Source organism: Hyla sarda, chromosome 1 (assembly GCF_029499605.1).
Source record: "Hyla sarda isolate aHylSar1 chromosome 1, aHylSar1.hap1, whole genome shotgun sequence".
NCBI lineage: Eukaryota > Metazoa > Chordata > Amphibia > Anura > Hylidae > Hyla > Hyla sarda.
In genome coordinates, this window is record NC_079189.1 from 608,794,179 (window position 1) to 608,907,684 (window position 113,506).

The window sequence follows — 113,506 nt, forward strand, 5'->3', positions numbered from 1 at the left end:
ATACTATAATACATGTATATACTATAATACTATAATACATGTATATACTATAATACTATAATACATGTATATACTATAATACATGTATATACTATAATACTATAATACATGTATTTACTATAATACTATAATACATGTATATACTATAATACTATAATACATGTATATACTATAATACTATAATACATGTATATACTATAATACTATAATACATGTATATACTATAATACATGTATATACTATAATGCTATAACACATGTATATACTATAATACATGTATATACTATAATACTATAATACATGTATATACTATAATACATGTATATACTATAATACATGTATATACTATAATGCTATAACACATGTATATACTATAATACATGTATATATTATAATACTATAATACATGTATATACTATAATACTATAATACATGTATATACTATAATACTATAATACATGTATATACTATAATACATGTATATACTATAATACTATAATACATGTATATACTATAATACTATAACACATGTATATACTATAATACTATAATACATGTATATACTATAATACAGACATTTAGTGTATTTTGTCCTGTTATTGTCGGTGTCCATACATCTTCTTATCCACATAGACACCTACAGTCACCGTCCTCTGACATATACACTATAATACATGTATATACTATAATACATGTATATACTATAATACATGTATATACTATAATACTATAATACATGTATATACTATAATACATGTATATACTATAATACTATAATACATGTATATACTATAATACTATAATACATGTATATACTATAATACATGTATATGCTATTTTACTATAATACATGTATATACTATAATACATGTATATACTATAATGCTATAACACATGTATATACTATAATACATGTATATATTATAATACTATAATACATGTATATACTATAATACTATAATACATGTATATACTATAAGACTATAATACATGTATATACTATAATACATGTATATACTATAATACTATAATACATGTATATACTATAATACTATAATACATGTATATACTATAATACTATAATACATGTATATACTATAATACTATAATACATGTATATACTATAATACTATAATACATGTATATCCTATAATCCTATAATACATGTATATCCTATAATACTATAATACATGTATATACTATAATACTATAATACATGTATATCCTATAATACTATAATACATGTATATCCTATAATACTATAATACATGTATATCCTATAATACTATAATACATGTATATCCTATAATACTATAATACATGTATGTACTATAATACTATAATACATGTATATACTATAATACTATAATACATGTATATACTATAATACTATAATACATGTATATACTATAATACTATAATACATCTATATACTATAATACTATAATACATGTATCTACTATAATACTATAATACATGTATATACTATAATACTATAATACATGTATATACTATAATACTATAATACATGTATATACTATAATACTATAATACATGTATACACTATAATACATGTATATACTATAATACATGTATATACTATAATACTATAATACATGTATATACTATAATACTATAATACATGTATATACTATAATACTATAATACATGTATATACTATAATACATGTATATACTATAATACTATAATACATGTATATACTATAATACTATAATACATGTATATACTATAATACTATAATACATGTATATACTATAATACTATAATACATGTATATACTATAATACATGTATATACTATAATACCATAATACATGTATATACTATAATACTATAATACATGTATATACTATAATACTATAATACATGTATATACTATAATACTATAATACAGGTATATACTATAATACTATAATACATGTATATACTATAATACTATAATACATGTATATACTATAATACAGACATTTAGTGTATTTTGTCCTGTTATTGTCGGTGTCCATACATCTTCTTATCCACATAGACACCTACAGTCACCGTCCTCTGACATATACACTATAATACATGTATATACTATAATACATGTATATACTATAATACATGTATATACTATAATACATGTATATGCTATAATACTATAATACATGTATATACTATAATACTATAATACATGTATATACTATAATACTATAATACATGTATATACTATAATACTATAATACATGTATACACTATAATACTATAATACATGTATATACTATAATACTATAATACATGTATATACTATAATACATGTATATGCTATAATACTATAATACATGTATATACTATAATACTATAATACATGTATATACTATAATACTATAATACATGTATATACTATAATACTATAATACATGTATATACTATAATACTATAATACATGTATATACTATAATACTATAATACATCTATATACTATAATACATGTATATGCTATAATACTATAATACATGTATATACTATAATACTATAATACATGTATATACTATAATACTATAATACATGTATATACTATAATACTATAATACATGTATACACTATAATACTATAATACATGTATATACTATAATACTATAATACATGTATATACTATAATACATGTATATGCTATAATACTATAATACATGTATATACTATAATACTATAATACATGTATATACTATAATACTATAATACATGTATATACTATAATACTATAATACATGTATATACTATAATACGATAATACATGTATATGCTATAATACTATAATACATGTATATACTATAATACTATAATACATCTATATACTATAATACAGACATTTAGTGTATTTTGTCCTGTTATTGTCGGTGTCCATACATCTTCTTATCCACATAGACACCTACAGTCACCGTCCTCTGACATATACACTATAATACATGTATATACTATAATACTATAATACATGTATATACTATAATACTATAATACATGTATATACTATAATACTATAATACATGTGTATACTATAATACATGTATATACTATAATACATGTATATACTATAATACTATAATACATGTATATACTATAATACAAGTATATACTATAATACTATAATATATGTATATACTATAATACTATAATACATGTATATACTATAATACTATAATACATGTATATGCTATAATACTATAATACACGTATATACTATAATACTATAATACATGTATATACTATAATACTATAATACATGTATATACTATAATACTATAATACATCTATATACTATAATGCTATAATACATGTATATACTATAATACAGACATTTAGTGTATTTTGTCCTGTTATTGTCGGTGTCCATACATCTTCTTATCCACATAGACACCTACAGTCACCGTCCTCTGACATATACACTATAATACATGTATATACTATAATACATGTATATACTATAATACAAGTATATACTATAATACTATAATATATGTATATACTATAATACTATAATACATGTATATACTATAATACTATAATACATGTATATACTATAATAAATGTATATACTATAATACTATAATACATGTATATGCTATAATACAGACATTTAGTGTATTTTGTCCTGTTATTGTCGGTGTCCATACATCTTCTTATCCACATAGACACCTACAGTCACCGTCCTCTGACATATACACTATAATACATGTATATACTATAATACTATAATACATGTATATACTATAATACTATATTACATGTGTATACTATAATACATGTATATACTATAATACTATAATACATGTATATACTATAATACATGTATATGCTATAATACTATAATACATGTATATACTATAATACTATAATACATGTATATACTATAATACTATAATACATGTATATACTATAATACCTGTATATACTATAATACATGTATATACTATAATACTATAATACATGTATATACTATAATACTATAATACATGTATATACTATAATACTATAATACATGTATATACTATAATACATGTATATACTATAATACCATAATACATGTATATACTATAATACTATAATACATGTATATACTATAATACTATAATACAGGTATATACTATAATACTATAATACAGGTATATACTATAATACTATAATACATGTATATACTATAATACTATAATACATGTATATACTATAATACTATAATACATGTATATACTATAATACTATAATACATGTATATACTATAATACTATAATACATGTATATACTATAATACTATAATACATGTATATACTATAATACTATAATACATGTATATACTATAATACTATAATACATGTATATACTATAATACTATAATACATGTATATACTATAATACTATAATACATGTATATACTATAATACAGACATTTAGTGTATTTTGTCCTGTTATTGTCGGTGTCCATACATCTTCTTATCCACATAGACACCTACAGTCACCGTCCTCTGACATATACACTATAATACATGTATATACTATAATACATGTATATACTATAATACTATAATACATGTATATACTATAATACATGTATATGCTATAATAATATAATACATGTATATACTATAATACTATAATACATGTATATACTATAATACTATAATACATGTATATACTATAATACATGTATATGCTATAATACTATAATACATGTATAAACTATAATACTATAATACATGTATATACTATAATACATGTATATACTATAATACTATAATACATGTATAAACTATAATACTATAATACATGTATATACTATAATACTATAATACATGTATAAACTATAATACTATAATACATGTATATACTATAATACATGTATATGCTATAATACTATAATACATGTATATACTATAATACATGTATATGCTATAATACTATAATACATGTATAAACTATAATACTATAATACATGTATATACTATAATACTATAATACATGTATATACTATAATACTATAATACATGTATATACTATAATACTATAATACATGTATAAACTATAATACTATAATACATGTATATACTATAATACTATAATACATGTATATACTATAATACTATAATACATGTATATACTATAATACTATAATACATGTATATACTATAATACTATAATACATGTATATACTATAATACAGACATTTAGTCTATTTGTCCTGTTATTGTCGGTGTCCATACATCTTCTTATCCACATAGACACCTACAGTCACCGTCCTCTGACATATACACTATAATACATGTATATACTATAATACATGTATATACTATAATACAAGTATATACTATAATACTATAATATATGTATATACTATAATACTATAATACATGTATATACTATAATACATGTATATGCTATAATACTATAATACACGTATATACTATAATACTATAATACATGTATATACTATAATACATGTATACACTATAATACTATAATACATGTATATACTATAATACATGTATATACTATAATACTATAACACATGTATATACTATAATACAGACATTTAGTGTATTTTGTCCTGTTATTGTCGGTGTCCATACATCTTCTTATCCACATAGACACCGACAGTCACCGTCCTCTGACATATACACTATAATATATGTATATACTATAATACATGTATATACTATAATACTATAATACATGTATATACTATAATACATGTATATACTATAATACTATAATACATGTATATACTATAATACTATAATACATGTATATACTATAATACTATAATACATGTATATACTATAATACTATAATACATGTATATGCTATAATACTATAATACATGTATATACTATAATACTATAATACATGTATATACTATAATACTATAATACATGTATATACTATAATACTATAATACATGTATATACTATAATACATGTATATACTATAATACTATAATACATGTATATACTATAATACAGACATTTAGTGTATTTTGTCCTGTTATTGTCGGTGTCCATACATCTTCTTATCCACATAGACACCTACAGTCACCGTCCTCTGATATATACACTATAATACATGTATATACTATAATACTGTAATACATGTATATACAATAATACTATAATACATGTATATACTATAATACTATAATACATGTATATACTATAATACTATAATACATGTATATACTATAATACTATAATACATGTATATACTATAATACTATAATACATGTATATACTATAATACATGTATATACTATAATACTATAATACATGTATATACTATAATACTATAATACATGTATATACTATAATACTATAATACATGTATATGCTATAATACAGACATTTAGTGTATTTTGTCCTGTTATTGTCGGTGTCCATACATCTTCTTATCCACATAGACACCTACAGTCACCGTCCTCTGACATATACACTATAATACATGTATATACTATAATACTATAATACATGTATATACTATAATACTATAATACATGTATATACTATAATACTATAATACATGTATATACTATAATACTATAATACATGTATATACTATAATACTATAATACATGTATATACTATAATACTATAATACATGTATATACTATAATACTATAATACATGTATATACTATAATACATGTATATGCTATAATACTATAATACATATTTATATACTATAATACTATAATACATGTATATACTATAATACTATAATACATGTATATACTATAATACTATAATACATGTATATACTATAATACTATAATACATGTATATACTATAATACTATAATACATGTATATACTATAATACTATAATACATGTATATACTATAACACTATAATACATGTATATACTATAATACTATAATACATGTATATGCTATAATACATGTATATACTATAATTCTATAATACATGTATATACTATAATACTATAATACTATAATACATGTATATACTATAATACTATAATACTATAATACATGTATATACTATAATACTATAATACATGTATATACTATAATACTATAATACATGTATATACTATAATACTATAATACATGTATATACTATAATACTATAATACATGTATATACTATAATACTATAATACATGTATATACTATAATACTATAATACATGTATATACTATAATACAGACATTTAGTGTATTTTGTCCTGTTATTGTCGGTGTCCATACATCTTCTTATCCACATAGACACCTACAGTCACCGTCCTCTGATATATACACTATAATACATGTATATACTATAATACATGTATACACTATAATACTATAATACATGTATATACTATAATACTATAATACATGTATATACTATAATACTATAATACATGTATATACTATAATACTATAATACATGTATATACTATAATACTATAATACATGTATATACTATAATACTATAATACATGTATATACTATAATACTATAATACATGTATATGCTATAATACAGACATTTAGTGTATTTTGTCCTGTTATTGTCGGTGTCCATACATCTTCTTATCCACATAGACACCTACAGTCACCGTCCTCTGACATATACTCTATAATACATGTATATACTATAATACTATAATACATGTATATACTATAATACTATAATACAGGTATATACTATAATACTATAATACATGTATATACTATAATACTATAATACATGTATATACTATAATACTATAATACATGTATATACTATAATACTATAATACATGTATATACTATAATACTATAATACATGTATATACTATAATACTATAATACATGTATATACTATAATACTATAATACATGTATATACTATAATACATGTATATACTATAATACTATAATACATATTAATATACTATAATACTATAATACATGTATATACTATAATACTATAATACATGTATATACTATAATACTATAATACATGTATATACTATAATACTATAATACATGTATATACTATAATACTATAATACATGTATATACTATAATACTATAATACATGTATATACTATAACACTATAATACATGTATATACTATAATACTATAATACATGTATATGCTATAATACATGTATATACTATAATACTATAATACATGTATATACTATAATACTATAATACATGTATATACTATAATACTATAATACTATAATACATGTATATACTATAATACTATAATACATGTATATACTATAATACTATAATACATGTATATACTATAATACTATAATACTATAATACATGTATATACTATAATACTATAATACATGTATATACTATAATACTATAATACATGTATATACTATAATACTATAATACATGTATATACTATAATACTATAATACATGTATATACTATAATACTATAATACATGTATATACTATAATACATGTATATGCTATAATACTATAATACATATTAATATACTATAATACTATAATACATGTATATACTATAATACTATAATACATGTATATACTATAATACTATAATACATGTATATACTATAATACTATAATACATGTATATACTATAATACTATAATACATGTATATACTATAATACTATAATACATGTATATACTATAACACTATAATACATGTATATACTATAATACTATAATACATGTATATACTATAATACATGTATACACTATAATACTATAATACATGTATATACTATAATGCTATAATAATTGTATATACTATAATACTATAATACATGTATATACTATAATACTATAATACATGTATATACTATAATACTATAATACATGTATATACTATAATACTATAATACATGTATATACTATAATACTATAATACATGTATATACTATAATACTATAATACAAGTATATACTATAATACAGACATTTAGTGTATTTTGTCCTGTTATTGTCGGTGTCCATACATCTTCTTATCCACATAGACACCTACAGTCACCGTCCTCTGACATATACTCTATAATACATGTATATACTATAATACTATAATACATGTATATACTATAATACTATAATACAGGTATATACTATAATACTATAATACATGTATATACTATAATACTATAATACATGTATATACTATAATACTATAATACATGTATATACTATAATACTATAATACATGTATATACTATAATACTATAATACATGTATATACTATAATACTATAATACATGTATATACTATAATACTATAATACATGTATATACTATAATACATGTATATACTATAATACTATAATACATATTAATATACTATAATACTATAATACATGTATATACTATAATACTATAATACATGTATATACTATAATACTATAATACATGTATATACTATAATACTATAATACATGTATATACTATAATACTATAATACATGTATATACTATAATACTATAATACATGTATATACTATAACACTATAATACATGTATATACTATAATACTATAATACATGTATATGCTATAATACATGTATATACTATAATACTATAATACATGTATATACTATAATACTATAATACATGTATATACTATAATACTATAATACATGTATATACTATAATACTATAATACATGTATATACTATAATACTATAATACATGTATATACTATAATACTATAATACTATAATACATGTATATACTATAATACTATAATACATGTATATACTATAATACTATAATACATGTATATACTATAATACTATAATACATGTATATACTATAATACTATAATACATGTATATACTATAATACTATAATACATGTATATACTATAATACATGTATATGCTATAATACTATAATACATATTAATATACTATAATACTATAATACATGTATATACTATAATACTATAATACATGTATATACTATAATACTATAATACATGTATATACTATAATACTATAATACATGTATATACTATAATACTATAATACATGTATATACTATAATACTATAATACATGTATATACTATAACACTATAATACATGTATATACTATAATACTATAATACATGTATATACTATAATACATGTATACACTATAATACTATAATACATGTATATACTATAATGCTATAATAATTGTATATACTATAATACTATAATACATGTATATACTATAATACTATAATACATGTATATACTATAATACTATAATACATGGATATACTATAATACTATAATACATGTATATACTATAATACTATAATACATGTATATACTATAATACTATAATACATGTATATACTATAATACTATAATACATGTATATACTATAATACTATAATACATGTATATACTATAATACTATAATACAAGTATATACTATAATACAGACATTTAGTGTATTTTGTCCTGTTATTGTCGGTGTCCATACATCTTCTTATCCACATAGACACCTACAGTCACCGTCCTCTGACATATACACTATAATACATGTATATACTATAATACTATAACACATGTATATACTATAATACTATAATACATGTATATACTATAATACTATAATACATGTATATACTATAATACTATAATACATGTATATACTATAATACTATAATACATGTATATACTATAATACTATAATACATGTATATACTATAATACTATAATACATGTATATACTATAATACTATAATACATGTATATACTATAATACTATAATACATGTATATACTATAATACTATAATACATGTATATGCTATAATACTATAATACATGTATATACTATAATACTATAATACATGTATATATTATAATACTATAATACATGTATATACTATAATACTATAATACATGTATATACTATAATACAGACATTTAGTGTATTTTGTCCTGTTATTGTCGGTGTCCATACATCTTCTTATCCACATAGACACCTACAGTCACCGTCCTCTGACATCATTTATCTCTACACTGAGCAGATGAGCCTAGAGCAGCAGCCCCTGATCATGTGACTCCTCCTCCTCCATGTGACTGATCACCTGACTGTGACATCATCGCAGGTCCTATACACTCATGGTTCCTGTAGTGCTGTGTGTGTGGAGGTATGTATGTGTATATAGTATATAATGTGTGTGTATATGTATGTATATATATATGTATGTATATGTGTGTATAGTATATATCGTGTGTGTATATATTTGTATATAGTATATAATGTGTACATATACATATCTTACGGCTGCACAATATATCACAGTCACATTGTGATTTTTGCGTTTTGTAATATGTCGATTATTCCCTTATAAAAAATGTGCAGACAAAAAAGTTAAACAAAAAAATAAAGTTAATAAAAGTGAATAAGCCCCTCCACTAATAAAAGTTGATATCCCCCCCTTTCCCCATTTTTCAAATAAAATAATATAAACACAAATAAAACGTGTAGTATCGCCGCGTGTGTAAGTGTCTGAACTAATAAAATATAATGTTAAAGAAACCGCACAGACAAGGGCAGAAATATAAAAATAATTTAAAATACCTGAATTGCGTATTTTTGGTCAGCAGGCTGGAGCATCGCAGAAGAGATTGGACGGCGAGGAGGCAGGTAAGGATCCTCCCATCGTCCTCTAAAGTGATCGGTGAAACCGCGGTCATCCCAATCAGCCCGAATGAGCTGCAGGAAATGTTTATTTTTTTTAGTTTAGACGTGGTGATAAGATCTTGGGACCCTCTCGATCTCTGGGTCGGCACCACTGTCATTCTGGGCACAGAGCAAATTCCGCTCTGTTCGCCACGCCCCCTCCCATAGACATGGATGGATGGGGCGTGGCGTGATGTCACAAACGCGGAAGCTGCAAGCTTTCGTGTTCCGGATGTCGCAGCTGCCGGCCCAGAGATTGTGGGAGTCCGATATCTGCTATGCTTTCGCTAGAAGATAAGATGTGTGCAGTGGAGTACCCTTTTAACCCCTTAAGGACCATGGTCGTACGCGTACGTCTAAGCATCCTGGTTGTTAAGGACCAAGGACGATCAGCAGTCACCCCGTGCAAATGACCCCCCCATGTCGGCGATCGGCGCAAATCGCAAGTGAATTCACACTTGCGATTTGCGTGCGATTCCGGGTTATTACGGGTCTATGGTGACGCGGTGACCCGGAATATAAGGGGGATCGCGGTTGTCCAAGACACCCACGATCCCGCTGAAGGGATAGGAGTGAGGTGGCAGGGGTGCCACCCCTCCTATCCCTGCTATTGGTGGTCTAGACGCGACCATCAATAGCAGATCGGGGGCGGGGGGGTTAACTTTCGTTTTCCCCATTCTGCCCCCCCACAATAGGCGGGGCAGGACGGGGAAACAAAGGGGACCGGCGCCGGAGTCCATTTACCCTGCGGGCGACGATCGGTGTCGGAGATCGGCGGACGGTGATGACTTGCAGCAGGCTCCCTGGATCCGACGGAAGCCGGTAAGTTGCCTAGCAACATCTGGAGGGCTACAGTCCGAGACCACTATACAGTGGTTTCTATACTGTAGCACTCCAGATGTTGCAAAACTACAACTCCCAGCATGCCCAGACAGCTGTTTGGGCATGCTGGGAGTTGTAGTTTTGCAACAGCTGGAGGGCTACAGTTTGAGACCACTATATGGTAGTCTCTGAACTATAGCCCTCCAGATCTTGCAAAACTACAACTCCTAGCATGCCCACACAACTGTTTGCTGTCTGGGCATGCTGGGATATGTAGTTTTGCAACATCTGGAGGGTCATAGTTTGCAGTGGTCTCTATACTGTAGCTCTCCAGATTGTGCAAAACTGCAAATCCCAGCATGCTGGGAGTTGTAGTTGTGATCCCTCCAGCTGTTGCATAACTACATCTCCCAGCATGCCCTTCGGTGATCAGTACATGCTGGGAGTTGTAGTTTTGCAACAGCTGGAGGCAGATTGGTTGGAAAATATTGAGTTAGATAACAGAACCTAACTGAAGGTTTTCCAACCAGTGTGCCTCCAGCTGTTGCAAAAGTACAACTCCCAGCATGCATGGTCTGTCAGTACATGCTGGGAGTTGTAGTTTTGAAACAGCTGGAGGTTTGCCCCCCCATGTGAATGTACAGGGTACATTCACACAGACAGGTTTACAGTAAGTTTCCTGCTTCAAGTATGAGCTGCGGCAAATTTTTCGCTGCAGCGCAAACTCCTAGCAGGGAACTCACTGTAACCCGCCAGTGCGAATGTACCCTAAAAACACTACACTAACACAAAATAAAGGGTAAAACACTACATATACACCCCCCTTTCACTGTCCCCCCCCCCCCCAATAAAAATGAAAAACTTATTGTACGGCAGTGTTTCCAAAACGGAGCCTCCAGCTGTTGCAAAACAACAACTCCCAGCATTTCTGGACAGCCACTGACTGTCCAGGCATGCTGGGAGTTTAGCAATAGCTGGAGGCACCATGTTTGGGAATCACTGGCGTAGAATACCCCTATGTCCACCCCTATGCAATCCCTAATTCAGTCCTCAAATACAAATGGCGCTCTCTTACTTCAGAGCCCTGTTGTATGTCAAGGAAACCTGTTTAGGGCCACATATGGGGTATCTCCGTACTCGGGAGAAATTGCACTACAAATTTTGGGGGGGCTTTTTTCCCCCTTATGAAAAGGAAAAGTTGGGGTCTACACCAGCCTGTTAGTGTAAAAACACTTTACACTAACATGCTGGTGTTGCCCTTTACTTTTTATTTTCACAAGCAGTAAAAGGAAAAAAAGACCCCCAAAATTTGTAACGCAATTTCTCGTGAGTACGGAAATACCTCATGTGGGTGTAAAATGCTCTGCGGGCGCACAACAAGGCTCAGTAGTGAGAGCGCACCATGTACATTTGAGGCCTAAATTGGTGATTTGCACAGGGATGGCTGATTTTACAGCAGGTTCTGACAAACGCAAAAAAATAAATACCCACACGTGACCCCATTTTGGAAACAACACCCCTCACGGAATGTAACAAGGGGTATAGTGAGCCTTAACACCCCACAGGTGGATGGGAAAATGAAAAAAATATTTTTTTTTCACTAAAATGCTGGTGGTACCCTAAATTTTTCATTTTCACAAGGGAAAATATGAAAAAAAGCTTTCCAAAATTTGTAACCCCATTTCTTCTGAGTAAGAACATACCCCATATGTGCATACGAAGTGCTCTCAGGGCGAACTACAAGGCTCAGAAGAGAAGGAGCGCCATTGGGATTTTGAAGAGAGCGGGGCCGCGCGCTCCGGGACGTGACAGCCGTGGAACTGGACAGGCGAGTGGATTGGGATGCGACCCGCGAGCGGGCGCGTCCCACTACGCGGATCGCATCCCCGCCGGCAGTGACAGTGCAGCGCTCCCGGAGCGCTGCAAAGAAGAGAACGCCGCAATCGCTCCGGGGAGGAGCAGGGACCCGGAGCACTCGGCGTAACGGTACCCCCCCCCCCCTTTGGTCTCCCTCTCTTTTTGGAGCCCTCTAGTGTAGGCCACCAATACAGACGGGAGACAAGCTGAATGGACTTTATAATGCCAGCATGACCAGCCAGGTGAGAAATGCCCCCATTTGAGGATCTTGAGGCGAAGGCGTGGGGGAACGAAAGTCTTTCCAGGGGGGGTTTACCCCAGTGAGGCTGGAGCCGAGGAGACCAGGCACTCAGGCGGAATGATATGCTGCAGAGGGGCTTCAGACTCGGAGGCATCAGAGGAACGAGAAAGGGCGTCAGCTCTGACATTCTTGTCAGCGGGACGGAAGTGTATCTTGAAGTTGAAGCGGGCAAAAAACAACGACCACCTAGCCTGGCAAGGATTCAGACGCTGAGCGGACTGGAGGTAAGACAGATTCTTGTGGTTAGTGTAAATGACAATGGGGTGTTTGGAACCCTCCAATAGATGTCTCCACTCCTCGAGTGCTAACTTGATGGCCAGAAGTTCACGATCTCCAATAGAGTAGTTATTTTCTGCCGGAGAGAAAGTATTTGAGAAAAAGCCACAAGTAATATTACGTCCGGTAGCGTTTTTTTTCAGAAGTATGGCTCCGGCTCCGACTGAGGAAGCGTCTACTTCCAGGAAGAATGGTTTAAACAGATCAGGTCTGGACAGAACTGGTGCAGAGGCGAAGGCTGCTTTGAGGCGATTGAAGGCCTCATCCGCTTGTGGAGGCCACGACTTAGGATTAGCATTCTTCCTGGTCAGAGCCACAATAGGGGCCACAATGGTGGAGCAGTGTCACGATTCGGCTTACAGGTAGTGGATCCTCTGTGTCAGCGAGGGATTGGCGTGGACCGTACTGGTGGACCGGTTCTAAGAGGCTACTGGTGTTCACCAGAGCCCGCCGCAAAGCGGGATGGTCTTGCTGCGGCAGTAGCAACCAGGTCGTATCCACTAGCAACGGCTCAACCTCACTGACTGCTGAGAAGGCGTGGGACAGAAGGACTAGGCAGAGGCAAGGTCAGACGTAGCAGAAGGTCGGGGCAGGCGGCAAGGTTCGTAGTCAAGATGGATAGCAGGAGTTCAGGTAACACAGGCTTTGGACAACACTAAACGCTTTCACTGGCACAAGGCAACAAGATCCGGCAAGGGAGTGCAGGGGCAGTGAGCAGATATAGCCAGGGAGCAGGTGGAAGCCAATTAAGCTAATTGGGCCAGGCACCAATCATTGGTGCACTGGCCCTTTAAGTCTCAGAGAGCTGGCGCGCGCGCGCCCTAGAGAGCGGAGCCGCGCGCGCCAGCACATGACAGCAGGGGACCGGGACGGGTAAGTGACTTGGGATGCGATTCGCGAGCGGGCGCGTCCCGCTGTGCGAATCGCATCCCCGACGGCCATGTCAGTGCAGCGCTCCCGGTCAGCGGGACTGACCGGGGCGCTGCAGGGAGAGAGACGCCGTGAGCGCTCCGGGGAGGAGCAGGGACCCGGAGCGCTCGGCGTAACAGTACCCCCCCCCCCCTTAGGTCTCCCCCTTTTTTTGTCCGACAACTGCTTTACCTGGGACGAGGACACCGGGAGTGAATGGAGGGTTTCCTCAAAGGCAAGCAGTACAGCAGGAGTGGGAATGGGGAGGGAGGGCAGAGGGCGAAGCCTGGCACGGGGCAGTGTGTCACCAGGACGGGGGCCATGAGGAGGCACTGAGGCTTGCCTGACGGGACTGGGAGGGGGGGGGAGGCACTTCCTATGGCAAGCAGAGTCCCAGTTCTTGATCTCCCCGGTGGTCCAGTCAAGGGTGGGAGAATGAAGCCGGAGCCATGGCAGACCGAGGAGGACCTCAGAGGTACAGTTGGGAAGGACGAAGAACTCAATCACTTCGTGATGGGGTCCAATGCACATTAAGAGGGGTTTTGTGCGGTAACGCACGGTGCAATCCAATCTAACTCCGTTGACCGCGGAAATGTAGAGCGGCTTGACGAGACGGGTCACCGGGATGCAGAATTTATTCACCAAAGAATCCAAAATGAAATTCCCAGAGGCACCAGAGTCCAAGCAGGCCACGGCTGAGAGGGAGGAGTTGGCTGAAGGAGAAATCCGCACGGGCACCGTGAGACGTGGAGAAGCAGACTTAGAACCAAGAGACGCCACACCCACGTGAGCTGGGTGCGTGCGTGCGTTTCCCAGACGTGGAGGACGAATAGGGCAATCCACCAAGAAATGCTCGGTACTGGCACAGTACAGACAAAGATTTTCTTCCCTACGGCGATTCCTCTCTTCCTGGGTCAGGCGAGACCGATCCACTTGCATGGCCTCCTCGGCGGGAGGCCCAGGCGTAGATTGCAACGGATACTGTGGGAGAGGGGCCCAGAGATCTATGTCTTTTTCCTGGCGGAGCTCCTGATGTCTCTCAGAAAAACGCATGTCAATGCGGGTGGCCAAATGGATAAGTTCTTGCAGGTTGGCAGGAATCTCTCGTGCGGCCAGCACATCCTTGATGCTACTGGATAGGCCTTTTTTAAAGGTCGCGCAGAGAGCCTCGTTATTCCATGATAATTCGGAAGCAAGAGTACGAAATTGGATGGCGTACTCGCCCACTGAAGAATTACCCTGGACCAGGTTCAGCAGGGCAGTCTCGGCAGAAGAAGCTCGGGCTGGTTCCTCGAAGACACTGCGGACTTCAGCGAAGAAGGACTGGACTGTGGCTGTGGCAGGATCATTGCGGTCCCAGAGCGGTGTGGCCCAAGACAAGGCCTTTCCTGAAAGAAGGCTCACTACGAACGCCACCTTAGACCATTCTGTAGGAAACAAGTCCGACAACATCTCCATATGCAGGGAACATTGAGACAAAAATCCACGGCAGAGTCTAGAGTCCCCATCAAATTTGTCCGGCAGGGACAAGCGGAGGCTAGGAGCGGCCACTCGCTGCGGAGGAGGTGCAGGAGCTGGCGGAGGAGATGGTTGCTGCTGTAGCAGAGGCAGAAGTTGCTGTAACATGGCGGTCAACTGCGACAGCTGCTGTCCTTGTTGGGCAATCTGCTGCGATTGCTGAGCGACCACCGTGGGAAGGTCAGCGAGACTTGGCAGCGGCACCTCAGCGGGATCCATGGCCGGATCTACTGTCACGATTCGGCTTACAGGTAGTGGATCCTCTGTGTCAGCGAGGGATTGGCGTGGACCGTACTGGTGGACCGGTTCTAAGAGGCTACTGGTGTTCACCAGAGCCCGCCGCAAAGCGGGATGGTCTTGCTGCGGCAGTAGCAACCAGGTCATATCCACTAGCAACGGCTCAACCTCGCTGACTGCTGAGAAGGCGTGGGACAGAAGGACTAGGCAGGGGCAAGGTCAGACGTAGCAGAAGGTCGGGGCAGGCGGCAAGGTTCGTAGTCAAGATGGATAGCAGGAGTTCAGGTAACACAGGCTTTGGACAACACTAAACGCTTTCACTGGCACAAGGCAACAAGATCCGGCAAGGGAGTGCAGGGGCAGTGAGCAGATATAGCCAGGGAGCAGGTGGAAGCCAATTAAGTTAATTGGGCCAGGCACCAATCATTGGTGCACTGGCCCTTTAAGTCTCAGAGAGCTGGCGCGCGCGCGCCCTAGAGAGCGGAGCCGCGCGCGCCAGCACATGACAGCAGGGGACCGGGACGGGTAAGTGACTTGGGATGCGATTCGCGAGCGGGCGCGTCCCGCTGTGCGAATCGCATCCCCGACGGCCATGTCAGTGCAGCGCTCCCGGTCAGCGGGACTGACCGGGGCGCTGCAGGGAGAGAGACGCCGTGAGCGCTCCGGGGAGGAGCAGGGACCCGGAGCGCTCGGCGTAACAAGCAGTGGGGAATAAACTGTCGGTAATAGTTGGAAGCGTTGGATAGCGCTGAGTTCAGAACGGCGTGGCCAATCCAAAACAGCCGACAGTTTATCTGGATCCATTTGAAGCCCTTGGCCAGAGACTAGGTAACCTAGGAAAGGAAGACTGTTGCATTAAAAGAAACATTTTTCGAATTTAGCATACAGGTGGTTTTCACAGAGTCTTTGGAGCACTTGATGGACATGACGACGGTGTTCCTCTAAGTTAGAGGAAAAAATCGATGTCATCCAAGTAAACCACAACACAGGTATACAATAAGTCCCGAAAGATCTCATTAACAAAGTCCTGGAAGACTGCAGGAGCGTTGCAGAGCCCAAAGGGCATAACTAGATATTCAAAATGTCCATCTCTGGTATTGAAAGCGGTCTTCCACTCATCACCTTTACGGATGCGAATAAGATTATACGCGCCCCTTAAGGCCAGTTTGGTGAAGATACTTGCTCCGCGTAGACAGTCAAAGGGTTCAGAGATCAAAGGTAGGGGATAGCGGTTTTTATGGTAATTTTATTTAAGCCGCGGTAGTCAATACATGGACGTAAGGATCTATCCTTTTTAGAAACAAAGAAGAACCCCGCTCCAGCAGGGGATGAGGATTTCCGAATAAAACCTCTCTTTAGGTTCTCCTGGGACAATCATAAGGTCTATGAGGAGGTAAGATCTCTGCTTGCTTTTTGCAGAAAACATCTGAAAAGTCCTGGTAAGCCTTGGGAAGGCCCGGTAAAGGTGAAGCCTCAGGGGTTTGAAAAGTGGGAGCAGGTGTGAGGCATCGCTTGTGACAAGAAGGACCCCAACTTTTGATCTCCCCGGTGGTCCAGTCGAGGGTAGGAGCATGACGTTGGAACCACAGCAGGCCGAGAAAAACTTCAGAGGTGCAGTTAGGCAGAACGAAAAATGCAATTTTTCATGGTGAAGTCCAATGCTCATGGGCAGGGGTTCAGTGCGGTAGCGCACAGTGCAGTCCAATTTCTCTCCGTTAACAGAAGAGATAAAGAGCGGATTGACGAGACTCGTTACTGGAATACTGAACCTATTAACGAAAGAGGCAAAGATAAAGTTTCCTGCAGAACCTGAGTCCAAGAAGGCCACTGCTGAGAAGGAGGAATTGGCGGAAGGAGAAATCTGCACAGGTACAGTCAGACGTGGAGAGGCAGAATTCACACAAAGAGTCGTTTCACCCTTGTGAAGTAGGTGCCTGCGTTTCTCCTGACGCGGAGGGCGGATAGGACAGTCATTTAGGAAGTGTTCGGTACTTGCACAGTACAGGCACAAATTCTCATTACGGCGGCGAGTCCTCTCTTGTAGGGTCAGGCGAGACCGATCCACTTGCATAGCCTCCTCAGCGGAAGGCACAGGAACAGATTGCAAAGGACGTTGGAAGAGAGGAGCCGGGGAGAAAAACTGCCTGGTGCGAACAAGATCCTTTTCCTGTCGAAGTTCCTGGCGTCTTTCTGAGAAACGCATGTCGATGCGGGTGGCCAAATGGATTAGTTCAGACAGATTTGCAGGAATTTCTCGTGCGGCCAGGACATCTTTGATGTTACTGGATAAGCCTTTCTTGAAGGTCGCGCAGAGGGCCTCATTATTCCAGGATAGCTCAGAGGCGAGGGTATGGAACTGGATGGCGTATTCACCCACAGAAGAACTCCCTTGGACGAGGTTCAGCAAAGCAGTCTCGGCTGAGGAGGCCCGGGCTGGCTCCTCAAAAACACTACGTACTTCTGAGAAGGACAGGAGCGTAGCGGTGGCGGGATCGTTGCGGTCCCAAAGCGGTGTGGCCCCATGACAAGGCCTTTCCAAACAGGAGACTGACCACGAAAGCCACCTTATTCCGTTCAGTAGGGAATTGGTCCGACATCATCTCCAGGTGTAGGGAACACTGGGACAGGAATCCACGGCACTGTTTAGAGTCCCCATCAAACTTGTCCGGTAGAGACAGGCGGAAGCTGGGAGCAGCCACTCGCTGCGGAGGAGATGCAGGAGCTGGCGGAGGAGATGATTGCTGTAGTTGCGGCAGAAGCTGTTGCAGCATAACGGTCAATTGAGTCAACTGCTGTACTTGTTGCGCGATCTGTTGTGATTGCTGGGCGACCACAGTGGTTAGGTCAGCGACACTAGGCAGCGGGACCTCAGCAGGATCCATGGCCGGATCTACTGTCAGGAGCAATATGCAGCGAGGACACTGGAGGTGGATCCTCTGTGTCAGTTAGGTGATGGCGTGGGCCGTACCAGGGGAACGGAATCTAAGGGGTTACTGGTTTTCACCAGAGCCCGCTGCAAAGCGGGATGGACTTGCAGCGGCAGGTAACCCCCAGGTCGTTCCACCCGATAGCGACTCAACCCCAACTAACAGCTGAGACAGGCACGGTACACAGGGACAAGGCAAGAGCAAGGTCAGACATAGCAGAAGGTCAGGGCAGGCAGCAAGAGTCGTAGTCAGGGGCAACAGCAGAAGGTCTGGGTACACAGGCTTGGAAATGCACTAAACGCTTTCTCAGGGCACTAAGGCAACAAGATCCGGCGAGGACAGGAAGGGGAAGTGGGTTTTTATAGGAATGGGAAGTGATTGACACTGATTGGGCCAGGCACCAATTAATGGTGCACTGGCCCTTTAAATCTCAGAGAGCTGGTGTGCGCGTGCCCTAGAGAGCGGGGCCGCGCGCGCAGGGACGTGACAGCCGGGGAACGGAACAAGTGAGTGGATTGGGATGCGACCCGCGAGCGGGCGCGTCCTGCTACGCGGATCGCATCCCCGCCGGCAGTGACAGTGCAGCGCTCCCGGTCAGCGGGTCTGACCGGGGCGCTGCAGAGAAGAGAATGCCGCGAGCGCTCCGGGGAGGAGCAGGGACCCGGAGCGCTCGGCGTAACAATAGTATTATAGTATATACATGTGTTATAGTATTATAGTATATACATGTATTATAGTATTATAGTATACAGCCATCACCTGCGATTGAGAAAGGGAGCTGTGACTCCCGAAACGCGTCTTGCAATAAGCTTACTATTTTTATTTTCTATGATTTCTTTATGCTGTAAAAAATAAATTATTTACTATATACCCTATACCCACGACTTCGGGTATTTCCTTGGGAGCGCCACCGCAGCTTTTTTCCTATTCTTCCACAATCGCATGTTGACGGCAGCATGAACATACGATGCTTTTGTATGTCAGGGCCATCGCATAAACGGCTTCAGCTGCCGCCGGATAGCCGTTTATTGTGCCCCATGAGCTCCGGTGATGTCTCTTACCTGTCCTCGGGGCTCCGGCGCGTCTTCTTCGGGATCTCCTGCATCGTCTGCTCTCTCCATCGTCGTCATCACGTCGCTGCGCACGCCGTCCCGTCATCCAATAGGAGCGGCGTGCGTAGCGACGTGATGGCGGAGACGGAGAGCAAGGATGCCATGGAAGGAGAGGCCTTGCTGGAGCGTCGGGGACACCCGGGGACGTGGCGACAGCGATGGAGGGCGACATCCAGGGCAGCGGTGACGAGTATAGCGTGAGTATAACCTCCAATACCAGTGGTCTTCAACCTGCGGACCTCCAGATGTTGCAAAACTACAACTCCCAGCATGCCCGGACAGCCAACGGCTGTCCGGGCATGCTAAGTGTTGTAGTTTTGCAACATCTGGAGGTCCACAGGTTGTAGACCACTGTCGTATACTTGCCATTGCACGGATCCCTCAACATACGATGGTTTCAACAAACGATGGTCCATTTGGAACAGATTACCATTGTATGTTGAGGGACCACTGTACTTTTATATGTTATTTTTACATTTATTATTTAGTATTATCATTTGCACAGCCGTAGGGCCCTGCGGCTGTTGCTATTATTATTGATCTATAGTGGTAATAATTGTTATATTTAAGTATTTGGTCTGGAAATCTAGATTTTTTTCCATTTGAACCAATAAGCCATCATACATCCTTTTTTGTGGTTCGTGTGCTGAGGACTGAGTAACCCATTTTTACCCATATATACCTTAATATACCTATGTGCAGGAATGTAAGGAGAAAGGGGGTGTGACTGTGACCTGGCCCGCAAGTCCCTGATCTCCAAATAAGCGTGGCTTTTGATTATGTATGCATCACACTGGCCGATCCATCCTGTTTATAAACATGGGGGGAACATTGTATTAAAGGGGTACTCCGGTGGAAAAACAATTTTTTTTTCTTTTTAAATCAAATGGTGCCAGAAAGTTAAACATATTTGTAAATTACTTCTATTAAAAAATCTTAATCCTTCCTGTATTTATTAGCTGCTGAATACTACAGAGGAAATTCTTTTCTTTTTGGAATGCTCTCTGATGACATCACGAACACACTGCTCTCTGCTGACGTTATTATAATAATAAGTCTTTATTTTGTCCTTAGTGGGATTTGAACCCAAGGCCCCAGCACTGCAAAGCAGCAATGCTAACCACTAAGCCACCATGCTGCCCTTAGCATACATCTGCTATGCACGGTTGCTAAAATGGACAGAGATGTCAGCAGAGAGCACTGTGCTCATGATGTCATCAGTGTTCCAAAAAGAAAGGAATTTCCTCTGTAGTATTCAGCAGCTAATAAGTACTGGAAGTATTAAGATTTTTTTAATAGAAGTAATTTACAAATATGTTTAGCTTTCTGGCACCAATTGATTTAAAAAAGAAAAAACATTTTTTTCCTCCGGAGTACCCCTTTAATGGGGCTCAGAACTCCTTTTGTTATTTTTGGTCTGTGTCAAAATTAATGATCTTTTCTGCTCATATAAAACATTCAACGTGACTTTTACTGTCTGATGACTTTTACAATATTTCTTCCCCATTTTATCATTCAGGGAGAAGATATGAACAATATTAATGTTCCAAAGACAGATTGGAGCGGTGATGAGCAATATAAGGAGAACAATCCTACAGGGAAAGATCTGATCTATATTAATGCTACAGACATAAAAGAAGAAGAGACAGATGTGAGCGGTGATGAGCAGTATAAGGAGGACATTCCTACAGGGAAAGATCTGATCTATATTAATGCAAAAGATATAAAGGAAGAAGAAAATACAGATGTGAGCGGTGATGATCAGTATATGGAGGACATTGCTACAAGGAAAGATCTGATCTATATTAATGCTAAAGATATAAAGGAAGAAGAAAATACAGATGTGAGCAGTGATGAGCAGTATAAGGAGGACATTCCTACAGGAAAAGATCCAATCTATATTAACGCTGTAGACATAAAGGAAGAAGAAGAGGAGACAGATGTGAGCGGTGATGAGCAGTATAAGGAGGACATTCCTACAGGTAACCATCCAGGTGAGTAGTAACCACTAAATGCAGGAAACAGATTCTACTCAGTCAGTGGCAACAACAATGTTTTGTGGAATTCTTTAAGCTCTGTGTCCTGTCTCTTTTCTGCTGTATGTTCCTCCATTCAGCCAAACCTGTGACTCAGTTATGGGAGATAACACATTTATAATATGGATGCAGAATACAGCTGGAATATAGACATGAAATATACCTATGTGCAGGACGTAAGGATCGCAGTGGAAAGGGGGTGTGACTGTGACCTGGTCTGCAGGGGACACATGTCCCTGATCCCCCAACAAGCGTGGCTAACGATTGTGTATGTGTTACACTGGAGGCTCCGTCCTGTCTCTGCAACCATGACTTCCGGTGTGGGCAGCATCTCTGTATGGCGCTGTCTGCATAGGGAGCTCAGAGAGTTGGAGCCGCGGGGAGCAGAGCGATTAGAGAGGTTTTTTTTTTTTTCATTGGGCTACTACTATATGGGGGCACCGAGGGGGCCTAAGTACTATATGTGGCACTATTGAGGCATAATAGTGGGGGCGCAGAAGGGACCTAACTACTATATTGGTGCTCAAATTTGGAACTATTACTGTGTGGGGCAATACAGATATGTAAAGTGGTGGGGATTGTGCTGGATAAAGGAACACAACATTTTTGTCAGCAGATTCTGACAAGTTTTGACCAGGAAAAGTCTTCATGGCTGTCTGGGCCAGATAGAAAAGAGTCACTGGATGTATCTGTAATCACTTATATGGTCTGCAGAGCCCTAGTATACAGCTAGTATGCCACCAAGACCAACATCTACAAGGAGTTTGTATGTTCTCCTCTTGTTTACGTGGGTTTCCTCCCACACTCCAAAGACATACTGATAGGTGAATTAGGAATTTATATTGTGATCCCCAATGGGGACAGGGAGCAACCTGAGTGATAATAAACTGTGTACAGCGCTGCAGAATATGTGGGCGTTATATAAATAAAGGCGTTTTTATTCTGTGCCTTACACTGATATGATACCCCCCTGTACCCCCACACTGATATGATACCCCTCCTGTGCCCCCACACTGACTCCATGTTTGACAATGCTATCCAGTGTACATCTTGGTCAGTGTATACAATCCTTGAACAGCAGTAGGAGGGTGCATATTGTTGTGCGGGTTGTTCATTTGGAAGCCCAGATCCTGGATCTAGAGGAGCAACTGGAAAGACTGAGATGTATTGACAACATGGAGAGGAGTCTGCTGGGTACTGAGCGGGCACTCTGTGGGGTAGAGGTGGGGAGGATAGTGGGATGGAGGTGCAGGACAGTCAGGCAGTTAGCTGGGTTATAGTTAGAAAATGGGGTAGAAGGAAAAGTGTCAGGGAGGCTAGTCCTGATCTTACACCCCAACAAGTTTGCCCGGTTGGCAGATGAGGGGATGTTCAGAGTTAGCGATGCTGCAGCAAGATACTGCCTCTGACCACCAAGGGGTGTCTGCTCCAGTAAAGATGGAAGGAGGAGTGCAGGGCAGGCCAGACAGGTACTGGTAGTGGGGGACTCTGTTATTAGGGGGACAGACAGGGCGATCTGTCACAAAGACCGAAATCACCGAATAGTGTGTTGTCTTCCTGGCGCTCGAGTTCGGCACATCGCGGATCGGGTTGACCGGTTGCTGGGAGGGGCTGGAGAAGCCCCAGCAGTCATGGTACACATTGGCACCAATGACAAAGTAAGAGGTAGGTGGAGTGTCCTTAAAAATGATTTCAGGGACTCAGGCCGTAAGCTGAAGGAGAGGACCTCCAAGGTAATATTCTCTGAAATATTACCTGTACCAAGAGCCTCACCAGAGAGGCAGCGGGAGATTAGGGAGGTAAACAAGTGGCTCAGAAGCTGGTGTAGGAAGGAGGGGTTTGGGTTCATGGAGAACTGGGCCGACTTCTCTGTCGTATACAGGCTCTACCATAGAGATAGGCTGCACCTCAATGGGGAGGGGCGCTGTGCTCGGGGTGACGATGTCCAGAAGGTTGGAGGAGCGTAGCACTCCAAGTTTTTTTTTTTTTCCCCCATATCGTGCACACTCACCATTACTAGTCCTACAGCATAATTTGTTTCATTCCAGCACAGCTGCATCCGTGTGTTTTTATTACTGTAACTGAGTCATGTAATCACCAGCCTGACCCACAGAAAATGACATTGCTTAATATGTCAGAGGTAGTGGTCAGTCCTAGATCAGCTAAATTCCTGTGAACTTCAGGATGACATCATCACATAGCAGATCTCTCCTGCTAGCTCCCAGAACCCTCCCCTTCTAGCTCTATCTTTATACCGCTGCTGCTATCTCTATGGGATCAGCATATATAGGAGTTATACACCCTCCCCCTTCCAGCTCTATCTGTATACTGCTGCAACTATAGGATCAGAATGTATAGAAGTTACACACCTCCCCTCCCTGCTCCTGTCTGCTGCTGCTATGTCTGTGGGATCAGGGTATGAGTTGTCATACACCTCCCTAAAGTTGTGTTCACATATCGTTTTGCATTTTTTCAGTTTTGACCATTTTTTTTTTATCTTAGCAAAAATGTTCCTATTTACTTGTAACTTTTGCAGCGATTTTATAAAATTACGGCCAAAAGGCAGAAAAAGAAGTAAAAACACCTCAATTGTGATTATAGGTCAAACCACTTTCTACTTATGGTAATATTTCTTTAAAAATGCACTTTGAAAAAGAAAATGCATCAAAACTGCACATAATGTGAACTGAGCTCAACCCATATATGAGTCTAATCAATTCACCTGGCTTAACTCCAGCACCAACAACCTAATTAGACGACCAGGTGCAGTGATGAGACCCCGCCCCCTCTCTCTCTGCAAAACCAGAGGATTCATGGGAAATGTATCAGAAAATATTTTCTGTTCTAAAATAGGAATAAGGTACGGCTGAGAACCCATGCCTGCCACATCAGCTAAAACAGGTAAGCACAAGGCGTACACAATAACATCTTCAATGTTCTCTAATAATAGCCTATGCTGCACTATATAAGTATAAAATAAATCCCATAGCGCTTTTTTTTAAAGGGCTATTCCAGGATTTCTTTTCTTCAGCCTTTGATCCCATGATGTTTAGTTATAATCCTGTGTTATTTGCTTCTATTTCCTCCGTGTGTCACTTTGTCCCATTTTCATGCACAGGACCCCACCCGGAAGTGCTGTAGTGCAAGTCTTTTTATTTAACTGTTGTCTCTGTCCTTTCCCAGCATTCCAAGCGGCCAGAGACATTATGTGATGAGTCACATGGTCTCCAGGGGGCGTGGTTATGCCGCAGTGGGTGGGTGGGTGGATAGCATTACTTCAGTAAATCCCATCCACCCTGCTATCCACCCACCCACCCACTGCAGCATAGCCACGCCCCCTTGTGACCATGTGACTTATGACATTTAGGGTAGGGTCACACGTAACGGATCTGCAGCATTATTTACAACCTTCAAAAGAAAGGTGTCATTACAAAGTACAATTGGTTCACAAAGGACAAGCCCTCATATTAGTCTATAGATGAAAAAATAAGAGTTATGGAGGAAAAGTGGTGCAGTTGTCCATAGCAACCAATAACATTGCTTCTTTCATTTTTCTCTTTTTAGAATAAATGAAGAAATCTGGTTGCCAAGGGCAACTGCACCACTTTTCCTCTACTCCCCATATGTCTCCCATATCTCCCCATATGTCTATTAAAAGGAAAATTTTTAATGTCCTGGGTCATTAAGGGGTTAAGATTATTGCTTAAAAATATAATCTATTTTATTTCTTCACAGATGACTGTACCAGGAGATCAGAGGAGAATCTTATATCTTCAGATTATAAAGCAGATGATGATATCACACAAGATACATATGAAGAACATTCCATTATCCCAGATACACCCTCAGCTCCTGTTATACATGTTCGACCTAAAGATTCATCTCAGTCTGATAAACAAAATAAGGAGGAGCCATTTTCATGTTCAGAATGTGGGAAATGTTTTACTGTGAAATCAGATCTTGTTAAACATCAAAGAACTCATACAGGGGAAAAGCCATTTTTCTGTCCTGAATGTGGGAAATGGTTTACTCAGAAATCACATCTTGTTACTCATCAAAGAATTCACACAGGAGAAAAGCCATTTTCATGTTTAGAATGTGGGAAATTTTTTACTGAGAAATCGGTTCTTCTTAAACATCAAAGAATTCACACAGGAGAAAAGCCATTTCCATGTTCAGAATGTGGGAAATGTTTTACTGTGAAATCAGATCTTGTTAAACATCAAAGAACTCATACAGGGGAAAAGCCATTTTTCTGTTCTGAATGTAGGAAAGGTTTCGCTCAGAAATCAAATCTTATCAGACATCTAAGAATTCACAGAGGAGTGAAGACAATTGAGAGCAATACATGACACAGATAACACATCTATATATTAACCATGTACATAGGATATCTGACATTTATACATATATCATATACTGCATCTCCAAACTTGTTCCCAATTGTTAATAAAAGTTTTCTTTTAGAACGTAGTCACCGATCCAGCGATGTCATCACTATAGTTTACATGGTAGGAAAAGAGTGTGATATATGGTTGTGACATTATATAAAGTCCTATAGGTGTTGGGGAACATTTATAGACAATTATCCCAAGTAACAAAATGAATGTGTTACGCCTAGCGCTCCGGGTCCCCGCTCCTCCCCGGAGCGCTCACGGCGTCTTTCTCCCTGCAGCGCCCCGGTCAGTCCCGCTGACCGGGAGCGCTGCACTGTTCTGGCCGTTGGGGATGCGATTCGCACAGCGGGACGCGCCCGCTCGCGAATCGCATCCCAGGTCACTTACCCGTCCCGGTCCCCTGCTGTCATGTGCTGGCGCGCGCGGCTCCGCTCTCTAGGGCGCGCGCGCGCCAGCTCTCTGAGACTTAAAGGGCCAGTGCACCAATGATTGGTGCCTGGCCCAATTAGCTTAATTGGCTCCCACCTGCTCCCTGCCTTTATCTAGTCTCCTCCCTTGCACTCCCTTGCCGGATCTTGTTGCCTTGTGCCAGTGAAAGCGTTTAGTGTGTCCAAAGCCTGTGTACCTGAACTTCTGCTACCCATCCTGACTACGAACCTTGCCGCCTGCCCCCGACCTTCTGCTACGTCTGACCTTGCTTCTGCCTACTCCCTTGTACCGCGCCTATCTTCAGCAGCCAGAGAGGTGAGCCGTTGCTAGTGGATACGACCTGGTCACTACCGCCGCAGCAAGACCATCCCGCTTTGCGGCGGGCTCTGGTGAAAACCAGTAGTGGCTTAGAACCGGTCCACTAGCACGGTCCACGCCAATCCCTCTCTGGCACAGAGGATCCACTACCTGGAAGCCGAATCGTGACAGTAGATCCGGCCATGGATCCCGCTGAGGTGCCGCTGCCAAGTCTCGCTGATCTTCCCACGGTGGTCGCTCAGCAATCGCAGCAGATTGCCCAACAAGGACAGCAGCTGTCGCAGTTGACCGCCATGTTACAGCAAATTCTGCCTCTGCTACAGCAGCAACCATCTCCTCCGCCAGCTCCTGCACCTCCTCCGCAGCGAGTGGCCGCTCCTAACCTCCGCTTGTCCCTGCCGGACAAATTTGATGGGGACTCCAGACTCTGCCGTGGATTTTTGTCTCAGTGTTCCCTGCATATGGAGATGTTGTCAGACTTGTTTCCTACAGAACGGTCTAAGGTGGCGTTCGTAGTAAGTCTTCTTTCAGGAAAGGCCTTGTCTTGGGCCACACCGCTCTGGGACCGCAATGATCCTGCCACAGCCACAGTCCAGTCCTTCTTTGCTGAAGTCCGAAGTGTCTTTGAGGAACCTGCCCGAGCCTCTTCTGCTGAGACTGCCTTGCTGAACCTGGTCCAGGGTAATTCTTCCGTTGGCGAGTACGCCATACAATTCCGTACTTTTGCTTCTGAACTATCCTGGAATAATGAGGCTCTCTGCGCGACCTTTAAAAAAGGCCTATCCAGTCGCATCAAGGATGTGCTGGCCGCACGAGAGATTCCTGCCAACCTCCAAGAACTCATCCATTTGGCTACCCGCATTGACATGCGTTTTTCTGAGCGACACCAAGAGCTCCGCCAGGAAAAAGACTTAGATCTCTGGGCACCTCTCCCACAGCATCCTTTGCAGTCTTCGCCTGGGCCTCCCGCCGAGGAGGCCATGCAAGTGGATCGGTCTCGCCTGACCCAGGAAGAGAGGAATCGCCGTAGAGAAGAAAATCTCTGTCTGTACTGTGCCAGTACTGAGCATTTCTTGGTGGATTGCCCTATCCGTCCTCCACGCCTGGGAAACGCACGCTCGCACCCAGCTCACGTGGGTGTGGCATCTTTTGCTTCTAAGTCTTCTTCTCCACGTCTCACGGTGCCCGTGCGGATTTCCCCTACAGCCAACTCCTCCATCTCAGCCGTGGCCTGCTTGGACTCTGGTGCCTCCGGGAATTTTATGTTGGAGTCCTTTGTTAATAGATTCAGCATCCCGGTGACCCGTCTCGTCAAACCGCTCTACATTTCCGCGGTCAACGGAGCCAGATTGGACTGCACCGTGCGTTACCGCACAGAACCCCTCCTGATGTCTATCGGACCCCACCACGAAAGGATTGAGTTCTTCATTCTCCCCAACTGTACCTCTGAGGTCCTCCTCGGTCTGCCTTGGCTCCGGCTTCATTCCCCCACCATTGATTGGACCACCGGGGAGATCAGGAACTGGGACTCTGCCTGCCACAGGAAGTGCCTCTCCCCCCCTCCCAGTCCCATCAGGCAAGCCTCTGTGCCTCCCCATGGCCCCCGTCCTGGTGTCACACTGCCCCGTGCCAGGCCTCGCCCTCTGCCCTCCCTCCCCATTCCCACTCCTGCTGTACTGCCTGCCGTTGAGGAAACCCTCCATTCTTTCCCGGTGTCCTCATCCCAGGGGAGGCAGTTACCGGACAAAGAGAAGGGGAGACCTAAGGGGGGGGGTACTGTTACGCCTAGCGCTCCGGGTCCCCGCTCCTCCCCGGAGCGCTCACGGCGTCTTTCTCCCTGCAGCGCCCCGGTCAGTCCCGCTGACCGGGAGCGCTGCACTGTTCTGGCCGTTGGGGATGCGATTCGCACAGCGGGACGCGCCCGCTCGCGAATCGCATCCCAGGTCACTTACCCGTCCCGGTCCCCTGCTGTCATGTGCTGGCGCGCGCGGCTCCGCTCTCTAGGGCGCGCGCGCGCCAGCTCTCTGAGACTTAAAGGGCCAGTGCACCAATGATTGGTGCCTGGCCCAATTAGCTTAATTGGCTCCCACCTGCTCCCTGCCTTTATCTAGTCTCCTCCCTTGCACTCCCTTGCCGGATCTTGTTGCCTTGTGCCAGTGAAAGCGTTTAGTGTGTCCAAAGCCTGTGTACCTGAACTTCTGCTACCCATCCTGACTACGAACCTTGCCGCCTGCCCCCGACCTTCTGCTACGTCTGACCTTGCTTCTGCCTACTCCCTTGTACCGCGCCTATCTTCAGCAGCCAGAGAGGTGAGCCGTTGCTAGTGGATACGACCTGGTCACTACCGCCGCAGCAAGACCATCCCGCTTTGCGGCGGGCTCTGGTGAAAACCAGTAGTGGCTTAGAACCGGTCCACTAGCACGGTCCACGCCAATCCCTCTCTGGCACAGAGGATCCACTACCTGGAAGCCGAATCGTGACAGAATGCAGTAACTCACCACTAGGGATGAGGGAGCCGAGCCCCGGAACCCGGATTTAACCCCAATTTTGCTGAATTTTTGAACACTTCAGATTCAGCTTGCGTGTCCCAAGTAATATGTAGGAGAACAACATGAGGGATAAAGAACACATGGCGTTTTGAATGATTTGCTGGTTTATGTGTCAATCAGCTCCCAGGCAATAGGAGACGGCCTTCATCTGTGGGTTCATCTCAGGGACCTCCCGTCCATTCCTGCAGAAGCCTCATCGTGCACTACAAATCCCAGCCAGCCTTTTTCCAGGCACAGTACAACTGAACAAAGCTGTGGGCTGACCTGTATGATAGCAATACATATTTAAATTACTTTAAATACAGCAGAGACATCTAAAACGCCTTACTGACATTTATAGGGTTTAAGCACACACACAGTATATCTACCGGTTGTAAGCTAACAGCACAAGAAAAGAGCAGACAAATAACACGCATTAGCCCTCGAAAGCTCCTGTACATCCATATTCTTGGTTTAATCAAACACATGTTGTATTTCCCTGGTTGTACAGTAAAAAATACATCGCTGGTGATTGGTAAGGCTGACATGCCACCTGTTCCCCGTTTCACAAGTGAAACCCGATGCAATCAATCCCTCAGCCCCTGTACTACTACTTCCAACATGGAACAGACTTTGTTCCATGATGGGAGTAGTAGTACTATCGCTGCAGTAGTCTCCCCAGCCGCCCACAGGAACCTACTACTCCTATCATGAAAACAAGTGTGTTCCATGATGAGATTTGTAGTAGTACCTCAGCAGTGCAGTGCAAGAAAAGATGCAGAATCTACGTGAACATTTCCGCACAGATTCCACACAAATTCTACATCTTTTTACCATCCGCAGAATTCTGCACCGAAGCAATGAGGATGCAGAATTCAAGCAGATTTGTGGAATTTACATCGTGTGAACACGGCCTAAGTCTTCTGAGATAATGACCCCTAAATCCCTTTCCCCAGACACTGAGGTCAGGACTGTATCACATATTCTATATTCTGCCCGAGGGTTATTACCCCCATTATCTTGCACTTATCCACATTAAATATCGGTGTCCAGAGTTCTGACCATTCCTCTAGATCAGGGGTCGGCAACCCCTGGCACACTGGGTGCTTTTGAGTGGCACGTGGGGCTGGCTCCTGGCAGAGAGGCACTCACTCCGCTAGTGGGGATCCAGGACACGCACACACAGCTTAAGCCTCCTCTCAGTGTGAGCCACAGGACCTGCGGCTTCAATGAGAGGAGACCTGTGAACTCTGCAGGTGCCGATGGTGTCACTCATCGGCACCTGCACTGTAGCGGGAGAAGAATGCAGCCAGCCTGTGCTGCCCAGGAGATCCATGCGTGGGAAATAGCAGAGTAAACGTTTTTGTTTTTTTAACCATTCTGGCAGAGCAGGGGAGGCACGGTGACGGGAGGGGGGATGGGGGGGTTTGCAAAGTGATGATGATGGGGGGGTGCAAAGTGATGATGAGGGAGGGGGGGGGGGTGAAAAGTGATGATGATGAGGGGGGTGCAAAGTGATGATGAGGGGGGGTGCAAAGTGATGAGGGAGGAGGGGTGCAAAGTGATGATGATGATGAGGGATGGTGCAAAGTGATGATGAGGGAGGAGGGGTGCAAAGTGATGATGAGGGTGGAGGGGTGCAAAGTGATGATAAGAGGAAGGGGTGCAAAGTGATGATGATGAGGGGAAGGGGTGCAAAGTGATGATGATGAGGGGGGTGCAAAGTGATGATGGGGGGTGCAAAGTGAAAATGATGGGGGGAGCAAAGTGGTGATGATGGGGTCAAAGTGATGATGAGGGGAGGGGGTGCAAGTGATGATGATGAGGGGGAGTGCAAAGTGATGATGAGGGGGGTGCAAAAGGATGATGATGATGGTGCAAAGTGATGATGATGAGGGAAGGAGGTGAAAAGTGATGATGAGGGGGGAGGGGTTCAAAGTGATGATGATGATGGGGGTGCAAAGTGATGATGATGAGGGGGTGCAAAGTGATGATGATGGGGGGTGCAAAGTGATGATGATGATGGGGGGTGCAAAGTGATGATGAGGGGGGGTGCAAAGTGATGATGAGGGGGTGCAAAGTGATGATGGGGGGTGCGAAATGATGATGAGGGGGGATGCAAAGTGATGATGATGATGAGGGGGAGTGCAAAGTGATGATGATGAGGGGGGTGCAAAGTGATGATGATGGGGGTGCAAAGTGATGATGAGGGGGGGTGCAAAGTGATGATGATGGGGGGGTGCAAAGTGATGATGATGGGGGGGTGCAAAGTGATGATGATGGGGGGGTGCAAAGTGATGATGATGGGGGAGGGCGTGCAAATTGACGATGATGAGGGGAGGTGCAAAGTGATGATGATGAGGGGGGGTGCAAAGTGATGATGATGGAGGTGCAAAGTGATGATGATGAGGGGAGGGCATGCAAAGTGACGATGATGAGGGGAGGGGGGGGTGCAAAGTGATGATGATGAGGGGTGGGGTGCAAAGTGGAGGTTAGCTGAAACCGTTAACCTAATTTGTGGGAGGAGTCTGGTCCTTATATACCACCTCATCCACACAGGTGCTATCGGCAGCATGCAAGGCGTCATTCTGATTGGTGTCCTGTCTAGGCCAGTGGTCACTTCCGGTTCCTACATTCCCCCTCCATCAGGTACAGGGGTCAGGTAAGAGTGCAGCTTGCCTGCGCCATGGTTACGTTTGTCACTACAGCAGGTACGGACGTTCACTTCGGGGGCTCGGCAGCCCAGGAAGCCATGCGGCGAGCGGCTAGCTAGGTATTACAGTGGGGACCAAAAGTTTGGGCACCCCAGGTAAAAATTTGTATTAATGTACATAAAGAAGCCAAGGAAAGATGGAAAAATCTCCAAAAGGCATCAAATTACAGATTAGACATTCTTAATATATGTTAACAAAAGTTAGATTTTATTTCCATCATTTACACTTTCAAAATAACAGAAAACTAAAAAATGGCGTCTGCAAAAGTTTGGGCACCCTGCAGAATTTATACAATGCGCTTCCCCCTTTGCAAAGCTAAGACCTGCCAGTGTCATGGATTGTTCTCAATCATCATCTGGTAAGACCGGGTGATTTCAATCTCAAAGGTTTTAAATGCCCAGACTCATCTGACCTTGCCCCAACAATCAGCACCATGGGTTCTTCTAAGCAGTTGTCTAGAAATCTGAAACTGAAAATAGTTGACGCTCACAAAGCTGGAGAAAGCTATAAGAAGATGGCAAAACATTTTCAGATGTCAATATCCTCTGTTTGGAATGTAATTAAGAAATGGCAGTCATCAGGAACAGTGGAAATTAAAGCAAGATCTGGAAGACCAAGAAAAATATCAGACAGAACAGCTCACAGGATTGTGAGAAAAACAATTCAAACCCCACGTTTGACTGCACAATCCCTCCAGAAAGATCTGGCAGACACTGGAGTTGTGGTACACTATTCCACTATAAAGAGATACTTGTACAAATATTGTCTTCATGGAAGAGTCATCAGAAGAAAACCTCTTCTACATCCTCACCACAAAAATCAGCATTTGAACTTTGCAAATGAACATATAGACAAGCCTGATGCATTTTGGAAACAAGTTCTGTGGACCGATGAGGTTGAAATTGAACTTTTTGGCCGGAATGAGCAAAGGTACGTTTGGAGAAGGGGAACAGAATTTAATTAAAAGAACCTCTGTCCACCTGTTAAGCATGGGGGTGGATCAATCATGCTTTGGGGTTGTATTGCAGCCAGTGGCACAGGGAACATCTCACGAGTAGAAGGAAAAATGGATTCAATAAAATTTCAGCAAATTTTGGATGCTAACGTGATGCCATCTGTGAAAAAGCTGAAGTTAAAGAGAGGATGGCTTCTACAAATGGATAATGATCCTAAACACAACTCAAAATCCACAGGGGATTACATCAAGAGGCATAAACTGAAGGTTTTGCCATGGCCTTCACAATCTCCTGACCTCAACATAATTGAAAATCTATGGATAGACCTTAAAAGCGCAGTGCGTGACAGACAGCCCAGAAATCTCAAAGAACTGGAAGACTTTTGTAAGGAAGAATGGGCAAAGATACCTCAAACAAGAATTGAAAGTGTAAATGATGGAAATAAAATCTAACTTTTGTTGACATATTATAAGAATGTCTAATCTGTAATTTGATGCCTTTTGGAGATTTTTCCATCTTTCTTTGGCTTCTTTATGCACATTAATACAAATTTTTACCTGGGATCCCCACTGTACATGTGCACGAGCCCCCTTTGTTTACTCGGCGCCATGGTTACTGGCATACATGCGGCATGTGAGTGTTGCAGAGCGGCATCTGTGCACAAGTCCTGCTTTGGGTACACTGCATATTAGTTACGTGCGCACACACAGTCATATGAACATTGCGGAGCGGTGCGTGAGAAGAAGTTGCTGAGCGCCACCTTGCAATTTACTGAGGGGCATCCCCGGGGGCCTTGTAAGGTTGCCAGGGGTAACGTTCTTCAGGAAGGTGATTGATAAACATTTCTTGTTGTGCAGTCCATGTTATCCGGTTATGTAACTTACATAAGCTGTCCCTGTATACAGGAATATATCTACTGTGGTAACGTTATATGTGTGCAGGCATGTGTCTGATGTGGTACTGCTCCTGTATACATTGTTCATGTTGAAGGTCAAGTATACAGTATACCATGCTTACCTTCCACATAGTGTTCCATGCTATGTCACACAGAATACCATGCTTACCTCCCACAGTGTTCCATGCTTATGTCTCATACAGTATACCACGCTTACCTTCTACATAGTGTTCCATGCTTATGTCCACACAGTATACCACGCTTACCTTCCACATAGAGTTCTATGCTTATGTCCACACAGTATACCACCCTTCCCTTCCACATAGAGTTCTGCGCTTATGTCCACACAGTATACCACGCTTACCTCCCACATAGTGTTCTATGCTTATGTCCACACAGTATACCACGCTTACCTTCTACATAGAATTCTGTGCTTATGTCCACCACACAGTATACCATGCTTACCTTCCACATAGAGTTCTGCGCTTATGTCCACACAGTATACCACGCTTACCTCCCACATAGTGTTCTATGCTTATGTCTCATACAGTATACCACGCTTACCTTCTACATAGTGTTCCATGCTTATGCCCACACAGTATATCACGCTTACCTTCCACATAGAGTTCTGCACTTATGTCCACACAGTATACCACCCTTACCTTCCACATAGAGTTCTGCGCTTATGTCCACACAGTATACCACCCTTACCTTCCACATAGAGTTCTGCACTTATGTCCACACAGTATACCACGCTTACCTTCCACATAGTGTTCCATGCTATGTCACACAGAATACCATGCTTACCTCCCACATAGTGTTCTATGCTTATGTCTCATACAGTATACCACGCTTACCTTCTACATAGTGTTCCATGCTTATGTCCACACAGTATATCACGCTTACCTTCCACATAGAGTTCTGAGCTTATGTCCACACAGTATATCACGCTTACCTTCCACATAGAGTTCTGCGCTTATGTCCACACAGTATACCACCCTTACCTTCCACATAGAGTTCTGTGCTTATGTCCACACAGTATACCACCCTTACCTTCCACATAGAGTTCTGTGCTTATGTCCACCACACAGTATACCACGCTTACCTTCTACATAGTGTTCCATGCTTATGTCCACACAGTATATCACGCTTACCTTCCACATAGAGTTCTGAGCTTATGTCCACACAGTATATCACGCTTACCTTCCACATAGAGTTCTGCGCTTATGTCCACACAGTATACCACCCTTACCTTCCACATAGAGTTCTGTGCTTATGTCCACACAGTATACCACGCTTACCTTCCACACAGAGTTCTGTGCTTATGTCCACACAGTATACCACCCTTACCTTCTACATAGAATTCTGTGCTTATGTCCACACAGTATACCACGCTTACCTTCTACATAGTGTTCCATGCTTATGTCCACCACAGAGTATACCACGCTTACCTTCCACATAGTGTTCCATGCTATGTCACACAGAATACCACGCTTACCTTCTACATAGTGTTCCATGCTTATGTCCCACACAGTATACCACGCTTGTGTTCAACACAGCATTACTCAGGTTCCTACTCAGTGTACGTGCATATGCTTCCCTAGCAGTTTAACATGTACATCTTCCTTCCATATGACCCACATATGTTTCTTACTGTATTGTTTCCATGGCTTATGGTCACGTTTTTTCATGTTCAGCACTGTCATGTTACTCTTATGTTTCTCATTGAACATGAGTCATTTTACCCCCTAACGTTCACACTAAGCAAATATTCCTATAGCAGGTACATTACGCATAAAATTATGTATACCTTTCTGGAGCTGTCACATAGTGCATACGTGACTATGACATTTATGCTACATTAGTTCCCATGGCATGCGTTACCTGAGCTGATACCGTGATTCACGTTATTATGTCGATATTCGGTACCAGGTGTTGATACCATAGCGTATGTACTGTGCTTGTTGATATATAGTTGATATACTGGGCTTTGTGTTAATATAGCCTATACTGTGTTACATTCCATAGCTGTGGTGTGGTGCATTTTGTCCCTATAGTGGTCATACGGTGCTTATGTTACTGTAGCTGATAATTTGCATTACATAACTAGTAACTATATGCTTTGTGGTAGTGTTAATAACTGATATGCGGTACATTAATGTTACTTGGGGCTCATGTTACTGTTGCAGATATACTTGGCATTTAACATTATTTTAGCTGACATCTGTGCCTATGTTACTACTGCTGGAAATTTGTGTTTGTTACTGTGGCTTATATATACTGTGTATTAGTGGTTAATTAGCTGTTATGTTGAACATTAATGTCGTTCAGGGCCTACATTACTATAAGCTCAAATACAGCGCCTTGATGTTTCCGGACATGTTTTACGGTGCTTACATTACTTGAAGCGATATACCATGCTTCCACGTTAATGATTCCCTAGAGTATCACATACATACTGTTCCCTACAGGGTACTATGCATACGGTTCCCTACAGTGTGACATACATACCGTTCCATACAGGGTACTATGCATACAGTTTCTTACAGTGTGACATACGTACGGTTCCATACAGTGTGACATACATACATTTCCCTACAGGGTAATACGCATACCGTTCCTTACAGTTTATGTTTCATACTGTCCCATTTTTTTGGTTCAGCTCTGTCATGTTATGCTTATGTCATGTACGCTAGGTTGTTTTACCTCTTAGCTCTTTATGTTCGGTGTGGTTGGAGGCTGCTTGCTGTTAATCTGTATAGCCTCATCTTTATAGTTTCCTTTCTTGTCTTTACACACGCCTTGTTACAGCCAGTTTGATCTCACCATTCCAGGTAAGCTTTAAGTCCTCACTTACATGCCTTTTGTACATCACACGCTCCCGTGAGAGAGAGGCTGCGCGACAATCCTCGAGCCTTCATATTGTTGTCATTTCTTTGTACATTACAAACATTCTAATTTGGGGCAGATTGTATCATCAATCCATGAGCCTCTTGTCGTCACTTGTTTTTGTACGTTACATACGCCCCTGTTAGAGGCAGATCGCTTATGTTATACTGTGTTTACGTTACTTCAAGTGATATACCAAGCTTCAACGTTAACGGTTCCCTATAGTGGGACATACATATGGTTCCCTACAGTGTCACATACAACACGTATGGTTACGTAGAGTGACATAAATACTGTTCCCTACAGGGCACTATGCATACAGTTCCTTGCAGTGTGACATACATACCGTACCATACAGTGTGGCATACGTACGATCACCTACAGTGTGATATACTTACATTTCCCTACAGGGTATTACGCAAACAGTTCCTTACAGTGTACGTTCCATAGTTTATTGTCCCATTCTTTGGTTTCAGCTCTGTCACTTTATGCTTAACCCCTTAAGGACCAGGCCATTTTATACCTTAAGGACCGGAGCGTTTTTTGCAATTCTGACCACTGTCACTTTAAACATTAATAACTCTGTAATACTTTTAGTTATCATTCTGAGAATGTTTTTTCGTGACATATTCTACTTTAACTTAGCGGTAAAATTTTATGGTAACTTGCATCCTTTCTTGGTGAAAAATCCCCAAATTTGATGAAAAAAATGAAAATTTTGCATTTTTCTAACTTTGAAGCTCTCTGCTTGTAAGGAAAATAGATATTCAAATTATATTTTTTTGGGGTTCACATATACAATATGTCTACTTTATGTTTGCATCATAAAATTTATGAGTTTTTACTTTTGGAAGACACCAGAGGGCTTCAAAGTTCAGTAGCAATTTTGAAATTTTTCACAAAATTTTCAAACTCACTATTTTTCAGGGACCAGTTCAGTTTTGAAGTGGATTTGAAGGGTCTTCATATTAGAAATACCCCATAAAAGACCCCATTATAAAAACTGCACCCCCGAAAGTATTCACAATGTCATTCAGTAAGTGTATTAACCCTTTAGGTGTTTCACAGGAATAGCAGCAAAGTGAAGGAGAAAATTCACAATCTTCATTTTTTACACTCGCATGTTCTTGTAGACCCAATTTTTGAATTTTTGCAAGGGATAAAAAGGAGAAAATTTTTACTTGTATTTGAAACCCAATTTCTCTCGAGTAAGCACATACCTCATATGTCTATGTTAATTGTTCAGCGGGCGCAGTAGAGGGCTCAGAAGGGAAGGAGCGACAAATGGTTTTTGGGGGGCATGCCGCATTTAGGAAGCCCCTATGGTGCCAGGACAGCAAAAAAAAACACATGGCATACCATTTTGGAAACTAGACCCCTCAGGGAACGTAACAAGGGGTAAAGTGAACCTTAATACCCCACAGGTGATTCACGACTTTTGCATATGTAAAAAAAATATATATTTTTTTTACCTAAAATGCTTGGTTTCCCCAAAATTTTAAATTTTTAAAAAGGGTAATAGCAGAAAATACCCCCCAAAATTTGAAGCCCAATTTCTCCCGATACAGAAAACACCTCGCATGGGGGTGAAAAGTGCTCTGCTGGTGCACTACAGGTCTCAGAAGAGAAGGAGTCACATTTGGCTTTTTGAAAGCAAATTTTGCTCTGGGGGCATGCCGCATTTAGGAAGCCCCTATGGTGCCAGAACAGCAAAAAAAAAACACATGGCATACCATTTTGGAAACTAGACCCCTCGGGGAACGTAACAAGGGGTAACGTGAACCTTAATGCCCTACAGGTGTTTCACGACTTTTGCATATGTAAAAAAAAAAAATTTTTTTTTACCTAAAATGCTTGTTTTCCCAAAATGTTTACATTTTTAAAAAGGGTAATAGCGGAAAATACCCCCCAAAATTTGAAGCCCAATTTCTCCCGATTCAGAAAACACCCCATATGGGGGTGAAAAGTGCTCTGCTGGCGCACTACAGGTCTCAGAAGAGAAGGGGTAACATTTGGCTTTTTGAAAGCAAATTTTGCTCTGGGGGCATGCCGCATTTAGGAAGCCCCTATGGTGCCAGAACAGCAAAAAAAAACACATGGCATACCATTTTGGAAACTAGACCCCTCGGGGAACGTAACAAGAGGTAATGTGAACCTTAATACCCTACAGGTGTTTCACGACTTTTGCATATGTAAAAAAATATATATATTTTTTTACCTAAAATGCTTGGTTTCCCAAAATTTTTACAATTTTAAAAAGGGTAATAGCAGAAAATACCCCCCAAAATTTGAAGCCCAATTTCTCCCGATTCAGAAAACACCCCATATGGGTGTGAAAAGTGCTCTGCTGGCGCACTACAGGTCTCAGAAGAGAAGGAGTCACATTTGGCTTTTTGAAAGCGAATTTTGCTCTGGGGGCATGACGCATTTAGGAAGCCCCTATGGTGCCAGGACAGCAAAAAAAAACCCCACATGGCATACCATTTTGGAAACTAGACCCCTCGGGGAACGTAACAAGGGGTAATTTGAACCTTAATACCCTACAGGTGTTTCACGACTTTTGCATATGTAAAAAAATATATATTTTTTTTACCTAAAATGCTTGTTTTCCCAAAAATTTTTCATTTTTTAAAAGGGTAATAGCAGAAAATTTGAAGCCCAATTTCTCCCGAGTACGGCGATACCCCATATGTGGCCCTAAACTGTTGCCTTGAAATACGACAGGGCTCCAAAGTGAGAGCGCCATGCGCATTTGAGGCCTAAATTAGGGACTTGCATAGGGGTGGACATAGGGGTATTCTATGCCAGTGATTCCCAAACAGGGTGCCTCCAGCTGTTGTAAAAGTCCCAGCATGCCTGGACAGTCAACGGCTATCTGGCAATACTGGGAGTAGTTGTTTTGCAACAGCTGGAGGCTCCGTTTTGGAAACAGTGGCGTACCAGACGTTTTTCATTTTTATTGGGGAGGGGGGTTGTATAGGGGTATGTGTATATGTAGTGTTTTTTACTTTTTATTTTATTTTGTGTTAGTGTTGTGTAGTGTTTTTAGGGTACAGTCGCACGGGCGGGGGTTCACAGTAGTTTCTCGCTGGCAGTTTGAGCTACGGCAGAAAATTTGACGCAGCTCAAACTTGCAGCCGGATACTTACTGTAATCCTCCGCCCATGTGAGTGTACCCTGTACGTTCACATTGGGGGGGGGGGGAACATCCAGCTGTTGCAAAACTACAACTCCCAGCATGTACGGTCTATCAGTGCATGCTGGGAGTTGTAGTTTTGCAACCGCTGGAGGCTCCGTTTTGGAAACAGTGGCGTACCAGACGTTTTTCATTTTTATTGGGGAGGGGAGGGGGGCTGTGTAGGGGTATGTGTATATGTAGTGTTTTTTATTTTATTGTGTGTTAGTGTAGTGTAGTGTTTTTAGGGTACAGTCGCACGGGCGGGGGTTCACAGTAGTTTCTCACTGGCAGTTTGAGCTGCGGCAGAAATTTTGCCGCACCTCAAACTTGCAGCCGGATACTTACTGTAATCCTCCGCCCATGTGAGTGTACCCTGTACGTTCACATTGGGGGGGGGAACATCCAGCTGTTGCAAAACTACAACTCCCAGCATGTACGGTCTATCAGTGCATGCTGGGAGTTGTAGTTTTGCAACAGCTGGAGGCACACTGGTTGTGAAACACCGAGTTTGGTAACAAACTCAGTGTTTTGCAACCAGTGTGCCTTCAGCTGTTGCAAAAGCTACAACCCCCAGCATGTACGGACAGCGGAAGGGCATGCTGGGTGTTGTAGTTATGCAACAGCTGGAGGCATACTACTTTGGCTGGGGATGCTGGGGATTGTAGTTATGCAACAGCTGGAGACACACTGGTTTGCTACTTAACTCAGTGTGCCTTCAGCTGTTGCAAAACTACAACTCTCAGCAGTCACCGACAGCCAACGGGCATGCTGGGAGTTGTAGTTATGCAACCACCAGATGCACCACTACAACTCCCAGCATGCACTTTAGCTGATTGTGCAAGCTGGGAGTTGTAATTACACAACAGCTGAAGGTACACTTTTCCATAGAAAGAATGTGCCTCCAGCTGTTGCAAAACTACAAGTCCCAGCATGCCCATAAGGGCATGCTGGGAGTTGTGGTGGTCTGCCTCCTGCTGTTGCATAACTACAGCTCCCAGCATGCCCTTTTTGCATGCTGGGAGCTGTTGCTAAGCAACAGCAGGAGGCTGTCCCTCACCTCCAACGATCCAGCCGCACAGGTCAGTCCCTCGTCGTCTCCGCCGCCGCCGCTGCTCCTGGGGCCCCGATCCCAACAGGGGCGCGGGGATCGGGGTCCCCAGCACCCGGGGTGCATGTCCCGCACCCGCTCACGTCCTCCGGAAGAGGGGTGGAGCGGGTTGCGGGAGTGACACCCGCAGCAGGCGCCCTGCTGGCTCTGGCTGATCGGGGCCGTCTCTGACGGCCCCGATCAGCCAATAATTCCGGGTCACCGGGTCACTGGAGACCCGATTGACCCGGAATCCGCCGCAGATCGCTGGACTGAATTGTCCAGCGATCTGCGGCCATCGCCGACATGGGGGGTCATAATGACCCCCCTGGGCGATATGCCCCGATGCCTGCTGAACGATTTCAGCAGGCATCGGGGACCGGCTCCGCTCCAGATGGTTGCAGGGGGCCGGTAAAACACATGACGTTCTCATACGTCATGTGTCCTTAAGGACTCGGAAATGGAGACGTATGAGAACGTCATGTGTCCTTAAGGGGTTAAGTTATGTACGCTAGTCAAGTATTTTAGGCTGTGGTCATAGTATTACACTCACGTTTTCATGTGCTAAAGTCCGGCATATTAGGCTGTTATAGCGTCACGTTGTTCTTGTAGGCAGGTCAGGTATGGTAAACATCACTATAGTTGGCAACATTCCTAGGATACCCAAGCAGGTATGACCAGGTCGTTTTACCTCTTAGCCCTATACGTTCGGTGTGGTTGGAGGCTGATTGCTGTCGTCAATCCGTAAAACCTCATCTTTATAGTTTCCTTTATGGTCATTTTATACACCTTGTTACAGTCAGTTTGACCTTGCCATTCCAGGTAAGCTTTAAGTTGTCACTTTACATGCTTTCATACGTCACATGCTCCCGTGAGAGATAGGCTGCCCGACAATCCTTGAGTCTTCATATTGTTGTTATTCCTTTGTACATTACAAACGTTCTTGTTTGGGGCAGATTGTATCGTCAATCCACGAGCCTCTTTTTGGCTTTTGTTTTTGTACGTCACATACGCCTCTGTTAGAGGCAGATTGCTTGACTATCAACGATCCTCATATTGTTTCCGTTTCTGCGTTACATACGATTCTGTCTGAGGCAGATTGCACCGTCAGTCCACGAGCCTCATGTTGTCGTCATCTCTATCTTCCTCTTATGTTTGTTACTATGCCTCTGACTGTGGTCTTAGTTGTACACATCTTAGTGTTAAGTTCTTTGGTGTGGATGTAGCTTCTGGGCCTTTTGTTGTATGTTTGTCTTGTCAAACGTGTACCTGTTGGTATATTTGCCCGTATTGGTCTTTGTAACCTGCTGGTCATGTATATTTTCTTTTGCGATAAGCCTCAGGGCGTAGCAGTAATTATCTTCTTTATACCTGCAAGTATGAGGATACTGCCTTACTAGTACACGAAACCTCAGGTTAAGTACGTTATATTCTTTTATGTTTTGTCTATGCAGGTCTTTCTGTTGTTGTCACTTATGTATGGCATGGTTCAATAGGAATACTTATATGTGTAGCATGGGAAATTTTTTCTCTCCTGGCATTACCTATCTAAATACCTACTTACATTTTGGCCACTTCTCAATCTAACCGACTCATTGTACCTTCTGTCTATCCAGCAATTCTTCAACATTTCCTATCTCTGTCACTTGGGTTACCTTTATCCATGAGCACTCTGGTAGTACCATTCTGGTAGGCGCTATGCGTCCAGTAGTGCCAAGTGGTATATCCAGAATTCCTTCTTGGTTTCGGCTCCATAACAGCTGAGCCAGCTTCTGGGTAGGGGCTTCTCTTTGTCAGTTAGCACTTAGATGTAAAGTAAGTTAGGGCACTTTTATCGCTCTGTTCCACTGACATGTTCCAACCTCTGGCTGTTAACGGGAGCATTTTGTCTATTTCGTGTTCATATGATGTAGGTTATGCTTAACCATTAATTCATGCATTACCTAACTGATGTATTTTTTGCCCCCTTTCTATAGGATACCCATCACGGCCGGCCAGGCACACCCCAGGCCTAATTATTCATGCAAATGGTACCCTACTTACGGTACATATAAGAATCCGACCACAAGCATAATTTAAAGAAAGGAAAATAAACTCAAAATAAACAGGAAAAACTCTTAACATTTTTCAAATGAAAAGAAAGGTTCTGAGAGACTTATTTCCAATATGAAAAAAAAAAAAAAAAGAAGTATGACCAAAAGTGGCTTTTCAATAAGGAAAAGTGTTATGCGTTTGGTACATACCACGCTAAATACTATATCCTATCAATAAGTAGCACCAAACAATGAATTAGCCAGTAAAATCACAAATTTTATTAAGCAAACATAATCATAAAAACATGATAAAAAATTACATGAACATGAGGATCAGTGACAACCAGAAAAAAAGGTGTGCACTCAGATCAGGAATGATCCCTTAATTCTCAAACAGTGAAGAGGATTACAGGAGGTTCCTCTGCCGGACCGGGACAAGGTGAGTACCATTGTCATCAGTGTCACCTGCACAACATGTTGGGACCAACAGGTTAGTGCAGGTGGCACTGGTGACAGATTTCCTTTAATAATTATTATTGCACTTTAAAATTTAAAAAAAATGTTAGACAAAGATTATTATTTATTTTGTTTTCATTTAAGAACTTTTTATTTTATGTATGTATGCCATTTGTTAATAATACTTTTTGGGAATAAAAAAATGTTCCCAACTAAATTTGTTGTATATTTTTTTTTAATGCTTTTTAAAATAACATATAGTTTGGTATCCATGTAATAATGTGAACAGAATAAATAACAATAAGTAAAAATTTTATTAAAGTGCATAAAAACCGGTATAAATCAGGAAAAAAATAACACAAACATAAGTTATAGCTACAGTTTGTATGTATAACAACCAATAATAAAAAAAGCAAAAAAAAAAAAAACAGAAGATAAAATGAAATCTCCAAACTAAATTTTATATTGCTATTGATTTAGGTAAATCTGGACTAGTACTCATACCAGTAGCATAGAGGTGTCTGGTCTTGGTACAGTTGCTTGTATATCTTTCTCTTTGTGAATTCCAGTCTGAAATGGTTGGGTCCATAAGTACTTTCAGCACATTGTCCAACACTTCTACCATAAATTCCTGAGACGTTGATTCATAGATTGCCTTGACCATCCATGCTCGACGTGCTTTGGAATACACAAAAGAATTGTGTAGAGTGCCTTTAGGTTCACTTATGGCTGTAGCTTTCCTGACAGTAGCTTGAATACGACCAACATTCCTGTTGTGGTCCAAGGCAGCTAGTTCAGTTCTTGCGATCATTGAGTCAATAAAATAGTGTATTCTTTTTGGGCGATATTTCAGACCTAAACTATGGTATATCTCTAACTCTCCTGTATGGCAAAAATTTGAAAGTTGTCTAATGTCCTTTAAAATCACAGGATTGAGACAAACTTTAGCCAAATGGTTATGTGACGGTAAACCAGGAGTTAGCCATTTGTTATTTTCTAACTGCTGCTTGGTGAGTGGTGGATGATGACATTGAGAGTATTTGGAGTTTTCCTCCCATGAATGTTCATTAGCAACATGTTGGACAACTGATTCCCATTTCTCAACCAGGAGTTCAGGGTCTCTGTCACATGTACGTGAGCACCACCATAGATGGTTCTTCACTGGCTGGATCCACGAGTGTAGCACTTGTGTATTTTTATTTTTGGCCCCTGCTGCTAATTTATTTCCGACAGATTTGGCAAAATGCCACACATCGAATTCGTGGTCAATGTATGGAAATTCCTCACGTAAAATCTTCCTGATGGATACGTGTCGATCAGTAGCTATTGTAGATATCTCAAGATCTTTATCAAGCAACTGCTGTAATGTTTTCCTGAAAGCTATTTTTTCTAGTCCTACGGAAGTTGTGTTAGGTTCTAACTGTTGCACATGAAAAGCGCAAATCTTCTTTGAATCAGCGTCCATGAGTGTATAGGTACAATATTTCGCAGAAAATCCAGGACAGTCATTTTGTCCATCTCCTGTAAGGTAAAGAGGAGCCCTCCCAATGTCTGCGAGAAGTTTTTCTTGTTCCATTTTCCATGATAGATTAATCCCTGGATAAATGTATTGATTTTGATATGTAAGAAAGTTAGATTTTGAAATACTTTTCAAATTAAAAATTTTACATAAACTGTCAATTTTCATAAAACTGTTTCCACTGAGTACTGTGGCTGCGGACAACAAGAGATTTCCTGAAGGTGTGTTATTGACAGTAGGTTGGGACTTCCATATCTGACGTACATGTCCTTGAGAACACTTCACTATTAGTGAGAACATGCTACCTTGAAAGTATTTCTTGTAGTGTGTTAAACGACCCTTACATTTTGTTTTTACTGAACAAGGGATCATGCTTATGAGTTTTTTGAAGCATGATTCGAATATGATAAATTTTATATCTCTCACAATGTCCTCGTTTATGTCGAATAGGTCTTCAAATTTATCTGATGAGAGGTTCTCCTCATCATCATCACTACTAGAAATTGAGGAATCCTCTGGCTCTTCCTCACAATCAGTAGCATGAAATGACGTGTCCTCAATATTAATGAAAGTTGATATAGTGGTTTCGGCATCTTCTATTTCCACAGGATTGTCTTCTTCATCTCTTGGCTTAATTGGTGAAATTTCTGCCAAGTTTTTAGCCAACTCTGGAATCACACTTGTAGAGGGTTGAGTAGGTGGTGGTTGAATATCAAAATCCAATGGGAAGAAATAATCTTCTTCAATAAATTCCTTAAAATAGTTATGTTCTTTTAGGAATTTATTGGATTTTGTTGTAGGCACAGAGAATGTTTTTGATGGTGTTGACATCATGGGTTGAAATGAAGAAATGTGTGTAGCAGTTGTTATTTCTTCCAAATCAGGAGTTTCAGGTTGGACACTAGCTATATCAACAGACTGTATGTTAGACACTGTCTCAGATTCTTGAGGAATATCCACTTGTTGAGTTTCTGAAATCTGAACAGTCCCAACATCTGTTGGTCTTTCTTGACTTTGATCCCGGATTAAAACAACATGTATTGCCTGTGAAAGTTCCTGTTTTGTGATAATTTTGCGTGATGTACTTGTTGGTGTTTTCTTTTTTCTAGCGATTGACTTTCTTGATTTAGGACTGCGATACATTAAGGGCGCTGTATTTGTTGCAAAATCTCTAGTTGTAATACTGCATTTCTTTTTCCTTTTGTTGGGTGTCTGGAATTGTCTGTCATCTGCAACTCTTTTCAAGGATGCATCATGAATTTCCGGTTGAATATCAAGGGAAGACGGTCCTGTTGATCCAGACTCCACAGTTGGTTCTGAGGGGTCTGTAGTAATTTCTAGTTGCGATCCTAATGAGGAAGATGACCTCTGAACATGTTCTAGAGGTGCAGAGCTGCTTGCAGATGTTGACAGAAGAGCCGTGCAGTGCATTGATTCAACCGTGGTTGAGCATGTGGATGCAGCAGTGGAGATAAGGGTAACATTAGTAGACATTGACGAAGCACATGTATAAGTTACAACGGTTGTTGTTGGAGTAGAACATGTCAACAAATGTCCAGTTGCTTGCACAGTGGAGAAGGTAACAGTTGCAGTTGTAGATGGCACCAAACCACTTGATGTGGACGATGTAGAAGATCTTAGTGGAAATATAGTAGGTTCTGCATTAGGCCTCAGTCTCCGCCTATCCTCCTCATATGTGTAAGAATGAGTTTCGAAATGTAGAGAACACATTCTAAAGTTGTCGGTTAATTTTCCATTATATACTTTCTGTACCATCTCTTCTAAGTTGTCGTTAAATTGACCACTGTTGACAAGCCAATGTCTGATGCGAGCAATATCCCATGGGAAACTGTGCATACTAATGGATTTGTCACCCTTACGCCGCTTACTAGCGCAACTCCTTATGATGCAAGATGGCATGCTAAAAAATTACAAACTGGAAAAAAAATAGAAATAAATTATTACTGTTACATAACAATGTTTTATAATAAAATTACTGGTTGATAAGTTAATAGTAGGAAAACAAATATGTGGCTATAGAGTAGTAGAAAATGCACGTATAACACAAGATGTTGCATTAAAATACTTTTTTGCCCTACATAAAGTGATTCCTTAATTTTGCACATAAAAATGGGACAGTTTAAAACTAGAGATGAACGAACTTACAGTAATTCAATTTGTCACAAACTTCTCGGCTCGGCAGTTGATGACTTTTCCTGCATAAATTAGTCCAGCTTTCAGGTGCTCCAGTGGGCTGGAAAAGGTGGATACAGTCCTAGAAGAGAGTCTCCAGCCCATCGGAGCACGTGAAAGCTGAACTGATTTATGCAGACTAAAGTGAGCAACTGCCGAGCCGAGAAGTTTGTGATGAATCGAATCACTGTAAGTTTGCTCATCTCTATTTAAAACCATTCAGCATTTAATTTCTGATGCAAGATGGTTGGACACGTGCTGGAAAATACGCACAGGGGAAGGCAGCATGTTGAGTTATTCTGTCCGTCATGCAGAAACAATAGATAAAGGATGCTACACAAGTGAGGACAACTGCTCTATGTGGTCAATATGGTGGACTGTTTGGGAGATTTAGGCTTAGCTCACCAGTATCAGATGTCCAGCACTGAATAGTTTGCCTGATGAACGCACTGATGAATGATGGAAAATGATGCAATAATTTATCCCATATATTTTTTATATGCCTTACACAATCATAAAGCATATCAATTGTGTCACAGGATGATTGGACATGTAAGAGAGCAATAGACAAGGGAAAAACATCTAACTACATTCACCTGTATGACTTCATGACACAATGGACGCAGGATGCCATACAAATGATGACAAGTTGTCATCCATTGTGGCCTCAGTTGTGTCCAGATCTAGAATGAGCACACCTAGGCCATATGCCATACATATCTGAACACACACTTAGTAATGTCCAGTATTAGGCAGCATTGATTTATGAATGAAGCAAGAAAATTAGGGCTGTGTTCACATATCTGCGGCGTACAACACAGTTTGTCTCTGGCGTGACCCGGAGGTAAACTCATGCTAGAACTGAACCCATCTCAATTTTGAGGGTAGTTGGTTGAACATGCCAGAGGACACCATAGAGTGGAAGACCTCTTTATATGTTGTCCTGTCCGTTGTCCCCTAACATTTGACGATGGATATCTTACAACTGATGACAAGTTGTCATCAGTTATGGCATCACTTGCGTTAATATTTAGATCCTGGCGTGATTGTGGTTGAATATGAATTCTATAAAACTGGGTAAAAAGTCTAGTCAGTTATAATAAATATTACTTGAGATATATATATATATATATATATATATATATATATATGGATATTTGGATATATATGGATATATGGCGGAATGGTTTATAAAAAGTACTAGAAATATGAATAATACCAAAGCCTCTGTCATCCAATATTTCGTATTACAGGTTGGCAGATCTATATGGGATATGAGGATGGGAGATCATATTGGGATATCAAAATCACACACTACAGGCTGAAATATGGTGGTTTTGGAGCCGAGTAAACTCCTTATCTCTGTCTGCAGTCTGATAAGAACAAAGGCTGCTTGGAATTTGAAGACGTCTGGGAGCTAATAAAGGAATATAGTAAAGACAAAGCATGACTCTGAGACAAGAATTATAACAATAATAATACCAAGATATCCAACATGAACATAAAAATATATTGTTATAAGGGATTATGTTACAAATTGAGTTTATGCAGGTAAACCACTGTAAGGGTACATTCACATGTGCTAAATTGCTGGTGCAGATCTTCCTCTGCATAGTTTTGCTACCTATTGACTTCAATAGGTAGTAAAATATGGAAAAGCTGATATGCATCAAAAAATACGTAAATGTGAACGTACACATAGGGTACATTCACACGTTCTGGATCACACATATAGGATCTGCTGCATATTTTTGCTGAATACTTGGTGAAGCTACTTTTTAAATTAAACCGGTTGAAAAGCTCCTATGGCGGTGCCACCCGCTGCTTGTTGCTGCACTTTATGCCCCTTGTCATATGAATCACTTGAATAAAGCATTAAGAAAATACAACTGGAAGAGTGGTGAGTGCTTGCCTTACAATTTCTTTACATACCGATTTTTGGAAGCGATTTGTGCACTATGAGCACCCCCCCTTCCCCTGGGACTTCCAGCTAACAAACGTATGCTGCCACATACGCTAGCTTTGGCTAATTAATTGCAGTGCTAGACGAACTGTTTTTAAACATACATTTAAATTAAAGCATACCTGTCAGATCCAACAAAAAAACATATTTTTTAATATATCACTCAGTACCTAATCCTGACCATGTACATCTAATTTTTATGTGCCTAGCAGCTTTATTTGTTTTATTACACTTTTAATTTAGCTCACTAGTCTGAATTCCTCTCAAAGGGAGGGGGCGTGGCCTCACTGTGCAGGTCTCCGCCCCTCCCCTAGTATGCTGTCTGCTCACATCTCCCCTAGCATTAGCAAAACTACAACTCCCAGCATATCCTCACTGACAGTAGCGGGACACAAGCTGACAGTGGGAGGAGCCCTGCGCTCACAGCTGTCAATCAAGGAAGTGTGTCCATGACATAGGTGATGATGCATGGACACAGCAGGACTAGTATGTGTCCAAGCAGGCAGGGGAGGCAGTTGTTTGACTGGCTTTCTCAGTATGAAATGCTGAACATTTTCTAATGAAAGCAATTTCAAAACCTATTGTTTATACATGCTTTACAACATATCAAAATATTTTGGATCTGACAGTGCCCATTTAACCTCAATGGGCAAAAATATGCAGCAAAAAAATATAGCAGAACCTTTTTAGTAAGAACGTAACCATATGTTGAACTCACATGTTAGGTATGCTTTGCATAATTGATGACAATTTGAAATAGCATATAAGAAGCTGTGAATTCATGAACATAAAATGATGAGCAGAAAACTATGCGCATGCTACTGTACGTATGAACACAACCTTATAAAGTAAAAAAAAAAAATGATATATTTTTGTAATAGATGAATCCGGATAACAGCAGCACACAAAAGTAGGTGCAAAAAAAGTTAAGGTTTATTGCATCATTCCAGTGTATACAGAGTAGGGATCGACCGATTATCGGTTTGGCCAATATTATCGTCCGATATTCACAATTTTGGATGTTATCGGTATCGGCAATTACCTTGCCGATAATCCGATAATGCCCCGTCCCCTGCACCGCCACCACCGCACCGCACCCCCCCCCACCGCACCGCGCTGCTCCGCACCCCCCCCATGCACCTCCCCAGCCAGAGACCGCCGTTGCCCCATTGCCTCCCCCATCCCCGGTTTTATAATTACCTGTTCCCAGGGCCCGGGCTACTTCTGGCTCCTGCGGCGTCCTGTGTTACGCTGTGCGCTGCGCAATGACGAGTGACGTCCTCAACGCGATGTCACCGTCAGTGCGCACAGTCACAGCTCAGGAGGACGCCACCGGAGCCAGAAGTAGCGCGGGCCCGGGAACAGGTAATTATAAAACCGGGGATGGGGGAGGCAATGGGGCAGCGGCGGCGGCAGTCTCTGGCCGGGGCGGTGCGGTGGGGGGTGTGGCTCGGTGTGGGGTGCGATGTTGAGCTCAATTAAGTGACCCTCAGTGTATTCTTAACTACATTTAGTTAATTGCATAATTAATGATAACATAGAGTGTACAGTGTAATTCGCATGAATAAAATCCATACTTTCATAGACATTGGTACATAATTATATATGTGCTTCATAACATTGTGATCCAGATCATAGCTGGAGTGCTTCCATACATGTGATTCCTCCCAGTGAATGTGATATAGTGGGCGGATTCTTGAAGATTATTTACATATTATAACAAGCATAAAGCACTTACCCAACAGAGCAAACTGTACAGCATATATCGCACTGTACTCAATGTGGTGTGACAGAGAATGCGCAGCTGCACGCAGTACAGTCAATCAGATGCCCGCGCAGCCAATCAGGTTGTGCTGTCAGTGTGAAGTTACTGGACATGCGTACTGGCATCAGTAAACATTCCTGCGCATTCTTTGTTAAGTTAAAATAGCCCACATAGCGGACAATAGATAATATATGTAGATATAGTGTATTATAATGTTGACAGTCCCGTGTCCCTTTGTGTGTGGTTCACAGCAGATGGCATGGCTCATATTCCTCACAGCTAGTCAATGAGCTGCGGGTATACACACACAGGCAACCAATGAGTGAACATCGGCCAAACTGGCATCTGTCAGATTACAGGTGCCGCTGCTCTAACTCAACCCTTTGTCCCTAGCTGTATTGGAGTATTCTGCATCCCCAGGACAATTTAGACACACATGACATGAATCCGAAATGTGGTGGTACAGATTGGTGATACTGTGATGTGGAAAAAACCTGATAATTTATACAGGATATGCCAGTTTAGTTAGTGACTAGACGGTCTAGGGTTTTGTTTGTTCCTGTCTTATGTTTTTATTTATCCTGCAACCTGTCTAATAAAGCTGGCAAGGGGCCGGACTTGCATAAAGTACTGTTGTTTGCCTGCTGATTGAAGTGGAAACATGTCCTGTGGCGGTGTCAAGGACGATACCAGAGCTATCCCCAGGGAGAAATCCTTACACTACATATAAAGAGCTTTTAGCAGGTTTTTTTTTGCCTTGATAAGCTTTGCGAGATCCTACTCTCATTGTTGCATTCTTCTTCATATGGACAATGTTTCTGCTGTTGAATATATCAATCGCTTGGGCGGAACAAAATCAAAAACTCTAGCCAACATTGCCAAAGACATTTGGCATTTCTGCCTGGACAAAAATGTAATACTGAAAGCAGAATACTTACCAGGTCTTTCCAACTTGGTGGCAGATTGGAATTCTCTTCATCTGACCGACTTGGGCGATTGGAAATTGGATCATCTCATTTTCCAACAGATCAACTCTCTTTGGGCTCCAACTCTATTTGCCTCCAGTTGACTGAACAGCCAACTTCCAAAATTCTTCAGTTGGCGTCCAGACCCCGATTCCTTAGGAGTGGATGCATTCCTTCAACCGTGGCCTCCTGGAATTCTTTATGCTTTTCCCCCCGTTTTCTCTGATCTCCAGACTCCTGTCCCAAGTCTTACTCCACAAATCCACTCTGGTCTTGATAACACCTTGGTGGCCAACTCAGATGTGGTTTCCCCAAATTCTAGGAATGACTATAGATTTCCAGAGAATCATTCCAATTCATCATCTTCTTCTTCAAGATCCTTTGGGGAATCTTCATCCCTTAATTCTGTCAAACCAACTCTCTCTTTTAGTCTGGAAAATTTTCAGGTCATCAGAACTTATCTCTGGATTTTCTCAATCTACGAAGATCATCCTCTCAGAAGCATGGGCCTCAGGTACCAAATCGTCTTATAGATCAACCTGGGAAATTTGAGTATTTTGGTGCACTCCAAGGAATTTGGATCCAGTGCATGCCTCAATAGTACATATTTTGAACTTCCTTTCTGAGACCTTTGATTCAGGTAAGGCTTATCGAACTCTTAATGTCTATTGTTCAGCAATATTTTTTCACCATGCCCCCATTGATTCTATTCCGATAGGTAAACACCCAGTTATTTACCTGAAGGTATTCGTTTTAAGAGACCTCCTTAACCCAGATATTCTGCTTGGGACGTTAATACCCTTTTAGATCTATTATCATCTTGGGATGATAATGATAATCTATTGTTATCTTGGGATGATAAAAACCCAGCATCATCTGTACTGTAATTTAAAGTGTTCATCCAATAAGACAACAATATAGAAAGTGGTTACAGTACAGGTGATGCTGGGTTTTCCATTTGTGATCAGCTCGTTATTATGATTTAAGCAAATAAAAGTTAAGTTTTAGAAATTTTTAGTGAGGGATAACAAGTGGATCTTTTACTCAGTTCTAATGGGCTGAGTTGCAGTATATAAAAAATGTGTGTTAATTCCACCCCTCACTTGGGTCTTTGATCCTTGTGGTCTATTATTTGAGCATAATGGCTCCTTGTCCTTGAAACTCCTATCCTTCAAACTTACTGTACTCCTTTGTCTAATTTCCATAAAAAGGGGATGTGATGTCAAAGCATTAGATGTTTCTCGAAGACGATACCTACCTAATGGTGTGCAATATTTTATTTTTAGAAGAACCAAACCTAATCTTCATTCTGTCTTTTACCCTGCCTTTCCTCACAACAATAAATTGTGTGTAGTTCGAAGCCTTAAATCCTATGAAACTAAAAAACAACCTCTTCGACATGTTTCTTCTTCTCAACTCCTCCTTTCATATTGTAAGCCTCACCTTCCTGTTTCATCTCCTACTTTGGCTAGATGGATCAAACAGTCTATGTCTATGGCTGGCATTGATACTTCCATTTTTAATGGTCATTCCACTAGAGGTGCAATTTCCACTAACATTTTTCAATTCAATCAAGGTTCATTGTCAGACAATCTCAAGACTGCAAGGCGAATTGGTCTTCAGATTACACTTTTCAAATGTTTTATTTTAAACCTGACTCACGTCTCTGAATGTTTTCTAATTGTACTTTGTTCTTGCAATAATGTCTTTTTCTTCTTTATTGTTGTAAGCTTTGAACTTGCATAATATGAGCCTCCAGTCTTGCAATAAAATTGGAGATTTTCCTAGTCTAGATGACGGAAAATATAGATTTTATTAAAGACAAGAGGCGAATATAATCCCTCCCATATATCCATCCCTATAACATTGTTTTTTCTTCTTTTTAGCTGTTTAAAGTGTTCCAGAATCTTCTAAACCTTCAAACATTTCAGTTTTTCTTCTCGTTCTCCTCAACCTTAAGATTCCTTTTTGTTCACTGGATTTGGATGTTTATGTTACAAGCTTTCCTTCACCACCAAAGAAAAAGGGATCATTGATGACACCAAGGACTTATATAACCTTGCACACCGTTGATTGGCTAAGCAGTATGCGTAGCATGTTTGTCTGCACCTGTAAAGTTTTTTCACCTTCTCTTATCATTAACTGTTTCGCTGCTGGATATTTTCAGTAAAAAAAGAATTGCATAATATTCGCCTCCTGTCTTTAATAACGTCTATATTTTCCATCATCTAGACTAGGAAAGTCTCCAATTATCAATAATAGATAAACATAAAAAAAACATAAAAATAACATACAGTTGTAAACATCAATCATAAGACAAGAGGACACTCACTCGCTCTGTTACTCAAAGGTAACAGAGCGGGTGAGTGTCCTCTGGACTAACAGTATTTTGTAGAGACAAGCTTTTGGGATTCCTCCCTTTATGAAATCAAAAGCATTTCTGATTTTAGATTTGCTTTTGACTTGATAAAGGGAGGAATCCCGAAATCTTGTCTCTACAAAATACTGTTAGGCCAATAAAAAAGGTTTTATAAGATACTGCAACATATTTTGATTTTGCATCTGCAACACTGGACTAATATGGCTACTCAAATTTAATATATATATATATATATCTATGAGGAATAGATTCACTTATGGGGAATACTGTATATATGTCATTAAGCCCACAGGGCTATGTTTGTGGGAGGGGCATGGGCTATATAACACCCAGAATCCCCTACCTCGGGCGTATGTTTCATTTGTAGTGTTCTCTGTTTCAGAAGCACTACTGCTAGCTCATATGTTTGGAGGTGTAGGAGGTTCGTTTCGGTTGTTTGTACAAAGTTCCCAGTCGGCCAGGATAGGTAAGTGCCGTTCCCCCCCCCCCCCTTTACACGGGGTAACGGCCTGGTCACTTACAGCCTGCTATGGCTTGCGATGGCCCGCCGTGGCGTCGCAATGTATGCTATCACAATGTCCTGTTTGCCTGCCCGTCACTGTTGCCCAAAGTACTGTAAATAAATGCACCTGTTAAATGTATACTGCGATGGCATGCGGCACTTCTCGCGGCAGGGTTACTTACTGTGACTTAGTTCAGAGGGCCCGCCCCTTCTCAACTCCGCTACAGTTTTGTGTCGACAGCTCACGCACCTGCAGTGGTGGAGCAGGACGCAAGTGCCAAGACATCGGGGCGCCGGGCCTCCTCTCACGCCTGCTGGTCATGTGGCTGCCATTCCCACGCTGTCAGCACAGGCAGCCTGTGCTTTCACAAATACAGGGGCACTTTTTGGGCGCACTGCGCTGCTAAAAGGGCGGTGTCATTATGTTATGCATGTATCTACTCAGTGTTATTGTGTAGTGTTTGCCCTCTCTGCTTATGCTGCACCAACATTGTTGTCAGGGGTGAAGCAGCGGCAGCGGGGGGCTGGTCAGGCTAAGGGTCATAAGGTGGGAGAGGCAGGGGTGGGAGGAAAGCAGGTACATACATATATTCCACATATATATAGACACCAGGTCAGTTGCACTGGGCATGTTAAGCAGGTTCAGTAGGAATCATTCATTGGGAGTGGCTTGGGCAGTAGGCAAAGTTAAGTGGGGTATCAGAGGAGCAGCTGGGCACAGAGTACGGGTGCATACTGCTATCATTCACTAGATATTGTTTGTTGTTTACTGTAGTTGTTGGAAGTCGCAGTGGTTCAGAGTGTCCTGGGATGGTATATAATTGCCAACGTTTTACAGGTGTGTGAAAAAATAAAATTATATATATATATATATATATATGTATATATATATATATATATATATATATATATATATATATATATATATATAAAAACTCAATGGCCCTCATTTACTAAAGTCCAGCCAACTCTTTTTCTCAGTTATTGCACCTAAATTTTAGTTGCAAAGTCTGTGCGACTATTTATGCGACCAAATTTCAGTCGCACAACCGACACTTTAGAAAACACTCGGAGTGGTTTTTTTTCACTCTGAAATGGGCGCGTTTTATGCAAAAATGGGTGTTTTACTGACACAACTAAAAATGCTCGGAGTACTTCCAAAATCACTCAAGAAAAAGCGTGAGTTTGCCTCACACAATAACCGACAGCCAAGAGGCCGAGTGAAATTCCCAAAATGGAGCGATTTCTAACAAGGGACTGTTTGCCATTGTGTTTTTCGTGAAAGTAACTTGTTTTATAACCTGAAAACATTTTGTACAGGTAAACACTTTTATGAATAAAATATTGAAGGCTTTTGTAATAGTTAATGTTTATTTTTTTAAATCTTAACACATTTGCAATATTAGGTTTAAATCAATTTAACACCCAAGCTGATAAACAAGGAGAATTGTTGTAAAGTTTGAAAAATTATAACACATGAAGACTTTTGATTCATGGAAACATTTTTAACCCCTTAACGACAATGGACATAAATGTACGTCATGGTGACCTGGTACTCAACGCACCATGATGTACAATTACGTGCAACCATGATCACGAGCACCGGAGCGGTGTTCGTGTCATGCGCGGCAGGTCCCGGCTGCTATCAGCAGCCAGGGACCCGCCGGTAATGGAGGACATCCGATACAGATCACGGCATCTGCGGCATTGCGGTACTTTGAATTGATGATCGGATCGCCCGCAGCGCTGCAGCGGGAATCCGATCATCCAGCATGGCGGCCGGAGGTCCCCTCCCCTGGCTCCGGCCGTCTCCTGGCACTGAACAGTATTAGCAATCAAATGATTGCTATGAATAGTCCCCTATGGGGACATAAAAAGTGTTTAAAAAAAGTAAAAAAAATGTAAAATAAAAAAGTAAAAAAATTTGAAAAATCCCCTCCCCCAATAAAAAAAGTAAAACGTCCGTTTTTCCCATTTTACCCCCCAAAAAGCGTAAAAAAAAAATTATGAATACACATATTTGGTATCGCCGCGTGTGTAAAAGTTTGAACTATTAAAATATATTGTTAATTATCCCTTATGCGTAAACATCAAAAAATAAAAAAAATCCAAAATTGCTGCTTTTTTGTCACATTTTATTCCCCAAAAAATTAATACATTTAAAAAAAGTAAAACCTAAGCAAGAGTGGTACTGATAAAAACTACAGATCATGGCGCAAAAAATGAGCCCTCATACCGCCCCATATACAGAAAAATTAGAAAGTTATAGGTGGTCAAAATAGGGCAATTTCAAACATACAAATTTTGTTAAAATGGTTTGAGATTTTTTTTTAAGCGGTACAATTATAGAAAAGCATATAACATGGGGATCATTTTAATTGTATTGACCCACAGAATAAAGAACACATGTCATTTTTACCGAAAAGTGTACAGCGTGATAACAAAACCTTCCAAAATTTGCTAAATTTTTTTCTTTTCAATTTTCCCACATAAATAATATTTGATTGCGCCGTACATGTTATGGTAAAATAAGTGATGTCATTACAAAGTACAATTGGTGACGTAAAAAACAATCCCCAAATGGGTCTGTGGATGGAAATATGAGAGAGTTGTGATTTTTAGAAGGCGAGGAGGAAAAAACGAAAATGCAAAAATTAAATTGGTCTGGTCCTTAAGGCCAAAATGGGCCTGGTCCTTAAGGGGTTAAATAAACAAGTCTAAACCATTTTGACTCACACAACTAATTTCTTTAGCTCGGAGTTTGTGCGACACAATTGACTAGTGCAACACAAAAAAACGTGCAACAGAAAAATAACCGACATGTGCGACAGAATAGTAAAAAGCCTGAAAAAAAAAGATGAGTGATATTGAAATCACTCCAGAATAAACACTCCACTCTTAGTAAATCAGGGCCAATGTGTGTGTGTATGTGTGTATGTGTGTATGTTCCAGAATCACATCCAAACGGCTAAAGATATTAACCTGAAACTTGGCCACATGTTACTTATATGTCAATAACAAACATAGGATAGGTAATTTAACCCTTACTCACCCCCATTTGCCAGGGTCGGGGTTTTTGTTTAAAGTCCCATACAAGTCAATGGGAAATATATGTTACTGCATAACTTCCAAACGGCTGGAGATATTTTGATAATACTTGGTCACATGTTACTTACCGTATTTATCGGCGTATAACACGCACTTTTTAGGCTAAACTTTTTAGCCTAAAGTCTATGTGCGTGTTATACGCCGATACACCCCCAGGAAAGGCAGGGGGAGAGAGGCCGTCGCTGCCCGCTTCTCTCCCCCTGCCTTTCCTGGGGTCTAGAGCGCTGCTGTCGGCCCTTCTCACCCCCTGGCTATCGGCGCCGCTGCCCGTTCTGTCCCCCTGACTATCGGTGCCGGCGCCGATATCCAGGGGGAGAGAAGCGGTGCCGACAGCCAGGGGGAGAGAAGGGGCAGCGGCACCCATTGCCGGCGCCGCTGCCCCGTTGCCTCCCCCCATCCCCGGTGGCATAATTACCTGAGTCGGGTCCGCGCTGCTGCAGGCCTCCGGCGTGCGTCCCCGACGTCGTTGCTATGCGCTGAACGGCGCGGCGCATGACGTCAGTGCGCCGCGCCGTGCATAGCAACGACGCAGGGGACGCACGCCGGAGGCCTGCAGCAGCGCGGACCCGACTCAGGTAATAGCCAGGGGGTGAGAAGGGCCGGCAGCAGGGCTCTAGACCCCAGGAAAGGCAGGGGGAGAGAAGCGGGCAGCGACAGCCTCTCTCCCCCTGCCTTTCCTGGGGGTGTATCGGGGTATACACGCGCACACACGCACCCTCATTTTACCATAGATATTTGGGTAAAAAACTTTTTTTACCCAAATATCCTTGGTAAAATGAGGGTGCGTGTTATAGGCCGGTGCGTGGTATACCCCGATAAATACGGTATATGTCCACTTAAAATATAGGATAGTTAATTTAACCCTTAACTACCCCCATTTGTGAGGGTCAGGGTTTTTGTTTAAAGTCCCATGCAAATGGGAAATGTATGTTCCCACATAACTTCCGTACGGCTGGAGATATTTCAATACCTGGTACACATATTACAGGTCAGGATATGAGGACGGGAGGGGAGGTCGGGATAGGAGGATGGGATAGGAGGTCGAGATAGGAGATCGAGATAGGAGGACGGGATGGTCGGCATAGAAGGTCGGGATAGGAGGTCGAGATAGGAGGACTGGACATGAGGACGGGATAAGAGGTCGAGATAGGAGGATGGGATAGGAGGTCGGGATAGGAAGTCTGGATAGGAGGATGGGATATGAGGACGGGATAGGAGGATGGGATAGGAGGACGCGATAGGATGACGAGATAGGAGGACAGGATAGGAGGACGGGATAGGTCGGGATAGGAGGTCGGGATATGAGGACGGGATATGGGGTTGGGATATGACAACATTATATGAGGACGGGATATGAAGTCAAAAGCTTCCTCCTTTGTTGATTTTCCTTTACAACAAGGATTAGGAAGGAAAAACCGGGCAACGCCGGGCACTCAGCTAGTAAATAAATATATATATATATATATATATATAAAAAGGAGTTTTAACTGACATACACTTTGACACCGGCATCCACAGACTAATCAGTTACGGGGTAATTATAATACTGCGGGTGTTAGGTTCAGGTCAAGTAGAATGCATCAGTTGATTCTCATATAAGCAAACTATACAGGTCTGTCGGTACGTTTCAGCACACATTTAGCTCCGTTTCCAGGTTTACAATGTCCTGCCATATGCAGCTCATATCCTCATAAAAAAAAAAAAATCTTTACTCCCCTTGCCCGTCACTAGCAACTTACCCACATATCTGATGCCGTCAGATGGCATTCGCTCATACAATTGTTACTGACACGTTTTTAGAGCAATACTGCGCATATATGTCTAGTACAGCTGACTTGCCAGCATACCTGACACACTTTCAGGTGGAAGTCACTCACATCATTTGTTACTGACACGCTTTCAGAACAACCACGGTACGAATTTTGTAGGATAAGTGACTTGCCCATCATACCTGACACGTCTTCAGGTGGAAGTTACTTGCATCTTATTGCTACTGACACGTCTTCAGAGCAATACCGTTACGTAGTTATAGTATAAGTGACTTTCCCATTATACCTGACACGCCGTCAGGTGGAAGTTACTTGCATCATATACTACTGACATGCTTTTCAGAGTAATACCGGGTTCACAGTTATAGCATAATTGACTTGCCCATCATACCTGAAACATCTTCAGGTGGAAGTTACTTGCATCTATTGCTACTGACACGTCTTCAGAGCTATACCATTACGTAGTTATAGGATAAGTAACTTGCCCATTATACCTGACTCACATTCAGGTGAAAGTTACTTGCTGCATTGTTACTGACATGTCTTCAGAGCAATACCGTTACGCAGTTATAGTATAAGTAACTTGCCCATTATATCTGACTCACATTCAGGTGGAAGTTACTTGCTGCATCATTACTGACACGCTTCAGAACAATATCGCAGTCATGCGCATAATATGTTAACAATAATAATAGTGATAAGAAACAGAACTAGAATAATAACTATATGAATAACAATAAAAAAAAGTCAATAAAAAAAAATCTGTGGATTCTGGGCCAGCAGTCCTGGAGGTGAGTCCACCCCGTGTGAGTACACCCCATACGCAACGTCATCACAATGCATGTATAGATTTGCGTCATGCCATCCTACAGGTGCATGCGTTCCTATCATGGTTATGCCGGGTAGATGTTGTGATCATATTTATTTTATATAGCAACACAGCCAGGTGGCACTGATACATTTCATAGGTTGCTAAGTTTTAGGCTGTCGTCATTACTACGGTTGTTCCCTCAGGTATTCAGTTTTGTCATGTTTTCTTAGACTGTCACGATATTAGTACTATCACGTTTTGTGCACTCTCATCTGGTGGGGTCTGCTAGGGTTAGAGTCGGACATATTTTTAGGTTCCTACGGTAGTATGTTTTTCATGTACTCAGGTTGTGTTTTTAGATTCACATGAAGATCAACACTAGTAAGTTTCATCACCGTTGTCAGTTCGGTGTGCTGCTCATTATCAGGCAATGACTTTTAGCTCTCGCAAGAGTTGTTATATGTTCCAAATACACACGCTTCGCATGCATAGACTTGTCACTATATGATTGCTGTAAATAGGCATGTTACACGATATCGAGGCAACCTATCATGACTATGGGTATGAGACTTACAAAGTTCTGTCACGACTACAGGCACGATGGTTATGCAATGTTCTCTCACGACTACAGGCACAACGGTTACTCTAGACTTGTCACGACTACAGGCATGATGGTTACGCAATGTCCTGTCACGATTATAGACACTATAAATACAGTAGGCCTGCCATGACTACAGGCACAATGATTAAGCAATGTCCTGTCATGACTACAGGCACGATGGCCATGTAAGACTTGTCGCATTGGTGGGTACAATGGGTTTACAAGTTATGTCGGGTCTACGGCTGCCATTGGTCATGTTAGTAAAGTTAAGTATACAGGTATACAGGATAGATGGCTTCACAGGGTTGAGTAGTGCTTCTATTGAGTAGTGTAGGAATTCTTTCCTCCAGGATACACTAAACCAATTCATCCCAGTATATGTTTCATTACATCACTCTTACCAATTAGGGTATGTTATGATGGCACCAGGTGTTCATGGAAGCCTTTATTTACCTACCTACTCAATTGTATTGTTGCCACTTAGATTTCAGGTAGAGGTAAAGCAGTTGTCTACTTCTAGTGAAGGTATTTGGTTCATCTTGGTTCAACACTATGTCATAAGGAATGTAAGGAATGTAAATCATGGTTACCCCTTTCTAGGTCCTCAGTCAGGTTATTTCAGTTACACATGGTACTAGGTCCGTCTAATCACAATAGTCTCCTGATCATATGGTGACACAAACACCGTCACACCTACAGGCACAATGATTACACAGAGTCCTGTCAAGTCTATAGGTCATTAGATGCGTTCTGTAGTTTTGTTCCTATTAGGGACAAGTTGCAATCCTCTGAGTTTCGTATTATGGTATGTGTTCAGAATGCACGGGTGATGTAATACTTTTGGCTCCTGCTGCTTTTTGGGTCACATGGGAGCATGTCAGTATCACTGAAGAACTTGTCATAAGTAGATAAGGGTTATGGTGCAGGTTCTAATCTTTCTTGAACAATGCTGTTAGCTAAAACATTGGGTTATAATCCTACTTCTCTTTCGGGGCATTCTTCCCAATTTGGTGCCACCGCAGCACACGGTTCCAGCGTATATCATCAAATATTTATAATGGGTAGATGAATTTGTCTTGTTATACTAGATATGTTACAAATCTTAGGTTTGAAATGTCACAGGTGTTTAAGTTTGGCAATGTAATTGTGGTATATAAAATTTTTATTATACCTACTTGTCTTGCTTTTTGCCCTCTATAGGCGTGCCCTCGATCATGGTTATGGCACACCTCAGCCACTTAATATGTGTATGGTATTTATGTATTGTTGCAAGTAGAGGTGCACCGAAATGGAAATTTCAGAACCGAAACGAAACCGATACCGAAACCGAAAATGACTTCTCCCCGTCTTCTGGTAAAATGCAGCGCTGCGCTCATTAGATTCCCCCACATTAGGTCGGGAGTTCCCCCACATTAATAGGCAGCTCTCCCACATTAATAGGCAGCTCCCCCACAATAGTGGGCAGCTCCCCCACATTAGGTCAGCATTTCCCCCACAATATTAGGCAGCTCCCCCCAACAATATTAGGCAGTTCCCCCACAATATTAGGCAGCTCCCCCACAATATAAGGGAGCTCCCCCCCCACATTAGGTCAGCAGTTACCCCACAATAGTAGGCAGTTCCCCCACAATATTAGGCAGCTCCCCACAACAATATTAGGCAGCTCCCCACAACAATATTAGGCAGCTCCCCCCACATTTGTAGGCAGCCCCCCCCAACAATATTAGGCAGCTCCCCCCCCCCCCACAATATTAGGCAGCTCCCCCCCAACAATATTAGGCAGCTCCCCCCACAATATTAGGCAGCTCCCCCCCAACAATATTAGGCAGCTCCCCCCCAACAATATTAGGCAGCTCCCCCCACAATATTAGGCAGCTCCCCCCCAACAATATTAGGCAGCTCCCCCCCAACAATATTAGGCAGCTCCCCCCCAACAATATTAGGCAGCTACCCCCCAACAATATTAGGCAGCTACCCCCCAACAATATTAGGCAGCTCCCCCCCCAACAATATTAGGCAGCTCCCCCCAACAATATTAGGCAGCTCCACCCCAACAATATTAGGCAGCTCCCCCACAATATTAGGCAGCTCCCCCCAACAATATTAGGCAGCTCCCCCCCAACAATATTAGGCAGCTCCCCCCCAACAATATTAGGCAGCTCCCCCACAATAGTAGGCAGCTTCCCCCCACCCCACAGACATACAGCTTCCAGCCATATACAGTGTATGGCTGGAGGCTGTATGTCTGTACTGCTGCCCCCACAGTGATCCGGTCACCGCTCATCTGGCCCGGGGTCACATCTACTGCTATGGCCTATGGACCATAGCAGTAGGTGCCGGGACCGGTGGAGCGGTGACCGGAACACTGAACAAGATGACGCGGTCACTTACCAGGCCCCGGCCGGCGTGCGTTCTCCTGTGACGATCCTGCGGTCCTCCTGCGTCTCTATGGTTGTACGCACAGGACGTCAGTGACGTCCCGTGCGTACAACCATAGAGGCGGAGAAGCGAAGGAGGATCGCAGGAGGATGCAGGGGAATGGTGAGTGACCGGCGGACATCCTTATGTCCCGAAAAGATTTTTCGGGACACAGGGATGTCCGGGATAGGATTAGGAATACTTCTTTTTATGTGCCCGGGCCGGCTCCCGTGTGTGGCTGCAGGCGGGGGCCGACCAAAGCATATAAAAACTAATACTGTATACTAAAAACCAGGGGGCCTCCAGCTGTTGTGAAACTACAACTCCGAGCATGCCCGGACAGACTTTGCCGGTTCGGGCATGCTGGGAGTTGTAGTTTCACAACAGCTGGGGGCCCCCTGGTATTTAGTATACAGTATTAGGTTTTATATGCTCTGGCCGGCCCCCGCCTGCAGCCACACACGGGAGCCGGTCCGGGCACATAAAAATAAGTATTCCTATCCCGGAGAGCGCGACACCAAACCCCCCCCCCCAGATGTTGCGGCCGGCCCCCCCTGCCCCCCCCCCACGAGTGCCTCTGCCACTGGCAGTGTTTGCAACTTGTGCTGTGGGCGGGCAGGGGAGGTGGGTCATTATCGGCACATTTTTTGTTGTTTCGGCATTTCCCCGAAACAGCTATTTTCGGCCGATATGTATCGGCCGCCGATATATCGGTGCATCCCTAGTTGCAAGATGTTCCAAGTAAGTACTCACGGTTTAAGCCCCGAGCACAATTGATTAAGCCTGCAGGGCTGTGTTTATGGGAGGGGCGTGGGCTCTATAACACCCAGAATCCCCTACCTCGGGGCGTGTGTTTTGTTTGTGCCCCCACCCAACCCTCCCTTCTTCTCTTCTACACAGGGTATGGCCTCTATAGGCGCGCCCTCGGTCACGGTTATGGCACACCTCAGCCGCTTATTATGTATATGGTATTTATGTATTGTTGTAAGATGTTCCAGGTAAGTACTCACGGTTTAAGCCCCAAGCACAAATATATATATGTATATACAGTATCTCCCATAAGTGAATCCACCCCTCATATATATATATATATATATATATATATATATATACACACACACACTAGCTGTGTACCCGGCGTTTCCCAGTTTTTCCTTCCTAATCCTTGTTGTGGAGGAAAATAAACAGAGGAAGCTTTTGACTTCATATCCCATTCTCATATATTGTTGTCATATCCCAACCCCTTATCCCGTCCTCATACCCCGACCTCCTATCCCGTCCTCCTATCTCGACCTTCTATCCCATCCTCCCATCCCATCCTCATACGTAATATGTGCACCAGGTATTGAAATATCTCCAGCCGTACAGAAGTTATGTGGGAACATACATTTCCCATTGATTTGCATGGGACTTTAAACAAAAACCCTGACCCTCACAAATGGGGATAGTTAAGGGTTAAATTAACTATCCTATATTTTAAGTGGACATATAAGTAACATGTGACCAAGTATTATCGAAATATCTCCAGCCGTTTGGAAGTTATGCAGTAACATATATTTCCCATAGACTTGTATGGGACTTTAAACAAAAACCCCGACCCTGGCAAATGGGGGTGAGTAAGGGTTAAATCACCTATCCTATGTTTGTTATTGACTTATAAGTAACATGTGTGCCAAGTTTCATGTTAATATCTTTAGCCGTTTAGACGTGATTGTGGAATATACACACATTCAGTATATATATATATATATATATATATATATATATATATACCGTATTTATCGGGGTATAACACGCACCCTCATTTTACCAAGGATATTTGGGTAAAAAAAGTTTTTAACCCAAATATCCATGGTAAAATGAGGGTGCGTGTGTGCGCGTGTATACCCCGATACACCCCCAGGAAAGGCAGGGGGAGAGAGGCTGTCGCTGCCCGCTTCTCTCCCCCTGCCTTTCCTGGGGTCTAGAGCGCTGCTGCCGGCCCTTCTCTCCCCCTGGCTATCGGTGCCACTGCCCGTTCTGTCCCCCTGACTATCGGTGCCGATAGCCAGGGGGAGAGAAGGGGCAGCGGCACCGATTGCCGGCGCCGCTGCCCCGTTGCCTCCCCCCATCCCCGGTGGCATAATTACCTGTTGCCGGGGTCAGGTCCGCGCTGCTGCAGGCCTCCGGCGTGCGTCCCCAGCGTCGTTGCTATGCGCTGCACGGCGCGGCGCATGACGTCAGTGCGCCGCGCCGTGCATAGCAACGACGCAGTGGACGCACGCCGGAGGCCTGCAGCAGCGCGGATCCGACCCAGGTAATTATGCCACCGGGGATGGGGGGAGGCAACGGGGCAGCGGCGCCGGCAAAGGCTCCTTCTGCCCCTTCTCTCCCCCTGGCTGTCGGCGCCGCTTCTCTCCCCCTGGCTATCGGTGCCGGCAATGGGGCGCCGGCACCGATAGTCAGGGGGACAGAACGGGCAGCGGCGCTGATAGCCAGGGGGAGAGAAGGGCCGGCAGCAGCGCTCTAGACCCCAGGAAAGGCAGGAGGAGAGAAGCGGGCAGCGACGGCCTCTCTCCCCCTGCCTTTCCTGGGAGTGTATCGGCGTATAACACGCACATAGACTTTAGGCTAAAAATTTTAGCCTAAAAAGTGCGTGTTATACACCGATAAATACGGTATATATATATATATATATATATATATATATATATATATATACTTGCTGAATACCCAGCGTTGCCCGGTTTTTCCTTCCTAATCCTTGTTGGGGAGGAAAATAAACAAAGGAGGAAGCTTTTGACTTCATATCCTGTCCTGATATATTGTTGTCATATCCCGACCTCCTATCCCGTCCTCCTATCCCGGCCTCCTCTCTCGACCTCCTATTCCGTCCTCCTATCCCGTCCTCATATCTCGACCTCCTTTCCCGTCCTCCTATCTCGACCTCCTTTCCCGTCCTCCTATCTCGACCTCCTTTCCTGTCCTCCTTTCCCGTCCTCCTATCCCGTCCTCCTTTTCCGTCCTCCTTTCCCATCCTCCTTTCCCGTCCTCCTATCTTGACCTCCTTTCCCGTCCTCCTATCTCGACCTCCTTTCCCGTCCTCCTATCCCGACCTCCTTTCCCGTCCTCCTATCCCATCCATCTATCCCGTCCTCCTATCCCGTCCTCCTATCCCATCCTCCTTTTCCATCCTCCTTTCCCGTCCTCCTTTCCCGTCCTCATATCTCGACCTCCTTTCCTGACCTCCTATCCCGTCCTCCTATCCCGTCCTCCTATCCCGTCCTCCTATCCCGTCCTCCTATCCCGAACTCCTATCCCGACCTCCTATCCCGTCCTCCTATCCCGTCCTCCTATCCCGGTCCTCCTATCCCGTCCTCCTATCCCGGTCTCCTATCCCGACCCGTAATATGTGTACGAGTTATTGAAATATCTCCAGCCGTACGGAAGTTATGTGGGAACATACATTTCCTATTGATTTGCATGGGACTTTAAACAAAAACCCTGACCCTCACAAATGGGGGTAGTTAAGGGTTAAATTAACTATCCTATATTTTAAGTGGACATATAAGTAACATGTGACCAAGTATTATCAAAATATCTCCAGCCGTTTGGAAGTTATGTGGTAACATATATTTCCCATTGACTTGTATGGGACTTTAAACATAAGCCCCGCCCCTGGCAAATGGGGGTGAGTAAGGGTTAAATCACCTATCCTATGTTTGTTGTTGACATATAAGTAACATGTGGCCAAGTTTCATGTTAATATCTTTAGCCGTTTGGACGTGATTGTGGAACATACACACATACATACACATATACATACATACATACACACACACACATTCAGTTTATATATATACTTGCTGAGTACCCGGCGTTGCCCGGTTTTTCCTTCCTAATCCTTGTCGGGGATGAAAATAAACAAAGGAGGAAGCTTTTGACTTCATATCCCGTCCTCATATATTGTTGTCATATCCCGACCTCCTATCCCGACCTCCTATCCTGTCCTCCTATTCCATCCTCATATCTCGACCTCCTTTTCTGTCCTCCTTTTCTGTCCATCTATCCCGTCCTCCTATCCCGTCCTCCTATCCCGACCTCTTATCCCGTCCTCCTATCCCGTCCTCCTATTCCGGTCCTCCTATCCCGACCTCCTATCTCGACCTCCTATCCCGGTCCTCCTATCCCGGTCCTCCTATCCCGGTCCTCCTATCGCGTCCTCCTATCCCGGTCCTCCTATCGTGTCCTCCTATCCCGACCTGTAATATGTGTACCAGGTATTATTGAAATATCTCCAGCCGTACAGAAGTTATGTGGGAACATACATTTCCCATTGATTTGCATGGGACTTTAAACAAAAACCCCGACCCTCACAAATGGGGGGTGGTTAAGGGTTAAATTAACTATCCTATATTTTAAGTGGACATATAAGTAACATGTGACCAAGTATTATGGAAATATCTCCAGCCGTTTGGAAGTTATGCAGTAACATATATTTCCCATTGACTTGTATGGGACTTCAAACATAAGCCCCGCCCCTAGCAAATGGGGGTGAGTAAGGGTTAAATCACCTATCCTATGTTTGTTATTGACATATAAGTAACATGTGGTCAAGTTTCATGTTAATATCTTCAGCCGTTTAGACGTGATGCTGGAACATACACACATACATACATACACACGTTGAGTTTTATATATATAGATACTAGCTTAACCCCTTAAGGACGCAACCCTTTTTCACCTTAAGGACGGAGCCCTTTTTTGCAATTCTGACCACCGTCGCTTTACGAATTAATAACGCGAAAATGCTTTTACCGAATATTCTGATTCTGAGACTGTTTTTTTGTGACATATTCTACTTTATTTTGGTGGTAAATTTTCGGCGTTACTTGCTTCCTTTTTTGGTGAAAAATCCCAAAATTTCATGAAAATGTTGAAAATTTTGCATTTTTCTAACTTTGAAGCTCTCTACTTGTAAGGAAAATGGATATTCACAATAAATGTTATTTTTATTCCCAAATACAATGGGGGACATTTCCTAATCTAGTCTATTCTGGGTATGCTTATAGACCAGCGTATGTGGTAGTCTCCTGTCTATTGTGCTCCTATTTTATCAAAGGTCTCACAGCCCTTGATAAATTCTGTGCTCAGACTTCAGGGTCTACAGCTTATACTGCATTTAGACCTGCTCCAACATGGTCTGACATTTCAGCGTATTTTGGGCAGATGCGACTTGTCGCACAAAAGTCGCACTTGATAAATTCAGCACCAATGCATTTTCCAATGCATTTCCGTCTAAAATAGACTAGAATGCATCATGTTCTAAAAATCCTCTACAGCAAAAGTGGCAGAAAAGTTGCACATATTTAGACAGCGACTTTCTGTGCGACAAATTTAGACAGGAAAAACCAGTCTAAATCCTTATATAAATCTCGCCCAAATTGTCCACTTTATGTTGGCATCATAAAATGGACATGTTTTTGCTTTTTGAGCTTCAAAGTAGAGCAGCAATTTACAAAAATTTCATGAAAATTGCAAAATCTGAAGGGACAGATGTTACAGAACTACAACTCCCAGTATGCCTGGGCAGTCTAGGCATGCAGAGAGTTGTAGTTTGGCAACATCTGGAGGGCTACCGTTTGGGCACCACTGTAACAGTGGTCTCCAAACTGTGACCCTCCAGATGTTGCAAAACTAAAACTCCCAGCATGCCCAGACAGCCAAAGGCTGTCTGGGCATGCTGGGAGTTGCAGTTTGGCCTTCCTAGTGGTTGCCACAGTAAAGATCACTTTACTTTCACGTTCATTACCACCCCCCCCCCCCCCCCCCCACCGTAGTTTCCCTACCTGAGCCAGGCACCTTCTCCTCCAGGTACCGGCCTCCATCTTCTCCACACGTTCCCCTTGACATCCAGGGGTGGGCAGAACGGGGGGTGCCATGGCAACCCACTGTCCTGCTCTGCCATTGGTCAGAATCAGTTCTGACCAATGGCAGGGGATAGGAGGAGATCGCAGCACTGCGACCTCGCTCCTATCCCTCAGGATGATCAGGGCTGTCCCTGACAGCTCCGATCATCCCTATTTTCCAGGTGATCGGGTCACCAGAGACCTGATCAGCCCGGAATAGCAGAAAATCGCATGTCTGAATTGACATGCAATTTTCTGCGATCGCCGTCATGGGGGGTCTCAGGACCCCCCTCGGCGATGTGCCAGGATGCCTGCTGAATGATTTCAGCAGGCATTCTGGTCCGGTCACCAACCGGCTAGCGGCGGGGACCGGAATTCCCACGGCCGTTTGCATACGCCCCACGTTCTTAAGCACTCGGGATGCAGGGCGTATGGTTTTTCATTTTTAATCTTTGTTGGGGATTAAAATAAACAAAGGAGGAAGCTTTTGACTACATATCCCGTCCTCATATATTGTTGTCATATCCCGACCCCATATCCTGTCCTCCTATCCCGTCATCATATTCTGACCTCCTATCCCGTCCTCTTATATCGATCTCCTTTCCCAACCTCCTATCCCGTCCTCTTATCCCGGTCTCCTATCCAGTCCATCTATCCCGACCTCCTATCTCGACCTCCTATCCCTATCTTCCTATCACGGTCCTCCTATCACGGTCCTCCTATCCCGGTCCTCCTATCCCGGTCCTCCTATCCCGGTCCTCCTTTCCCGGTCTCCTATCCCGGTCTCCTATCCAGTCCATCTATCCCTGTCCTCCTATCCCGTCCTCCTATCCCGGTCCTCCTATCCCGCTCCTCCTATCCCGGTCCTCCTATCCCGGTCCTCCTATCCCAGTCCTCCTATCCCGGTCTCCTATCCCGGTCTCCTATCCAGTCCATCTATCCCGACCTCCTATCCCGGTCCTCCTATCCCGGTCCTCCTATCCCGGTCTCCTATCCAGTCCATCTATCCCGACCTCCTATCCCTGTCCTCCTATCCCGGTCCTCCTATCCCGGTCCTCCTATCCCGACCCGTAATATGTGCACCAGGTATTGAAATATCTCCAGCCTCACAGAAGTTATGTGGGAACATACATTTCCCATTGATTTGCATGGGACTTTAACCCCTTAAGGACCAGGGTTTTTTCCGTTTTTGCATTTTCATTTTTTGCTCCTTGCCTTTAAAAAATCATAACTCTTTCAATTTTGCACCTAAAAATCCATATTATGGCTTATTTTTTGCGCCACCAATTCTACTTTGTAATGACATCAGTCATTTTGCCCAAAAATCTACGGTGAAATGGAAAAAAAATCATTGTGCGACAAAATTGAAAAAAAAACGCTGTTTTGTAACTTTTGGGGGCTTCCGTTTCTACATAGTACATTTTTCGGTAAAAATGACACCTTATCTTTATTCTGTAGGTCCATACGGTTAAAATGATCCCCTACTTATATAGGTTTGATTTTGTCGTACTTCTGGAAAAAATCATAACTACATGCAGGAAAATTAATACATTTAAAATTGTCATCTTCTGACCCCTATAACTTTTTTATTTTTCCGTGTATGGGGCGGTATGAGGGCTCATTTTTTGCGCCTTGATCTGAAGTTTTTAACGGTACCATTTTTGCATTGATAGGACTTATTGATCATTTTTTATTCATTTTTAAATTATATAAAAAGTGACCAAAAATGCACTATTTTGGACTTTGGAATTTTTTTGCGCGCACGCCATTGACGGAGCGGTTTAATTAATGATATATTTTTTATAGTTCGGACATTTCCGCACGCGGTGATACCATATATGTTTATTTTTATTTACACTGTGTTTTTTTTTTTTTATTGGAAAAGGGGGGTGATTCAAACTTTTAATAGGGGAGGAGTTAAATGATCTTTATTCACTTTTTTTTGCAGTGTTATAGGTCCCATAGGGATCTATAACACTGCACACACTGATCTCTTATACTGATCATTGTTATCCCATAGGGACCTATAACACTGCACACACTGATCTCCTATACTGATCATTGTTATCCCATAGGGACCTATAACACTGCACACACTGATCTTCATCATTGATCACTGGTTTCTCATAAGAAACCAGTGATCGACGATTCTGCCGCATGACTGCTCATGCCTGGATCTCAGGCACTGAGCAGTCATTCGGCGATTGGACATCGAGGAGGCAGGTAGGGGCCCTCTCGCTGTCCTGTAAGCTGTTCGGGATGCCGCGATTAGCCGCGGCTATCCCGAACAGCCCGACTGAGCTAGCCGGCAACTTTCACTTTGGCTTTTAGCCGCGCGGCTAAAGGGTTAATAGCGTGCGGCGCCGCGATCGGCGCTGCGCGCTATTAGAGGTGGGTCCCGGCTTAACTATGATGCTGGGCCCGCCGTGATATGATGCGGGGTTACTGTGTAACCCCGCGTTATATCAGGAGAGCAGGACCAAGGACGTACCGGTACGTCCTTGGTCCTTAAGGGGCTAAACTAAAAACCCCAACCCTCACAAATGGGGGTAGTTAAGGGTTAAATGAATTGACAGTCCCTGTGGGAGCAGGGGTAGTCTACACTACATCTCCCCGATAGGGTGTTCTAGGGTGATTTATGCACCATTGTGCACCACTGCTCTCCTCATTATCCCCCATACAGACACACTTCCACCTAGTGTGGTCTGTTCTATTAATTTTTTGATCTGGTGTCAATTATAACTACTGGCTCTTGTTGTGGGGCCTGTGCTAATGATTGGTTTTAGACATGTCTGATTAAAAGTTGTATTTTAAAGTGTGTACCCCCTCTGTGAAATATTGTACTTTCTGGTACTTCTAGTATCCCCCTAAGTGGATTTAACTGTGAATTATATGGTTAAATTAACTATCCTATATTTTAAGTGGACATATCAGTAACATGTGACCAAGTATTATGGAAATATCTCCAGCCGTTTGGAAGTTATGCAGTAACATATATTTCCCATTGACTTGTATGGGACATTAAACATAAACCCTGCCCCTGGCAAATGGGGGTGAGTAAGGGTTAAATCACCTATCCTATGTTTGTTGTTGACATATAAGTAACATGTGGCCAAGTTTCATGTTAATATCTTTAGCCGTTTGGACGTTTTTATGGAACATACACACATACATACATACATACATACATATATACATATATACACATACACATACACACATACGTTGAGTGTTATATATATATATATATATATATATATATATATATATAAGGGGTGGACTCACTTATGGGAGATTATATATATATATATATATATATATATATATATATATTTCTATACATACATATATACACCCACATATCTACAAATACACATAAATATGCATACATACCTCCACATGCAGTGCTGTACAGGAGCTGTGTTCTTGCAGGACCTGCGATAATGTCACAGTCAGGTGATCAGTCACATGGAGGAGGAGTCACATGATCAGGGGCTGCTGCTCAGTGTAGAGATAAATGATGTCAGAGGACGGTGACTGTAGGTGTCTATGTGGATAAGAAGATGTATGGACACCGACAATAACAGGACAAAATACACTAAATGTCTGTATTATAGTATATACATGTATTATAGTATTATAGTATATACATGTATTATAGTATTATAGTATATACATGTATTATAGTATTATAGTATATACATGTATTATAGTATTATAGTATATACATGTATTATAGTATTATAGTATATACATGTATTATAGTATTATAGTATATACATGTATTATAGTATTATAGTATATACATGTATTATAGTATTATAGTATTATAGTATATACATGTATTATAGTATATACATGTATTATAGTATATACATGTATTATAGTATTATAGCATATACATGTATTATAGTATATACATGTATTATAGTATATACATGTATTATAGTATTATAGGATATACATGTATTATAGTATTATAGTATATACATGTATTATAGTATATACATGTATTATAGTATTATAGTATATACATGTGTTATAGTATTATAGTATATACATGTATTATAGTATTATAGTTGTCACGATTCGGCTACGGGTTGTGGATCCGCTGTGTCAGCGAGGGATTGGCGTGGACCGTGCTAGTGGACCGGTTCTAAGAGGCTACTGGTTTTCACCAGAGCCCGCCGCAAAGCGGGATGGTCTTGCTGCGGCAGTAGCAACCAGGTCGTATCCACTAGCAACGGCTCAACCTCGCTGACTGCTGAGAAGGCGTGGGACAGAAGGACTAGGCAGAGGCAAGGTCAGACGTAGCAGAAGGTCGGGGGCAGGCGGCAAGGTTCGTAGTCAGGATGGATAGCAGAAGTTCAGGTAACACAGGCTTGGGACACACTAAACGCTTTCACTGGCACAAGGCAACAAGATCCGGCAAGGGAGTGCAAGGGAGGAGATCAGATATAGCCAGGGAGCAGGTGGAAGCCAATTAAGCTAATTGGGCCAGGCACCAATCATTGGTGCACTGGCCCTTTAAGTCTCAGAGAGCTGGCGCGCGCGCGCCCTAGAGAGCGGAGCCGCGCGCGCCAGCACATGACAGCAGGGGACCGGGACGGGTAAGTGACCTGGGATGCGATTCGCGAGCGGGCGCGTCCCGCTGTGCGAATCGCATCCCCGACGGCCATGACAGTGCAGCGCTCCCGGTCAGCGGGACTGACCGGGGCGCTGCAGGGAGAAAGACGCCGTGAGCGCTCCGGGGAGGAGCGGGGACCCGGAGCGCTAGGCGTAACAGTACCCCCCCCCTTAGGTCTCCCCTTTTTTTTGTCCGGTAACTGCCTCCCCTGGGATGAGGACACCGGGAAAGAATGGAGGTTTTCCTCAACTGCAGGCAGTACAGCAGGAGTAGAAATGGGGAGGGAGGGCAGAGGGTGAAGCTTGGCACGGGGCAGGGAGACACAAGGACGGGAGCCATGAGGAGGCACAGAGGCTTGCCTGACGGGACTGGGAGGGGGGGAGAGGCACTTCCTGTGGCAGGCAGAGTCCCAGTTCTTGATCTCCCCGGTGGTCCAATCAAGGGTGGGAGAATGAAGCCGGAGCCATGGCAGACCGAGGAGGACCTCAGAGGTACAGTTGGGGAGAACGAAGAGCTCAATCCTTTCGTGGTGGGGTCCAATAGACATCAGGAGGGGTTCTGTGCGGTAACGCACGGTGCAATCTAATCTGACTCCGTTGACCGCGGAAATGTAGAGCGGCTTGACGAGACGGGTCACCGGGATGCTGAATTTATTCACAAAGGACTCCAAAATAAAATTCCCAGAGGCACCAGAGTCCAAGCAGGCCACGGCTGAAAGGGAGGAGTTGGCTGAAGGAGAAATCCGCACGGGCACCGTGAGACGTGGAGAAGCAGACTTAGAACCAAGAGACGCCACACCCACGTGAGCTGGGTGCGTGCGTTTCCCAGACGTGGAGGACGGATAGGGCAATCCACCAAGAAATGCTCGGTACTGGCACAGTAAAGACAGAGATTTTCTTCCCTACGGCGATTCCTCTCTTCCTGGGTCAGGCGAGACCGATCCACTTGCATGGCCTCCTCGGCGGGAGGCCCAGGCGTAGATTGCAACGGATACTGTGGGAGAGGTGCCCAGAGATCTAAGTCTTTTTCCTGGCGGAGCTCTTGGTGTCGCTCAGAAAAACGCATGTCAATGCGGGTAGCCAAATGGATGAGTTCTTGCAGGTTGGCAGGAATCTCTCGTGTGGCCAGCACATCCTTGATGCGACTGGATAGGCCTTTTTTAAAGGTCGCGCAGAGAGCCTCGTTATTCCATGATAACTCGGAAGCAAGAGTACGAAATTGGATGGCGTACTCGCCCACTGAAAAATTACCCTGGACCAGGTTCAGCAGGGCAGTCTCGGCAGAAGAAGCTCGGGCTGGCTCCTCGAAGACACTCCGGACTTCAGCGAAGAAGGACTGGACTGTGGCTGTGGCAGGATCATTGCGGTCCCAGAGCGGTGTGGCCCAAGACAAGGCCTTTCCTGAAAGAAGGCTTACTACGAACGCCACCTTAGACCGTTCTGTAGGAAACAAGTCCGACAACATCTCCATATGCAGGGAACACTGAGACAAAAATCCACGGCAGAGTTTAGAGTCCCCATCAAATTTGTCCGGCAGGGACAAGCGGAGGCTAGGAGCGGCCACTCGCTGCGGAGGAGGTGCAGGAGCTGGCGGAGGAGATGGTTGCTGCTGTAGCAGAGGCAGAAGTTGCTGTAACGTGGCGGTCAACTGCGACAGCTGCTGTCCTTGTTGGGCAATTTGCTGCGATTGCTGAGCGACCACCGTGGGTAGGTCAGCGAGACTTGGCAGCGGCACCTCAGCGGGATCCATGGCCGGATCTACTGTCACGATTCGGCTACGGGTTGTGGATCCGCTGTGTCAGCGAGGGATTGGCGTGGACCGTGCTAGTGGACCGGTTCTAAGAGGCTACTGGTTTTCACCAGAGCCCGCCGCAAAGCGGGATGGTCTTGCTGCGGCAGTAGCAACCAGGTCGTATCCACTAGCAACGGCTCAACCTCGCTGACTGCTGAGAAGGCGTGGGACAGAAGGACTAGGCAGAGGCAAGGTCAGACGTAGCAGAAGGTCGGGGGCAGGCGGCAAGGTTCGTAGTCAGGATGGATAGCAGAAGTTCAGGTAACACAGGCTTGGGACACACTAAACGCTTTCACTGGCACAAGGCAACAAGATCCGGCCAGGGAGTGCAAGGGAGGAGATCAGATATAGCCAGGGAGCAGGTGGAAGCCAATTAAGCTAATTGGGCCAGGCACCAATCATTGGTGCACTGGCCCTTTAAGTCTCAGAGAGCTGGCGCGCGCGCGCCCTAGAGAGCGGAGCCGCGCGCGCCAGCACATGACAGCAGGGGACCGGGACGGGTAAGTGACCTGGGATGCGATTCGCGAGCGGGCGCGTCCCGCTGTGCGAATCGCATCCCCGACGGCCATGACAGTGCAGCGCTCCCGGTCAGCGGGACTGACCGGGGCGCTGCAGGGAGAAAGACGCCGTGAGCGCTCCGGGGAGGAGCGGGGACCCGGAGCGCTAGGCGTAACAATAGTATATACATGTATTATAGTATTATAGTATATACATGTATTATAGTATTATAGTATATACATGTATTATAGTATTATAGCATATACATGTATTATAGTATCATAGTATATACATGTATTATAGTATTATAGTATATACATGTATTATAGTATTATAGTATATACATGTATTATAGTATTATAGTATATACATGTATTATAGTATTATAGTATATACATGTATTATAGTATCATAGTATATACATGTATTATAGTATTATAGTATATACAGGTATTATAGTATTATAGTATATACATGTATTATAGTATATACATGTATTATAGTATTATAGTATATACATGTATTATAGTATTATAGTGTATACATGTATTATAGTATTATAGTATATACATGTATTATATTATTATAGTATATACATGTATTATAGTATATACATGTATTATAGTATTATAGTATATACATGTATTATAGTATATACATGTATTATATTATTATAGTATATACATGTATTATAGTATTATAGTATATACATGTATTATAGTATATACATGTATTATAGTATTATAGTATATACATGTATTATAGTATTATAGCATATACATGTATTATAGCAGGGGTCCTCAAACTTTTTAAACAGGGGGCCAGTTCACGGTCCCTCAGACTGTTGGAGGGCCGGACTATAGATATCAAAACATGAACAAATTCCTATGCACACTTATATATCCTATTAGTGAACTACCACTTTAAGTACGCAGCACAGTCCCCCCCCCCCCCACCCCACATTAGGTTGGCAGTATATAGATCCCCCCACATTAGGTTGTAATTCCCACACATTAGGGTTGACAGTACAGTTCCCCCAAATTACGTGCAGTATAGCTCTCCACATTAGGTGCAGCATGTTCCCCCACATTAGGTGCAGTATAGCTCCCCCAAATTAGGTGCAGTATAGCTCCCCCAATTAGGTGCAATATAATGTTCGAATTCGGGTAGAAAAACAGACATGGTCGCACATCTACAATCTTGTATAATGATCTGATTGCTTCTCAGCATAATATCAAAAACTGACAGGTTGTTACTATACATTTTTTATCAAAAAGTACAAGCCCACTCGCCACGTCAAGGCCACCTATCCAGAGTGGGTCCCTAACGTCCCTAGCATAAAATGGCGCAGCACCGGGCGGCGACCACCACCGCCGCGACACCAATGCCGCGACGTTAGGGACCCACTCTGGATAGGTGGCCTTGACGTGGCGAGTGGGCTTGTACTTTTTGATAAAAAATGTATAGTAACAACCTGTCAGTTTTTGATATTATGCTGAGAAGCAATCAGATCATTATACAAGATTGTAGATGTGCACCATGTCTGTTTTTCTACCCGAATTCACACTGTGATTTCTATCCCCTCCTTTATTTTTTTTGAACATGTGCTGCACTCTTCCCCACCCCCTCAGCCCAACCCTATATAAGTAGTATTTAGCTACACATGGGCCATTTCTTTCCTAGCAGCCTCCCAGTCTGACTGGGAGAGTATGGTAAGTGAGCCTTTACACCTTGTTCACACTGGTGTGGTGCTGTGTGGTGTCTGTTGCTGCCGTGGCGCTGTGTCTGCGGGGCGGGGGGGGGGGGGGGTTCGGGTGCGGCCATAGACTGGTTTGAGTGGCATTGGGGCCGCTCTGCCGGTGGGTCGTACCCCCCTGTGGGCATTGGTGTCGCGGCGGTGGTGGTCGCCGCCCGGTGCTGCGCCATTTTATGCTAGGGATGTTAGGGACCCACTCTGGATAGGTGGCCTTGACGTGGCGAGTGGGCTTGTACTTTTTGATCAAAAATGTATACTAACAACCTGTTAGTTTTTGATATTATGCTGAGAAGCAATCAGATCATTATACAAGATTGTAGATGTGCACCATGTCTGTTTTTCTACCCGAATTCGCAATATAATGTTCCCCCACATTAGGTGCAGTATAGCTCCCCACATTAGGTGCAGTATAGATCCCCCAAATGAGGTGCAGTATAGCTCCCCACATTAGGTGCAGCATATTCCCCCACATTAGGTGCAGTATAGATCCCCCAAATTAGGTGCAGTATAGCTCCCCACATTAGGTGCAGTATAATGTTCCCCCACATTATGTGCAGTATAGTTCCCCCACATTAGGTGCAGTACACTTCCCCACATTAGGTGCAGTATAGTTCCCCCATATTAGGTGCAGCATGTACCCCCACATTAGGTGCAGTATAGATCCCCCAAATTAGGTGCAGCATGTTCCCCCCACATTAGGTGCAGCATGTTCCCCCACATTAGGTGCAGTATAGATCCCCCAAATTAGGTCCAGTATAGCTCCCCACATTAGGTGCAGTATAGTTCTCCCCACATTAGGTGCAGTATAGTTCCCCCACATTAGGTGCAGTATGTTCCCCCACATTAGGTGCAGTGTGTTCCCCCACAGACATACAGCCTCCAGCCAGTGTATGGCTGGAGGCTGTATGCCTGTGTTCTGCCCCCACTTCAGTGCTCCGACCACCGCTCCTCCGGTCCGGACATAGCAGTAAGTCCCGGGACCGAAGGAGCGGGGTGGTCGGAGCACCGAAGCCGACGTGCCGCTGGTAACACTTACCTAGCTGGCCAGCGCACGTCCTCATCGCTGCCCCACTCCTCCGCGCTCCGTTGCTATGGGCGCAGGCACGGCGTCGGTGACGTCCCTGCGTGCGCCACCTTCCCGGCGCCACCTTCCATGTGTTTTTAAAGTAAACGCGAAGTCTCCGAGAGTGCATCCCTGTTTCCCGAAAACATCTTTCGGGACACAGGGATGTCCCAGGCAGCGGCGGGCCGGATGAATGTCCTCGGCGGGCCGCATGTGGCCCGCGGACCGTAGTTTGAAGACCCCTGTATTATAGTATATAATGTATTATAGTATTAAAGCATATACATGTATTATAGTATTATAGTATATACATGTATTATAGTATATACATGTATTATAGTATATACATGAATTATAGTATATACATGTATTATAGTATTATAGTATATACATGTATTATAGTATATACATGTGTTATAGTCTTATAGTATATACATGTATTATAGTATATACATGTATTATAGTATATACATGTCTTATAGTATTATAGCATATACATGTATTATAGTATTATTGCATATACATGTATTATAGTATTATAGCATATACATGTATTATAGTATTATAGTGTATACATGTATTATAGTATTATAGTATATACATGTATTATAGTATTATAGTATATACATGTATTATAGTATTATAGTATTATAGTATATACATGTATTATAGTATTATAGTATATACATGTCTTATAGTATTATAGCATATACATGTATTATAGTATTATAGTATATACATGTATTATAGTATTATAGTGTATACATGTATTATAGTATTATAGTGTATACATGTATTATAGTATTATAGTATATACATGTATTATAGTATTATAGTATATACATGTATTATAGTATTATAGTATATACATGTATTATAGTATTATAGTATATACATGTATTATAGTATTATAGTATATACATGTCTTATAGTATTATAGCATATACATGTATTATAGTATATATACATGTATTAGGCCCCCAATCTAGGAATTACATTTCTCCAGACCATTGATAATGTCCCTAAGCCACGGCAGTGTCGCCATTGAAGCCCCCTATGGGCCCTGACCTTGAGAGGGATCAGCCATACTTGTTGGGCCTCCCCTCTGCAGCTGGCATGAATTCGCCCTTAGGATGGTATTGCCTGATATCTTTTTTCTGTAAGGATCAACTTCAATTTTATTTGTATCAGGGTTGCCACGTAATATGACATCCAAAAAGGGGGTTTCACTTTTACACCATGTGTGGGTAAACGTAAGATTGAACCGATTATTATTGATATATGTCATGAATGCATCGACGGTCAGATGGTCGGACGACCAAATGATGAACACATCGTCTACATACCTCCCATACCATGCGAGGCATGTGGAAAATGGATTGGTGTCAGAAAAAATTAACTGCTCCTCCCACCAAAAAACAAAAAGGTTAGCACGAGCTGGTGATGACTTTGCTCCCATTGAAGCACCCGTGCGCTGCAAATAAAAATTGTTACCAAACATAAAATAATTGTGTTTTAACACAAAATCTACCACCTCAATAATGTAATGTCTCAAATCCACAGAATATTTAGAAAATCTCATCAGTATATCCGAGATAGCTGATAATGGCAGGTTTTTCGGAATACTGGAATAGAGCGATTCAATGTCGCAAGTAAGCCACGACAGAGAATCGCTCCATGTGAATTCATCCATGATTTTTAGCAAGTGCTTAGTGTCTGTTACGCCGAGCGCTCCGGGTCCCCGCTCCTCCCCGGAGTGCTCGCGGCATCCTCGCTGCTGCAGCGCCCCGGTCAGATCTACTGACCGGGTGCGCTGCGATACCGCCCCCAGCCGGGATGCGATTCGCGATGCGGTTGGCGCCCGCTCGCGGTGCGCACCCCGGCTCCCGTACCTGACTCGCTCTCCGTCGGTCCTGTCCCGGCGCGCGCGGTCCCGCTCCCTAGGGCGCGCGCGCGCCGGGTCTCTGCGATTTAAAGGGCCACTGCGCCGCTGATTGGCGCAGTGGGTCTAATCAGTGTGTTCACCTGTGCACTCCCTATGTATACCTCACTTCTCCTGCACTCCCTCGCCGGATCTTGTTGCCATTGTGCCAGTGAAAGCGTTCCCTTGTGTGTTCTTAGCCTGTGTTCCGACCTCCTGCCGTTGCCCCTGACTACGATCCTTGCTGCCTGCCCCGACCTTCTGCTACGTCCGACCTTGCTTCTGTCTACTCCCTTGTACCGCGCCTATCTTCAGCAGTCAGAGAGGTTGAGCCGTTGCTAGTGGATACGACCTGGTCACTACCGCCGCAGCAAGACCATCCCGCTTTGCGGCGGGCTCTGGTGAATACCAGTAGTGACTTAGAACCGGTCCACTAGCACGGTCCACGCCAATCCCTCTCTGGCACAGAGGATCCACCGGCATCGTGACAGTAGATCCGGCCATGGATCCCGCTGAAGTACCTCTGCCAGTTGTCGCTGACCTCACCACGGTGGTCGCCCAGCAGTCACAACAGATAGCGCAACAAGGCCACCAGCTGTCTCAACTGACCGTGATGCTACAACAGCTACTACCACAGCTTCAGCAATCATCTCCTCCGCCAGCTCCTGCACCCCCTCCACAGCGAGTGGCCGCTTCAGGCCTACGACTATCCTTGCCGGATAAATTTGATGGGGACTCTAAGTTTTGCCGTGGCTTTCTTTCACAATGTTCCCTGCACTTGGAGATGATGTCGGACCAGTTTCCTACTGAAAGGTCTAAGGTGGCTTTCGTAGTCAGCCTTCTGTCTGGGAAAGCTCTGTCATGGGCCACACCGCTCTGGGACCGCAATGACCCCGTCACTGCCTCTGTACACTCCTTCTTCTCGGAAATTCGTAGTGTCTTTGAGGAACCTGCCCGAGCCTCCTCTGCTGAGACTGCCCTGCTGAACCTGGTCCAGGGTAATTCTTCCGTTGGCGAGTACGCCATACAATTCCGTACTCTTGCTTCTGAACTATCCTGGAATAATGAGGCCCTCTGCGCGACCTTTAAAAAAGGCCTATCCAGCAACATTAAAGATGTTCTGGCCGCACGAGAAATTCCTGCTAATCTACATGAACTCATTCATCTTGCCACTCGCATTGACATGCGTTTTTCCGAAAGGTGTCAGGAGCTCCGCCAGGATATGGACTTTGTTCGCACTAGGCGTTTTTTCTCCCCGGCTCCTCTCTCCTCTGGTCCTCTGCAATCCGTTCCTGTGCCTCCCGCCGTGGAGGCTATGCAAGTTGACCGGTCTCGCCTGACACCTCAAGAGAGGACACGACGCCGCATGGAGAATCTCTGCCTGTACTGTGCCGGTACCGAACACTTCCTGAAGGATTGTCCTATCCGTCCTCCCCGCCTGGAAAGACGCACGCAGACTCCGCACAAAAGTGAGACAGTCCTTGATGTCTACTCTGCTTCCCCACGTCTTACTGTGCCTGTGCGGATATCTGCATCTACCTTCTCCTTCTCTACTATGGCCTTCTTGGATTCCGGATCTGCAGGAAACTTTATTTTGGCCTCTCTCATCAACAGGTTCAACATCCCGGTAACCAGTCTCGCCAGGCCCCTCTACATCAATTGTGTTAACAATGAAAGATTGGACTGTACCATACGTTACCGCACGGAGCCCCTTCTAATGTGCATCGGACCTCATCAAGAAAAAATTGAGTTCTTGGTCCTCCCCAATTGCACTTCCGAAATTCTCCTTGGACTACCGTGGCTCCAACGCCATTCCCCAACCCTGGATTGGTCCACAGGGGAGATCAAGAGCTGGGGTATCTCTTGTTTCAAGGACTGCCTTAAACCGGTTCCCAGTACTCCCTGCCGTGACCCTGTGGTTCCCCCTGTAACCGGTCTCCCTAAGGCCTATATGGACTTTGCTGATGTGTTTTGCAAAAAACAAGCTGAGACTCTACCTCCTCACAGGCCTTATGACTGTCCTATTGACCTCCTCCCGGGCACTACTCCACCCCGGGGCAGAATTTATCCTCTGTCCGCCCCAGAGACTCTTGCTATGTCTGAGTACATCCAGGAAAATTTAAAAAAGGGGTTTATCCGCAAATCCTCCTCTCCTGCCGGAGCTGGATTTTTCTTTGTGTCCAAAAAAGATGGCTCCCTACGTCCTTGCATTGACTACCGCGGTCTTAATAAAATCACGGTAAAGAACCGCTACCCTCTACCTCTTATCTCTGAACTCTTTGATCGCCTCCAAGGTGCCCACATCTTTACCAAACTGGACTTAAGAGGTGCTTATAATCTCATCCGCATCAGGGAGGGGGATGAATGGAAAACGGCATTTAACACTAGAGATGGACACTTTGAGTATCTGGTCATGCCCTTTGGCCTGTGCAACGCCCCTGCCGTCTTCCAAGACTTTGTTAATGAAATTTTTCGTGATCTCTTATATTCCTGTGTTGTTGTGTATCTGGACGATATTCTGATTTTTTCTGCCAACCTAGAAGAACACCGCCAGCATGTCCGCATGGTTCTTCAGAGACTTCGTGACAATCAACTTTATGCCAAAATGGAGAAATGTCTGTTTGAATGTCAATCTCTTCCTTTCCTAGGATACTTGGTCTCTGGCCAGGGACTACAAATGGATCCAGACAAACTCTCTGCCGTCTTAGATTGGCCACGCCCCTCCGGACTCCGTGCTATCCAACGTTTTTTGGGGTTCGCCAATTATTACAGACAATTTATTCCACATTTTTCCACCATTGTGGCTCCTATCGTGGCTTTAACCAAGAAGAATGCCAATCCTAAGTCCTGGCCTCCTCAAGCGGAAGACGCCTTTAAACGGCTCAAGTCGGCCTTTTCTTCTGCTCCCGTGCTCTCCAGACCTGACCCATCTAAACCCTTCCTATTGGAGGTTGATGCCTCCTCAGTAGGAGCTGGAGCGGTTCTTCTACAAAAAAATTCTTCCGGGCATGCTGTTACCTGTGGTTTTTTTTCTAGGACCTTCTCTCCGGCGGAGAGGAACTACTCCATCGGGGATCGAGAGCTACTGGCCATTAAATTAGCACTTGAGGAATGGAGGCATCTGCTGGAGGGATCTAAATTTCCAGTTATTATTTACACCGATCACAAGAATCTCTCCTATCTCCAGTCTGCCCAACGGCTGAATCCTCGCCAGGCCAGGTGGTCTCTGTTCTTTGCCCGGTTTAATTTTGAAATTCACTTTCGCCCTGCCGATAAGAACATCAGGGCCGATGCTCTCTCTCGTTCCTCGGATGCCTCGGAAGTAGAGCTCTCTCCGCAACACATCATTCCGCCTGACTGCCTGATCTCCACTTCTCCAGCCTCCATCAGGCAAACTCCTCCAGGGAAGACCTTCGTCTCTCCACGCCAACGCCTCGGAATCCTCAAATGGGGTCACTCCTCCCATCTCGCAGGCCATGCGGGCATCAAGAAATCCGTGCAACTCATCTCTCGTTTCTATTGGTGGCCGACTCTGGAGACGGATGTTGTTGATTTTGTGCGGGCCTGCACTGTCTGTGCCCGGGACAAGACTCCTCGCCAGAAGCCTGCTGGTCTCCTTCATCCTCTGCCTGTCCCCGAACAGCCTTGGTCTCTGATTGGTATGGACTTTATTACAGACTTACCCCCATCCCGTGGCAACACTGTTGTTTGGGTGGTCGTTGATCGATTTTCCAAGATGGCACATTTTATTCCTCTTCCTGGTCTTCCTTCAGCGCCTCAGTTGGCTAAACAATTTTTTGTACACATTTTTCGTCTTCACGGGTTGCCCACGCAGATCGTCTCGGATAGAGGCGTCCAATTCGTGTCAAAATTCTGGAGGGCCCTCTGTAAACAACTCAAGATTAAATTAAACTTTTCTTCTGCTTATCATCCTCAATCCAATGGGCAAGTAGAAAGAATTAACCAGGTCCTGGGTGATTATTTACGGCATTTTGTTTCCTCCCGCCAGGATGACTGGGCAGATCTTCTACCATGGGCCGAATTCTCGTATAACTTCAGAGTCTCTGAATCTTCTGCTAAATCCCCATTTTTCGTGGTGTACGGCCGTCACCCTCTTCCCCCCCTCCCTATTCCCTTGTCCTCTGGTTTGCCCGCTGTAGATGAAGTGACTCGTGATCTTTCCACCATATGGAAAGAGACCCAAAATTCTCTTTTACAGGCTTCATCTCGCATGAAAAAGTTTGCCGATAAGAAAAGAAGAGCTCCCCCCATTTTTGCTCCCGGAGACAAGGTATGGCTCTCCGCTAAATATGTCCGCTTTCGTGTCCCCAGTTACAAACTGGGACCACGCTATCTTGGTCCTTTCAAAGTCTTGTGCCAAATTAATCCTGTCTCTTACAAACTTCTTCTTCCTCCTTCTCTTCGTATTCCTAATGCCTTTCATGTCTCTCTTCTTAAACCACTCATCATCAACCGTTTCTCTCCCAAGCTTGTTTCTCCCACTCCTGTTTCCGGTTCTTCTGACGTCTTCTCAGTGAAGGAGATACTGGCCTCCAAGACGGTCAGAGGAAAAAGGTTCTTTTTGGTGGATTGGGAGGGCTGTGGACCTGAAGAGAGATCCTGGGAACCTGAGGACAACATCCTAGACAAAAGTCTGCTCCTCAGGTTCCCAGGCTCCAAGAAGAGGGGGAGACCCAAGGGGGGGGGTACTGTTACGCCGAGCGCTCCGGGTCCCCGCTCCTCCCCGGAGCGCTCGCGGCATCCTCGCTGCTGCAGCGCCCCGGTCAGATCTACTGACCGGGTGCGCTGCGATACCGCCCCCAGCCGGGTTGCGATTCGCGATGCGGGTGGCGCCCGCTCGCGGTGCGCACCCCGGCTCCCGTACCTGACTCGCTCTCCGTCGGTCCTGTCCCGGCGCGCGCGTTCCCGCTCCCTAGGGCGCGCGCGCGCCGGGTCTCTGCGATTTAAAGGGCCACTGCGCCGCTGATTGGCGCAGTGGGTCTAATCAGTGTGTTCACCTGTGCACTCCCTATGTATACCTCACTTCCCCTGCACTCCCTCGCCGGATCTTGTTGCCCTTGTGCCTAGTGAAAGCGTTCCCTTGTGTGTTCTTAGCCTGTGTTCCGACCTCCTGCCGTTGCCCCTGACTACGATCCTTGCTGCCTGCCCCGTCCTTCTGCTACGTCCGACCTTGCTTCTGTCTACTCCCTTGTACCGCGCCTATCTTCAGCAGTCAGAGAGGTTGAGCCGTTGCTAGTGGATACGACCTGGTCACTACCGCCGCAGCAAGACCATCCCGCTTTGCGGCGGGCTCTGGTGAATACCAGTAGTGACTTAGAACCGGTCCACTAGCACGGTCCACGCCAATCCCTCTCTGGCACAGAGGATCCACCTCCTGCCAGCCGGCATCGTGACAGTGTCCTTGATATAACTTGGGCATTACATAACCAGAGGTTGCAGTACTGAGTCCAACCACTCGCATAGGTGCTCGTTAAGCGATCCGATCCCCGCCACGATCGGACGCATCGGCGGCGGGAATCGGTCCTTATGCAGCTTGGGTAGCAAGTGGAAGATAGGAATAATTGGAGCAGGCACGAAAATATAATCCACTTCTCTTTGGGTCAAAATAGATCTGGCTTTCCCCTCTTCCAACAGAGTCAACAGTTCTTTTTTAAAAGGTTCAGTGGGATCCCCACAAAGTTTAAGGTAAGTTTTATCATCAGATAGTAGATTTTCATTTAAATTGATACACAGTCCCGTGTCCATACGTACTACCAAGCCGCCTTTATCGGCGGATCGGATGGTCAAATTTTAGTTTTTTTCCTTAATTTCTTTATGGCAGCAGCCTCCTTTTTATTCAAATTAGGACGAGTTGTATTGGACATTACTTTTGATTGTAGATTAACCAAATTTTCATGATAAGGTCCTGGAACCAATCAAAAATTGCTGGTCTGGTCTGTATGGGGTAAAAATTTTGGTTTTTAGTGGAGAAGGTATGTGCAGTATTCACTTCATCACAAATTGATATCCCACTATTTTCAAGGAGACAGAGATCTCTAAAAGCAATTTGTTCTGCTAACGTATGCATTAGTGGTAAATCAGGGTTTATAGAAAGTTGAGGTGGGTCCGATGGTTCATCAACATTTTCCACAAAAAAATGTTTCTTAACTGTTAAAGTTCTCACAAATTTATTTATATCCAAAATTGTCCGGTAAACATCAAAATGATGTGTAGGAGAGAAACCCAGTCCTTTCCACAGGACCGAGGTTTCTTCATCTGTAATGATTTGTGCAGAAATGTTAATGACTTGAAAATCCTCTTTTATTACTTTTTCTGTTTGTCCTTGTTACGCTCCGAAGCTCTTCTTCCTATGTTTTCTGCCACCGCGCCTTCCTCGTTTTTTGACTGTCTTCTCGCATTGCGATTCTTGTGAGTGTTCACATATTGCGGTTCTGAGTCCCCGCTAGTGTCCGTGGTATCTGAACAATCTGAATTTTCAGTAAACTCCTGGTCAGAAGAACTAAATTCACATGGAGCGATTCTCTGTCGTGGCTTACTTGCGACATTGAATCGCTCTATTCCAGTATTCCGAAAAATCTGGCATTATCAGCTATCTCGGATATACTGATGAGATTTTCTAAATATTCTGTGGATTTGAGACATTACATTATTGAGGTGGTAGATTTTGTGTTAAAACACAATTATTTTATGTTTGGTAACAATTTTTATTTGCAGCGCACGGGTGCTTCAATGGGAGCAAAGTCATCACCAGCTCGGGCTAACCTTTTTGTTTTTTGGTGGGAGGAGCAGTTAATTTTTTGTGACACCAATCCATTTTCCACATGCCTCGCATGGTATGGGAGGTATGTAGACGATGTGTTCATCATTTGGTCGTCCGACCATCTGACCGTTGATGCATTCATGACATATATCAATAATAATCGGTTCAATCTTAAAGGGGCATTCCAGGGAAAAACTTTTTTATATATATCAACTGGCTCCAGAAAGTTAAACAGATTTGTAAATTACTTCTATTAAAAAATCTTAACCCTTTCAGCACTTATGACCTTCTGAAGTTAAGGTTGTTCTTTTCTGTCTAAGTGCTCTCTGATGACACCTGTCTCGGGAAACGCCCAGTTTAGAAGAGGTTTGCTATGGGGATTTGCTTCTAAACTGGGCGTTGCCCGAGACAGGTGTCATCAGAGAGGACTTAGACAGAAAAGAACAACCTTAACTTCAGAAGGTCATAAGTACTGAAAGGATTAAGATTATTTAATAGAAGTAATTTACAAATCTGTTTAACTTTCTGGAGCCAGTTGATATATAAAAAAAAGTTTTGGCCTGAAATACCCCTTTAAGTCCCAGGATGCCCTTGGTCCTAGTGGGGTTAAAAGGTCAAAAGATTAAAATATATAAACTAAGAAGACACTGTGAAGTACGGCAGGCCTGGAGAAATATTTTTCTAAAATATGTTTTTATGTACTTGATGTATTTCTAGGTATATATATATGTATATATATATATATATATATATATATATATATATATATATATATGTCAAAGAAGAAAGCAGCACTCCTAAAGCGTGAGTAGGTGCCTCCAGCTAGGGTCCGTGTCCAGGATTCTGCATACGTAGTTCCAAGGAAAATGCTGTGGCACTCAAGGTATGGTGAAAAAATGAAAACTATTTATTCATCCCAAATGTGCAAAGAGCAACGTTTCAATGGCCTCACACCATCATTATCATTATCAAGTGGCTTGATAATGATGGTGTGAGACCATTGAAACGTTGCTCTTTGCACATTTGGGATGAATAAATAGTTTTCATTTTTTCACCATACCTTGAGTGCCACAGCATTTTCCTTGGAACTACGTATGCAGAATCCTGGACACGGACCCTAGCTGGAGGCACCTACTCACGCTTGGAACTATATATATATATATATATATATATATATATATATATACACACACACAAATCAAAAAATATGTTGCAGTCTCCTGTAATACCTTTTTTATTGGACTAACAGAATTTTGTAGAGACAAGCTTTCGGGATTTCTCCCTTTATCATATCCAATAGACAAGGACTAATGATCAGAGGACTTTATCAATTATCAGGGAGGAATCCCAAAAGTTTGTCTCTACAAAATTCTGTTAGTCCAATAAAAAAGGTATTACAATCCGCATCACTGGACTAATACGGCTACTCACATTTACTATACAGATATACACATACCTGAAGATGGTTTAGAACCCTGTGATGTCACACATGCTTGTGATGATGTCACCGTAAGCTGTACAAAGAGCTGCGCGCCGGCTGCAGTCTCTTCAGTGTGTTTTGCATTCACAACCTGTGGTGCAAAGTGTTTCTTAGAGAGTTTCTATTTGCGATAGAGAATTCAAGATTTTGACCGTTCCTTGTCTGAAGAGAGAACCACAAGGTAAGTCTCAGCCTCTTCTATTCATACATACACAGGGCATTTTGTTTGTCAGTTTTTTTTTTTTTTTATTGTTGTTGCTTTTTTTTTTTAGCAAAAAAAAACAAGAAATGAATTTCCAAAAGAAATAACAAAAGTTATATTCCTCATAGCATTGTGACAATACTTGGCTTAGGCATTAAACATAATAAAACGCACAGATAGTATCATGACCAGAGCTTTTTCTTGCAAAACTGCTAAAATGCAATTATGCCCAAAAAAGCCCCCAAGAAAAAGAGTCCTAATTCTTGAAGTTCTAAAAGATATAAGTCTATGAGAAAGATTTGGTGGTGTAGTAAAAGAATGACAGAAAGATTAGGGCAGAAATATAATAGTATGTAATAGAATTCTGTGTGTACTAACAATAGAAATACTCTGGGTACTCCGAAAGGCAAAACATTTTTCAAATCAACTAGTGGCAGAAAGTCATATAGGGGACGGATAGATCCCAATGAGGTGGGGTAGGTTCATTATTAGTAAATGTATATAGCAGGATAGCCCAATTGTATCTACAGTGTGAAGTTCACATGGCCCAGTGACCATACAGCCAAGCCCTTATAATCCACCATTACTAGGACAGATTCAGGGTTGTCAGATATTACTAGGACCGGAGAGGTTTAGGGTTATCAGATATTACTAGGACCGGACAGGTTCAGGGTTATCAGATATTACTAGGACCGGACCGGTTCAGGGATGTCAGATATTACTAGGACCGGAGAGGTTTAGGGTTATCAGATATTACTAGGACCGGACAGGTTCAGGGTTATCAGATATTACTAGGACCGGACAGGTTCAGTGTTATCAGATATTACTAGGACCGGACAGGTTCAGAGTTATTAGATATTACTAGGACCGGACAGGTTCAGGGTTGTCAGATATTACTAGGACCGGAGAGGTTTAGGGTTATCAGATATTACTAGGACAGGACAGGTTCAGGGTATCAGATATTACTAGGACCGGGCAGGTTCAGGGTTATCAGATATTACTAGGACCGGACAGAATCAGGGTTGTCAGATATTACTAGGACCGGACAGGTTCAGGGTTATCAGATATTACTAGGACCAGACAGGTTCAGGGTTGTCAGATATTACTAGGACCAGACAGGTTCAGGGTTATCAGATATTACTAGGACCGGACAGGTTCAGGGTTATCAGATATTACTAGGACCGGACAGGTTCAGGGTTATCAGATATTACTAGGACCGGACAGGTTCAGGGTTATCAGATATTACTAGGACCGGACAGGTTCAGGGTTATCAGATATTACTAGGACCGGACAGGTTCAGGGTTATCAGATATTACTAGGACCGGACAGGTTCAGGGTTATCAGATATTACTAGGACCGGACAGGTTCAGGGTTATCAGATATTACTAGGACCGGACAGGTTCAGGGTTATCAGATATTACTAGGACCGGACAGGTTCAGGGTTATCAGATATTACTAGGACCGGACAGGTTCAGGGTTATCAGATATTACTAGGACCAGACAGGTTCAGGGTTATCAGATATTACTAGGACCGGACAGGTTCAGGGTTATCAGATATTACTAGGACCGGACAGGTTCAGGGTTATCAGATATTACTAGGACCGGACAGGTTCAGGGTTATCAGATATTACTAGGACTGGACAGGTTCAGGGTTATCAGACATTGGTAACCTCAGGGAAGACGTCTCCATATAAAACACTTATAGAGAAGCGTCTTCTTCTGAGGCTGCGATGGTCTTAGTGTTATCTTGTGGTTCTGTGCTGGACATTTCTGCTCTGTATGAAGGATCTATTGTATAATGACAGGAATGATGACATGTTGTCTAATGTCTTCACTTATCTCTCTCTCTAGTGTTTTCAGGCTCTGACCTGTGACCATGGCCTCTCCACAAGACCCATTGCTGAAGGAGGAGGAAGAAGCAATGGAGGACCATAGTGATATGGATGTAGAAAAGGGCGATATCCCTGAGAGGCAGAACCTGCCATCTCTAAGCGTGATGTCCACCGCACGTTCCATCATCACCGTAGTGATCCTCGCCTTTGTTAATTTGCTCATCTATGCAAATCGCTCCAGCGTGGCGGGGGTGCTGCCTTATATACAGAAAGCATATGACACCAATGCTAGTCTGTCCGGCTTATTGAATACATTGTTCATTGGAAGCTACGTGCTGGTCGCACCAATTGCCGGATATTTGGGCGACCACTGTAATAAGAAATATACTGTTTGCGCAGGAGTCATCGTTTGGCTGAGCATGACACTTACCCTGTCATTCATCCCTGACGGGTACTTCCTGCTCTTCCTGTTGACGAGTGGACTGGTGGGAGCTGGAGAGGCGACTTTCTGCACCATTGCCCCCTCCATCATTGCAGACCTTTTTACAAGTGACCAGCGGACCCGCATGCTGAACGTGTTTTACTCCGTCATACCTGTAGGCTGCGGACTAGGATACATCATCGGGCCCAAAGTGACTGATGCTGCAAGGGGTGATTGGCACTGGGCATTTCGGGTCACCCCTGGCCTGGGCCTCATAGCTGTGGCTTTGATGATTTTGGTCACAAAGGAGCTTCCAAGAACCACTACAAACGGGAAGAAGAACAACAAATACCAGAAGTTTGCCAAATGGGCGACAGATCTGAAAAAACTATTTAAAAATCGAAGCTTCATGTTAACCACCATGGGATCGACGGCTGTATCCTTCATAGTGGGAGCCATAGGTGTATGGGGTCCGTCATACCTGACCCACGCACGAACACTCCTACAAGAGAAGGACCCTTGCCGTGCTGAACCGTGTGACTATCACGACATCCTAATATTTGGTGTGGTTACAGTCGTTTCCGGCATTCTGGGAGTTGTAGCAGGGACGGAGATAAGTAAAAGATATCGCAAATCCAACCCACGGGCGGACCCGCTTGTGTGTGGATGCGCGATGATGCTCTCCGCCCCTTTTCTTCTGTTGGCATTGACTTTTGGCAACATCAGCCTCGTTGCCACCAACATCTTCATCTTCATCGGAGAGACGCTTCTGTCAGTAAATTTCACCCTCATATCTGACATTATACTAAAAGTAGTAACTCCGTGGAGGAGATCTTCAGCCCTGGCCGTGCAGATGACAATCTATCACCTCCTAGGTGACGCCGGCAGCCCGTACCTCATCGGCCTGATATCTGACACCTACGAACAAGGATATGCCAAATCCCCTCTTCTGAAATACCGCAGCCTGGAGTATGCCCTCATGACCTGCACCATAATGGCAGTCATCGGAGGGGCCTTCTTCATGGCCACGGCCCTATTTATAGAGAGGGACGAAAAAGAAGCAGAGATGGAATCAGAACCTCCGTCATCCTCCTCCTCCTCACTGCTTCCTGCCGATGAGGACCGCGCTTCAGACTGAGGAAAAGTCATTGCTTACCTTTATCTCGTTTACTTCATTAAAAAAAAATTAAGAAAAAAATAACTGCATTTGTTCTATGTTCCACTTTACCCCTTATTCTCTACCCAGGGGCAGACATAGACAGCAGAGGGCCCTTGTGCAAAGAATGTGCCTGTGGCCCCCCCCCCCCCAAAACATCAATTGTTCAGCACCCCCCCTCCATGTGTCACTTACTCAGGTGGACCCCCATATGTCACTTGCTGTATAAGTTTCTAATTATTTATTAAGGCCTCCCATATGCCGCAGCTCATTCAAGCCCCCCACATTAGGTAGCATAGATTCCCAACATTAGGTAGCATAGATTCCCCACATTAGGTAGCATAGTTTCCTCACATTAGGTAGCATAGATTCCCTACATTAGGTAGCAGTTTCCCCACATTAGGTAGCATAGTTTGCCCACATTAGGTAGCATAGTTTCCCCACATTAGGTAGCATAGTTTCCCCACAATAGGTAGCACAGATTCCCCACATTAGGTAACATAGTTTCCCCACATTAGGTAACATAGTTTCCCCACATTAGGTAGCATAGTTTCCCCACATTAGGTAGCACAGATTCCCCACATTAGGTAACATAGTTTCCCCACATTAGGTAACATAGTTTCCACACATTAGGTAGCATAGTTTGCCCACATTAGGTAGCACAGATTCCCCACATTAGGTAACATAGTTTCCCCACATTAGGTAGCACATATTCCCCACATTAGGTAACATAGTTTCCCCACATTAGGTAGCATAGCTTCCCCACATTAGGTAGCATACTTTCCCCACATTAGGTAGCATAGTTTCTCCACATTAGGTAGCACAGATTCCCCACATTAGGTAACATAGTTTCCCCACATTAGGTAGCATAGATTCCTCACATTAGGTAGCCATAGCCCCCCCAAACACACAGACAGACACTGACACACACAGAAACACACTTACCTGCCCTGCACAGCGCTTCTTCTCCCTGGCAGCGGCCTGACGAGTGACATCACTGACGTCCTCCTGAGCGGGTCTGCAAAAGTACGTCCCTTGTGCGACGTCCCTGGCAGCCGGAGGCAGACTCACTGTCTAAAGTGCCCGCTGCGCTATTATACCCCGCATCTGCTTTAGAACAGTGAGCAGCGGCTGCGCTAACCCTACCATAAACCTACTAGGCGCCAAAAAAAAAGGGGGCAGCAAAATGCCGCCCCTGAAAAGTGCCACCTGGGACTTATGGTCCCACCGGGTCCCATGGTAGGGCCGACCAGAGGCGGCTCTAGACTTTGTGAGGCCTTAGGCGAAACTTGAACATGAGGCCCTGCTTTATTTTCTGCTGAAATTACATGGTGGTCCGGCTGTGAGATGGTTATACTGTGACATCACTGTGTATTATCCCTGTACTGTGACATAACTGTGTATTATCTCTGTACTGTGCCATCACTCTGTGTATTATCCCTGTAATGTGACATCACTGTGAATTAACTCTGTACTGTGCCATGACTGTGTATTATCCCTGTACTGTGACGTCACTGTGTATTATCTCTGTACTGTGCCATCACTCTGTGTATTATCCCTGTACTGTGACATCACTGTGTGTATTATCCCTGTACTGTGACATCACTGTCTATTATCCCTGTACTGTGACATCACTGTGTGTATTATCCCTGTACTGTGACATCACTGTGTATTATCTCTGTACTGTGCCATCACTCTGTGTATTATCCCTGTAAAGTGATATCACTGTGTATTAACTTTGTACTGTGCCATCACTGTGTATTATCCCTGTACTGTGACGTCACTGTGTATTATCTCTGTACTGTGACATCCCTGTGTATTATCCCTGTACTGTGACATCACTGTGTGTATTATCCCTGTACTGTGACATCACTGTGTATTATCCCTGTACTGTGACATCACTGTGTATTATCCCTATACTGTGACATCACTGTGTATATTATCCCTGTACTGTGACATCACTGTGTGCATTATCCCTGTACTGTGACATCACTGTGTGTATTATCACTGTACTGTGACATCACTGTATGTATTATCTCTGTACTGTGACATCACTGTGTATTGTCCCTGTACTGTGACATCACTGTGTGTATTATCCCTGTACTGTGACATCACTGTATATTATTCCTGTACTGTGACATCACTGTGTGTATTATCCCTGTAATGTGACATCACTGTGTATTATCGAACACATGGAGAAGGAGAAACGTTGGCACTGCCGCACTCACGATTCTGCCGGAGTATACTGGATCACTGCACCTTCAGATCCAAATGCCACAAATCCGGTGCTCAGTCCGCCATAAGCATAAGCGTAGAAAACTTGAAAGAAGAGATCGCAGACGGCACTCACGGAAACAGCAAGAAGTTTTATTCGGGATCGCTGGTCCACGCAACAAGAACGACAGGTAAGTCGACCGGTTTCGCGCTACGCAGAGCGCTTACACGTGACCTCTGACATCAATTAACCCTTCCCCCCTTAAATACATACACCAGGAAATACAAAAATAGAAAAATAGACATTACAGGGTTAAAAGCACAAATATGGTGTGTGGTATAGAGAGACTAGCATTAGTATTTACTAACTAGCTATAGCAGCGCCTAAAACTGTGTAACACTAACGGAGGTTACACAGTTTTAGGCGCTGCTATAGCTAGTTAGTAAATACTAATGCTAGTCTCTCTATACCACACACCATATTTGTGCTTTTAACCCTGTAATGTCTATTACAGGGTAATACACACATTACTTTTGGGCAGCCTTTTCCAGTAGTGAGTGAACGAAAGTGTTCCCTAATTCTTTTATGCAGTGGTCTTATGGTCTTCCCAATATAATATAAACCGCATGTACAGACTAAGGCATAAGCGATATAGGTAGATTTACATGTGACAAAATCATGGATATCAAGATTCTGTGACCCTAAATGTATGCTTTTCGTTTGTATCATGTGAGAACATAAATTGCACTGTCCACATTTAAAACATCCTTGTGGTTTTGATTTTTCTATCCAATTTTTGGACGTATCATCTTGTAATCTACCTCGTACAATGTGATCTCTAATATTCTTAGTTCTGCGAAAAGAGATTAATGGTTTATTCAACTGTGTTTTACTTAAGATGTCATCCTGCTGAAGAATATGCCAATTTTTATATATCGCTGACCTAATTTTATTTTCCATAGGGCTGTACATGAAGGAAAACGTAAAATTTTTTGTTTGATTTTCTATATTTAATTTAGCATGATCATTATCATGCTTTTTATGCAACAATTGACTACGAGGTATTCTCCTGACTTTAAATAGTGCCTCACTCAGGATCGATGTAGGGTAGCCCCTCTCTTTTAGTCTGTCCCACAATTGTTTCGCCTGTATTTCAAATGTTTCCGTAGTAGTATTTATCCGTTTCAATCGGACAAATTGTCCGAAAGGAAGAGACTTTTTGACATGTTGGGAATGAAAGCTGTCATATCTAAGCAAGGAGTTAGTAGCCGTAATTTTTCTAAATCCCTCAATCTCCAAATAATCATTTTTAGCAACAAGTTTAGTGTCAAGGAATTCTATATTATTAATGCCCACCACGCTAGTAAAATGCATATTATAATTATTGTCGTTCATGTAGGCGACGAACTGGTAAAACTGGGCCGTACTACCCGACCAAATAACCAGCACGTCGTCGACATATCTAACATAGAGGGCCAGATATTCAAGGAAAGGATTATTAGAAGAGAAGACCTTATCTTCCTCTAGGACCCCCAAAAAAATATTTGCGAAAGTAGGTGCCACGGGGGTCCCCATCGCAGTCCCAGATCGCTGGTTAAACCAGCGATTATTGAACTGAAAAGCATTATGGGATAATACAAACTGTAACATCTCACAAATATAATTAATGTAAACAGGGCTATGATTTTCCGTTTGGTCCAGTCGACGCCGGACCGCCTCCACACCCGCACCCTGAGGGATGCGGGTGTAGAGGCTCTCCACGTCGATACTAGCCAAAATAAAATGCTCCTGCCACCCAAAATTTTCCAAAATTTGCAGTAAGTGTTGAGTGTCTTTTAAATAAGCTGGTATAGTAAGTAATAATGGGCGCAGGACCCAATCAAGGTATTGGGACAGGGGCTCAGTAACTGAGCCTCTGCCCGCAACAATCGGCCGACCTGGCGGCAATTGAGCATTTTTATGAATTTTGGGTGTCCAGTACCAGTATGGTTTTTGTGGGTGAGTAATAAAAAGTTTGTTAGCAAATCTCTCCGAAAAAATATTGTTTTCCACTCCCCTCCTAAGTAGTGATCTAGCACTCTCCTGGTAATGTGTGGTGGGGTCTTTTAATAATGCTGTATAAGTATTTTGGTCACTTAACTGGCGATTTGCCTCTTGTAGGTAATAATCTTTGGTCAAAAGTACAACATTACCTCCCTTATCCGCAGGCTTCACTACTATTTCTGTGTTTTCAGATAGCCATTTTAAAGCACTCCTTTCTCCCACCGTAAGGTTCGGGGTAGATTTAGGGTAAATTAGTGCTTTAACGTCTTGAATGACGCTTTCCATAAAATTCTGGATATTGGAGCCTGCGGGCAAGGGCGGATTAAATGTGGATGGAACACCTCCTGTAAAAGGTCTGTAAGTTGTAACTTTGTCTGGATCGTGAATTATTTCATCATCTGCATTTTCCATTAATAACGATACAACATCTCTATCTTGTTCTGACCAGGATGGGTTAACCATAAAGCCCAACGGGCTAATAGATGTTGGAGCTTCCCCTTCTAACTGATCAGACTCTATACCAGGGGTGTAACCACTAAGGAAAAACCTATGTAAATTAATTTTCCTAATAGATTTATACAAATCTATAGTGAAATCCGTAAAATTAAATTCGTTATTAATACAGTAGTTTAACCCCTTCCTTAACAAAGATAGACATTCTTCAGAAAGAACATGCTGTGTCAAATTAATAATGTTGGACTGACCTGTAGGATCTGGAGAGGCAAGATCACCTATTGTTGCCAGGTGACTTGCTTTCTCTTCATCCCACCTCTTCTTGAAAATCTTTTTGCACCTGCCCCGCCGTATCCTCCTCTTGAGGGTAGGTGCAATTGTTGGTCCCCCAAAACCACAGGGTTAGAGGGGTCTTTAGGAAGGGTGGTATCGCCAGTCCCACTTGAGTCGGACCCTGAATCTGTAGTCCAGTAATCCTGAGGTGGTCTCCGCAGTCGTCTTTGTCTTCTCATCTTTTTAAGATTCCAATCGAAGACATGACCTCCGTCATAGTCTTGTTTGTCTCTCAGATATTTATTCTTTTTACGTTCCTTAATATCAGCCTGGATCGGTAATATCTTTTTTTCCACCTTCTTTTCGAACACTTCATATTGCTCTTTGTTCACACGGGTTTTCAACTCTAATTTAGCTTTAAGCAGTTGTGCAGTAATTTGGGCATATTCTTTTTCTGTCCGTTTCAACATCAATTTAGTGAGTTTTAAGCTGTGTTCTTGATGTAGTGATGCCCATTCATCCGTAAATTCATTATCATCTTGAAATTGAGACAACTCTTTAAAAACTCGTAGTCCACGTGGAACACGGCCACTCTCACAATAGGACTGTAACGAATTAACTGTCCAGAACAATTTCACTTCTTTTTCAGAAAGAGTCGTGACTTTATATTCCAAGGATTTGGTACCTAGTACCTGCAGTTCATCCCTTAGGTTACATTGTGCAAAAAATTCAGTTGCATCTTCTCTACCAGCCAGTAAAGTCCCGGGACCAATGTGCAGTGTGCTATCCAGTGCAGCACTCGCCTCTGAGGCTGCTTGTTCCATAGACTCCATAATCAGTGAGTGGAATACACCTGCGACGTGCTCAGACTGGATATTCAACACAACACTATCGAACACATGGAGAAGGAGAAATGTCGGCACTGCCGCACTCACAATTCTGCCGGAGTATACTGGATCACTGCACCTTCAGATCCAAATGCCACAAATCCGGTGCTCAGTCCGCCATAAGCATAAGCGTAGAAAACTTGTATTATCCCTGCACTGTGACATCACTCTGTATATTATCCCTGTACTGTGACATCACTCTGTATATTATCCCTGTACTGTGACATCACTGTGTGTATTATCCCTGTACTGTGACATCACTGTGTATTATCCATGTACTGTGACATCACTGTGTATTATCTCTGTACTGTGACATCACTGTGTATTATCCCTGTACTGTGACATCACTGTGTATTATCCCTGTACTGTGACATCACTGTGTATTATTCCTGTACTGTGACATCACTGTGTATTATTCCTGTACTTTGACATCACTGTGTATTATTCCTGTACTGTGACATCACTGTGTGTTTTATCTCTATACTGTGACATCACTGTGTATTATCCCTGTACTGTGACGTCACTGTGTATTCATCAAAACCGAATGACCATGGATTCAGGAGTTTGTCTGGCGCAGAGAGGAACCATCAGGAAGCCAAGTAAAATCAATGGATTTCTTAAATGCAACGCGTTTCGCTGCGCATGCTGATGCCTGATGAAGCTCCGCATGCGCGGCGAAACGCGTTGCATTTAATAAATCCATTGATTTTACTTGGCTTCCTGATGGTTCCTCTCTGCGCCAGACAAACTCCTGAATCCATGGTCATTCGGTTTTGATTTTGGTTCTACCCAGGAGGGCTGCAGTGGACCTTCTTGTACATTTCTTCTGCACTTTACCTTGTTGTGTGTGGGCGCACAACCAACTTTAGTAAGCGGTTTGGGAATTACCGTCCCCCACCCCCACTAACAAGATCTGCTGATCCCGCACATGAGGCGCCTTCCTCCTTCTCTCTAGATGTCACTGTGTATTATCCCTGTACTGTGACGTCACTGTGTATTATCCCTGTACTGTGACATCACTGTGTATTATCCCTGTACTGTGACATCACTGTGTGTATTATCCCTCCCTGTACTGTGGCATCACTGTGTGTATTATCTCTGTACTGTGACATCACTGTGTATTATCCCTGTACTGTGACATCGCTGTGTGTATTATCTCTGTACTGTGACATCACTGTGTATTATCCCTGTACTGTGACATCACTGTGTATTATCCCTGTACTGTGACGTCACTGTGTATTATCCCTGTACTGTGACATCACTGTGTATATTATCCCTCCCTGTACTGTGACATCACTGTGTATATTATCTCTGTACTGTGACATCACTGTGTATTATCCCTGTACTGTGACATCGCTGTGTGTATTATCTCTGTACTGTGACATCACTGTGTATTATCCCTGTACTGTGACATCACTGTGTGTATTATCTCTGTACTGTGACATCACTGTGTGTATTATCTCTGTACTGTGACATCACTGTGTGTATTATCCCTGTACTGTGACATCACTGTGTATTATCCCTGTACTGTGACATCACTGTGTATTATCCCTGTACTGTGACATCACTGTGTATATTATCCCTGTACTGTGACATCACTGTGTATTATCCCTGTACTGTGACATCACTGTGTGTATTATCTCTGTACTGTGACATCACTGTGTGTATTATCCCTGTACTGTGACATCACTGTGTATTATCCCTGTATTGTGACATCACTGTGTATTATCCCTGTACTGTGACATCACTGTGTATATTATCCCTGTACTGTGACATCACTGTGTGTATTATCCCTGTACTGTGACCTCACTGTGTGTATTATCCCTGTACTGTGACATCACTGTGTGTATTATCTCTGTACTGTGACATCACTGTGTGTATTATCCCTGTACTGTGACATCACTGTGTATTATCCCTGTACTGTGACATCACTCTGTATATTATCCCTGTACTGTGACCTCACTCTGTATATTATCCCTGTACTGTGACATCACTGTGTATTATTCCTGTACTGTGACATCAATGTGTATTATTCCTGTACTGTGACATCACTGTGTATTATTCCTGTACTGTGACATCACTGTGTATTATTCCTGTACTGTGACATCACTGTGTGTATTATCTCTGTACTGTCACATCACTGTGTATTATCCCTGTACTGTGACATCACTGTGTATTATTCCTGTACTGTGACATCACTGTGTGTATTATTTCTGTACTGTTACATCACTGTGTATTATCCCTGTACTGTGACATCACTGTGTATATTATCCCTGTACTATGACATCACTGTGTATATTATCCCTCCCTGTACTGTGACATCACTGTGTGTATTATCTCTGTACTGTGACATCACTGTGTATTATCCCTGTACTGTGACATCACTGTGTGTATTATCTCTGTACTGTGACATCACTGTGTGTATTATTTCTGCACTGTGACATCACTGTGTATTATCCCTGTACTGTGACATCACTGTGTGTATTATCTCTGTACTGTGACATCACTGTGTATATTATCCCTGTACTGTGACATCAGTGTGTATATTATCCCTGTACTGTGACATCACTGTGTGTATTATCCCTGTACTGTGACATCACTAGGTGTTTTATCCCTGTACTGTGACACCACTGTGTATTATGCCTGTTCTGTGACATCACTGTGTGTATTATCCCTGTACTGTGACATCACTGTATATATTATCCCTGTACTGTGACATCACTGTGTATATTATCCCTGTACTGTGACATCACTGTGTATATTATCCCTGTACTGTGACATCACTGTGTGTATTATCCCTGTACTGTGACATCACTGTGTATTATCCCTGTACTGTGACATCACTGTGTGTATTATCCCTGTACTGTGACATCACTGTGTGTATTATCCCTGTACTGTGACATCACTGTGTATATTATCTCTGAACTATAACATCACTGTTGATACTTACACTGCACTGTGAGATCACTGTATATATTAAGCCTGTATACCCTAATGTCACTGTACATATTTGCCTTGCACTGCGAGTGACAATACAGGGTAAATATGCACAGTGACATCACAGTTCAGAGTTAATATATACAGTGACATCACAGTTCAGAGTTAATATAAACAGTAATGTCTCTGTACAGGGACAATAAACAGTTTTGCCACTACAGGGATAATAAACGCAGTGTTGTCACAGTAGAGGGTAACTATACAGTGATGTCATTGTACTGGGAAAATATACACAGTGAAGTCAGCATTCAAGAATAATAAACTGTGATTTATTATGAAGCACAGTGATGTCACAGTTTATTATGAAGCACAGTGATGTCACAGTTTATGATGGAGCACAGTGATGTCAGTTTATTATGAAGCACAGTGATGTCACAGTTTATTATGAAGCGCAGTGATGTCACAGTTTATTATGAAGAACAGTGATGTCACAGTTTATGATGAAGCACAGTGATGTCACAGTTTATTATGAAGCACAGTGATGTCACAGTTTATTATGAAGCACAGTGATGTCACAGTTTATTATGAAGCACAGTGATGTCACAGTTTATTATGAAGCACAGTGATGTCACAGTTTATTATGAAGCACAGTGATGTCACAGTTTATTATGAAGCACAGTGACATCACAGTTTATTATGAAGCGCAGTGATGTCACAGTTTATTATGAAGCGCAGTGACGTCACAGTTTATTATGAAGCACAGTGACGTCACAGTTTATTATGAAGCACAGCGATGTCACAGTTTATTATGAAGCACAGTGATGTCACAGTTTATTATGAAGCACAGTGATGTCACAGTTTATTATGAAGCACAGTGATGTCACAGCTTATTATGAAGCACAGTGATGTCACAGTTTATTATGAAGCACAGTGATGTCACAGTTTATTATGAAGCACAGTGATGTCACAGTTTATTATGAAGCACAGTGATGTCACAGTTTATTATGAAGCAGTGATGTCACAGTTTATTATGAAGCACAGTGATGTCACAGTTTATTATGAAGCAGTGATGTCACAGTTTATTATGAAGCACAGTGATGTCACAGTTTATTCTGAAGCACAGTCATGTCACAGTTTATTATGAAGCACAGTCATGTCACAGTTTATTATGAAGCACAGTGATGTCACAGTTTATTATGAAGCACAGTGATGTCACAGTTTATTATGAAGCACAGTGATGTCACAGTTTATTATGAAGCACAGTGATGTCAGTTTATTATGAAGCACAGTCATGTCACAGTTTATGATGAAGCGCAGTGATGTCACAGTTTATTATGAAGCACAGTGATGTCAGTTTATTATGAAGGACAGTGATGTCACAGTTTATTATGAAGCACAGTGATGTCAGTTTATTATGAAGCACAGTGATGTCACAGTTTCTTATGAAGCACAGTGATGTCACAGTTTATTATGAAGCACAGTGATGTCAGTTTATTATGAAGCACAGTGATGTCACAGTTTATTATGAAGCACAGTGATGTCACAGTTTATTATGAAGCACAGTGATGTCACCGTTTATTATGAAGCACAGTGATGTCACAGTTTATTATGAAGCACAGTGATGTCACAGTTTATTATGAAGCACAGTGATGTCACAGTTTATTATGAAGCACAGCGATGTCACAGTTTATTATGAAGCACAGTGATGTCAGTTTATTATGAAGCACAGTGATGTCACAGTTTATTATGAAGCACAGTGATGTCAGTTTATTATGAAGCACAGTGATGTCACAGTTTATTATGAAGCACAGTGATGTCACAGTTTATTATGAAGCACAGTGATGTCACAGTTTATTATGAAGCACAGTGACATCACAGTTTATTATGAAGCGCAGTGATGTCACAGTTTATTATGAAGCGCAGTGACGTCACAGTTTATTATGAAGCACAGTGACGTCACAGTTTATTATGAAGCACAGCGACGTCACAGTTTATTATGAAGCACAGTGATGTCACAGTTTATTATGAAGCACAGTGATGTCACAGTTTATTATGAAGCACAGTGATGTCACAGTTTATTATGAAGCACAGTGACGTCACAGTTTATTATGAAGCACAGTGATGTCACAGTTTATTATGAAGCACAGTGATGTCACAGTTTATTATGAAGCACAGTGATGTCACAGTTTATTATGAAGCACAGTGATGTCACAGTTTATTATGAAGCACAGTGATGTCACAGTTTATTATGAAGCACAGTGACGTCACAGTTTATTATGAAGCACAGTGACGTCACAGTTTATTATAAAGCACAGTGACGTCACAGTTTATTATGAAGCACAGTGACGTCACAGTTTATTATGAAGCGCAGTGACATCACAGTTTATTATGAAGCGCAGTGATGTCACAGTTTATGATGAAGCACAGTGATGTCACAGTTTATGATGAAGCACAGTGATGTCACAGTTTATTATGAAGCACAGTGATGTCACAGTATATTATGAAGCAGTGATGTCACAGTTTATTATGAAGCAGTGATGTCACAGTTTATTATGAAGCACAGCGATGTCACAGTTTATTATGAAGCACAGTGATGTCACAGTTTATAATGAAGCACAGTGACGTCACAGTTTATTATGAAGCACAGTGATGTCACAGTTTATTATGAAGCACAGTGACGTCAGTTTATTATGAAGCGCAGTGATGTCACAGTTTATGATGAAGCGCAGTGATGTCACAGTTTATTATGAAGCACAGTGATGTCACAGTATATTATGATGCAGTGATGTCACAGTTTATTATGAAGCAGTGATGTCACAGTTTATTATGAAGCACAGTGATGTCACAGTTTATTATGAAGCACAGTGATGTCAGTTTATTATGAAGCACAGTGATGTCACAGTTTATGATGAAGCACAGTGATGTCACAGTTTATTATGAAGCACAGTGATGTCACAGTTTATTATGAAGCACAGTGATGTCAGTTTATTATGAAGCACAGTGATGTCACAGTTTATTATGAAGCACAGTGACGTCAGTTTATTATGAAGCACAGTGACGTCACAGTTTATTATGAAGCACAGTGATGTAGCAGTTTATGATGAAGCACAGTGATGTCAGTTTATTATGAAGCACAGTGATGTCACAGTTTATTATGAAGCACAGTGATGTCACAGTTTATTATGAAGCACAGTGATGTCACAGTTTATTATGAAGCACAGCGATGTCACAGTTTATTATGAAGCACAGTGATGTCACAGTTTATTATGAAGCACAGTGATGTTACAGTTTATTATGAAGCACAGTGATGTCACAGTTTATTATGAAGCACAGTGATGTCACAGTTTATTATGAAGCTCAGTGATGTCACAGTTTATTATGAAGCACAGTGATGTCACAGTTTATTATGAAGCAGTGATGTCACAGTTTATTATGAAGCACAGTGATGTCACAGTTTATTATGAAGCACAGTGATGTCACAGTTTATTATGAAGCACAATGATGTCACAGTTTATTATGAAGCACAGTGATGTCACAGTTTATTATGAAGCACAGTGATGTCACAGTTTATTATGAAGCACAGTGATGTCACAGTTTATTATGAAGCACAGTGATGTCACAGTTTATTATGAAGCACAGTGATGTCACAGTTTATTATGAAGCAGTGATGTCACAGTTTATTATGAAGCACAGTGATGTCAGTTTATTATGAAGCACAGTGATGTCACAGTTTATTATGAAGCACAGTGATGTCACAGTTTATTATGAAGCGCAGTGACGTCACAGTTTATTATGAAGCGCAGTGATGTCACAGTTTATTATGAAGCGCAGTGATGTCACAGTTTATTATGAAGCACAGTGATGTCACAGTTTATTATGAAGCACAGTGATGTCACAGTTTATTATGAAGCACAGTGATGTCACAGTTTATTATGAAGCAGTGATGTCACAGTTTATTATGAAGCACAGTGATGTCAGTTTATTATGAAGCACAGTGATGTCACAGTTTATTATGAAGCACAGTAATGTCACAGTTTATTATGAAGCGCAGTGACGTCACAGTTTATTATGAAGCGCAGTGATGTCACAGTTTATTATGAAGCGCAGTGACGTCACAGTTTATTATGAAGCACAGTGATGTCACAGTTTATTATGAAGCGCAGTGATGTCACAGTTTATTATGAAGCACAGTGATGTCACAGTTTATTATGAAGCACAGTGACGTCACAGTTTATTATGAAGCGCAGTGACGTCACAGTTTATTATGAAGCGCAGTGATGTCACAGTTACTATGAAGCACAGTGATGTCACAGTTTATGATGAAGCACAGTGATGTCACAGTTTATTATGAAGCACAGTGATGTCACAGTTTATGATGAAGCACAGTGATGTCACAGTTTATGATGAAGCACAGTGATGTCACAGTTTATGAAGCACAGTGACGTCACAGTTTATGATGAAGCACAGTGATGTCACAGTTTATTGTGAAGCACAGTGACGTCACAGTTTATTGTGAAGCACAGTGATGTCACAGTTTATTGTGAAGCACAGTGATGTCACAGTTTATTATGAAGCACAGTGATGTCACAGTTTATTATGAAGCAGTGATGTCACAGTTTATTATGAAGCACAGTGACGTCACAGTTTATTGTGAAGCACAGTGACGTCACAGTTTATTATGAAGCGCAGTGACGTCACAGTTTATTATGAAGCGCAGTGACGTCACAGTTTATTATGAAGCGCAGTGACGTCACAGTTTATTATGAAGCGCAGTGATGTCACAGTTTATGATGAAGCGCAGTGATGTCACAGTTTATGATAAAGCACAGTGATGTCACAGTTTATTATGAAGCAGTGATGTCACAGTTTATTATGAAGCAGTGATGTCACAGTTTATTATGAAGCAGCGATGTCACAGTTTATTATGAAGCACAGTGATGTCACAGTTTATTATGAAGCACAGTGACGTCACAGTTTATTATGAAGCGCAGTGATGTCACAGTTTATGATGAAGCGCAGTGATGTCACAGTTTATTATGAAGCACAGTGATGTCACAGTATATTATGAAGCAGTGATGTCACAGTTTATTATGAAGCAGTGATGTCACAGTTTATTATGAAGCACAGTGATGTCACAGTTTATTATGAAGCACAGCGATGTCACAGTTTATTATGAAGCACAGCGATGTCACAGTTTATTATGAAGCACGGTGATGTCAGTTTATTATGAAGCACAGTGATGTCACAGTTTATTATGAAGCACAGTGATGTCACAGTTTATTATGAAGCACAGTGATGTCACAGTATATTATGAAGCACAGTGATGTCAGTTTATTATGAAGCACAGTGATGTCACAGTTTATTATGAAGCACAGTGATGTCACAGTTTATTATGAAGCACAGTGATGTCACAGTTTATTATGAAGCACAGTGATGTCACAGTTTATTATGAAGCGCAGTGATGTCACAGTTTATGATGAAGCGCAGTGATGTCACAGTTTATTATGAAGCACGGTGATGTCAGTTTATTATGAATCACAGTGATGTCACAGTTTATTATGAAGCACCGTGATGTCACAGTTTATTATGAAGCACCGTGATGTCACAGTTTATTATGAAGCACGGTGATGTCACAGTTTATTATGAAGCACGGTGATGTCACAGTTTATTATGAAGCACAGCGATGTCAGAGTTTATTATGAAGCACGGTGATGTCAGTTTATTATGAAGCACAGTGATGTCACAGTTTATTATGAAGCACGGTGATGTCACAGTTTATTATGAAGCACGGTGATGTCAGAGATTATTATGAAGCACAGTGACGTCACAGTTTATTATGAAGCGCAGTGACGTCACAGTTTATTATGAAGCGCAGTGACGTCACAGTTTATTATGAAGCGCAGTGACGTCACAGTTTATTATGAAGCGCAGTGATGTCACAGTTTATGATGAAGCGCAGTGATATCACAGTTTATGATGAAGCACAGTGATGTCACAGTTTATTATGAAGCAGTGATGTCACAGTTTATTATGAAGCAGTGATGTCACAGTTTATTATGAAGCAGCGATGTCACAGTTTATTATGAAGCACAGTGATGTCACAGTTTATTATGAAGCACAGTGACGTCACAGTTTATTATGAAGCGCAGTGATGTCACAGTTTATGATGAAGCGCAGTGATGTCACAGTTTATTATGAAGCACAGTGATGTCACAGTATATTATGAAGCAGTGATGTCACAGTTTATTATGAAGCAGTGATGTCACAGTTTATTATGAAGCACAGTGATGTCTCAGTTTATTATGAAGCACAGCGATGTCACAGTTTATTATGAAGCACAGCGATGTCACAGTTTATTATGAAGCACGGTGATGTCAGTTTATTATGAAGCACAGTGATGTCACAGTTTATTATGAAGCACAGTGATGTCACAGTTTATTATGAAGCGCAGTGATGTCACAGTTTATGATGAAGCGCAGTGATGTCACAGTTTATTATGAAGCACGGTGATGTCAGTTTATTATGAATCACAGTGATGTCACAGTTTATTATGAAGCACCGTGATGTCACAGTTTATTATGAAGCACCGTGATGTCACAGTTTATTATGAAGCACGGTGATGTCACAGTTTATTATGAAGCACGGTGATGTCACAGTTTATTATGAAGCACAGCGATGTCAGAGTTTATTATGAAGCACGGTGATGTCAGTTTATTATGAAGCACAGTGATGTCACAGTTTATTATGAAGCACAGTGATGTCACAGTTTATTATGAAGCACAGTGATGTCACAGTTTATTATGAAGCGCAGTGATGTCACAGTTTATTATGAAGCACAGTGATGTCAGTTTATGATGAAGCACAGTGATGTCACAGTTTATTATGAAGCACAGTGATGTCACAGTTTAATATGAAGCACAATGATGTCACAGTTTATTATGAAGCAGTGATGTCACAGTTTATTATGTAGCACAGTGATGTCACAGTTTATTATGAAACACAGTGATGTCACAGTTTATTATGAAGCGCAGTGATGTCACAGTTTATTATGAAGCAGTGATGTCACAGTTTATTATGAAGCGCAGTGATGTCACAGTTTATTATGAAGCGCAGTGATGTCACAGTTTATTATGAAGCAGTGATGTCACAGTTTATTATGTAGCACAGTGATGTCACAGTTTATGATGAAGCACAGTGATGTCACAGTTTATTATGTAGCACAGTGATGTCACAGTTTAATATGAAGCACAATGATGTCACAGTTTATTATGAAGCAGTGATGTCACAGTTTATTATGTAGCACAGTGATGTCACAGTTTATGATGAAGCACAGTGATGTCACAGTTTAATATGAAGCACAATGATGTCACAGAGACTACAGAATGTACATCTGTACGTATGATGAAGATGGCGGGATGCTATCGAAATGTCACACATACATGGGGGGAATAAAACATTTTGTTTTAGCACCTTATCTGGGAGTGCCGCTGGATCTTTAGTTTTGTAGATAGATAGATGATATATAGATAGATAGATAATAGATATGAGATAGATAGATAGATCAGTGTATCCCAACCAGGGGGCCTCTAGCTATTCCAAAACGACAACTCCCAGCATGTCTTTGGCTTTATGAGCATACTGGGAGTTGTAGTTTTGCAACAGCTGGAGGCCCCCTGGTTGGGAAACACTGCTCTATCTATCAATCATCTATCTATCCATCTATCTCCTATCTATCTATCTATCTATATCATATCTATCTATAATCTATCTATCTATATCCTATCTATCATCTATCTATCTATCATCTATTAATCTATCTTTCTATCTATCATCTATCTATCTCTCATATCTATCTATATATCATCTATCTATCTATCTCTCATATCTATCTATCTTTCATCTATCTCTCATCTATCTGAGATAGATATGAGATAGATAGATAAATAGAAAGATAGATAGATGGATAGATAGATAAATCCAAAGAGGCAGCAGCACACAAGGTATACGGTGCAAAAAAGTATGTGGTTTTATTGCATCAGTGCATACAGAGCCTGTATGCACTGATGCAATAAAACCACATACTTTTTTGCACCGTATACCTTGTGTGCTGCTGCCTCTTTGGATTTAATTATTGGGATCCCGAACCAAGGCTCCTACACAGCGTGCACCAGCTACCTGAAGCACTATCTGGTTGTGCTGCTCTCCTGGGATATTTGGATAGATAGATAGATAGATATGAGATAGATAGATAAGAGATAGATAGATAGGAGATAGATAGATATGAGATAGATAGATATGAGATAGATAGATAAATAGAAAGATAGATAGATGGATAGATAGATAGATAGATAGATAGATATGAGATAGATAGATAAGAGATAGATAGATATGAGATAGATAGATAGGAGATAGATAGATATGAGATAGATAGATAGGAGATAGATAGATATGAGATAGATAGATAGGAGATAGATGGATAGATAGATAAAAAAAAAATAACTCCATAAGAGCAGCACAACAAAATTGAGAAAACCAATGCAATGGTGGACGCTGGGTGTGGACCTTGGTGAGAGATTCACTTGTACTAGAAAAAATCAAGAGACCAGCAGCACAGAGAAAAATTAGTGCAAAAAAGGTGGAGATTTATTGCATTATCCCAGTGTACAAGCTCCTTGAGAACGGCGACGAGAGGTCGCTGAAACGTCGCTTCTTTTGTACACTGGGATAATGCAATAAATCTCCACCTTTTTTGCACTAATTTTTCTCTGTGCTGCTGGTCTCTTGCTTATTTTTTATTTTTTTGGATAGATAGATAGATAATAGATAGATGATTGATATAGATCAGTGTTTCCCAACTAGGGGAGCCTCCAGCTGTTGCAAAACTACAACTCCCAGTATGCTCATAAAGCCAAAGGAATGCTGGGAGTTGTAGTTTTGCAACAGCTGGAGGCCCCCTGGTTGGGAAACTGATCTATCAATCTATATCATATAAATTTATCTATATCATATCCATCTATCTCCTATCTATCTATCTTTCTATCTATCTAATCTATCTATCTATCTGTCTATATCATATCTATCTATCATCTATCTATCTATATCATATCTATGTATCTATCATCTATCTATCGATCTGTCTATATCATATCTATGTATCTATCATCTATCTATCGATCTGTCTATCTATCATCTATCTATCCATCTATTTATGTATCTTTCTATATATCATCTCTCTATCTATATATCATCTATTTATCTCTCTATAACTATATATATTTATTTATTTATGTATCTATCTATATATTATCCATCTACCTATCTATCTCTCATATCTATTTATCTATCTCTCATCTATCTGAGTTAGATAGATAGATAGATAGATAGATATGAGATAGATATGAGATAGATAGATAGATAGATATGAGATAGATATGAGATAGATATGAGGATAGATAGATAGATATGAGAAAGATAGATAGATAGATAGATAGATAGATAGATGCATAAATAGATGGATATAGATGGATGGATGGATAGATATGAGATAGATAGATATGAGAGATAGATAGATAGATATGAGATAGATAGATAGATAGATAGATAGATAGATAGATAAGAGAAGTAAAGATGATGCAGCACTCCACAAATATGCAAAAGGTGGTTGTTTATTCCAGCATGTGCAAAGACGTTTCACCAGTCTCTCACTGGCTTTCTCACTTGATGTCCCGCCTCGGCTGGTGATAGGCTGAAGCT

At 42.2% G+C, this 113,506-nt stretch overlaps 3 protein-coding genes across 5 annotated transcripts; 2 read left to right on the forward strand and 1 right to left on the reverse strand.

The window, feature by feature from the left end:
* Positions 1-11,011: 11,011 nt before the first annotated feature.
* Positions 11,012-28,122, forward strand: LOC130298301 (gastrula zinc finger protein 5-1-like). Of its 3 annotated transcripts, none has more exons than XM_056551236.1 (4): positions 11,012-11,124; positions 11,585-11,624; positions 23,139-23,613; positions 27,391-28,122. In XM_056551236.1, the coding sequence occupies exons 1-4, from the start codon at positions 11,096-11,098 to the stop codon at positions 28,005-28,007; spliced, it is 1,161 nt and encodes a 386-aa protein (XP_056407211.1). In that variant the 5' UTR covers positions 11,012-11,095; the 3' UTR covers positions 28,008-28,122. The 3 variants fall into 3 exon arrangements, with proteins under 3 accessions (XP_056407211.1, XP_056407219.1, XP_056407224.1); XM_056551244.1 differs by having other exon boundaries at positions 23,139-23,601; XM_056551249.1 differs by lacking the exon at positions 11,585-11,624 and having other exon boundaries at positions 11,016-11,124.
* Positions 28,123-31,358: 3,236 nt separating this feature from the next.
* On the reverse strand, positions 31,359-74,857 carry LOC130297504 (uncharacterized). The gene is made up of 3 exons (XM_056550048.1): positions 74,811-74,857; positions 46,040-48,990; positions 31,359-31,612 (listed from the first exon to the last, which is right to left on the reverse strand). Exons 2-3 carry the CDS (start codon positions 48,972-48,974, stop codon positions 31,542-31,544), a joined length of 3,006 nt encoding a protein of 1,001 aa, XP_056406023.1. The 5' UTR covers positions 48,975-48,990; positions 74,811-74,857; the 3' UTR covers positions 31,359-31,541.
* Positions 74,858-91,398: 16,541 nt separating this feature from the next.
* Positions 91,399-94,980, forward strand: LOC130298092 (protein spinster homolog 1-like). Its single transcript, XM_056550988.1, has 2 exons — positions 91,399-91,515; positions 93,388-94,980. Exon 2 carries the CDS (start codon positions 93,413-93,415, stop codon positions 94,925-94,927), a length of 1,515 nt encoding a protein of 504 aa, XP_056406963.1. The 5' UTR covers positions 91,399-91,515; positions 93,388-93,412; the 3' UTR covers positions 94,928-94,980.
* Positions 94,981-113,506: the final 18,526 nt, after the last annotated feature.

Excerpts from the sequence above, each read along its gene's own strand:
- LOC130298301 (XM_056551236.1), top strand. The coding sequence starts at position 11,096 with ATGGTTCCTGTAGTGCTGTGTGTGTGGAG. Across the intron at positions 11,125-11,584 it reads GTAGTGCTGTGTGTGTGGAG|GCTGGAGCATCGCAGAAGAG; the intron begins GTATGTATGTGT and ends TTTGGTCAGCAG. Across the intron at positions 11,625-23,138 it reads ATTGGACGGCGAGGAGGCAG|GGAGAAGATATGAACAATAT; the intron begins GTAAGGATCCTC and ends TTTATCATTCAG.
- LOC130297504 (XM_056550048.1), bottom strand. The coding sequence starts at position 48,974 with ATGCCATCTTGCATCATAAGGAGTTGCGCTAGTAAGCGGCGTAAGGGT. Across the intron at positions 31,613-46,039 it reads CAGACACCTCTATGCTACTG|GTCAGCCCACAGCTTTGTTC; the intron begins GTATGAGTACTA and ends GCTATCATACAG.
- LOC130298092 (XM_056550988.1), top strand. The coding sequence starts at position 93,413 with ATGGCCTCTCCACAAGACCCATTGCTGAAGGAGGAGGAAGAAGCAATG.